General features: G+C 37.9%; 12 protein-coding genes and 1 pseudogene across 21 annotated transcripts; 6 read left to right on the forward strand and 7 right to left on the reverse strand.

Moving 5' to 3' along the window:
- The first annotated feature begins 6,968 nt into the window (after positions 1-6,968).
- On the forward strand, positions 6,969-7,529 carry LOC120769654 (cuticle protein 8). Its single transcript, XM_040096759.1, has 2 exons — positions 6,969-7,019; positions 7,083-7,529. Exons 1-2 carry the CDS (start codon positions 7,008-7,010, stop codon positions 7,431-7,433), a joined length of 363 nt encoding a protein of 120 aa, XP_039952693.1. The 5' UTR covers positions 6,969-7,007; the 3' UTR covers positions 7,434-7,529.
- Positions 7,530-10,329: 2,800 nt separating this feature from the next.
- On the reverse strand, positions 10,330-11,938 carry LOC120768897. The gene is made up of 2 exons (XM_040095651.1): positions 11,883-11,938; positions 10,330-11,633 (listed from the first exon to the last, which is right to left on the reverse strand). The coding sequence occupies exons 1-2, from the start codon at positions 11,892-11,894 to the stop codon at positions 10,341-10,343; spliced, it is 1,305 nt and encodes a 434-aa protein (XP_039951585.1). The 5' UTR covers positions 11,895-11,938; the 3' UTR covers positions 10,330-10,340.
- A 5,989-nt stretch (positions 11,939-17,927) lies between these two features.
- LOC120768787 lies at positions 17,928-18,983 on the reverse strand. Its single transcript, XM_040095545.1, has one exon. It carries the CDS (start codon positions 18,981-18,983, stop codon positions 17,937-17,939), a length of 1,047 nt encoding a protein of 348 aa, XP_039951479.1. The 3' UTR covers positions 17,928-17,936.
- Positions 18,984-27,424: 8,441 nt separating this feature from the next.
- Positions 27,425-28,565, forward strand: LOC120768924 (cuticle protein). Its single transcript, XM_040095703.1, has 2 exons — positions 27,425-27,509; positions 27,580-28,565. The coding sequence occupies exons 1-2, from the start codon at positions 27,501-27,503 to the stop codon at positions 27,988-27,990; spliced, it is 420 nt and encodes a 139-aa protein (XP_039951637.1). The 5' UTR covers positions 27,425-27,500; the 3' UTR covers positions 27,991-28,565.
- Positions 28,566-31,911: 3,346 nt separating this feature from the next.
- LOC120767551 (cuticle protein 8) lies at positions 31,912-32,669 on the reverse strand. The gene is made up of 2 exons (XM_040093676.1): positions 32,616-32,669; positions 31,912-32,548 (listed from the first exon to the last, which is right to left on the reverse strand). Exons 1-2 carry the CDS (start codon positions 32,625-32,627, stop codon positions 32,222-32,224), a joined length of 339 nt encoding a protein of 112 aa, XP_039949610.1. The 5' UTR covers positions 32,628-32,669; the 3' UTR covers positions 31,912-32,221.
- A 3,952-nt stretch (positions 32,670-36,621) lies between these two features.
- LOC120767547 (probable serine/threonine-protein kinase DDB_G0268078) lies at positions 36,622-72,476 on the reverse strand. Of its 8 annotated transcripts, none has more exons than XM_040093667.1 (11): positions 71,887-72,476; positions 70,989-71,233; positions 53,529-53,774; positions 53,300-53,467; positions 52,847-53,013; positions 50,516-50,687; positions 49,117-50,459; positions 45,546-45,836; positions 42,282-42,347; positions 41,515-41,621; positions 36,980-37,068 (listed from the first exon to the last, which is right to left on the reverse strand). In XM_040093667.1, the coding sequence occupies exons 3-11, from the start codon at positions 53,682-53,684 to the stop codon at positions 36,986-36,988; spliced, it is 2,553 nt and encodes an 850-aa protein (XP_039949601.1). In that variant the 5' UTR covers positions 53,685-53,774; positions 70,989-71,233; positions 71,887-72,476; the 3' UTR covers positions 36,980-36,985. The 8 variants fall into 8 exon arrangements, 7 of the variants coding, with proteins under 7 accessions (XP_039949600.1, XP_039949603.1, XP_039949604.1 ...); XM_040093664.1 differs by having other exon boundaries at positions 70,989-71,543; XM_040093663.1 differs by lacking the exon at positions 71,887-72,476 and adding an exon at positions 71,335-71,698.
- LOC120767548 (dynein regulatory complex subunit 3) lies at positions 72,294-76,271 on the forward strand. Of its 3 annotated transcripts, none has more exons than XM_040093672.1 (7): positions 72,294-72,364; positions 72,465-72,692; positions 73,608-73,891; positions 73,962-74,140; positions 74,919-75,495; positions 75,580-75,914; positions 76,014-76,137. In XM_040093672.1, exons 2-7 carry the CDS (start codon positions 72,494-72,496, stop codon positions 76,135-76,137), a joined length of 1,698 nt encoding a protein of 565 aa, XP_039949606.1. In that variant the 5' UTR covers positions 72,294-72,364; positions 72,465-72,493. The 3 variants fall into 3 exon arrangements, with proteins under 3 accessions (XP_039949606.1, XP_039949605.1, XP_039949607.1); XM_040093671.1 differs by having other exon boundaries at positions 72,297-72,364; positions 72,440-72,692; XM_040093673.1 differs by lacking the exon at positions 72,294-72,364 and having other exon boundaries at positions 72,494-72,692; positions 76,014-76,271.
- Positions 76,135-77,470, reverse strand: LOC120767549 (enoyl-CoA delta isomerase 1, mitochondrial). The gene is made up of 3 exons (XM_040093675.1): positions 77,177-77,470; positions 76,967-77,113; positions 76,135-76,828 (listed from the first exon to the last, which is right to left on the reverse strand). The coding sequence occupies exons 1-3, from the start codon at positions 77,420-77,422 to the stop codon at positions 76,364-76,366; spliced, it is 858 nt and encodes a 285-aa protein (XP_039949609.1). The 5' UTR covers positions 77,423-77,470; the 3' UTR covers positions 76,135-76,363.
- Positions 77,471-78,024: 554 nt separating this feature from the next.
- LOC120769355 (translocon-associated protein subunit gamma) lies at positions 78,025-79,037 on the forward strand. The gene is made up of 2 exons (XM_040096316.1): positions 78,025-78,277; positions 78,368-79,037. Exons 1-2 carry the CDS (start codon positions 78,130-78,132, stop codon positions 78,790-78,792), a joined length of 573 nt encoding a protein of 190 aa, XP_039952250.1. The 5' UTR covers positions 78,025-78,129; the 3' UTR covers positions 78,793-79,037.
- An 11-nt stretch (positions 79,038-79,048) lies between these two features.
- Positions 79,049-80,500, reverse strand: LOC120769352. The gene is made up of 5 exons (XM_040096315.1): positions 80,451-80,500; positions 80,267-80,330; positions 80,051-80,194; positions 79,722-79,850; positions 79,049-79,628 (listed from the first exon to the last, which is right to left on the reverse strand). The coding sequence occupies exons 2-5, from the start codon at positions 80,296-80,298 to the stop codon at positions 79,151-79,153; spliced, it is 783 nt and encodes a 260-aa protein (XP_039952249.1). The 5' UTR covers positions 80,299-80,330; positions 80,451-80,500; the 3' UTR covers positions 79,049-79,150.
- A 3,216-nt stretch (positions 80,501-83,716) lies between these two features.
- On the forward strand, positions 83,717-90,569 carry LOC120768788 (annotated as a pseudogene).
- Positions 90,570-91,800: 1,231 nt separating this feature from the next.
- Positions 91,801-94,803, reverse strand: LOC120769167 (ATP-dependent RNA helicase DHX33-like). The gene is made up of 4 exons (XM_040096052.1): positions 93,669-94,803; positions 93,534-93,609; positions 92,690-93,475; positions 91,801-92,625 (listed from the first exon to the last, which is right to left on the reverse strand). Exons 1-4 carry the CDS (start codon positions 94,610-94,612, stop codon positions 92,224-92,226), a joined length of 2,208 nt encoding a protein of 735 aa, XP_039951986.1. The 5' UTR covers positions 94,613-94,803; the 3' UTR covers positions 91,801-92,223.
- A 3,582-nt stretch (positions 94,804-98,385) lies between these two features.
- On the forward strand, positions 98,386-103,188 carry LOC120768789. Its single transcript, XM_040095546.1, has 2 exons — positions 98,386-99,942; positions 103,082-103,188. The coding sequence occupies exons 1-2, from the start codon at positions 98,952-98,954 to the stop codon at positions 103,186-103,188; spliced, it is 1,098 nt and encodes a 365-aa protein (XP_039951480.1). The 5' UTR covers positions 98,386-98,951.
- The last annotated feature ends 15,231 nt before the right edge of the window (positions 103,189-118,419 follow it).

Here is a 118,419-nt window from a genome sequence, read left to right on the forward strand (position 1 = left end):
GATGCTGGCTGAGTTTGGTGGACGGATAGAAAGAAAGAGAGGGATGTCAAGAGCATTGGAGTATACAACTCTCCCATTCCAAGCATTTTAGACCCGTCGTTACATATATAGGTAGTATCCACCTCCCCTACTAAACATCTTCTTCATTCGCGTTTAATGGATAAATCTCACCTTGAGAAGTTATAGTCAGTTTTGCTTAGGATTAGCTGGTTCAGGATTGCGCTGTGTCCATAATATTTCCGGTCCCAATCTCCTAAGTTTTTTTCAGGTACTTAATATAGATAAAAGAATTGGATGAAAATATATTAGACTGGGCATTCCATTATAAGATCTTAATAACATCAACTTTCAGCAACCTTTTTTTTTTAAAGGTAACTCTTCTCAAGTATATATTTAGTAGTAGTTCAGTAATATCCCCTTTTACAGGAGTTTCGTTTAACATATGTGTCATATTACTAAAGAAAAACTACTTATCGACATAATTAGAGCTTTAGTTTGCTCTTCGATAGAAGACAACTCCTCTAGTGTTGGCAAATCTTCAATCCTCAAATTTCTGCCCAGCTCAGTACACGATGTTGATAACAACTTGTGAATCCTTGTGGGAACGTTGGACATTCCCTTTTCTGCAGATGGTACAGACTTTGCTTGCTTCGGATCAGGTTGTCTTTTATACTTTTCCAATTTACTTTATAATACATATTTCCTTCACATGGTCTACACAAGTCTCATACGCCCTATACTAACAGAGGGTGTATGGTGAATGATACTATCGAAAAAGTACCACCTGCTTGCTGGGAATTACGGGCCCAATGACAACTACATCAACATAGGCTTTGGGGTTCAATTTATGTCCGGTCAATTCATATACAAATAATATACGAGGCAATGCTTATGGCCAGTCGGCTTATGATTTTCGGTCATTGAGATCAGATTTGGAGTCACTACGAGGTACTATGGTATCGTACTCGACCCTGTCTATGAACTTGGGCAAAATTAGCAATAAGACCAAGAAAAGGAAGAAAAGAGAAGAATGTACCAATGGCTCTGTCATCAACGGTTGCAACGGCGAAATCTGCATATTTACCGACGGATCAATGGGTAAAAGAGTGCGCGCTTCTTCTGTAGTTATTTACATAAGCAGCAAGTCCATAAATTTTCTAGTGGATAACCAAGCGACAATTAAAATTATCCACAGAGCCAATACTAAGTCTCATTGCGTTAGGCTATGAAAACAGACAATAGTGGGTAACTCGGTTTATATTGACTGGTTATCATGAAGGAATAAAAGGAAATGAAAAGATGGATGAGCTGGCCCGCTCGGGAGCAGCTGAAAACACAATTCGCCTAAGCTGTCCCAAAACATTTAGAACCTTCAAGAGTTGTTTGAAGCCATGGCTCCTAGGGAAACATATCACATCTTAAACCATTAGCAAGTACAGCCCCGAGTACTTTGGAATAGATGATGGACCGACCCAAAAGCTTCGTCTCTACTTCTTTATTGTCGTAGACACCGCTAACGCGATTATAGCCGAGTTAACAACAGCGCGCTTGGATATTCCAAGCGAAGCCAGGTCCTTCTCCACCTGGTCCTTCCAACGGAGTGGAGGTGGTCCTCTTCCTCTGCTTTCCCCGGCGGGTACTGCGTCGAATACTTTCAGAGCTGGAGTGTTTTCGTTCATTCGGACAACATGACCTAGCCAACGTAGCCACTGGCTTTTAATTCGCTGAACTATGTCAATGCCATCGTATATCTCGTACAGCTCATCGTTCCATCGAATGCGATATTCGCTGTGGCAAACGCGAAAAGGACCATAAATTTTTCGCAGAACATTTCTCTCGAAAACTCGCAACGTCGACTCATCAGTTGTTGTCATCGTCCAAGCCTCTGCACCATATAGTAGGACGGGAATTATGAGTGCCTTATAGAGTTTGGATTTTGTTCGTCGAGAGAGGACTTTACTTCTCAATTGCCTACTCCGTCCGAAATAGCACCTGTTGGCAGAAGTTATCCTGCGTTGGATTTCCAGGCTGACATTGTTGGTGGTGTTATGCTGGTTCCTAAATAGACGAATTTATTTACAACTTCAAAGTTGCTATTGTCAACAGTGACGTGAGAGCCAAGTCGCGAGTGCGACGACTGTTTGTTTAATGACAGGAGATATTTCGTCTTGCCCTCGTTCACTGCCAGACCAATTTTCTGTGCTTCCTTGTCCAGACTGGAGAAAGCAGAACTAACGGCACGGGATTTGAGGCCGATGGTATCAATAATAATCGGCATACGCCAGTAGCTGTACACTCTTATAAAAGATTGTACCTGCTCGATTAAGCTCTGCAGCTCGAATTATTTTCTCCTGCAACAGATTGAAGAAATCGCACGATAGAGAGTCGTCTTGTGTGAAACCTCGTCTGGTATCGAAAGGCTCGGAGAGGTCCTTCCCGATTCTGACGGAGCTTTTGGTGTTGCTCAACGTCAGTTTACACAGCCGTATTAGTTTTGCGGGGATACCAAATTCGACAATCGCGGCATAAAGGCAGCTCCTTTTCGTGCTGTCGATAGCAGCTTTGAAATCGGCGAAGAGGTGGTGTGTGTCGATTCTTCTTTCTAGGGTCTTTTTCAAGATTTGGCGCATGGTGAATATCTGGTCGGTTGTTGATTTGCCAGATCTAAAGCCACACTGATAAGGTCCAATCAATTTGTTGACGGTGGGCTTTAATTTTTCACACAATACGCTCGATAGAACCTTGTACACGATGTTGAGTAGGCTTATCTCACGGTAGTTGACGCAGATTGTGGGGTCTCCCTTTTTGTGGATTGGGCAGAGCACACTTAAATTCCAATCTTTAGACATGCTTTCGTCCGACCATACTTTACAAAGAAGCTGATGCATGCTCCTTATGAGTTTTTCGCAATCCATCGACCCCCGCCGCTTTGTTGTTCTTCGGGGGGTAATTGCTATTCGAACTTCTTCATGGTCGGGCAATGGAACGTCTGCTCCATCTTCATTGATTGGGGAATCGAGAATCGCCTTCTCCTGGCGTTGTTCGTTCGCTGCTATTCAGCAGGCTGGAGAAGTGTTCCCTCCATAATTTAAGTATGCTTTGGGTATCGGGGGTTCTACAAGGGTAAGCTCCGGTCTTGAAACCTTCTGTTAGCCGCCGCATTTTTTCATAGAATTTTCGAGTATTACCCCTGTCGGCCAACTTATCAAGCTCTTCATACTCACGCATTTCGGCCTCTTTTTTTTCTGTCTGTAAATGCGTCTCGTTTCCCTCTTTAACTCTCGGTATCTATCCCATCCCGCTATATATACCGAGTTGTTGACGAGTGCTCTCAGAGAGCAGGAGTGCAAGCCGAGTAGAGAATCGTTCGGGTGTCTGTTGTGATTGCAGCTTCACGACGTCGAACCTTGTGTTTGTTGACGTGCGTTTTTTGCTGCACCGAGGTTGGTGCGAATCTTGGCTGCAACAAGATAGTGGTTCAGGTCGATGTTAGGACCTCTGAACGTACGCACGTGTAGAACATTGGAGACGTGTCTTCCGTCTATCAGCCAGGTAGCTTGATGAATTTTTTTGTACTGGAATCTGGTACTACATATAACCATATTTCGGGCCCCGGCGAAGTCGATCAGCCTCAACCCTTTTGGGGATGTGGAAGCTGAATTTATCGACTGTTGCCCCAAAGATACCTTCTTTGCTCACCCTGGCTTTAAAGTCGCCAAGCACGATTTTGACATCTTGACGGGGTAGTTCTCATAGGTGCGCTCCAAACGCCAATAGAAGGCATCTTTGGTCACATTGTCCTTCTCTTCAGGAAATCAGCTATACGTTGAAGAACCTCGTTTTGATGCGGATTGTGCCTAGACGTTCATCCACCGGAGTGAATGACAGTACTCGACGACGGAGTCTCTCTCCCACCACGAATCCCACACCAAACTTCCGCTTCTTTATATGGCAACCGTAGTAAATGCCATAAGGATCTACTCGTCTCTGTCCTTGTCCCGTCCATCGCATTTCTTGGACGGCGGTGAAGTCAGCCTTCATTCTGACGAGGACATCAACCAGCTGTGCAGCGGCACCTTCCCAATTAAGGAACCGGACGTTCCAGGTGCATGCCCTCAAATCGTATTCCTTATTGCTTTTACCATGGCCGTCTTTAAAAAAGGAAGGTTTCTCATCCGAGGCAGTTGGTAATCTTTCATTGGGGTCGCTTTTTACGTGGCGGGTCCCAAACCCAGCGCACAACCCTGTGAGGGGGGTGTTTCGCCTTCTCACTTTAGCTCGCCTTCAAGCGGATGTTCTTATTCTACCCAAAGGATACTTGGTCAAAGACCGGAAGTCGTGAGCTGCTTGAGCCATATGTAAAAGAACCGTTTCTGGTCACTCTCAAGTGAATGCCGATCAGAGAACTTTCCTCACTTGCGTGAAGTTCTACACATGACTCCATCCTCCCCCAAAAGCATCTACTTTTTGAAAAAGGCGAACTTAATAATATTATAGGCCTCAACAGAGGGCACATACCCTTAAGATCACACCTTCGGAAAATTGGAAAAAGTAGATTCGGTGGAATGCAGAGTATGCGCGGAGGATGATGAAACATTTGAACATTATACGATATATGCGAACGGCCAGCCTTTCGCCGAATGAGACTCCAACTTAGGATATATTGCGCAGCTTTGTAAGAAAATTAGGTATTTCACTAAATACACTGACTTGCTGGATAAAGCTTAATTTGGTTACTATCCGGGCCTAATGATGGCTTTAGTTTTCGACCAAATAACCAACTTATATGTTTAATGTTTCTAGTTTGTTTGTTCCAGTTGAGTAGTTGTAATGCGTGACTCAAGTAGAACTACTTTTTCAATAGCATCATTATTGGATGATATTAGACCGAGTAGACAACGCATTGAAGAAAATAAAGCAACCGTAGCTGAGACCGAACACGAAGATCGTGAAGAGTCGATTTGGACTGACGTATTGAACGACTTGCCGTATTTTACGTAGACATCTTAAAGTGAAATCGTACAAAATACAGCTTGTGAACAAACTAAATCTTTCTAACCAACATCGCTTCGCTCTATGGGCTCTTGAAAAGCTCCAAAAAGATCCGACGTTTTCGAGCCCAGTTTTGTTAAGCGTTTAGCGGTGGAATCATCGAATATTTGAAACCTGAAATTGAAGCTTGTAATTTCGGCGACATTTGGTTTCAACAAGACGGCTCAACTTCCCACACATCGCATCAATCTTTGGTGAGCAGATAATTTTACATTTTGTGCCGATAGACTTTGTCCTGTGTGGATATGTAAAGTCTAAAGTCTATGCGGACAATCCCGCTACGATTCAGGCCTTGGAGCAAAACATGAGGCGTGTCATTTGCCAGTTGCCAGTCGAAATGCTCGAACGAGTCAGCGAAAATGAGACTGGATGGATGGACCATCAGAGACATAACCGCGGCCCAGATATGAAAGAGATAATCTTCGAAAGATAAATGCCAAAGAATGTTCTTTCGTATGATAATAAACATTCCCCATTAAATTTGAAGTTTCTGTGTTTTTATCATTAAAAATATGGGGCACCTCGAAATTGATCACCCCATAGTAGCAAGACTTATTTAAATTTAGAAATCTTACTAAAATTCTATTAATATTAAAACTGTGTGATCAACTTTCAAAAAAGGAAACGATTGTGTACTTTTTATTTGACTTTATTTAGATAGTTTAAGCCGCACTAAAATCAGCAAATCAACTATCTGGACCTCCTTGACATTTAACTGCCAAACCAAATATTATATTAAATTGAATTAAGCATCTACAAATGCATACAATTAAAATTATTTATAATAACGAATATATGTATGTATATGTATATATATATATATATATATATATGTATATATTTATATGTATGTAAATTACAAGGTTAGCGGCAAATTACCCAGCGCACGGGAGCAATATCAAAATATAACCGGCTAGTCATAACGCTTAATGGATTTGATCCCTAATAATTTTTTAGTTGCGCACAATTACCGACTGGTGTAAGTAAGCCACTTTGCAAATGAACATGTATGCGTACGAGAATCTGGTTATAGATAGGTGGACTCAATTGATTGAATATGCATGTCGGACGCGACTAATTGGCGCATTTATATTTGACGGCATCTGTGACAGCTGGCGCAGCTTAAAGCGCTATTGAAATTCCTTTAAAGCAACTTAGTAAATTTCAAATAAAAAGTTCGAAAATTCAACATCTTTTTAATGCTTGTGGGTTGCGCTGGAGCAGCGCGGCACAGGCGCGGTATAAATCAATCTTGTTTGGCAATAAACGCAGCGCAAGCGGACATGCCGCGCTTGATAAGTGATACTAGTCTGCCGATTGCAACATATACATACATATGCATATGCGTATGAATATAAGTGTTGGGCAAATATTCTGCTACTTGGCGACGCATTTGCATAATGCGTTTGCGCATGCGCGCCGTACCGCGTACATACATACATATGTCGAAGGGGCGCACGTGTGATGGAGGTGTTGGTGAACGCACTTTGCCGCATTGGCAGTATGCGCTACGTGTCGCACAGCATCAAATAATTTTGTTGTTGTTGTTGTTGTATTATCGTTCCAATCAATATGCTTTAGTGGTTCAGTGTCGCAACACATAAAGCTGCGCGCCTAAAGTAGATTACATAGGCGTACATATGCTAGTAATTAAAGTATTCGAACGCAAATCGAACTCACCGCAACCCAATGCGATATTTGAAGAAGTTTTACTAGTATACTTGTGTGCTTTGAATCACAAAAAAATAGAAAACAATATATGCCGAAGAAGTCATTACGAAACTTGAGCTTTGTAGTATGTTGGCACGACTTCTGTGAACGCTCAGCTGATTTAGTTAGGTATAAATAAGCGCGCAGGATGTCAATATTCAATTAATCCACGCTTGCAATTTACAGCGCTGACTACACAGTTCAATTACATTAAGTAAACCACTTACGTAGCGAAAACCTAGAATATGTTCCTCAAGGTAAATATTTGCGGCTACAAAATGAAACCATAATAACACTCAATTATTTTTTCCGCGTTCTAGCTATTCATTCTCGCCATCGCCGTTCTGCACGTGCACGCTTTGGTCGAGCTTCGTGATCCACATGAAGAACATGGCCCCGTCGCTTATGAGTTCCAATATGCTGTGCACGATCCACACACTGGTGATATAAAATCGCAGAAGGAGTCACGCAAGGACGATCGTGTTGAAGGCGTTTACGAACTGATCGATTCCGATGGCCATCATCGTGTCGTCCACTACAAAGCCGACGATCATAGCGGCTTCGAAGCTGTTGTTTCACGTGAACCGACCAATATCAAAATTCCAGTTCCCGAAGTGCATCACAAGTTAGTTGCTACCAAAATTTTGGCACCAGCTTTGCTGCATCATTAGAACGCCGAAAAACCCGCATTGAAACCACCATATCATAAATATTCTAGAAATACTCGATACGACGGTCTTGTGTGAAAGTCGAAGCTTCGTGGCGTCAAGCATGGTTATTTGTGGAAATCGTTGCATTTACTCATATTTACACTTGCATTTTTGTGTTTTAGCCATAAATCCTATAATTAGCTAAGTTTTAACAAAGTTTTTAAGTCAAATTGTGAAAGCATCCCTTATGTGCCATTTTATTATAATGATATTTGTAAATATTTCTGCAATCTCCCGTTAAATATGCCATGCAAATGTACATACTATACATACACATACATACACATAATGAAATATAAATGCGTCAATGTAAAGAAAATAACGCTTATTGTTCGTTAATTGAAAGAAGAAGTGTGCAAGGGATTAAGATGTTGGTAAAGAAACAAGATTCCAGAACAACGGTTATCGCTGATTTTGCGAAGCCACTTGATTCATCCATTTTCTAGGCTCATAAGGTAGGTAGGTAAGTAGAGGAAACGTCTGACGACGCACCTACTACCCTATTAGACCCATTGTGAAACCACCGGGTCTAAATTCCGCATACTCTATTATGTCCACATTGTGCTCCTGATGAAGTTTGTCAATACTCAAAGTTTTATCTGTGTAACCTCCTAAACAAACTCTGGTTTTCGCAGTCTGCTGGCAATTGCAAAGTGGTGAATGCTCTGGATAGCTCATCCGCTTCACATTTAACAGGATGTCTTCGAACCCATTGATTATCTAGTTTTGACCCATCCGTATAGATGCTTAATCTCGTACCCCCGTCGACCTAGCACATTCCTCATTCTTCTCTGAAAGGGAAGGCAATAACCTACCGAATTTAAGTTCAATTCTATAGGATTTCGAAAATCCGTGTAGAAACGAGAACTTACTCTGTTAAGTACCTTAGAATGTCCTCTTATTACAGGCGACTTCCTACAGTCTAAGAGCTGACTTCGTTGCTAATTGCTTGCAGAACCAGACTGTGGGCAGTAAATGTAAAATAACGTTAAGTGCTTAACTTGGCGTTATTCTAAGAGCTCCACTGATGCTTATTTAGCTTCTGAACCCATCTGAGAAACACATTTCCTGAAGCGCTTCAAAGTAAGCCTCAGATGCCGCGATAATCTTCACGATCTACACAAATTTCTGTTCAGTGAGCGGCTTTTTTACGTTTAAAAAATGATGTTGTACGGATGCAAAAGCGGACAATGCGCTGGATGGGGAGCTCTTCGTAGTCGTAATTCGACCTAACAAATCTTTATTATCGCCTTCAAATATGTGACTTAATCCAATTTTCCATGCATTGCTATAATCTCGGCTGCCTTCAGTGAACGATTTTTACTGCCTTCAATGGACTTATGGTACGTTGCCTGAAGGGGATATTCTACTCTACATAGAAGCATGAATTTCAGGTAATTTTTAAAGTGTCGTAAAAAAGGCAATTAATATTTTTACTATCCATTTTTTTATGGTGTTTTTATTGATATTTTAAGAATACAGAAAAAGTTTTACAAAAAAATATTAAAAATTAAAATAATTAGAGGGGAGGGGGAGACAGGTGTAAAAAAATGGCGTATCCTGGTGACCTTTATCCTGACTCTCCTGGTGGTCTGAAAAAAAATCAAAAGAAATTCTTAATCTGTAAAGATGCTGTTATAGTCCCTACCTCAGGGAACACGAAAACAATTTTTTTTTTTTTTAAATGGCGACTGCCTGAAAATAAAAATCATTTTTTACGCTTTTGTTTTGAAATTCCAGAATTTTTTTTAAATATTAAAAACACAAATTTTGACACGATGCTTATAGGAACGATAAAGGGTTATATAAAGAAGGTTCACACAATTTTTCAATTTTCAATTTCGAGTAAATCGGTTGTATAGAACTTGAGATAATGTCGGTACCGTGTGGAAAAAAGTAGTTTCGGGAAAAACGCGTTTAAAAACTTCGATACGGCCGAACCGGGCTAGGTACTGCGTCACTAAAGTAAATGTAGCTCTTAAAATAATTTTAATTTTTAAAAATCCTTTGGAGGATATGTTCTTAAGGGTCTAAACTTCAAATATATGAAAAAAAATCGAATTTTTCAAAATTCTAGAGTAGAATACCCCTAGAAGCGGATTTTTCAGTTTCGAAAGCAGAAAAAGTCACAGGTAGGCAAATTTGCCGAATACGGTGCCAGAGTGATGACTCATGTTTCGTGTTTGACCTTTACAAGTCAAGCACAATCATGCTATTTGCAATGTGACGACGTTTTATCGTGGTGAAAAATCCATGAGTTTTCTAATTACAAATCCGATAGCTTATGCCGAAATGATTCACTTAGAGACTCAAAGCGACCAAGTAGTATTCTTTATGGAACATTTTAACGTGTGGATCAGTCCAAGTCAAATTTGATTAGATGATTTTTTAACACTTCATTACTGCAAGTCTCGGAGCCAATATTAGCGGACTTCAGGGATCAATATCACTCCTACCGCTCATATTGTGTTGAAATAATTACCGCATTAATAGCCTTATAAGTTTTGAGTTACTTCCGAATGTTGGCCGAGGCAGACTGTTTACATCGCTTTCCGAGACTAGCTCTTTGTGCAGAGTTACTATAATCCAAAAACATTACAAAATAAATATACAATACAGTAGTACACCAGCTGACATCCTAAACTATCATATTTAGGTCGAGTAGAAAAGCTTTATCACCGGACCTGCTCAGCCATCTTTTGAACTCGAAAGGTTCGAACTAAAAGTGAAACTCTGTCGAGTCTAAAGAGGACAATGTTTAAAATATTTTATTTATATAACAATAATAAGTAATTAATTAAATATATTATAATAATTTATTATTAAAAAACTATTTCTTAAAATTTATATAGTTCTTGTAGTCTAAATTTAATACGATGGTGCATAAAGTCCCGTTTGTGGAGCATAACTCGAAGTTGGTGAACCATATTCTGAACCATAAGAAATTGAATTCATATATTCTGTACTGGGATCATCATATATGTTGTGACAACTCAAGGTAGCTGAACTGTGTTGATCATAGCCTGCTTGATGAGCTGGTAATGAAGGAGACGCCACAGCATAAAGTTGTGGCTCACTCAAATCGATTTTATGCACATAGTTTGCATACTGGGATTCTGAAGCTGGCAGCAATGGTGACGCATAGCTCTGTGACCTCACATCTAATCTGAGTTCTTTATATTGAGACTCCGAAGAATTATTTTCATATTTTGACGCATCCGCAGGCAGTGGGAAGCCTAGGGACAGCGAAAGTGGTTGATAAATTGGTGCGGTAGAAAGTGGAGTCTGAGGTAAACTGTCATGTACGGCATATGAAGGTCCGTTGATGGATTGTGTGTAGCTGTTGGCAGCCGCTTTATTAAGATTTTCCATTTGCAAAAGACGAGTCAACTCATCAACAGAATAACTCGATTCTAACAAAGTATCCGGATAGATATTCGTGACCTGCGAATCTTCATATAAATTTGGTGCTGATTGAGGGTAAGCGATTGCTACTGGCTGCGGTTGAAGAGGCGGTCCCGATGGTGGAGGCACTGCTGGTTGAACTTTATACGCCAAGTTTCTATGAAGGTATGGATTTACCAACTCATTATTAGGATTTATAGGATAAATAGCCGAGGGTATGCTGTGCGGCGTTGACGGTTGAACCGGTGTGTATGACGTTTGTGAGTCTGGGACAAATCTAAGCAGATGCACGTGCTCCGAATTGAGCTGACCATTCCGTACGCGATGTGTTGTCTTTGTAACTTGTGTTATTTGTTTTTGTGCTGCTTGTGCTGCGCCATTTACCGTCACTTTGCGACAGAACTCCTTACAACCTCCTTTACATTCACAATAGCAATTGTTGTAAGTTGTAGCGGCTGTCGTTGTGACCGGCGGTGTAGGGGTGGTGTAATGTGCTGTACGCGGTTTTGTTGTTGTCGTCTTCTTAACTGGTGAACGTGCCGTTGTATGGGGTCTCTGTGTGGTGGGTGCATAAGTGGGCGGTTTTGGCCTTGCAGTAGTGGTTGTAGTAGGTCTGCTGGTAGTAGCGACCTCTTCACATGGCACTTCCTCCCATACTTCCTCCTCACATTGCGGACAATAATGATGGTAGTTAGGTGCAGACGCGGCTGCGGCAAGTATAGCGCAGGCCAGCACTAAGAAATAGAACGAATCAGACTGAAATTGAAAGAGAAAGCATTAGCTTGTGTGTCCAATATGATCGAAAATAAAAGTGAAAGCAAAAAACGGGATATAACAAGTGATTGACCGCGAATTGGACTACGCTAAGTGGGTCAGAACGGCGATAGCAACGTCGGCAAAGCCGTTATGTCTTATTAAATAATCGTCTCTACCATATTGTCCATTTGGCACTTATAGTAAACCGAGCGGGTGGTGTTCGCAGCGACCTAGTCAGTGTTAATTTACCTTCAACAGCATTTTTTGCTTTTGTCTACCGGCGCACTCACTTAACGACAGATTCGTCGACGATTGTCAATTGAAACTTAAAAAACTTTTTTTTATTGCATTAAGTTTTATAAGCCGGTCGTCTTTAGTGCGACAGCGCAATGCATGGGTGTCGAATTATTTTGTTTTCCGCTGAACGCCGGCTCAGCACGCGCTTGCAAAGCTGACCAATATACGAGCGAAGGTTGTACGGGCAAAAAATGTTCGCCTAGGGCACGTTCAGCGGAAAAAGAAATGTGGAGAAATGGTAAATGTAGTACTAATTGTTTATTTGACCGCATGAAACGAAATATGTTTACAAAATAAACAACCGTTTTCCCGAAGTTACTTGTAAATTCCGACGTTGTAAGTTGCAGATATTTCCTATATTATTGATTCATAACCTTCGTAGGCTTAAGATGTACTACATATTTATATAAAGCTTTTAATTTAGATAGTAGTATTAGGGTGGTTCTTAGATTTTAGACAATGCACGCTCGAACAAATTGTAAATTTATAGAATATATTTTCATTCTGAAAAAATTAAAAGTAGGTTTATTGCTATTTTCTAAACACCGATTTCTGTGGTAATGTTTTAATATTTCACAAGCCTGGCTCTCGATTCCTCGCTAGCCAAGTTCACAAAGAGGTTTAATATATTTGAAGCTGAATCTCCTTTAAGACTAAAAATATTTGTTGGTCTTCTATAATTGTTTGCAGTACAACGTGTTAATGTAACATTTTTTTCGGAATCTGACCAGCATTAGTTGTCTCATTCTCAGCTAACCCCATCCGGATTCTAACCACTGCTATCGTAGTCACATAACCATGTTGACGTCAGTACTAATTCCATTCAGCTCATCCTTTCATCTCATCTCATCTCATCTCATCTTATCTCATCTGATCTCATCTCATCTCATCTCATCACATCTCATCTCATTTCATCTCATCTCATCTCATCTCACCTCATCTCATCTCATCTCATCTCATATCATCTCATCTCATCTTATCTCATTTCATTTCATCTCATCGCATCGCATTTCATCTCATCTCATTTCATCTTATCTCATTTCATTTCATCTTACCGCATCTCATCTGATCTGATCTCATCTCATCTCATCTCATCTCATCTCATATCGTCTCATCTCATCTCATCTCATCTCATCTCATCTCATCTCATCTCATCTCATTTCATCTCATCTCATCTTATCTCATCTCATCTCATCTCATCTCATCTCATCTCATCTCATCTCATCTCATCTCATCTCATCTCATCTCATCTCATCTCATCTCATCTCATCTCATCTCATCTCATCTCATCTCATCTTATCTTTTCTCATCTCATCTCATCTCATCTCGTCTCATCTCATCTCAACTTATCTCATCTCGTCTCATCTCATCTCATCTCATCTCATCTCACCTCATCTCATCTCACCTCATCTCATCTCATCTCATCTCATCTCATCTCATCTCATCTCATCTCATCTCATCTCATCTCACCTCATCTCATCTCATCTCATCTCATCTCATCTCATCTCATCGCATCTCATCTCATCTCATCTCATCTCATCGCATCTCATCTCATTTCATCTCATCTCATCTCACATCATCTCATCTCATCTCATCTCTTCTTATCTCATCTCATCTCATCTCATCTCATCTCATCTCATCTCATCTCATCTCACCTCATCTCATCTCATCTCACCTCATCTCAGCTCATCTCATCTCATCTCAACTCATCTCATCTCATCTCATCTCATCTCATCTCACCTCATCTCATCTCATCTCATCTCATCTCATGTTTCAAATTTGATAAGGCCTATAAATATTTACCTAAACTTCGAACAGAACATGCCTAATTTAGGCAAGCAAATAGTTATTTTGCAAAAGTCAAGAGAATTGAGGAGAAAGACTATACTGGACAAAAAAAATCCACTTGTTTTTTGTGACATGAAAAGAAGTGTTTATTATGTAAAACAAGCAGACAGAACCGGTATAAACCGGATAAATCCCTGATCGTATGAAAATTTGAGATGATGCAATTTAAAGAAATTTTATGTATTGTAAAATCTAAAGCTACAGGTTACAGAATATCTGGGGTGATAGAAAAATTTTGTTTTCAGATTTGACTTTAGGGTATCAAACTGCATTAGAAACACCTAAGATTTTTCATGTCACTATTTCACTATTAATGTCGTCCTCTCCTTGTTCAACAGTAGACTCATTGCACTATTGTCTTTATGGAGTCGTATTTTGGATATAATTCTGGGTCGTTTTGATTGCGAAAATTTGACTCTTCTGAGTTCTCCTCTAAATAAGTTTCGACATAAATGGTTGTATTGAATTAAGTCAACCGAAAACAATATAAAAATTTATATGTAGACGAGGACGGCAAGTTTACAAAACAGTTTGGCAAATTTTCTGTTCTTAACCAATGCTAAGATATTGTGAGGCACTTTTAGTGTGACAGCCTAAAATAAGTGATTTTTGGATATTTAAGGGTATACTTACGAGTATACATATTTTAAGAATACACAGTACATTCTTTGAATAAAAAACTTAAATATTTTTCGCGATCTTCGGTCCTCTATCTGAAATCAGTTCTACTAAAAGATGTCAGTGCAATTACATTTAGTTGAAAAAAATATCAGAAATTGAAAAAATGGCGGCGTTTTTAAGATAAATATGAATTTTGCCCTAAATTGTGGCCCTTTTTGGTCTGCCAAAATTCGATTATCGATTATCAGTTGGTAGGCCATGGTATGGAGATGTTTCGAGAAAAATGCATTCAAAAATAACATGATTAAACTAGGTGGTTGGATTATGGAAGATTATTACGGAAAAAACTATTTATGTCAAATAAATTTAATTATTTAAATCATATCGATTTAAAATTTTAGACTTAGACTTTTAGACTCAACAGGAATCCTATATATCCATAGCTATTAATCGCCTACAATAAGAGGCATTCTAAGATATTCAGTCAGTTCCTGTTTAAACCCACTACCGCGGATTTTCGAAATCCTATAGAATCCTATTCGATCGAAAATACTGCCTGCCCTTTTAGACAAAAGTAGAATAGTAGTGGGGTAGACAGGACGCAGGTAAAACTGGTTCAAACTAGATAATCGAATCCGTTGTGGTTTTAGCAAAACTGGATTTAGCAAGACTGGATCTTCCCACTGTGAAACCAATGCAATGTCTTCCAAGTGAGGATCACAGTAATTAGAGAATAGCTTCTTACTTGGACAAAGAGTGTGGTCATAACAAAAAAAAATTTATTTATGTAGTTATACAGAGTTTACCCGGAAAGAAATGGAACTGCGTCGATTTAAAAAAATTTATGGAACCAATTGTTACAATTTTTTAGAAACTTTCCAACTAGGCTCCTTCTGCGTCGATGCAGCCGAGATGATGATGCTTGGATCCCCTGTGTCGACTCAAAATGCTTGCCTTTCATCGGCCTTTTCAGGCAAGGAAGCAAAAAAAGTCCTCGGGAGCCACATTTGGGCTGTAGGGCGGCTGCGGAAGCGTTGAGATGCCGGCCTAGGTTAGGTAGCTGTTCACAAGAAAGGCGGTTGTCGTGGCCCGATTGACTCTTCCTTTAAGTCTCTTTAGATCTTTCACGTAAAACTTGGCTTAGTCGACGGTTTGAGTTCAAAACTTTGCGTACACATTGCCGGTGTTCAAAGTCGTAAGTCTCCCAGCACGGTTTTCGACCTCTTCCCGGCCCTCCAAAAAGGCCTTGTGCCACCGAAACACTACTTCTTGCTAAAGCAACATCTGGGTAAGCCTGCTTGATCATATCACACAAAATTTAATCGCGTACTTCTGCTTTAACGAACGCTGTGTTTTCGGCTTGCACCACTCACAGAAACGCGTCATGCGAAAATTTCTGTACTGACTCTCCAGGTGCTCGTTCGTTAGCTAGAAACACCCTCTATCGAATCCAGTCGATGAGCGCACGCTCCGAAGTACAGTCGCGGCGGAAGAAAATCAGTCCTATTACTTTTCGGATAAACCTAATATACTATATACAGATAGCAAAGCGACTTTGAAATCACCAAAATCTTTTAGGGTTTAATCAAAAATAGAGAAATGTATTGATCTCAGGCTGAATCTAAATAACACCATATTTCACAATAAGCTTGTAATGTAATGCTTCAGAAAATATTGATATTTCTGGTAACTGTGAAGCAGGTGAACTAACCGGAGCAGGCATCATCTTACAATTAGACTAGAAAGAAAAAGAGGGAATTCATATGCCTTTGGCTACTTGTAGATATTTAATCGACAAACATGTTATCTGAGTCTCGATGGAATCAATTCCTAACTTGCGAAACAAGCATGGCATAAATGGTATTTTGGCCGCTAATGCCGACTTTTAAAATTCAAAGGGAACGACATAAGAAATCTAGCAGGTGTGCTCACAGATCACTGTCCAATTGGCAGACATGTCAGCAGATCTTACAATGACTATTGTAGAATACGTCAGGAGGTAGAAGAAGAAGAGATTATAAAACATCTTCTATGCGAATGCAAACCTATCGGACGAAGGTTTCCTGACGATATTTCGGCTGTTGCACAGATACAACTTTTTGCATTGATGAACTTCGTCGGAGGCACAGTGTAGCTCAGAGAGGACCAATAGCGTGAGGGATTTTAATCTCTGTGGTTGGTCTTTCCAACGGAATGAAGGTCTACCTCCTCCTTCGCTTTCCTCGGCGGGTACTGCGTCGAATACTGTCAGAACTGGAGTGTTTTCATCCATTCGGACGACTTGATGTAGTGACGACAGCGTAGCCGCTATCTCTTAATTCGCTGAACTATGTCAATGTCGTCGTATATCTCGCACAGCTTATCGTTCCAATAACTGCGGTATTCAAAGTTTCCAATGCGAAAAAAAACATAAATCTTCCGCAAAATCTTTCTCTCGAAAACTCGTAACGCCGACTCATTAGATGTTGTCATCGTCTATGCCTCTGTGCCATATAGCAGGACGGGAATAATGAGTGACTTATAGCGTTTGGTTTTTGTTCGTCGAAAGAGAACTTTACTTCTCAATTGCCTACTCAGTCCGCAGCAGCATCTATTGGCAAGAGTTATTCTGCGTTGGATTTCAAGGCTGACATTATTGTTGGTCTTAATACGAGTACTGGTTCCAAGATCTATGACTTCGAAGGTATGGCTGTCAGCAGTGACGTGGAAGACTAGTCGCGAGTGAGACGACTGTTTTTTTGATGACAGGAGATATTTCGTATTTGCTTCGATATTTTGTCCAACCTGGAAAAAACATATTATATTATACCTTCTATTCAGATCTGCAGCTCGAATTATTTTCTCCAGGAGCAGATTGAAAAAGTCGTACGGAGTCGCCTTGTCTGAAACCTTGTTGGGTATAGAACGGCTCAAAGGAGTATTCCTTTCGAAATACGAGTGAGAGTAGTTTATGTATTCAAATTCAAAATCAAAGTAAAAACCTACATAAATACATACATACATACATATCATATATTCATTGTAAATGATTTTCTCAACAAAATATTAAGGTTGTGATTTCTAACCTCGCCAAAATCTGATCAAAATCGTCTGCAATATTTTAGAAGTTGATATCTACAATTTCACTTTTACATCCTCAGATATTAAATTTAATTTTACTTCCATATAACAATTACTTCTATCTGATAGTTTCATATCATCTAACGGCGTTATTTTTCACTCTATATATGGACAAAAGTCTCCCCTGAGAGAGCTACGGCTCCACTTGAACAGTGTTTAGATCATTTGTCAGTATTGTACTTGTATGTACTTTTAACACTTTTATATAAAATGCAAAAGAGCTGCTGACTGGGTTGCCACATTATTAATTACACGATCGAAACTAATTTAAAAAAAAAAATATATATTGATTTTTTATTAATTTTTATAGCTTTATATAAAACAATTATTTTAAAAAATTTATAAAAACACGTTTAATTAATTAAAGAATACCCATATATTTGGTAATCAGACATACGTAACAACTTTTGGTCTATATTATGGTAGACCCAACGCTGAGCGATATAAATACTCGAAATCTCGGATGTGGGGTGGAGCTTCATACACTGGCGCATCCGAGCTCATATCAGTCATATAAGGTTCTTTCAGTTTTTGGTTTAGAGGCGCTGATGTCTCCTCAGTGGGCGGAGTATCGTATGTAAGAAACGTATCTGGTAATTGGAGTGGAGTTTCCGCTGGTATATCCGTAGCCGGCATGACTTCTGTTAGCGACGATTCTGTGAGAGAATTTGATGATAAGACAGTGCTGCTCGAATTATTATTATCATCGATAATAATGGTTTCTGTGTTTGGAATAAACGTATTTGCCTCCAAAGATTTTACTATTTCCTTCTTATGGTTTGATTGTGGAGACACACTTTGGATTTGTTTGCTCTTCTCGATTGTCTTTGACAAAGCAACGAGTTCTACTTCGTTTCCTTTCGATTGTGCTTCCATATTGTCGTTAAATTTTTGGGTCCAAGGAGCTGTTTCTTTTACTACCGGTTTTTTATTCTTCATTTCGTTGTTCTTTTTGCTCGTTTCAACTGACTTGGCATCTAGTTGGTATTGATTTGGTGAACCTAAATACATTTTTGGATTTTTGCTCTTTTTCTTCGAGTTCAGTATGATAAATTGAATCTTCTTCTCCCCATCTGAAATCAGTTTTTCTTGTTTCTCCGTAACTGTTTGCTTCTGTATTTCTTCTGGGGCTGTCGTAGTCGCATCACTCTGCTTTTCCTCTGTCTGCTGCATTGCTGCCGCTTCATAACGCTTAAGGCTTTCGTAATAACCGGGCTGATCGGGTGTGATGATTTCTATCGGCTCATCGGCGTTTAAAATTTGGTATTGTGGCGTGCCCAGCTCATAGGTGATGGCATCACCCTGATGTATTTCATTGTGTAGGTCTTGCCATGGAAAGGACGCAGTGTCGTTGATGATATCATACTCAGCTTGGGTGAATGCTTTTTCGCCGTCTACACTTCCGTTGGCGCAATTAATTAAAAATACGGTTACAAAAATAACTGCTAATACATCTGGGCCCATCTTGCAACTGATGCGTCTGTTAGCAAACCATAAACAGTGAAATATTTTCAAAGTACCGTTTGGATGCAAACGTGTCAAACGGCACGAAATCGCAAAGAAGAAAGACAAACGTGCGTCAAGTGATGAAAACTAAAGATTTAGATGAAGCGCAAATCAAAAGATAAATTATGAACGTGTAGGGAGGGGCTAAGTTCAGCTGCATCCAAACATTTTTACGCACAAATTTCATTATGGAATAATAAAAACCATTATATGTAATATATGGGAGCTGGGATAGTTCATGTATCAATATCGCACATTTATGGCATTAAACGATAGTATATTCAATATTATACTTTCACTTTACGTATACTTTGCTAATATATTTTACATACTGACGGCTATATACAGTATAAAGCCAATCGGATGCTTGGAAAACCGTATATTAATTATATCGGAACAAGAGGAAGTATTGTCCTAATTTCATACATTTTATGAGTGTAAACTGTTATTGGAAAGATATTTTTTTCTGAGCGTCATTAAGACTTCTTACTCATTGGCCGATAGATGAGGTAAAGAGTGATCCATTTCTGGGTTTCCTACTATTTTAAAGAAAAAAAAAACGGAAACTTCAAATTTGATGGAGAATGTTTATTATCACTCGAAAGAACATTATTGGACATTTATTTTTTGAAGATTATTAATTTTGGCAGCGGCTACGTTTCAACGGTCCATCCGTTGAATCCAATTTTCGATGACTCATTCGAGCACTTCGACTGATAACTGGCAAATGACACGCTTGATATTTTGCTCCAATTTCACTTTTAGGCACCAAGCAGTCGGTTATTATGGCACAATAACGGTCGCAAACCTAACCAAACCGTTTTTTTTTCTGAATGAAATGGCAGCATTTGAATCTCTTTAGCTTACTCCTCGTCCTAAATGAGGCAATTTTGCTTGTTTACATACCCGTTGAGCCAGAAATGGGCCTCGTGGCTGAATAAAATTTGGCTCGAAAGCGTTGGATCTTCTCGGAACTTTACAAGAGCCCATAGAGCGAAGCGATGTTGCTTGGGAAGGTCGAGCGCATTCAGTTCTTGCACAAGCTGTATTTTGCACGCTTTCAATTTAAGATCTCAACGTAAAATGCGCGAGTCGTTCCATATGCCGAATCGATTCTCCACGGTCTTCGTGTACAGTTCAAAACAATACCGAACAAAAATAACATGACAGCTTAATACGAATCACACGTAATCTGTCGAAAAAAGGCTATTGAAACAAGTAAGGAAGGTCTAAGTTCGGGTGCAACTTGCAAGAATCAAAACCAGGAAAATGCTTTAAGGTATGAAACCAATCATATAGAGTAAAAGTCAACCGGATGTTCGAAAATCCTAATATTAGTTATATAGGGGCTAGGCCAAGTTTTCGCTCAAATTTATCTATTTTAGACACAAAGATACACTGTTATGAGTAAAACACGCTCTCTCATTTTAATTAGGATAACTCACATATTGGCCGATATATGGGGTACAAAGTCAACCGGAAGTTCTAAATCTTTATATTAAGTATATGGGGGCTAAGCGAAGTATTGATCCGATTCAACCCATTTTTACAGCGTCAGAGAAGTATCATCCCTGAATTTAAATTATATATCTTAAATATTAACCATTATTTGCTAATAAAAGTCAGGGGTACCGGGGTCTAAACATTCGGCACCTAGGGGCTTGAACAGTTTTTGTTGGGTTTGAACAATTTTTGGTCATAAGGTGGCATATACTAATCAAAGCTTAATCCCGTTATATTAATTGCTTCTTGTTTTGCGTACTGGAAACTTGAACGAAACAAATGGAATTTAAAATTGTGCTATATGGGAAGTAGGCGTGGTTATTGTCCGATTTCGCTCATTTTCACAACGTGAAATTTATCGAAATCGGTCAGTCGGGTCCCGGGATATGGAATTTCACCAAAAAATAGGCGATGCCACACCCATTATCCAATTTTCACACCGGCTCCCATAAGGCTTTCTCATACCGTCCCGTTTTAGTTTTTCTGCCAAAAGTTAACTAGATGAGGCTGTGAAGACAACTTTTCGCCCGTTATTTGAATAAGTCGAATGCCAAAATTTTGAAGCCCTCCATCGCTTAAAATCAGCTTTGTTTTCCTTTAATTTTGAATGCAGCTTTTTGGCTTTTTCTTTTAGCATTAAAGTACTTACTGGTCACTTCTTATTTCGCTTACGGATAAGCAACGATAAAGAGCTTTCTTCATTTTGGGCAGCTCAGAAGAACGCAGTGTTTTTTTCCATGCCCCGAAAGTGTGTTGTTTACGCATTTTAAAATAACTTGTCTTTTTGCTTTAATGCCACAAATTTTGGATTTAGCAACATTATATTTCATCGCCAATAACTGGACTCGTTTTTACGTACAAAATTTAAAATGAAACGCTTTAAACAAATCCAAACTTGCCACTGAAATTTGTTGCCCGTTACATGTAACCATAAAAACAGGAACCGTAATTTACTATTACTAATCGCTAAATTCAAAAGTATTTAAGATCGATGCAAAATACTTTCAAGCATTGAAACGTTTTTTGTTCATGTTTTAGAGCTTTCTTGCCTTGCCATATGCACTGGGCTTAAGGGGGTATTCTAGTCTAGAATTTTGAAAAAAATCGATTTTGTTTTGCATTTTCTTAAAGACTGAACCTTTAAGAATATATTCCCCAAAGGACTTTTAAAATTTTTTTTTTTAAATTTTTTTTTCTATTATTTACCGACTTATAGCTATTTTAGTGACGCAGCGTGCAAACCGGCTGCAGTTAGACTCAAATCTTTAATCGCGTTTTTCTCGAAACTACTATTTTCAACACTTCTGACATGATTTCTCAAGTTCTAATGAACCGATTTACTTGAAATTTGGTGTGGACCTTCTTTATGTATCTCTCTATAGTTGGAACTAGGACTATTAAAAAATTTTGACTTTTACTATTTTTAAAAAATTTTGATCTTTTCCAAAAAACGGGCAAAAAATTCAAGCAGTCGCCATTTACTGAAATTTTTTTCTTTTTCAGATCACCCAAAGTGTTGAAATCGTGTCAGGAAGGGCGCACCCTTATTTTCCACCCCCGCCACGCCACCACGCCGCAATTAATCAAATTATTACAATTTTTTTTTTTTTATTTTTTTTTTGTATTCTTAAAATCTCAATAAATATCTGATAAAAAATTTGATAGTAAAAATGTTCTTAGTTTTTTTTTTTTATTGGACTTTAAAAATGCCGTTAAATAGCATTTCTTGACAAGAATACCCCCTTAACATACATATACGTATATAATAAGTAAGTTGTCTGGGCCCTTGAAGAGTTATATAACGATTTCGACAATTTTTGGGCGTAATATGAACTGCCTTAGGGGCACTATTTTTGTTTGATTTGTATACTATACAGTGAAGGAATCAGAAGGAATTTAAAAGTTTGTTATATGGGAAAAAGGCGTGGTTGTCAATGTGGCAATGTTTAGATAACCTCACAGACCAAATTTGGTTGAAGTAGTTCGTGAGCTATATGATTTTACGTTCATTGTCTAATTTTAGCACCTGTTCCAATAAATCCCTTCTCTACCATCTTGGTCATGATTCAGGCAGGATTCGTACTTTTTGTAGTTTTCACCAAACATAACCATTATATGGGAGTAGGCGTTGCTATTATCTGATTTTACAAAATTTTCACAGTATACTCCTATGAAGAGTAAAGCCTTTCTTCGCAGCATTTTTGTTTGATTATGTTTGAAGGGTGTGTACCTTAAACTATTTATTGAGTGGGGATACGCCTACTTTTAAATAATTTTTAGCTCAAAAGTGTCCTTTGTCCCCTGCATGAAATAACAGTTTTTTTTTATTTTAATCAATTGCTTATTGCGAAGTTTTGTGGCCGTTGATTACATGCGTTTCATTAAAATATTTCAATTTTACTTAGGTTATCATCTGCACGATCAGACGGACCGACGTTAATCCTGATCATTTATACATATACAAGGTCTGTCGCAAAAGAAACAGGACTGTTAAAAAAACAACAAAAAATTAACATTTTTCAAATTATATTTTTTTATTCAAAGCAGTTTCCTTGTGCTTCGATACAGCGTTTAGTCCGGTCAATTAGCATTTGAAATGAGTGTTTAAGGTCATTTTTCGGAATGCTCTTGAGAATATCGGGCGTCGCCTTTTGGATAGCTGAAATGTCCTGAAACCAGTGTCCTTTCATGGGCAAATGAAGTTTTCCAAATAGGTAAAAATCACAGGGTGCCAGATCAGGCGAGTAGGGTGAGTGATTAATGGTTAATATGGAGTTTTTAGTCAAAACATCAGTGACAAGCGACGACCGATGAAACGGCGTATTATCGTGCAACAGGCGCCAGGACCCTGCCTCACGGTATTGTGGTCGAGCACGATGAATGCGTGACAAAAGACGCTTCATAACACCAAGGTAAAACACAGCATTAATCGTTTGGCCAGGTAGGACGAACTCTAGGTGTACAATACCCTCGGAATCGTAAAAACAAATCAGCATTGTCTTTATTATTGACTTCTGAAGACGACCGACTTCTGACAAGATCGATCCATTTCTAAAGCGGATGGTTACTGGTGATCGAAATTGGGACATTTACGAAAATGTCAAGCGAGAACGGTCGTGGGAGAATCGAAGTGAAGATTGTTGGTCAGGAAGGTTTTGCTGTGCGTTTAATGGAAATGGCAGGCAATCATCATGAGTTGCAAGTGAAAACTACCTATTCCTTTCTGGGGCTAATGACATAATCGCTCAGAAAAAGCGGTGATTCGAGCATCCATAAATTGGTTTCTCATAACGTTTACTCTAGTAGATAAAGCGCATTCTTAGAGATGCCTTACAGTGTGTATCGGAGACGCTATTTCTGCTGTGGAGCAGAGTATCGGAGAAAGCTCGCATTAGTGCTCGGACTCGACATACGGCCACAATTGCTTTAAAAAGTGATCTCAACTGAGGTTTATTCGAGCCAGCCGAGACGGTCACTTGCCTCGAATCATTTTTAAAACATTTTAGCAATCCCTTATTTTTATAATAAAGCTAAATTCTTAGCACGGCTTTATATTTTTTCTTGAAACGAACGTGTAACGAACACAAAATTGATTACTCACAGAGTTTTTGCCATTGTGTCATATGCAAAAATGCAAAAGTACTCATGTAAAAATTATACAACACATGTTATTTATCGTTGATTTGTATGTTTCTGTCAAAATTAGAATTCCGTTAGCAAAAATCTGTAATTTATATTTTGTGTTGAAATCTTGCGTCGATGTTTATCCTTATCAGTATATCTCACATTTCCGAACTTCATTAGCAAAAATCGTGCAAGTAAATATGCAAATAACTGAATGTTTTCTGCTAGAAATAAACAAGCCCATATACATACATACATACATACATACATACATACATACATACATACATACATACATACTGACAAACAGATATACTCGCATGCAAATGCGTAAGAGTATTTGGAGACAAGTTTCGTCAGCTTCTACGCAGAATTGGCGACGCCAAACAGGCGTTTCAAGTTGAAATTGGAGCAAGTAGGATTTAAATTTCCAACGCATAGGCAGCACTGGTCAACAAAATTATTTTCACTTCTGCATGGTTAGTTATTGATTGATTTCATTTAATAAATGCCTTAAAATGTACCGAGAATTTTTTGAGATTCTCCACGTTTCTGTAGGATATTTAATAGGTCATGTTCTTTAGCTTTGACCACGAACTTTAGTCAAATGGATTCAAATCTGAACTTCCAGACGATCATTAATATGCTGCTACAAAACCAGAAAGATTGCTTTAAAGTCACTGTTTTGTGGTTTCAACCTCATATGTTGGAGCAGAATATGGCTGAAAGATCCAAGATCTTCAACGAAGAGAGTACTTAAATTGGGTTACCATGCCTTCTAAAATATCATGCTGTTACACTTTTGTCCAGTTTAAACCCCTTTTTCACAGACGCATATGAAAAGATTTTAATCGGTCACTGCATACGGCACTTATATGCCATATAGTATCATTCGAAAGACCATTCTTTCTTATTTATTTTTTGAAGATTACCTCTTTCAAATGTTGGCCATGGCTACGTCTCAGATAGTCCATCCATTCAGTCCAATTTTCGACGACTCGTCCGAGCCTTTCGACTGGTAACTGGCGAATAACACGCGTGCTGCTTTCGAAGCGTTGTTCTCATAGACCAGTAGTTGTTCTCCCACAGGAAAAAGTCTAACAGTGTAATATCACACATTCTTATAGACATTATTTTTAAAAAAATATGGACCGATGATTCCACCAGCCCACAAACCACGCCAGAAAGTTGTGTGTTTCTGAATGAAATGGCAGCGTTGGAATCGCTTCAGGTTGCTCCTCTTCCTAAATGAGGCAATTTTGCTTGTTTACATACCCATTGAGCCAGAAATGGGCCTCATCGCTGAACAAAATTTGGCCCGAAAACGCCCTATCTTCTTAGAACTTTTGAAGAGTCCACAGAGCGAAGCAGTTTCGCTTAAGAAGGTCGACCAGCTTCAATACTTGCACAAGTTGTATTTTGTACGCTTTCAATTCAAGATCTCGACGTAAAATGCACCAAGTCATACCATACGTCAGAGTCCGAGTTGTGCGAACAGCGCCAAATCGACTCTCCACGGTCTTCGTGTGTGCTCTCAGCTACGGTTGCTATATTTTCTTCACTGTGTGCTGAACGTGGTCTATTCGGTCGGATATCAACCAATAATAAATGCTGAACCTCAAAATGGATAATGGTGTTGCGAATAGTTCCAATCAGTAGGCTGATTATTTTGACCATATGTTGAGCGAAGCGCGCAAAACACATTCTTTACAAAACGTCAATTTTTCTAATAGCGTTGAACGTCTTGTAAACGTTGTTCAGGGTAAGTCTTTGCATGACAAAATGCAAAACAGTTCCTCTACTTGGATTTATTTCCATTACAAAAGTTTGATTGAAACAATTTTGTAGCGCCCTGAGATAATAATCCGAATTTGCCAAATTTTGTGAAAGTATGTTATCAAATCCAAAAAAAAAATATTTGATACAAGAACTTGAATTTGTTCGTTCAGTTTCTATGGTACACAGCTATATGCCATAGTTGACCGTATCTAAGAGGGTTGTAGTGATGGCTTGGATAAAAATGTAATATATACAGATATAACCTATAATTTTCGTGACGATAACCTGCCACATAAAAAGTTGTTCATACAAGGATTTAATTGGATCGGTCAGTTTGTATGGCAGCTGTATGGTATAGTTGTCCGTTATCGTCGATTATAGCAAATGACTAGCTACTTGGTGAAATAGCATATTTATAAAATTTCAGGACGATATCACAAAAACTGAAGGACTAATTCACGTATTTACAATCGACTCTGCTCAACACGCTGATCATTTATAAGCATATGTGACCTGGTCTACGAAAAGGGAGCTAACGTGCGAAAACTAGTTTTCTGGGAAAAGCTGTTAAAAATAATCGTCAGTTTCTCGTTATCTCATTAATTGTTCTCCTTTTTTTTGACACCTAAGCCCCCTTTCCGTAGACCAGGTCACATATATGTAAGTATGTAGTACTGCACTGAGTTCGCTTTTGGGTGTTACAAACAAAGCGGCAAACTTAATATGCCCTGCTCTTTATATGGTAGCTTCACTTTTTTCTGGATTCCTTCTCCCATGCATGCATTGTAAACTTTGTAACAGAATTTATGGCATGGCTAAGTATTTTGGTTCAAAGAATTCTTTAGTTTGAAAATATTGTGTTGACCAGTACAAAAAGACTATACGCAGCGCCAACAGGTAAGAAAAAGCACAGCAAAATAGATCATTGCAGCGACACGCGCCAACCGCAAAGAAAAAATGCCAAAAAAATATCGGTACCTAGACGAGAGATAAACAAATGGGCATGCGTATCGATGAACAAAACAAGATTTCTGCTAAATCCACTAAGAGTATATTGAAAAGATACCCGAAAGTGTTATGAAAATACTTGCATTTAAAAGAAAAAATATTTGAAATGCACTGTAAAGAAATTAAAAGAATTAAAAATTTTAAAATGACCAACATGTAGGACTTATTTTTGTAAGACTGTAAATGCTAAATAAGATATGAGAGCGATATTTTTAACGGTAAGGCGTTGGGTGGTGGTTTTGAGGCACATATATACATACATGTGTAGGCATTTGCATACACTCGATATTGGTTGAAATTGTAGTGATACTGTAGCAAATTGTTGTTGTGGGACCGAAACTAGCACTTGTGCCACCACAGCGCAACTGCGGCGGCAGAAATTTCCAAGCTAACGGACATCAGCGGTCACACAATATAAAAGTTGGCGGCTAATTGATCAGAATCATAGTACAGCACAGGAGTTCCACGAGTACAAGTCGATACACCACAGTACAGTAGTACGAAAAAGTCAGTGTACAGCAGCTTAGCTTAAAAGTGAAATCCTTCGAAAACACATACAAAATGTTCACTGTACGTGCCACGTGTAATTATAAATTAATAAAATATTTAATTTGGCTAATATGTACATATCCTTTTACAGTTATTCGGTCTATTCATCATCGGTTTGGGTGCTACTACCGCCATCGAATTGGGACATGCACCACTGTTGCTCAAGCCGGCGCTAGTCAAGACCGTCGAAGTCGAGGCACCAGCTCACTATGAGTTCTCCTATTCGGTGCGCGATGATCACACCGGTGACATTAAGAGCCAAACGGAATCCCGCAAAGGCGATGTTGTGCAAGGACAATATTCATTAGTCGATGCTGATGGCTATCTACGCACCGTTGACTATACATCTGATGCCCACAATGGCTTCAATGCGTTAGTGCGTCGTGATCCGCTCGGTCAAAAGGTGGTTAAGGCTATTGCACCAGTAGCCAAAGTACTCGCACCTATTGCCATTGCACCGAAATTACCATTGCTCTCCTTGGGTCTGCAGAGTAAGTACTGAGCATAGACAATGGCAATGAAGCGATTTCGTACGAATAGCAGCATAGTTGGTTGAACGAGCAGTTGAATCAGCACATTGTCACACAACCAAATCATTGAGAAATCATTAAGCAATGCATCAACTTTTTTAAACAAATCGACTCTACGAGTAGTTTACATTTAAACATATATATACCATACATGTATAAACGTAATATCTAGATTTTTTTAAGTTCACTACATTTTGAATACTCACGCGTCAACCACGAAACACTACATACAAATACACAAGCAATTTTAAGTTGAATACTTTTTTTATTTGAAAACACCACCGCTGCAATATTCAAGCAATCATTGGCGACTCCTGTAGGTACACTAAGCGTGCCACACCGGGCACGTGACCCTTCTGGTCAGCACTAACCTTTCGGCTCAACACGTTACACTCTTACATTCACATATAACATGTTAGCACAGTTTTTGATTTTTTTTTACGTTCGTTGTCACGTCTTGAGAATCGTCCGTTTGCGCTCCTGTTTCTGCGATATATTGAGTTACTGGTGTCGCAGCATCATCGGCAGTGTTTTCGTTTTAGTTCATTTCATTATTCTAACATTTATGAAACACAGCTTTGTTTAAATTGCCATAACACTTGTACAACTCACTCAACGGTAAAGCTATTGTATGTTAATTTGTTATAAATATGTTTACACATAAAATTATTTGCAATTTGCTGTATAGAAAGCACTTTATGCATTTTCAAATAAAACTAGAATGCGATTATAAAAAAAAGTCGTTTTTACTCGTACCTCCGAGAGGGTTCAAAAATGTTTGGCTTGACGAGAAATCTTTTCTTGTCTTAGAATGATAACTTTAACTAAAATGTTGTCAAAATTGTATGGCTTTTATCCAAACATTCCGATGTTCTCGATACACTTAATCTTTCTTGATAAGCAAATCTGGTTCAGAAACCCAGCTAAATGTGCGAGTGCCCACAAATTACTGAAACTGATTATTCAACTGCGAATTGCTACTTAATCACAACATAATCAATCCATTTCTGAAGCCGGTGGCTACCGTTGCTGAAAAGTGAGCCACTTACGACACCGTTAACCAAAACAAAATCATAATTGAATCGCTGTAAGTTCGTCCAAACGGGCAGTCTGGACTAATATAAACTGGCTTGAGGCCACTAACACTTGGTGGCAGGGAGCCTCACATTAAACTCAACCCAATGGTGGAATAGGCACGTAGAATTAACACTATCCAGTATCACCAAGGTGCTCATGATATGCAGATGTCTAGTCGGCAGATCTTGCGACTGCAAGTTAGATATCATCAGGTGGCTATTATCACTTATGGAACAATTAATTCGGAATCTTCTTTAGGCTTTTAAGTATCGAAGCTGCAAAGACTCGCCTGCGTCTGCGCTTCAGGGCACTTGCCCACTTCCTTGAAGTCTTGCTGGAGCTCACACTGCTGCATCTAGTGATCAAACAGGCAGCGAAAGATACCATACTGCTTATGGCAGTAGGGAAAATAATGTTGCCTCAACAAATGAAGGTCTTAGGGACAGACACACCACTGACTTTTCTTCCAAGAGACGACGTTACGCAGAGAGTAAACTTCATAAAGAAGTTTAGAGTTATTCTCGGCGGTAAGGCGGAGTGGAGTGATTCCACCCCAACCTACTACTGAGGAGCAGTCCTATGCAGTGGTACAGCTTAAGGCATTGGAGCAGGCGTTGTGAGACCTCATACCAAACTATCCATACCAATGGTATGTTTTCTGAGCATCTTTCAAGCATAAGTCTTTGCTAAAAGTCAGAGTGCAGAAATCAATCTCCATCGCAACTATCGTAACCAACGTATCGCTCAGTGATAGTCAAGTGGCACTAAAAGCGCTCTCAACTTATGAGGTCAAATCGCTATTAGTGGGGGAGTGTATAGGCAAGCTGAGCCACCTATCAGTTTACAACCGTGTACACCTGAACTGGGTACCGGGGCATAAAAGGCTTCCAGGATGATCGGGACAGAACCATGCATTGCGGTGAGGCCCCACACCTTAAAGGAGTTGCTCCACACGGAGGAGAGAGTGGGTAGAGAACGGCACTGACAGCAGGCAACTGAAATGCGCCACGCCAAGTTACTATTGGGAGATTACAACCTGGCAAGAAACACTAGTCCAACATGGGCATAGTCTTATACACAAACTGCCGATTTTGCGACATGGAACAGGAAACTCCAGAAAACTTCATTCCAGATTATCCAGCGGGCTCAAGGCCCTAGAATCTATCTATGCCGACAGGGATCACCTCAGCCGCGCCGAGCAAGCTCCTGGAATTATTCAGAGTGCTGGACCTTTGTGACCATATGTGATATGAGAGAGGGCACAATAGACCATAGGTCGCAGTGCAAAACCTCAATTACTTCCTTTTCTCTTCATTCGCACCAATACTATCAACAATTGGACAATCTTTAGGAAACAATCGATCCGAAGCGGCCATCTTTGACCAATAGAAAAGAAGCTCTTAGAGCTTTGTTTGGGAGGTTAGTATGCATTCACAATATATCTTCAATATATATGTGTCTGAAACTACTTATCTCTAGAGACTATTTTCTTGAAGCATCATGAACTCGAACACGAGATCGAAATATGTCTCGAAGAATGTCTTGAAACGTTAGACAAGGTATGTAACCTCACAGTGTGTGAGTCTATCAATCAGTATTCAGGCAGAACAACTGTCACAGTGGCGAGAAGAATATTAAAAGCATGTAATTCAAAGATCATCTTGCGATCCTTTCAGGACAAAAAGGAGGTTGTGCCTCGCAAGGCTTCATTGTTGACCAGTGCTTGGTGAATCACGAGAGATCCGTGGATTCAATGCTATAGCGCAAGAGGACAGCGGGGTATTCAATCGTTCCCAAACTCATAAAGTGGTAAGATTGCGGTATAACAAGTTCATTGGCTTTGCATTTTACAGCGATTCCAAAAGAGGTTTGATGGTAATGATAGAGAGATCAAACACTTCTTGTCACATCTTGAACGCACTGCCAGGTCTGCCATGTGATATAATTCTCACCTCTCTGAAGTTTGCTACACTTTGAAGCAGTGTATTTACTGCTACTTCAGAATGTCCCTGCTTAGAACCTCCCATGTACCCAGCTTTCCTGAGTCTAATAGCAGCAATCGGCTCAATGCACCTGCGAGCTATTTGTAGAACTATGGCATTGATGGCCATTGTTGATGTTATTCTTAGTGCACCACAGATTCCAATGAGGGCCTCTTTCCGTTTCCACGACAGTCGCGTCTAAGTAACCTGAACGGACATGGATTTTTATCCAGCCAAGGACTGTCAACTCGGCACCATTCCTCGAAATTACTTCAAAAAAGCTTTCTGCCGCTGCAACAACAACAACAAAATTGTTCTGTAAACACGTTTCAGCTGCTTAACGAGGCTACAACCGAATTAAGTCTTAGAGCAGTGTAAGGTAACATCTCACATTGGATTCCACAAACAGACGCAAGCATTTTTATTAGATAGATAGATAGTGTTATGAGATAATGCACCGCGACCTAGGGTCTATTGTGCCCTCTCCTATATCACATGTCTTCCCAGAGTCCCAGCAGTCTGAATAGTTCCAGGAGTTTGCCGGGCGCTACTGAGTTGATGTGATCCCTGCTGATATAAATGGAATCCAGGGCCTTAAGCCTTTTTCCACAGACTGCTGTGCAATCCAGGATTAGGTGTGCTGGAGTTTCCTGTTCCAGGTCGCAGAACCGCCAGTTAGCACAGGAGACTATGCCCATGTTGGACAACTGTTTCCTGAGCCTGCAGTGCCCTGTGCAGATCGCGACGAGGAGACGGCATTCTTATTAATAACAACTCAATTTGCATAAATAATTTCATTTATTTTTGAATGTTTGTGAAATGGTATGTGTAGTATGTACATATGTGGAGTATGTATGTATTTTATTATAAGAGTATGTGTATAAAGGGTCGTCCACATTACATGTCTTCAACACTGTGTTAGTTTTTGCCCAACATGTTATCTGGACAACTTTAAATTCTGCTATATATGATTCAATATGTATGTATGTATGTATGTACATGCGTGTATGTAAGTGTATGTGTGTTAGGATCAATGCATATGTTTTACAGAACTGTCGATATAAATAAAATGTATGGATATGTAAGAATGAATATATATGTATGTAGGTATATATGTCACTACTACTTTTCTGCTGGCAAACTTTTAATGACGATGTAAGGGCAGCTGGCGGATAACTGGCACTTCCCGATGCACTTGAGCGGTGAAGCCCAACAATGGATCGGCATTATATTCCACAACACGACGCTGGCCATCAGGTTCAATAAGCGAGTAACGGCCGGTTACATAATCGCCATGACGATGCTCGAACTGATCCTTAACATCGCCGGTGTGGGTGTCGTGCACGGAATAGTGGAATTCATACTGCGGTGGGCTGTTTTCCTCCAATTCGATGGGAATGGGTATACCATGCCCAATGAGGCCTGCGCTGGTGCTGGCGAAGTAGCTGACGGCGAGCAAAGTGAGTGCGTACTGCAAAGGTGAGCAAAGAATAGTTAGATATAAGTTTTTTTTTATTATAAAGGAGGCTGTTGCTTACGAAGGCCTTCATGTTGTTTGAGTCTTTTGTTTAATTAATTACTGTGGCTTGAGTACTACTGCTGCTGCTACTTCAATTGTCTCGCTATGTTTAATGCTGTTTGCCCACATTGATGTAGCTTTTATACTCACTTGCACGAAGTCGGCCATATGAATATGATACGCATCATCTTCCGCCCAACACTGGTAGCATAGCCATGGGTCGCCCTTTGTGTTGTACCTCACATTGTTGTTGCTGTCCTATTGAGCTGTATTCAACGCGCTGTCGCGTAATTGTCACCGGATCCAACAGCCGGTCGGTTCTCCTGCAGTGCTTTTTGATTGAGTAATATGGCGAAAATTCAAATAAAAAATTTAATATCAAATGTAAGACAAATAAAAAGCCAAATAAATGTTAACTTTGTAGTAATATGTTTTTCGGCATTCACTCACTTACAGTGGTGGCCATTGAAATATGAGCAGGTAATGGGTAGGTAACACACTTTGTCACTCGTCACTTTCTTGGACATCATTGCTCACTTAGACAACTTGAAACGAACACGGCCATGATCGTGGGGAACCGGCGCAAATAGTAGTCAAGACAGGATTGACGGTCAGAAAGAATCATATACTACAAACTGCTCATCTACGGCTAAACTTTTCATTCGGCCCAGTACTGTCAACAATTCGACCATCGGAAGGAAACAATCGCCTATAAGCGGCCAATAGGATAGAATTTGTGTTTCATCAGGACAACTTCAGGTCACTCACATCGATACTGACTTGCCCGAAGCTTAGGTAGATTTGTTGGGACATTCTTATGCATTCACCTTATAGTCCGCACTTAGCAACTACTATCTGTTTCTGTCTTTGGTGAAAAAATTTGTCTGAAGAGAAGCTTGTGAAACTCGACTGTCCCACTTATTTGCCAAAAGGGAATTGAATCCAATTTTCGACTACTCTTTCCATTAAATCAAGTCGTATGTCATGTCATATTCAATATAGATTTCTAAAGCTTTAAGTGGGTTTGGTTTATTGCCAGAGACCAATGACTTCAACTAATTCCGCAAGAAGTAGTCTGCTGGTGTTAAATCACAACTTCTTTGAGCCCATTCAATATCACAATTTCTAGAAATAACCAAATCTCCAAACTCTTCTCGCAAAAATCCGGTTGTTGCACGTGCTCAGCAAATTCATGACGTTTACGGTGGTCTAATGGCTTCAGTTCTTGAGTGAGAACAATTTGACACGAATGCTAGCGCAAATTCTTTTTCAAAATCCGCTAGGTTATGGAGACAGTTCTTGAGAACTTCTTGGAATTGAAGAATTGCGGTCTTCCATAACACTCAAGAGGATAATTCGCATCATCAGAGATGCCATATAGTGCGCACCGAAGACAATTACTCTGCTGTTGACCGGAGCATCCGAAAATTATCCACATGAGCCCATGCGCCATCGCGCGCAACAATTGAAGCTCTGCCCATTCATTTTGTGGAAGATTTGGCGGAACAAAAAATTAACTCGTCCAACTCTGCTTACAAAATTCCACTCATCCAAGAATTAATGCCGAACAACCATCAAACGCGTCGCACATTCGGTGAATGGGCCCAAAAGAGATTTCCACTGATTCCGATTTTTACAAGACAATGTTCTTCAGCGACGAAGCTTTTTTTGGTTGAACAGTTGTGTTGAAAAACAAAACTGTCGTATTTGGAGTAATGATAATCCAAAAGCCAATGTTGAGACCGTGCAACCTCAAAAAGTCACTGTTTGGTGTGCTCTATGTGTAGAAGGAATCATTGTTCCTTATTTATTCAAAAGTGCCGTCCATAATGTTACAGTCAATGGTCAATACTATGGAGTCATGATTAATGACTTTTTCGTGCTTGAATTGGAGGATATTTTAAGTGGGCGGCCTTTAGTTCCAACAAGACGGCGCTACTAGCTATGAAGCCAACGAAAAATAAATTTTATTGAAGGAAACTTTGTTGAGCGCATTATCTGGCATCGTGGGCCTGTGGCATGGCCTCCAGGATCGAGCGGTTTAATACCCGCTGGGCCATATTTAGTGGGCTTATGTGAAGTAGTTTGTCTACGCTCGATTGGCGCTTTGGAAAGATTATTCGGCGAGTTATTTTTGTCCAAAAGTGGTCGAAAATTGGGTCTCTCGACTGGAATTTATTCAAAATATAACAAAACAGACCCTTATCCTTATAATAAAACTACGTTTTTGGCTATAACATTAAATTATATGCCTTTGATTTCTACTTGAAAACCACATATTTTCAAAGAAAACCCCTAACAAAAAATGCAACTAGTAAAGTAGCAGCATATCTTTTAAGTGTTCATATTCTAAACGCCAAAGCTGTTTACTTGTACGCATAGACCTTGGAACAAAAAAGCACCCGGAAATTGTAACCATGGTAAATGACATTTCAAAATAATTGATTTTGCTAAGTTGGTACTACTGTTCTTAATTACAATGCCAAATATTAGCGCGATCTGTCAACCAGTTAGTTTACAGAAGCTGTTAAGTCAGTACACCGCAGAGGTGCGTTCTGATTTTTTCAAAGAATAATAATATCGAACAAAGAATTTATCTCAAATTTTGTATTTTTAAACACATTTCGTGTGCGGAATGGTTGCGAATATTGAGAAGGTTTACGGGGATTCAGTTTTATCAAAAACACATGCCAACGAGTGGATCAAAACCGTTGATTAAGTTTTATCAAAAACACAAGCTTACGAGTGGATCAAAACCGTTGATTCAGTTTTATCAAAAATACAAGTCTACGAGTGGAACAAAGCCTAAAAAAGCATTCGAGAAATCGTTGAAGACATCCCCCATTCCGGACGACCTTCGACCTCTTCAACTGATGAAAATATTAAAAAAGTGAAGGATATGTTGCTCGCCCGACTTCTCTCTATGAAACGCGTTCTTGCTCGACTCGTCTCGAGAAAGCTGAAATTTTTTCAAAAAGAGTACGATTGTGACCGAATTTAAAGCCAAAAAAGCAATGCAAACCATCAACCACTGTATGCACCAGATTTGGCTTCGTGTGAATTTTTCTTGTTCACTAAACTGAAATTGTCGCCCCTAGGAAACCGTTTTCCGTCGAGCAAAGAGATAAAGAAAAAATTCGCTGAAGAAGTTGAAAGCCAACCCAAAAAGGGCTTATGAAAAGTGTTTCGAGGACTGGAAAAATCATTGGCATATGTGTATTTCTCCTCGTAGCGATTGCTTTGAAGGCGACAAAATATATGTTGATGAATAATTAAATAATTATTTCCGGATACTTTTTTGTCACCATGTATATTAGTATATAAATTTACTAATTATGTAATTTTACGAACAAAATTATGTGTAACGCTGTCTACTAAAATACACACAATAAAATATTTACATACATACATATATATAATGTATATATTTTAGTCTAAGTAATTTTATTTTTACTATGCGTATTGCAGTATACCGTAAGCAAATATGACAGCTATAAACACATACAAACTGTAAGGAAATGCCTCGCAGCACAGTATCGTCGAGGGATATCAAATTCGTTGACAATCCGAAAGTCAGTCAGCTGGTAACTGTCAAGAGTTAGCTGCGCTGCGGCGACTCTGTTGGTCACTTGGTAATCAGCTGGTTGTTGTACAAGTACACACAACAGTTGCCGTTTGAATTTGGTTTTAAAAGTCAAAGTAAAACTGTTGAACTGGCTTAATGATATCACATTTCAACGCAGCGACTACGAATAGACAATGTAATGATAATAAAAATGAGAATTAGGAAATTATACATATCTACATATTAGCTTTTGAGCCTTTCTCGCAAGCGGTGCATTGCTCTACTTTCAACTTTTATACATACATACATACTATATGTTCGTAAAATAAAGCAGAAGTCGCACACGCGTGTGTTGTTGTACAGTTTTGTTTTATTTTTTAGTATTTTACAGTTTTTGAAATAAAATTAAGTACACATTTACAAATACATACATACATATAACTATTGTTATTGTTGTTTGCGTACAGAAATTCATTTGCATTAACATTTCTTCTGTGAATTATGCGATTCTTGTGTAAGTTTGTACAAATGTAACGCTAATATTTAGTTTATTTTGTATTGTACAATTTATTTTATATTTAAATCGTGTCTCACACACATTTGTTTTTGCTTATGTATTTAGAAAAATACCTATTTGTGTGCTCTTGAATTTTTAATTTGTTTATTGAATTTTAGAATGTTCATTTAGTTTATCACAGCACAAACTTTTGTATGACGATTCAGCTCACACAACTTTTCGCCACCTTCCGGCCACTGCGTTGCTTCCTTCCTTTCACTTTTTAAGATTATTAATTATTAGTTATTCTACTCGCTTGTGTTCATGATTAATAGTTAAGGTACGCTGTATTCCATTCGGAACTGTTTTTATCGCTGAGTCCATTAAGGATTTTCTTCTCAAGCAAAGAGCCTAGAAAAGCAGAAAAAAATGTATATTGTATGTACATATATGTATACTTGAATTGTTATATGTAATGTCTATATGTAAAACCAACATTTGAAGAAGACTACGCTGGTGCGAAAACGAATCGTTGTAAGAATACGAAATAAATATTATGAAATATTTAAAAGCATTACTCAAGCGAAGATATGCACCCGTCTCTGTACAGCAAAACATGCCTGTCAACAAACACAGGGAAGGTACGACGTCGAGAAGCTGCTATCACAAGCGACAGCGAAGTGGTTTCCTAATCGACGTGCACATAGGCTCTTTGAGCATACCGAAGAGGGAACACTTCTCCAGCCTGCTGAACGGCAAAGAAAGTGTAACCAATGTCTGGAGATGACGAACACGATTCCCCAATCGATAACGATGGAGTATATGTTCCATTGCCTGACTATGATGAGGTTCCAATAGTAATTACCGGCCAAGAGGAACAACAAAGCGCCAGTGACCGATGGATACTCGGCCGAGCTTTTCAAATAGGACGGCGAAGATCTAACAAGGTGAATGCATCAGCTTCTTTGCATGATATGATCGGATGAAAGCATGCCAGACGATGGGAACCTTAGAGTGCTCTGCCCAATTCACAAGAAGCGGGACTCCAAAATCTGTGCCAATTATCGTGGGATAAGCTTCCTTATCGAGCGTAGTGTGTGAAAGACTGAAGCCCAACGTCAACAAACTTTAGACCTGAAAAATCTACAAACTACCACTGAAAGGAAGATCGATACACACCTCCTTTTCGTTGATTTTAAAGCGGCCTTCGACACCAGGCGTCAGGATCGGGAAGGACCTCTCCGAGCCGTTCGATACCAAGCGTGGTTTCAGAGAAGGGGACTTACTATAGTGTGACTTCTTCTAGCTATTGAACAAAGACCAAATTCTACAAGTCATTCATCATCTCCGTCCTGCTATATGGTGCAGATGATTGAACAATGACAACATATGCTGAGTCGGCGTTACAAACTTTCGAAAGAAAGGTTCTGCGGAAGATTTATTATCCTTTGCGCATTGGCAACGTGAAAACCGCAGTCAATGGAACGATAAGCTGTACGACATATACGGCGATATTGACATAGTTCAACGAATCAAGAGACAGCAGCTGCGCTGACAAGGACATGCTGTCCAGAAGCAAAAACACTCCAGTTTCGAAGTTTTTCGATTCATTACCGACCAGTGGAAGCAGTAACCAATTAAGCCCTGTTCAGCAACTCAGTGGATTTAAAGAAATGTCTAATTTTTTCCACTACCTAAAAATACCTTTGTAGTATGGACTGTGTTGTCAGTGTGCTAACACCTGAAGTCTTCTATTTGTTTCAAACCAACCTTGACAGAGCTAAAAAGAATTGTGGTCCAACAGCCACGGGTCTTCTGCCTTTTCATTTCCATCTAATCTTATATGACCGGGTATCCGGAAGATCTTCACCTAGTTTGTCACTCAAAGTCTAATGGTTGCCTCCTTACAAAATCTTACACAGAGTGTCTTTGTGTTAGCGCTGCGGATAGCCTTTATTTCCTTAATTTCCTTTATTCTACTTTGATCCACTGTTAGCAAAATCTCATACAGAAAACCGTCGGAGCGGTACAGCTCGTTGTTCTCTGCTTAAAAGGAGCGCCAAAACCCACTGTAACAGCTGTACAAGAAAAGTTATTCAACCTTCCACCAATCAGTGGAAAGCTCAGTAGCAAATCATCTTCAAGATTAGCTGCGTTAAGTGAATTAACCACAAGGAACTTCGTAAACAGTCAGAAAAATTAAAATCAGGGAAGCAATATATGTAGTGGCTGACGGAAAACAACTGCAGCTATTCCAGACAAAGAATTCTAGAAAAATGCCAAAAGTGAGATGCTGGGATTATCAACGGTTGTCGGCCTAATAACAGTTCACAAATGACTGACTCGGCGATACATGGAGAAAGTGCAGGGAAGTTGGCAGGAGATTGGCGCTGGACTTCCTTTGCTGCTGTTCAACTTTATCTAGAACTCGTCTTCGATATCTAGGGGCTTCGCTGTTCAAAGTACTAGATTTGTTATCGAATTTAGATATTAAGTCGCCCTTTAAAGTTCGCAAGAAGCGTTGGCAGCTCAAATAAACTGAATCTCCGCGGGCATTACTAATAACCACTAGCGGGACAGCCGGCCATATAACCGAATCTAAACTATCATTCTAGACATTTAATGATACATAAATATATAAAAAGCTGAAAGTGAGTAAATATGCTCAAAACAGCCACCGTTCTTATTACCTCGATTCTTCGATACTATACATAGTTACATACCGATGAAACCTTTTGAATGGTCATCAATAAAGTAACAATCTAGATGACAAATATAAGTCTGTTTTGATGTACATGTAATATCTATGTATGTATGTATATTAGGCCTTACGCACTTCTTATTTTTTTTTTTTAAAGACCTAATATTCAAACAAATTTATTGAACCAATCGTTACAGTTCTTTAAAAACTTTCAAAATAGGCTCCTTCTGCCAGCATTGAAGGCGTCACGGAAGGCATTCTCTGAAATAGCCACAGATTTTGATAAATTTAAAATTTAACATCTGGGCAATTAAACGAATACTTAATCGACAGTCTGAGTTCAAAACTTTGCGCACACGCGTCGACAATGTGATAACAATGTATGTCGAATTCGCAGGTCTCCCAGCGCGGTCTTCATCAGCGATCACCTGGTGCCACCGAAACATACCACTTCTTGTTAAAACCTGCTTGATCATATCAAACGTCTCCGTCGCAGATTTATCAAATTTCACACAGAGTTTAATCGCATAAATCTGCTTATTACGGATGCTTTACTTTCGGCTTGCAACACTCACATAAACACGTCGCGCGAAAATGTTTGTCCTGACTCTCCAGGTGCTCGGAGACAGCTGACTAGCCGCTCGTTCGTTAGCCAGGAACGCCCTCTACCGAATCCAGTCGGTGTGCGCTCGCTCCGAAGTACAGTCGCGAGGGAAGAAAATCAGTCCTATTACTTTCCTGACAAACCCTGTACTTATGTACTTAAGAGGGTCATCCTTTCTTTTTTGCTCCTTAATCTTTACGTATAGAACTTATACAACTAGGTTGATATTACTTATTTCTTAGTGAAGTAGGTATTCGATATGTACAATATACCACTGTTAAGAAGCTATAGCTTTCAGGGAATTTTTTGGAATGTGATTCTCTAAACTCTCTAAATATTACTGTCCCTTCTCATTTCGTTATATGTATGTATATGTCTGCTGCTTAATTAAAATATTATAGATATATTTATGCATTAGTTATATTCTTACAAGGTGCGTTCCAAAGTAAAGAGGACTTTTTCAATCTAGCGCCCCTTGGAGGCGCCATCTATATATCGACTGGTGCGTTAGAAGCTGCTATTTTCATCGATTGTCCAGTGAGAATTTCATGACTTTTCATTGATTGGAAGTGAAGTTATTGCGTTTTAAGTGTCAGTATGTTTGTGTTATCGGTGCGAAAATGAGCTTCGAACAAAAATCCAAAATTTAATTTTGTTCTAAAATTGGTAAGACTTTTACCGAAACGTTTCAATTGATGAAACAAGTTTATTGCGATGATTGCCTATCCCGTATTAGAGTGCACAAGTGTTTTCAAAGTTTTCAAAGTGGTCGTGAGGACATAAATAACGATCAACATGTGGGCCAATCAAAATCCGTGATCACCGGAAATTCCATCGAAACTGTGCGTGAATTCATCAAAAATCAGCCAAAATCAACATTGAAATTCATGGAAATGGAATTGAACATCTCCAAAACATCGATTTATCGCATTTTGACCAAACATTTGGGCTTACGAAAGGTGTGCACACGGTTTGTTCCACATAAATTGACTGACGACCAAAAATTGCTCAGAATCGAACATTCGAAGAACGACTAATTGTCCAAAAATCACATTTTAACCATTAACCACTCCCCGTATTCACCTGATATGAAACCGTGCGACTTCTTCCTTTACGGAAAAATGCATTTGCCCATGAAAGGAAAGCGTTATGCAGACGTAGAGGCCATTCAAAAGGCTTGCATCGGCATACTGGCGGCCATAACGGCCAACGAGCTAAAACACTCTCTCGACATGCTTGTGGACCGTGCAAAAAGCTGTATTGAAGCAGAAGGAGACTATTTTGAAAAAAATAAATTTTATTATTTTGTTTAACCAATCTATATCTGTGTGCACTCGAACTCATTTGCGATGGGGTTTAAGTAATATTTTGAAGAATCGGCACCGTCTTTTAAAACCTAACTTAACTAGTAGTATGTATTATTACTGTTCTATTTCACATTATAACTGATAGTTTTCTAGATTTCAATATTTGTCTTAGCAAACCGTTAATTGCTATAAAATCTGAATAGTTTTTTTTTAGTTACATTAAATTTGTTTTAGGATGGACCTACCATTTTCCGCAACCATCCACGCCGTCAATTTCTCATCTTCTGTCTTATTCGTACCGTCCCATGGTTGCATTTTTGCTTTTGTCTGCTCAACGGACTGTGGATCAACTCTGAAAAAATAATTTCAGTAAATCTGCTCATTTTTGTCTGTTGAGATTCAATATATTTGAAGAAAATTTTTTTATTATTTGAACTGAAGATATGTTTTGTGCGAAATGGGGGAAAGATGCACAAGATACTGAAACAAACTACATAAAGCAAATGAGTTCATAGCTACATACAAACAAATACAATGAGTAACTACTGTTATGTGACACGAGATTACGTCTATGGAACACAGAAAGGTAACTACTTAATATAAAAGACATTTCACTAAGGTGTAGCAAACAATATAAATTTGGGGGGTACACAAGTTCTACAACAGCCAATTGCAATCAGAAGGCATAACACAAATTCAACACTTTACCACTTAAGTTCAAATTAAGTAGAATTTTCGATTGTGATGAGTTGAAGGTGGTATATACTATATGGTATTATGAGTACTGGCTATATCGTAAATCGTGGAATCAGCAACCAGCAAGACATCTGAAATACAATCCTTTTCGATATACCCGCCGTTTTGTATGCTAATTATTAGTTCTTAATTTTTTGTTGTATTAACTAATTACTGTCCACTACCTAATTAACAAATAAATGGCGTTAACTACAGATTACACTACGTTACATTGTTTGGAAATAACATTTTATATAAGCAAGGTCTAGTTTTTTACCTAATGGGCCAAAATTGGCACTCATCATCTGTGGGCGGGTCAAGTGAATCCTTAGATATACTAGAACTGTTGTATAAAGTACACATTTTAATATTTAAATATTATTCATTTAATAAAAGCTTTAAGCGATGCATAATACATAAAGAAATAATTGTAAATACACATAAGAGACAAAATATTACGTACGAATTCGGACACAACAAACAAAAAAGTATTGGATCAAATAATGTTGACTAACAAGCGCTTATGAGAATAACTTAGATGACTATTAGAAGGCACACACTAATGACGACAATGTGATGAGGTTTTTTACCATCGGTAAACCTTAAACATACTTCTGCTTCTATCACAAAAAAAACTCAATATTTATGAACCGTTATAAATTTTACAGCAATTTATAAAAGCTGTCGCACTCATGGTGAGAGACCAGGGTAGTTCTCTCGCTATCCAAGCGATATCGCTTCGCTCTATGGGCTCTTGGGAAGTTCTAAGAAGATCCGACGTTTTCGAGCCAAATTTTAAGGTCCATTTCTGGCTCAATAGCTACGAGGTTTGTCCGGAAAGTAATATGACTGATTTTCTACCGCCGCGACTGTACTTCGGAGCGTGCGCGCGTAGACTGGATTCGGTAGGGGGTGTTTCTAGCTAACGAATGAGTAACTGGAGAGTCAGAACAAACATTTTTGCGCGACGTGTTTCTGTGAGTGGTGAAAGCCGAAAATTCAGCGGTTGTTAGAGCAGAGGTAGGTGATTAAATTCTGTGTGAAAATTGGTAAATCTTCGACAGAGACGTTTGAGATGATTAAGCAGGCTTGCACAAATTTAAACAACAGATGTTGCTTTAGCAAGAAGTCGTTTGTTTCTTTAACACCAGGCCTTTTTGGAGGGTCTTGAAGAGGTCGCTGATGAATGAGCAAATCCAAAGTGGAAACGATGCTTTTTTGTCTTTTTTGACATCAAAGGCATCGTCCACCATGAACTTGTTCCTCCTGGACAGACCGTCAACGCTAAGTTTTACGTAAAAGTCCTCAAGAGAAACGAAAGGTCAAATGGGTCCGACAAGACATCGCAGCCGATTGCAAATTGCACCACGGCAACGCCCCGGCTCACATCGCTTTTCTTGTGAACAACTACCCAACCAAGGCCGGTATTCCAACGCTTCCGCAGCCGCCCAACAACCCAGATATGACCCCCAGAATGTTTTTTGTTTCCTTGTCTGAAAGGCAAGCATTTTGAAACGAAAGAGGGGATCCAAGCAACGTACACCCCGGCTTTGAAAGGTATTCCGGAGAATGGTTTCCATGACGCCTTCAATGCTTGGAAATCGCACTGCATCGACGCAAAAGGAGCCTATTTCGAAAGTTTTTTAAAAGTAATTGTAACGATTGGTTCAATATTTTTTTTTAATCGACTCAGTTCTATTACTTTCCGGACAAACCCTATTTGTAAACAATGAAAATTGCCACATTTGGGACGAAGAGTACCATGAAGAGATCCAAGAGCTGCAATGTCATCCAGAAAAAAACGGTTTGGTGTGGTTTGTGAGGCGGTGGAAACAACGGTCCATATTTCTTCAAGAATGATGCCGGTGAGAACGTAAACGTCATTGGCGGCCGTTATAACGCCATGGTAACCGACTATTTGATGCCTGAAATTGAAGCTAAATGCCAAAGAATGTTCTTTCGAATGATAATAAAAATTCTTTGTTAAATTTGAAGTTTCTGTGCATTTTCTTTTAAAAGAGTAGGGAACCTCGAAATGGATAACTCTCATCAGAAAGGGCTCCTGAATATAAGCAATACGCTCTTGGAGTGTTCCTGGATTCTGATAGTATAGAGTAAATAGGTGTTGATACTCCCGGGTAGAATTAACAAGTGTCATTTTCGAATGGCAAAATCTTATTAAATCCAATAGATTAATGCGATAATCCACACCAAGTCCCAACCAGTCAAATCCATCACATTTTTTCAATACGTCAAATCCTGAAGAAGACCCTCAACAAAAAAATTAGTACCCATCTTAACTGCAGTGGCACTGTCTACTCTAAAAGTTCAACGCTACTGGGATACGCAGATGATATTAACATCGTATTTTTAACAACAAAGACGCCAGCGCAAACTTTTCCAACCAAGAAAAAGAAGCGAAAAAATAAGAAGATACTAGAAAGGTCTTAAAGCAATCGATACAACTGTTGTCTGCAAGGTCCTTGGAGCCATCCGCGTGAGCGTTGGCTGCCGTTCGCAGGGAAGATGATTTCCCAGCGAAAAGGACCTTCGATACAAGACTCATAGGTAGACAACGACAGCACGGGCGCCCAAGAATCCAATGAAAGAACCAAGTGCATAGCGATCTGTCTGCGCTTAGAGGGTGCAACTAGTGAAATCTCAGAAAGAATAGAGGTAACCGGCGAGGTTTGTGTATTCTCGGCCCAGATCGACCCAAGGCTGTAGTGCCAAAGAAGAAAAAAACAGATAAGTTTGCAAATTTTGTGGAAAGAAATAAAAACATTTGTTTTGACTGCGAGTAGAGGCAGAGGTATCGAGGAGTTTTAGAAAAAAAAAAGAACAATAAATATAAAAGAGAACAACAGCGGTCGATGCTTCGATACTCTTTTCTAAAAATTGCGCTATGAAATTGAAAACGCTTGAATTATGCATACAATGACTCTTCTCTTGCGATGGCGTCTGTCAAAAAATGTTTTAATCATCAGCCGTTGGGGTGCCATGGTCAGGTGCCCCGAAAACTGTTAGCAAAGAAGGTAACATGACAAAAGTATCGCATTGGCAGACTGCGGATTGAAATGCAGGCAAAATACCAGGTAGGGCATATTCTGAATTCTTCCTGAACGATCATGTTCGATCATGACAACGCGCGGTCTAACACTTTGACTATCAGCCTATTGCTATTGGAATTGCGTTACGATCTAATGTCCTATCCATCGTATGCTACTTATTTTTATTTCGGCCAAGCCTGAAGACGACAGGCACCGGACTACTTTTGAGAATTTCGGAAACCTTGTTATAGAGAAATGTTAAAAAAACTGTTGCTGAGTTCTCATCGGATCGAGCTTGTAAAGCAAATAATACTTCTACTTTTTAGAATATTAATTAACCCTTTTTTATATAATATAATTAATTTGAAATTATACCGCTCAATGCCAGACACAGACTGTCCACAAATTTCAAAAGTCTCCAAATTAGTTTATATTTTTCGATTTGCGCAGATCTACAAAAAGTGTAATATGGTAGTTTATGGCTTACTTACGCATTTGTCGACAGCGAGTCAGCATAACTACCGTTATTTACTTCAATGCTACTAGGTATGTACATCTTACTCTTCTCCGTCAATGAAGTCTCATTGGAATAACCATTTGGCAAATTGGAGTTACGTTCCGCTAATGTTTGTTGTTGTTGCGTCGTTAATGGAACTGTATTTGGATACTTTGTTGTTTCGCTATCCGAATCGAGCGATAGGTGCCCGAAGAGATCTTCAAGCAAAATATTTGCTTTTCCATTGCGTTGACGTTGACGTTTGGCTGATGTTTTGATTTTCGAACTGTTAATAATATTAATTTAATACAAAATTAATTGTTAGTCTATTAAGTTCATAACTGCTAGTATATAAATACAGTAGTAAAGACGGTTTTTAATACTTAATTTGTTGCCTGATATTGTTCGGTTAATCAGAGATCGAGAACACGCCAAGCTTAGTTTCAAATTAATTTTTTCTATAACCGATGCACCATATACATATGTCTTGAATATATAATATATATTATAGAAGTAAACTGAATTTAATTTTATCAGAAATTAATTAGTTTATAACCGAATTATTAATATTTTCTATAATCGATAAAATCCGAATATCGAAAACAGAAATTATAACAATCATCTTTTAAAAATATTTATTGTGATTAGCTAATTTCATTCTACTTTCAAAATGTCTACGCGTTTTTATTAAATTTTTACTATCTATTTATTTTTTTTTTCACTTTTCCTCTCACATATACTTCCTAACGTACAGTAATCTGTACGTCTTAATCGCCATCTACATAGAGATCGATGAACAAAAGACTTAAGCAACAAACTTTTGGCCATTACCAGATATACTATAAATCTATATTGAAATGGGAAGTGTATACGATACAAGGAAAAGTATATTAAATAATGATACAACAACAGCATAATATGATCAAAAGTTTTATTGCCAGAGATAACGTATAGTATTCGTATGTATAATATATTAACTCAACATGATACTCTTATTTACATACCGAAGTCTGAAAAGTTTGACTCAGGTTCAAACTCAGACATCTTTCTATGAGCGTTAATAGTATCAGTCAAAATACTTTAACGACATAAGTCAACCTTACTTGCACGTGTCACTAAGTTTTTAAAGAGCGCAAAATGTTTTTTCTTGAGTGAACTGAATAGTTTGCATCGTAGTGTGACATGGACGCCATCCGGTTAAAATCTGTATATGCCAAGACTTCCAACGCGGACATTAATGTCCATCGACTGTTTTGTATGGATTTTATGTTCCTGTAATATGGCAATTTAAGCTCCTTACGTACAACTGCAAACGAAACCATTAATTATAGGAAAAGGCATAGCTGGTACGAAGAGATGTGCCGTGTCGCAGCGGAGAGAAAGCAAACTGCCTAGCTCGCTACGTTACAAACGACCACAACATATATATTTTTTTAGATCCCCCAGAGGTGATCTGTTGACTGATGCCCAAAGCATACTAAAATTATGGAGGGAACACTTTTCAGCCTGCTGGAAGTATAACGACAGGAGAAGGTGAACCCGATTCGCCAATCGATGAAAATGAAACAGACGTTTCGTTGCCCGACCATGAAGAATTTCGAATAGCAATTAAACGCCCGAATAACAACAATACGAGGGGCGCCGATGGATTGCCGGCCGAGCTATCTAAATACGGCGGCGAATAACTGCTAAGAAGCATATGATAATTCATTAGCTTCTTTGTAGAATATGGTCGGACGAAAGCATGCCCGACGATTGGAATTTAACTGTGCTCTGCCCAATTCACAAAATCTCCGCAAACTACCGTGGGATAAGTCTCCTCAACATCGCATATAATATTCTATCGCGTATTGTGTGAAAGATTAAATTCCACCGCCAACAAGCAAATTGGATCTCATCAACAACTGACCAGGTTTTCACCATGGCCGAAATCGTGGAAAAGGCCATTGAAAAAAGGATCGACACCACCTCTTCGTCGGTTTCAAAGCTGCGTTTGACAGCATGAAAAGAAGCTGCCTTTATGCCTCTCCGAGCCGTCCGATATCAAACGAGGCTTCAGTAAGGCGACTCTCTTTCGTGCGACTTCTACAATCTGCTCTTGGAGAAAATAATTCGAGCTGCAGAACTAAATAGGCAAGGTACTATCTTCTATAAGAGTGTACAATTCAATATCACTGATACGTAATTTGCCATTTGCTGGGATGGTTACTGTGGACTAAACACAGCTAAACCCATCGTTATGGATAATAAATGATTAACTGTGAAGGCATATCTGCAAATTTCAGACTTTAAAAATTCTTCTCAAATATTTTTCAGCCTGTTGTAGGTTTTAGAAAGCCTGATATGTGAATAAATGTCATGGCGCGCAACTAAAGTATAAACAGCTTCAACCACGCGGGCTTAACTGCAATTCTGGAGTTTAATCGCATTATTTATTTTTGTTTATTTGGTACTATAATCGATTTGGCGCTAAATTGGTAATGTGACAGGAGATCCATTAGGAAAAACATGTTAATTCGTCAGTAGAGAAGAATGAAACAATGATTCTATGATCGGTAGTTCCAACGACGAAATCTATGTATGTATTCACCGACGGATTGAAGGGTGAAACGGGAACAAGGGCGGGCAATACATACACAGAATGCAGCTTCAAACTAAATAACTACAATTCGATATTTCAGGCAGAAATTGTAGGCAAAACAGAGGGTGCCATGTGGGCTTCTGCTCTAACCAGCAAGTTCATAAACATTCTATGGAAGAATTAAACAGCAGTTAAGGCTATCCGTGGCACATATATTAATTATAGCTGTGTTACGTTATGCAAGGAGGAGATAACTAATATGTCACTAGGTAACTCAGTCATAGTATAGCAAACGAAAAGACAGAGGAGTTGGCCCTGCTCGGAAGCAGCCAGAAACATATTCGGGCCAAAAGCAGTACTAGATCACTCAGCTCCTTCAAGGGTTGCTTAAACCAATGGAGCTTAGACGAATACACCAAGCAACACGGCGAATACCACAAGGTACTTTGTGGTAGTATTGACGGTGTGCACTTCTAGAGTAGTGAACTTAGTAACATTTAAGGTGTCATCACTAGAGGGTCACTGCACTTAAGATACCAACTTCAGAAAATTGCAATGCAACTTAGAATTGGAATGCAGAGCATTCGCGGCATATGAAGATGCGCTGGAATATTATCTTTGGCAAAGAATAGTTTTTAGCCGGTTAAGACGGAAAATCTTCCAGGACTGCCAACGCAAAAACATCAGAGATATTGGGCAGATGAATTGGAAGAAATCAGGTTTTTAATTGGTTACTACTCGGGAGCTTAATGGGCCTAATGATGTCCTAAGTATGGCCTCCAGTGGTCTGGTGCTTATGAGTCTCGTTACGTCTACTTATGTAAATGCGTTAATGTAGTTTATAGTATGGCATGAGTCTAAGACTTAGTTGGATTGCTGAATCCACAAACCTAGAGAGTTCTTTCTTTAGAACTTATTGGTATGTAACAAATTGCAATATTTCTATTAAAAATTGTCTTTACATAAGATAAAACTATAAACTTACCCTAATATAAGATCGAGTTCATCGTCCTTACTGCGCTCCGTATTTCGACCGTTCGGCAAGGTCGACTTTTTGTCGCCACCGAGACGCTCGAAAAGTGGTTTCTCCACGGTTTGCTCATTATTTTTTGTATAATCATTGCTGTCTCCGTTCGGTTCGAAGGCATTACGCATAATTATATTGCTTGGTGGCGCTTGTTTGGGCACCACCTTGGAGAACATATTATAGACCTTCGCATCCTTACCAACTGCATCGAGGTTCAACAAGCTTGGACGTGTCTGCAGGTAATAGTTATTAATTTTCGCCGAATTCTTAGCATTCTTCGTGGCGGTCTCAAAGAGTGCATAATTTCGATGGCCATTCGCCAAATAGATGACACCGGCTTTAATATTTCCTACAGGGTTAGCGCTGTTATTGAAAGAAACATTTGCCGGTTGTGGCGGCTGCAACTGACCGGTGTTGCGATTCAAGTAGATATCGTTTATGGACTCGGTGAATGCGAGGTTCTCCTGTGAACGCTTGTGGAGCGCAGCTTCACCGACACCGTTCAGATATATGTGACTGGAGGGCGCGAGTATTGTGTTGTAGCGTATGGAGCCGCTCTTTATCGAGAGATTATCTTCAAGTTGGTCACGGAATTGCCGATTTGCGGCATTGTTTATAGCATTCGCCGGCATACTGTTGTTTATATGCGTGTTTTGCTGCGCATTTACAGCTGCCATTTGTACCGGCATTGTGGAGCGTGTCGCATCACCACCATTTATTGACAGGAAACTGATTTTGGGCGCTTGCATTTGGTTGGGGTTTTGTGCCAATGGAATTATCGCACGTCTAGCATACATATTGTTGTACCCGCGATTGTTGTTGTTGTTCAACGTTGCATTTACGGCGTTATTGGCATTAATGGTATTGCTATTGTTGTGCTGTCGATTACCTTGCTGCAGCAGCTCCGTAACCGCTTGTAGTTTCTCCTGCACCGGAAGCACATTATTCGATAAATTCGGCAATTGCCCCGCATTTCTGCCATTGACATTCGTATTCGCATTCGCATTGGTTGTTGCATTTATATTGGCAGCAGGAGCCGCTGCCGCATATTTGGCCGTAAGTTTGACGTTGGCTTTCGCCGCCGCCGTGGGTGAGATACGTTTCAGCGCATGAAAATAGGCATATTTAAGGCTCTGCTGTGCCGTGGGTCGCTTATCAGGATCATAGTGCAGCATGTCCTCCAACAAATCCAATCCCGCCTGACTGCAGCGTGTCACAATCGTATTGAGCGGCACCTTGATGCATTCCGGATAACGAAAGTGTATCGTAGCAGCGAGTCTATAGCCTTCGGGCCATTCTCCCTGGTAATATAAGATAGCTATGACTCCACTGTGGTTGAAATATTACCTATGCATACCTTCTCTGGCGTTCCTAAAACAGAACAAATCTTAAACAGCTGATCCACTTCACTGCTACCCGGAAAGAGTGGCCGAAATGTGTAGAGCTCCGCCATGATGCAACCCATTGCCCATAAATCTATGGAACTGCCATAGTTTGTGGAATGCAGCAGTACCTCTGGCGCTCGATACCTTTAAAGTACAAGAATGTTGTAGATAACCATAATTGCTAATACTAATCTGATCAAATTTGAATAGGTCTTTTTTAACACGAACGTAAGTATTTAAGTGGTACAAAGCACTCAGTGAAAGTCGTGAAGTCAACGAAAACTTGCCTCATGCGAGACTGTTAATGATGATAACATCGAAAAGTTAAAGAAACAGTGCTTGAATATCGCCATGTCAACATCAGACGTATAACAGAGGACCTCAACACCGCATATGAATCGACTTTTTACATTTCGTTTAATGCTTTGAGTGAGGTGTGCCAATGCTAGACTTAAACCAAAAAAATCTGAATCTTTTGAAAAAAAGATGTCGAGTAGAGGTCGCAAAAGAGATACAAATCATCACTTCTGGTCACGTGATGTGGGTTTATGAATATGACATCGAAACTGTTCAACAATCTAGCGAATGGTGGTCCAAAACTGAGCCGAAACCTAAAAAACCACGTCAAAGTCAGTCAAAAATCAAGGTGATGCAAAGGGCAAATGGTTATTCAGGAATACTACTTGACCATTTTGAAGCATCTATCGGGTGATTTTTTAAGAGCTTGATAACTTTTTTTTAAAAAAAAACGCATAAAATTTGCAAAATCTCATCGGTTCTTTATTTGAAACGTTAGATTGGTTCATGACATTTACTTTTTGAAGATAATTTCATTTAAATGTTGACCGCGGCTGCGTCTTAGGTGGTCCATTCGGAAAGTCCAATTTTGGGCAACTTTTTCGAGCATTTCGGCCGGAATAGCCCGAATTTCTTCGGAAATGTTGTCTTCCAAAGCTGGAATAGTTGCTGGCTTATTTCTGTAGACTTTAGACTTGACGCAGCCCCACAAAAAATAGTCTAAAGGCGTTAAATCGCATGATCTTGGTGGCCAACTGCCCATGCATCCCGAAAAATGCACTGTTTGGTGTGGTTTGTACGCTGGTGGAATCATTGGACCGTATTTTTTCAAAGATGCTGCTGGACGCAACGTTACGGTGAATGGCGATCGCTATCGTTCGATGCTAACAAACTTTTTGTTGCCAAAATGGAAGAACTGAACTTGGTTGACATGTGGTTTCAACAAGATGGCGCTACATGCCACACAGCTCGCGATTCTATGGCCATTTTGAGGGAAAACTTCGGAGAACAATTCATCTCAAGAAATGGACCCGTAAGTTGGCCACCAAGATCATGCGATTTAACGCCTTTAGACTATTTTTTGTGGGGCTACGTCAAGTCTAAAGTCTACAGAAATAAGCCAGCAACTATTCCAGCTTTGGAAGACAACATTTCCGAAGAAATTCGGGCTATTCCGGCCGAAATGCTCGAAAAAGTTGCCCAAAATTGGACTTTCCGAATGGACCACCTAAGACGCAGCTGCGGTCAACATTTAAATGAAATTATCTTCAAAAAGTAAATGTCATGAACCAATCTAACGTTTCAAATAAAGAACCGATGAGATTTTGCAAATTTTATGCGTTTTTTTTTTTAAAAAAGTTATCAAGCTCTTAAAAAATCACCCGATACATACGTTAAGTGATTGTAGGCAGAAAAAGTTTGAATCACTTTGATTTTTTTGCTGTTTTCGAGACTGAAACATCCGCTTTGGGGAACGCGTCATGACTCCATTAAAGCCGTTAGCTGTAGGCAATGAAGATCATCCTAGCCGAGGCTTATAACAAGTGTTATGAGCTGATTCAAAAGTAGTATATTGTGAATACGGTAATAAAGATACAGGCATCCAAACGATTTTCTGCTCGACTTGCACTCTTGCTCTCATCAGCAACTTGGTATAAGGGAACAGTGCGACGTAGTTTCAAGCTCTTTACGTACAGCTCTGAGAGAATACGGCGCAGTACTTGCCGGGAGAAGCAGAGGAAGAGGAAGACCTCCACTCTTTTGGAAAAACCAGGTGGAGAAGGACCTGGCTACACTTGGAATCTCCAATGGCGGCCAAACAGCGAAAAGGAAGAATGACTGGCACGCTGCCGTAAACTGGACCATAACCGCGTGACGGTGTCTACGCCAATAAAGAAGTTAAGAATACAGATTTATATTTAAGTACGAAAATATATTGCTTCTTCGTCAGTTCTGGTCAAATTTTATCAGATAGTATTGTTGTTGGTAAATAAAAATGCACTCACCATCTTGTCGACACATAGTCCGTGAATGGCGGTCGCGAACGTACCTCGCGTGCTAAGCCGAAATCTGCAATTTTAATAAGCTCCGGTCCAGAGCAAAGTAAATTCTCCGGCTTCAAGTCACGATGGAAAAATCCATGGCGGTGCATAAACGCCAAGCCTGTGAGTACCTGTTTGTCAAAGGACATAAAGTATATTTATTAAGGGATTTGGTTACAAGTTTAAAAAAATTACTACAATTTGTGAGATTCGTGATTTTAGAAGCAAATCGATTATATCTATACCATAATTAAGAGAAATATTTCTTTTGAGAGATCATACATTTTGTTAAATAACTTCCCGAGCTTCTTGTACTCACATAATTAAAGAAAATTTCTGGGCTTCGCCGGAAATCAAAATTCTTAGCTTAGCTTGAGTGTACTTAAGCTCTTTCAACGCATATTTAAATTAACTTACCTGAAACAGTATACTTTTGAGCGTCGGTTCTGGCAAATGTGTGTCACGGTCCTTAATCATTTGGTATAAATTCTCTTTCATATATTCAAAAACAAAATATAACGTGTCATTCTCGCGTATGACTTCCTTCAGTTTTACAATATTAGGATGAGAGAGTTTCTTAAGTGACTGCAAAACGAATTTCGCATAAGTAATTATATGCGAAAAAAGTATTTAACAAAGGTCTTACCTTGACTTCTCGCAAATTCATCGCCTCCTCCCAGGAGTAATATTTTCGTTTCATACGTTTGATAGCCACCTTTTCGCCAGTGTCCTTGCGTTGAGCTAACACCACTGTGCCGTATGTGCCATCACCCAATTGTGAGAGTGTAATATAACGATTCATTATACTTGAAGCGGGAAGCACCCGTAGACGTATGAATAAATTGTCGCAATTATTTTCAGTCAGTCGTTATAATAAAATGTATGCATTATGCTGGAATTTGAAAAGGAAGCCGTAAAATATTCGAAAGGTACATAATAAAAATAATAATAATAATAATATATGAGGCCAAATTCAATCTGGTGCTGTTGTAAGTTATATGAGAAGCTTTACTTCGTGGCCTTCTACAAATTATTGCGCTCAAGCTACGTAATTGCCTACTTCGAAATTTAGTAGCTTTGAAAATTAACAGACATCCACAACATACTTAAGTTATGACGATGTTGTTATAAAATTTACTAAAACAGCTGCACTCGAACGCAGATTGAGGTTGCGTTCATCCCGGAAACCGGTAAGAGATCGTATGTGTCGGCCAAGTCTGTGCTGTTTCTTATTGAAAACGTTACAGAGACTAAGTGATCGCCATCTAAGAAGCCATATTCCAAGATATCGACTTTCAAGGACACGGCAGGCCTATTGCTCAGTGGACACTGCCTTGCAAAGTCTTGTCTTGACCATAAGGAACAAGGAATTTGCAGTGGGCACCTTCTTCGATATCGAGAAAGCATTCAGAAGCGGACATTTGAGCTTTGTATCGGTTTGTTGATGAATCGAACATTAAACATCTCATCTTCAAACTTTTCTGCGATTGAACGATCGTGGCGGAATGGAGTGCAACCTCCAAGAAAGAGCAGTTGCCTTCTATTGCTGTAGAGGAGCTATTGGGAATATTGGTGGGTGTTATTACTAGAGAGTGGTTTTTTGACACTATGAATACATAACTAAGCATATAATGTTCTACGAAATTTTTGAATTTCGGTAAGCGCTGGAAAAGACCACATTCGCGAAAAAATTGGCGAGTGTTCGACGGGCGGCTTTCATCAGTATATGTGACCTGGTCTACGGGAAGGCGGCTTAGGTGTCAAAAAAAGGAGAACAATTAATGAGATAACGAGAAATTGACGATTATTTTTAACAGCTTTTCCCAGAAAACCAGTTTTCGCACGTTAGCTCCCTTTTCGTAGACCAGGTCACATATGTTGTTGCAGTAGATCTACAGCTCCGCAGCGCTGTCTCCTTTAGAGCGATAACTATCCATTCCGATAGCAAAGCAGCGATGTTTTTCACTTAAATAACATAAAATACAAAATGCAATTCATAACGAAAAAATGTATTCATATTCATAAAAAATTCGTGCTGGACACATTTGCATTAGCGGCACGGCCATGCCATGTTATTTCGTCACTGCCTCAGCAACGCTGAATGACAGAGCGTAAGTGTATGTATAAAGCCAACTTGCACAATAGTGTTATGAAATGCTAACCACTAGTCTGGAATACTTATATCTAGCAGCGGAGGCTGTCCGAATAAATTGAAGCAGTAAGTTTGAATATCTTACCGGATGCCAGCTGCATCAACTGTTTCTAACAGGATTAAATGAGAATGATCTCAACACTTCCTAATCGAAAGTCCCGCCTTTGCCAGATTAGGACAAAAGATCCTTGAATTCCATACTTTTAGGCATATAAGTGAAATAGCGGATTTAGAAAAAATACCTCAGCAGATTTGTGATAGTTTCAGGACATTTTGCCAATCGCTGATATCTAACTATAGGTGTTTTGTTCGAATGGCTACACAAAGGACAAAGTCCAAGTGAGAGTCCCACCTAAGCAGTCAGTGATTTAACCTAACCTAACCTAGCAGCTAAGAATTAGAATAACATAAAGTGTTGATCTCAAATCTGGAAAAAGTTAGAATTCAATTTCAACTACCCAACACCAATAAAAAAGTTGAAATATATTAGCTCTTTCTGCTCTTTAAAAACCGTAAATTTTTCAGAACTCATAGTCTACCAAAAGCGTTATTCAAATATGGCAGCAAGAAGTTGTTAAGATGAATGCAACGTCACTTAAAGAGAACTTGATCAAGGAAAGTCTACCGCTCCAATCCACAAAAACTATGAATTACGAGCTAGCTGACTTGATCATAATATTTAGGATTAGAAATAAAATACATTGCTACAATTTATACATAGATTCCCTTTCACGAATTAGGCATAACAAAGGATTGCTATTGTAATCGTCCCAGCATGGTCTACCCCAATCAGAAAACATTCCCACTACTACTAAAATAATTATTAGGTTGTCAAAAAAGTCTTGCGGTATTTTCGCTAGTTGGCACTGAAAGCGCGTAGTTCTAGTTTTATTCGTCGCATCGGGTAATGCTATACCTTTTTGGGAAGCTCATTTCACGCGCTAACATGTGTTGATTTATTGTTGTTTCTTTTAAGTCGTTCGTGAGTTATAGCGTCGCAAACATGGAGCAAAATAAAGAGAAAATACGGCATATTTTACAGTACTACTACGATAAAGGCAAAAATGCATCTCAAGCCGCCAATAAAATTTGTGCAGGTTATGGACCCGATACAGTTTCCATTTCCACTGGCCTGTCGTCGAAAATTGCGATAAAATCGCTGAATTGGTCGAAAGAGACCGGCATAGTAGCAGCCGTAGCATCGGTCAAGAGCTGGACATGAGTCATCAAAAATTCATTTCAATTTCAATTTAAAAAAAATCAATAAAAATACCGCAAGACTTTTTTGACAACCCATTATTTGAATGATATTCCATTCCATATTTGTAGGCCTAACTTGAAAACTATTATTCAACTTATGTTGAAATTTTTTACTTGTCAAGAATTCTACATAGAATTACTCTTAAAGTCGAACGTCTTATGAGCCGGGTCACCGCAGATTAATGTAAATATTCATACATCTGCTTCCAATGAAAAGTAGCGTCTATACCAAAACTACATTCGGTTATTAACCGTTATCTGCTGAGTCCTAAGCGCTACTAAAATCCATTTTTATGCTCAGAGCCAATCGTATTGTACAAGTCACGCATCTATTGAATACATTGCTTACAAACAAATGTACTATATGTAATACATGTTTAATTACTATAAAAATGTATTTACTAAATCTGCTGCTAAGCGTGTCGATTTAATAGTTACAATAATAAATTATTCTTTTATTGTCGTCGCTTTGTCCTTCTATCGTCGCTATAAATAATTTCCACTGATCAATATTTTTTTCACGCCGCGTTATGCAATTATATACACATTTATGTTTCGATATCGAAGGTAGATAGCCATTTATAGAACTTATAATTACTAACGGTAACTTGAATATTTATTTACAACTATTCCCGTATTAAATTGACACGTGCTCGTAAATGAACGAAACAAAAAATTTTCATTGTAAAAATTGAAACAAGAAAAAAATTAAATAAACAAAAACTTTTCAAGAAGCTGCAATTTGTCAGAACCACCAATATCGGACCACAATAGCAATACTTTAAATAATAATATAACAACCCTTTCATATACTAAATATATATAGTCTTATTACAATGCAATAACAAGTACCGACTTCACATTTAATAAGGGTGAGAACAGCAGTAAAAACCTAAACTCAACCCTTTGAAAAGAATTAAATTTCTAACCACAACAAAAAAAAATTATTTTTATTTATTGTATAATTTAATTCGTTGCCAAATGCCAACTCTATGAAATAATAATTATGACAATAATTAATATTCTTCCTTCGGTACAATTGTTAGTCGCGAGCAAGTGTTTGTGGTTGGTACAAATTACTGAAATAGGGTCGAGAACGCGTTGACGACGAACCACGTCCAGCTCGGCCATCATCATCAACTGATTATCAGCACCTCAAAAATGAGAAAATTGTTGCTTACGAATCGATGATTAACAGTCAGAGATCGTATTGGCATCGTTGCAATATCGGAAGCATCAGTGAAAACCATTTTGAAAATGATTTGAAACTAAAAAAAGTGAGCGATCGCGTCTGTGAAGCAATGCTTTCCGACTACCAGGATGTCATGAAAAGTATTATTACTGGCGATGAGTCTTGGATTAATGCTTACGACCCGGAAACAGACGATCAATATCGAATATCGTGGCGAGGTGTGATGCACTCCGACCGCCCAAACTGTTAACAAGGAATACTATTTGAGAGTTATGCTACATTTGCGCGAAGCTATTCATAAAAAGAGGTCGTAATTATGGACAGACAACTCCTGGTTAATGCACCGTCGCATACTGCATTGATCTTTTGTGAGGTTTTTGGAAAATTTTCGTTCAATATCGTGCCGCAACCACCGATTTGGCTCCATGTGACTTTTGGCTATTCAGTAAACTCAAATGACCGCTTCGACAAAACCGTTTTGAGTCCATTGAAGCCATTAAACGTGAGTCGCTACACGCATTGCAGGCTATTCCGGAAATCGATGATTGGAAAAAAACGTTGGCACATGTATATTAGGGTCAAGGGGATTACTTAAAGGGGGACGGCTATTTTGAAACATAAATTGATAAAATTATATTAAAATTATGAGCAAAATCTTACTATGTTTCTCATATCTTTTCACGGCTTTTCATAAGAATTTGTACACATGTTCTTCGGTTAAATTGAGAGAACGGTATTGTAAATGGTTTATCGGGCCGTTGCCACGCCCATAGGAGACCTCCGTATCGATCAAAGTGCAATTTCTACACTTCTGCTAACCATAACCGGCAGATTGATTGTGGTAATGGAAACACAGAGCACCTACTAGGCGATCCAAAGCATGTGGGCCACCTATTAGACGGTCGCTGGTCGCTAGAGGCCGTCAAATTGTGAAAAACGATATGCGCGCTTTCAAAATCGATCATTATGAACTCCGGAGAATTGTCGCGTTGCTGGTGGTGCTAGCGGATGCCTGATGGTTCTAATGAAAGCACATAGTAACTTCCAGGAAGTCTGGTTTAAGGTCACTAAGGTCACCGGTAGCTAAAACGCTAATGAATATATCGGGCACTAGGCACTATCTGTGCTGTGCTCATGACAAAAAATTGATAAAATTACGTTTTCATCTAATTTAAGTCTCCAGATACCGAATATGTGGACCACAGTGCGCATGAATAATAAAGGTTGTCAAAAAAGTCTTGCGGTATTTTCGCTAGTTGGCGCTGAAAGCGCGTAGTTCCAGTTTTATTCGTCGCATCGGGTCATGCTATACCTTTTTGGAAAGCTCATTTCACAAGCTAACACGTGTTTGCTTGATTGTTGTTTCTTTTAAGTCGTTCGTGAGTTATAGCGTCGCAAACATGGAGCAAAATAAAGAGAAAATACGGCATATTTTACAGTACTACTACGATAAAGGCAAAAATGCATCTGAAGCCGCCAATAAAATTTGTGCAGTTTATGGACCCGATACAGTTTCCACTTCCACCGAACAACGATGGTTTCAACGTTTTCGTTCTGGTGTAGAGGTGGTCGAAGATGCGCCACGCTCCGGAAGGCCTGTCGTCGAAAATTGCGATAAAATCGCTGAATTCGTCGAAAGAGACCGGCATAGTAGCAGCCGTAGCATCGGTCAAGAGCTGGGCATGAGTCATCAAAAATTCATTTCAATTTCAATAAAAAAAAAATCAATAAAAATACCGCAAGAATTTTTTGACAACCCATTATATTACCGAAAATGTCGGTCAATTTATGAAATTATTATTGTAACTAGGTGAGAATAATACAAGGTGGGTTCCAAAGTAAACAGGACTTTTTGAATCTGCCACCCCCTGGTGGCGCCATCTATATATCGACTGGTGCGTTAGAATCTGCTATCTTTATCGCCTGTCCAGTGAGAATTTCATGACATTTCATCGAATGGAGGTGAAGTTAATGTGTTTTAAGTGTCAGTATGTTTGTGTTATCGGTGCGAAAATGAGCTTCGAACAAAGAGTCAACATTAAATTTTGTTCTAAAATTGGTAAAACTTTTACTGAAACGTTTCAATTGATGAAACAAGCTTATGGCGATGATTGCTTATCCCGTGGAAGGTATGTGCACGGTTTGTTCCGCACAAATTGACTGACGACCAAAAATTGCTCAGAATCCAGGATTTGAATCGGCGCTTGTGACCGATTATTTAACAAAAAATCACATTTAAACCATTAACCACTCCCCGTATTCACCTGATATGGCACCATGTGACTTCTTCCTTTTCGAAAAAATGCATTTGCCCATGAAAGGAAACCGTTATGCAGACGTAGAGGCAATTCAAAAGGCTTAAATCGGCATAAGTACTGGCGGCCATACCGGCCAAAGAGTTAAAACACTCTTTCGACATGCTTTTGGATCGTCCAAAAAGCTGTATTAAAGCAGGTTGAGACTATTTTGAATAAAATAAATTGATTTTGCCAAAAAACGATTTGTTCTGCTTTTTTTTTTAAGTGCTGTTTACTTCGGAACGCACATTGATATCTGATAATAGACTGTCTGTCTATCCAAATTGGGTTGAACTGGTCTAATATTTCACTAAGCCATTATATACCTAATATTAAGGATTTTAGAGCTTCCGGTTGACTTTAACCGCATACTATGGTAACGAATGAAACTGGGAGAGAGCTGCTCATTTGTCGAACCCGTCGATACCGAATAGCATATAGCGGTCATATAAGCTCCACGATCGCATTCAAGTTCTTATATCGAAAACTTTATTATTTGAAGAAATATCTTCAAGAAATTTGACATGGACTATTGTCCGAAGCAGCAGTACAATGTCCGAAAAAAAATTCTCAGGTCGGACCACTATTGCATTTAGCTGTCATACAAACGTAACAACTAAACTCAGGTCCTTGGAAAAGTTTGTTTTATTTATGAGAGGTATTCTAGCTTCGGTGCAACTGAATTGCTTTTTATTGCTTTCAGCGCCTGCGATAATATTGTTTACTACATACTTAAGTACATATGTATGTAGATATGTGTATTTAGTACTTACTTATACTATGTGTCACTAAACAATGGGGTAACAAATCAATATATTGAAATTAAAATATGTACACACATAGATGCATGCATATGTAGATCCTCATTCTGCTCCTTAACGATGTCAGCGCTCGCAAGCAATCGTTAAGACACATTTTCCACAATCAGCCAAGGTCAAAGGCGTCATTTTTCTATGAAAATATCAATCTTATTAAAGTGTCTTGGCTGCACTAATATTGACTGCATGTTTGATGTTGGCGTGTAAGCATTGGAAAGCACGCAAGGGAGAGTCGGGTCCCTAGTAGGAGTTGACCCAGAAATTTATTACTTGGCTTTCCATATTAATTATCGCCACTGTTTGTAAGTTTTATTTTATACATATTTATTTACAAGTGTCTACGCGTCAATTAAAGCAAACGTCATTATGGTTGTCACAAAGTTGACCCAATTGAAATCAAGCGTATAACAAGCTTAGATAATTGTGTCACAATGTCAGGATGATACTGTGAAAATTTTCAACTAGTTTCCATATGCGTTAATAATTAATGTAAATAACTGCTGCTTTTTCCATTCACATAAAAATGAAAATAAGAAAAAAATTATATTAATATGCAAATAGACCACCTGATTTCCTACTTTTTACCGATATTTTGGGAAATAAACTTAAGTCATTTATTACATTGGGTCATCAACATATATATACTTGTATAATACATGTACATACTCAGTGCCCAAAAAATAAGGTGACATTGTATTTATTTTGAAAATTCTTTATTTATTCTTTCAAATCAATTTCATCCCCTTCAAAGTAATCCCCTCCCGATGCAATGCACTTATTATACCAACGGATTTTCCAATCTTCGAAACACTGGTTGTAGTCACTTTCCGGGATGGCCTTCAGTGCCGTCTTCGCTGCGGCTTGAATCTCCTCTATCGTATAAAAACGGTGTCCCTGGAGCGATCTTTTGAGCGTGCCAGAAGTCGCACGGCGCCAGATCAGGTGAATACGGTGGTTGAGGAACGGTATGGGTAGAGTTTTTGGCGAAATGATCACGAATTACGAGGGCAGTATGGGATGGTGCATTATCGTGGAGTAAAAACCAAGAATTGTCCTTCCACTATTCCGGCCTTTTTAGGCGGATAGCGTTACGCAAACGACGCATGACGTTCAAATAATATTCCTTGTTGACTGTTTGACCGGTTGGAAGGAATTCATAATGCACAACACCACGATAATCGAAGAAAAGAGTCAACATGACCTTGATTTTTGAGCGACTTTGCCGCGATTGTTTTGGTCTCGGCTCTCTTTTGGCACGATATTCGCTCGATTGATCGGTTGTTTCGGGGTCGCAAGCGTAGATCCAAGTCTCATCGCCAGTTATAATGCGTTTCATGACACCCTGATAGTCGAAAAGCATCGTTTCACACTTCAACGCGACGCCTTTTTTCCAAAAAATTCAATGTTTTCGGTACCAGTCGAGATTTGACGCGCTTGAGGCCCAAAACATCCTTCAAAATGGTATTGGCTGAGCCTTTCGATAAGCCAACTTCATCAGCAAGGTCTCTAATTGTTAATCGACGGTTTTTCAACACCAAATCTTTGATTTGTTGAACATGACCTTCGTCGGTTGAGGTTGATGGTCGCCCTGGACGCTCTTCGTCTTCGACACGTTCACGGCCGGCTTGGAACTCACTATACCATTTGTAAACACTTTTTTTTAGACATAGCATCATCACCAAAGGCTTTCTGCACCATCCTCAACGTATCCGCAAGAGAAAATTGATTCCGTAAACCAAAATTAATGCAAATTCTTTACTCAACAAATTTCGACATCGCAAAAAACGAAAAACTTACTTTTAGCAGCTCACAAAACGACACGTATCTCAAACACTAATGAATATTTTGGCAAGAAATATGACATAAATGTGACTGACAGTACTACCAACCTAAAAAAAAAATAATTCTCCAATTCCTTCGACGCGCGCAGTTTAAACTCAAATGTCACCTTATTTTTTGGGCACAGTAGGATTTAAATAAATAGCTACTTTAAAAAAATTATTTTATGACTTCGTAAGCAACGTAAAATGTGTTTTTTTAGACATGTGATTTTCAAGAAGGAATGAAAAGTACATATATAAATTAATTTTGTAGGCAAGAACGTAGCTTTTTTAAAGGTAAGGGTTTGTCAATATGTTTAAAAATGATTTCCGACAATGAATATTCCTTCTACGGCGTCAATCATCTCTAGCTTATCTACGTAAATAAGCGACACAAAAACTATTCCAGCGAAGTTAAATCGCACGATCTTGGAGGCCACGCCACTGGCACACAACTTGTGACAGAACGCGGTTGCCAAAAGTTTCCTTCAATAAATTGATTATTTCGTTGTATGACCTGTACTGCTTTCTTGCTGGATTCAAAGATCGTTCACATCAACATCCTTCCAACTCAACCACGAAAAAGTCATTAACCACGGCTCTATAGCATTCCACATTGACTGTAACATTATGGCCGGCTTCATTTTTAAGGTAGTAGTCTGGTAACTTATGCCTATTTTCATGACTTCTTTAGAGGGTGGTTCTTTATAGGAAAATAAAAATACATTATCTTGAATATTTAGAGTGTTTTTATTTACATATTGAAAATATAAAAAAAAAAATGTATTTGAAGAAATGTAATACTTTATTACTATTATTATTGTCACTCGAAGTTGGAACCTCAAAAACAAATGCACGTGGGTGGCCCGGGTGATTTTGGCTCTTGACGTTATCTGAAATCAAATATTCTTGATTATTCTTAATCTATAGATGTGTCATTCTGGTCGGAACTACTGAAGTTAAATTTCAAGGGTAAATAACAAAATGGCGGACTTTGAAAAAAAAGTCCTTTTATTTTAGCAAAGAAAGGGTTGTAAAATAAAAAGTAAGGGGTGAAAAAAATTCTCGTTAGTACCGACGAGAACTATAAGTGTGTAGAACAGCCTGTTAAAGTTTGAAAGAAATCGGTTAAGTAGAAAAAAAGTTAGGACCCGCAACTCCGAGAGAGAGAGCTCCGAGGCGCTCTAGAAAACTCGTTATAACTCCCGAAATATTACGAATTTCTGTCTGAAATTTTCACAGTATATTCTCAAGACATTGTACTTTCAATTTAAGCAAAAAAAAGTTTACGATTTTTCGAAGCCAAGTTACCAGACTACTACCTTAAAGAAATATAGACTAACGATTCCATCCGTCCATAGAGCACACCAAATGCGACAATTTTGTTTATCACCGTATCCATTCAACCAAAAGATAGCTTCATCGCTGAACAACATGTTCTTGTGAAAATTAGCCATCTCACTTTGCACCCATTCACCGAACGTGCGCTTTGTTCAACACGTTCGACTTCAATTCTTGCACGAGTTAGATTTTGTAAGCCCACAAATTTAGATCCTTTCGGAAAATTTTCCATAAAATGATTCATTCAGATATCCTTCGATACTCTGCCTCACAGCTCTTGAATGCGCAGAATCTACTAGAGTAAACGTGAGGCAAAACTGATTCTTGGTTACTCGAATTATAGACTCTGTTTGGCGATTATGTCGAGCGAATATTGGGCCATTATTATACTCTCGCAACAAAGTTGCTAAGGAGAGTATTATAGTTTTGTTCACATAACGGTTGTTTGTAAGTCCTAAAACTAAAAGTGTCAGATATAGGGTTATGTATACCAAAGCGATCAGGGTGACGAGTAGAGTTGAAATCCGAATGTGTGTCTGTCCGTCCGTCTGTCCGTCCGTCCTTGCAAGCTGTAACTTGAGTAAAAATTGAGATATCTTGATGAAACTAGGTACACGAATTTCTTGGCTCCATAAGAAGGTTAAGTTCGAAGATGGGCAAAATCGGCCCACTGCCACGCCCACAATGTTTTGTTTCCGCAATCTGAGTTGTATCCACTTGTCGGACTAATTTCGATTTCGGATGAAGAACCTACATAATTTACAATGCCTCTTGATAAGCATCAAGAAATTATTTCTCAGGGACTGGCTTGAAGCAGAACGGCAGAACTATCAAAAAAGGATTCTCTCTGAATTTCAATTATAAACCCGACACATTGACCAATATTTTCGATAAAAAGTCAACTATAAACACTGGGTCCATTTATTGAGTAGCTACCAGCTTGAACAGTTTTAGTTCGATTTACACAATTTTTAGTCATAAGGAGGCACACCTCAAATGCACTATTCGTGCAAAATTTTATCCTGATATATTAATTCATTCTTGATTTGTGGTGAAAGTTTGAAATGAAATTTAAAATTGCGTTAAATGGGAAGTAGATGTGGCTGTAGTCTGATTTCGTCTGTTTTCACATTCTAACATAACATAAGAATCTAAGCTCAGAGCTTTTTCTGGTTTATTGAGTTTGTCATGACACCCAGAAGTAAACATCGGAGACCGTATAAGGTATATATAAAATGGCGATGAGCTGTGTCTCAGTTTTTGAGATATCAATCTGATTTTTGCACACGTCTTTTTCTCACCAAGAATCTGTCGATATCGGACAACTATAGCATAAAGCTGTCATAAAAACCGAACTATGGGAATGAAGTACTTGTGTTGACGAGGTATCTTCACGAAAGGCAATGGTGCCTTCTCCGAAGAAATTGTTTAGATCCGATCATTATAGCACCCCCTGGTGACGCCATCTATATGTCGACTGGTGCGTTAGAATCTGCTAACTTTATCGATTGTCCAGTGAGAATTTCATGACCTTTCAATGATTGGAAGTGAAGTTATTGCGTTTTAAGTGTCAGTATGTTTGTGTTATCGGTGCGAAAATGTGCTTCGAACAAAGAGCCAACATTAAATTTTGTTTTAAAATTGGTAAAACTTTTACCGAAACGTTTCAGTTGAAGAAACAAGTTTATGGCAATGACTGCCTATCCCGTAGCAGAGTGCACGAGTGGTTTCAACGTTTTCAAAGTGGTCGTGAGGACATAAATGACGATCAACATGTGGGCCAATCAAAATCCGTGATCCAAATCATCATTGAAAATCATGGAAATGGAATTGAACATCTCCAAAGCATCGATTTATCGCATTTTGACCAAACATTTGGGCTTACGAAAGGTGTGTGCACGGTTTGTTCCGCACAAATTGACTGACCACCAAAAATTGCTCAGAATCCAACATTCGAAGGACATCATTAAAGAGGTCAAAAAGGACAAAAACTTCCTTTACAAAATTGTGACTGGTGGTGAAACGTAGTGTTTCCAATATGATCCCGAAACGAATCGCCAGAGTGCTAAATAGAAGGCACCGGGCGAGCCGAAACCCAAAAAATCGCGCACGGAGAAGTCAAAAGTGAATACAATGCAGATTTGTTCTAATGATTCCAAGAGTATTTTCCACCAATAATTTGTTCCACCCTGCCAAAGCGTTAATGCGACATTCTACCTTGGAGTTTCGAAGTGTTTGGTGCGCCGTATTCGACGTGTTCGGCCCGAATAACCCGAAGATGGAAGTTGGCGTTTGTTGCACGATAATACGCCGTCTCATCGATCGACGCCTGTGACCGATTATTTGACCTGATATGGCACCATGCGACTTTTTCCTTTTCGGAAAAATTTATTTGCCCATGAAAGGAAAACGTTATGCAGACGTAGAGGCCATTCAAAAGGCTTGCACCGGCATGCTGGCAGCCATACCGGCAGAAGGAGACTATTTTGAATAAAATAAAATGATTTTGCTGAAAAAACCATTTGTCCTGTTTACTTTGGAAAGCACCTTCCAGTTTCAGTACAACCGAAGTTACACTTTTTTATACCCTGAAGAAGGTATATTAAGTTTGCTACGAAGTTTGTAACACCCAGAACGAAGCGTCGGAGACCTTATAAAGTATAATATAAATGATCAGTATGTTAAGCTGAGTCCATTTAGCCATGTCCGTCTGTCCGTCTGTCTGTATATATACGAACTAGTCCCTCAGTTTTTAAGATAACCTTTTGAAATTTTGCAAATGTCATTTTCTCTTCAAGAAACTGGTCATTTGTTGAACTGCCGATATCAGACTACTATACATATACATAGCTACCATACAAACTGAACGATCGTAATCAAGTTCTTGTATGGAAAACTTTCGCATTTGACGTGGTATCTTGGCACAGGTTATTTTCTAAGGCAACAATGTAATCTCCGAAAAAATTGTTCAGATCGGATTACTATAGCATATAGCTTCCATACAAACTGAACACATAGTTACTAAAAGAAATGCATCTGTGAAGGGTATATTAGCTTCGGTGCAGCCGAAGTTAACGTTTTTTCTTGTTCTTGTTTAATAATAGGCTATGAAACGTGTTTGAATCAAGTATTGCTCTCAATCACGTACATATGTATAGTATATGATACATGCAACGTATGACACGAATTATCTATTTCACTAATTTCTACTTTGTTGGTTTCTTATCATTAAACAGTTACAATTACATCAATGTAAAGGTCATTGGATAAGCGACCATGGAAAATATTCAAGGTAACATACTGCAAGATACACAGTTGGGGTCCTGATTGCATGAAAATGGATGTCGAATTGATTTGGTTACTGCTCCCTCCATTCTTCATGTCAAGGTCAGCTAGTTTTATAAATGATAATGCAGAGTTCGAAGGCTACGACCTTTATCAACATTGTGAGGTCAAAATATGCAGTCAAAAGCAATTGAAAACTGTTTCGAAAAAAATATTATAACTGCTATGTCATGATTTTATGATATTTCAGTAAATTAATATTTTTGTTATCTCTAAACGTAAATAAAATTAAATGTTTATGCAGAAAATTAGTCAAGGAAGCCTTAAACGGAAATAAAAGCCTTTAAGGAACAATTCATTGACCACGTTATAGTTATTTATGCGGAGTTTCCCGTAGGACCAGGTCAATATCAATAAAGCAAATGGGTCTGGTAGTGGACGAGGGCAAGACGAAATATCTCCTGTCATCAAACAAGCAGTCGTCGCACTCGCGACTTGGCTCCCACGTCATTGTTGACAGTCATAACTTTGAAGTTGTAGATAATTTCGCCTATCTTGGAACCAGCGTAAACATCACCAACAATGTCAGCCTAGAAATCCTACGCAGAATATCTCTTGCCAACAGGTGCTACTTCGGACTGAGTAGGCAATTGAGAAGCAAAGTCCTCTCTCGACGAACAAAAACCAAACTCTATAAGTCACTTATAATTCCCGTCCTGCTATATGGTGCAGAGGCATGGACGATGACAACAACTGATGAGTCGACGTTGCGAGTTTTCGAATTTACGTTATAAGACTCTGACTCTGAATTTCATCAAAAGAACATCCATATTTGGGATATTTTTGCTGCATGCAGCTCTTTTTACATCACCCAGAGATGTTCTATAGGGTTTAAGTCTGGGCTTGACGATTCCCACTCCAAAACATTGACAGAATTTTCATTAAAAAACTGTTGTGTCAACTTAGACGGATGCTTTGAATTGTTATCTCCCTTATAACAGGCAAATTTTCCTCAGCCCATGGCAACATGACATTTTTTAGGATGTCGACGTGTTTTTCCTTGTTTAAAATTCCATCATTTTTATGGAGTGGACCCACACCATTCCAGATAAAAAATCGCCACACCATGATTGCTCCTCCACCATAGTCAACTACGCGTGGAACATAGCGAGGATCAAATTCTTGAATTATTGGATGGCGAACATACCTTCGACTATCAGGACCTAAACGATTAATTTTTGTTACATCGTTCCAAATGACATACCTCCGTTGATTCGTTGTCTTAGATCAATAAGAGTTGGCAAAGTCTACGCGTCGTTTCTACGAATTTTAGTGAGAAGTGGATTCCTGCGTGCTTACCTGCCGTGAAGTCCAGATTTCACCAAACGCCGGGCAATTGTTCTCTTGGATATGTGGACATTGTATTCACCTTGAATTTCTTATAGAATGTCAGTAGAACTCTTTTTTTGGGTCTCTTCACGAGATATTATTCATTCTGCGGTCTATTTCTGTTGCAGTTTTTCGGGTTTTTCTTTGCGTGCAACATTGGATATAGTTTCAAAATTCCGTATATGTTTGAGGAAATTCAAATAATTTTTTTTTTTAGTATTTGACCAGACCAGGTCAAAAATGTAGCTGCGAAATGTAGGTGTACAGCTGTCTCATTAATAGATTTGAATAATACATTTTGAACCACAACTTTGAAACACACTTTTACCGGAAATCAATAATATCATTAATAAAAATTAACACCTTGAGGAATTTTAATTCTTTAAGCTTTAAGCTTTAAGCTTTAAGTTGCACATAATTCACCTTCTATACAGTAACGCATTTACTATTTGGGAAAAAAATAAAAGAACTTTAACTTCACAACTACTAAACAGAACAATGCAAGACTTTTAAGAATATAAATAACGGTATATCAAAAATTTTTATCTTTATACTCATGAGCCACCTACAAAAAAAGGAGCGTTTCTATCTATTCTTTCTGTATGTATTATAATCTATTGGCAAAAATATGTTAAAATGAGTTCACGGATTTTCCCAGCTCTCATACATATGTATACCACATACTACTATGAGCAAAAAATAGTAAGACTTTGTTCATAATTTTAAAATTTTTAATTTATTATTCAAAATCTATGTCGTCTTGGCAAAGTAATCTCCCTTGGCCCCAATACACTTTCGCCATGGGTTCTTCTAATCCTCGAAACAGTCGTTAAAACCAATTTCCAGCGTAGACTTCAATGCGCATATCGATTCACGCTAAACGTCTTCAATTGATTCAAAATGGCTTTCCCGGAGCGGACGCTTGAGTTTGCTGAATAGCGAAAAGTCACATGGAGCTAAATCAGGCGACTACGGAGGTACGGACGATATTGTTTGAATATGTGGCGAAAAACTCACTAAGAATCAATGAAATAAACGACTGGTTCAAAAATCAATAGTTGTCAGCCCATAATTCCGGCCTCTTTTTATGAATAGCTTCGTGCAATCGACGCATAACACTCAAGTAACATTTATTGTTGACAGTTTGGCCGGTAGGAAAGAATTTGGAGAGCACTACACCTCGATAATCGAAGAAAATTGTTAACACTACTTTGATTTTTGAACTGCTTTGCCGTGCTTCGGCTCATCTTTGCCACGATATTCGGCGGGTTGATCGTCTTTTTTCAGGTTGTAATGCATAGATCCAAGACTCATCGCTAGTAATAATACGTTTCATGACGTGACTGAAGCAATCATGAGCTTGGGGGTAAGGTTTGGCAACTTTATTTTCCCATTTTTTTTTATTTTTTTTGAATAACGGTACCTCGAACTACCTGCGCTGAGTGTACAAAACTTTAAATCGATTTTCCCAAATATGTCATTTTTAATTCGGTGACCAGCCTTCAGAAAAAACTACTGCATCGATCGTTTTGAAATTTTGTACAAATATTCTACATACATATACTATATAGCTCTCGAATGACGTCGAGTTTTTCCAAAAATTTTAATTTCTAAGAATTTTACAATAACAAATAGGACGATTTTTTCGTCCAAAATCGTCATTTTGGCTTGAAAATGGTACCAAAAATTGAAAAATTGAAAAATTAAAAAAAAAAAACTCGACGTCAATTGAAAGATAAACTAATAAACTAAAAAAAGCATTTTAACTTTTTGGTTTCAGATGATCCAGTGATGCTGTAGGCTGGTTACCGCACAAAAACTTTTTTTCGAGGTGCCTGCAGAGATCGACGATAAATCCGTTATTCCTCGCTATTTTTCGATAAAACTTTTTTTAAGTATCCTTCAAATGTTGTACTTTCATATAATAATAAGTAAAATAAACCTACAGCAATTTTTTCTAAAAAAATTCACGAAAAAACGTCTTTTTTCGACGAAACAAACCTTACCCCCCTCCCCCCTTAAAACGGACGCAGAAAACCTATTCTACTAAAGACATAGCAATTGATTCAAGGGAAAGAGTGAAATTTTAGAGCTTTTTTCAAAGAGTTTAGTGAAACGTTCAGCCAAAAAAGTAATCACATATTTATAGAAAAAATTTCGGAGATTAAAAAAAAAACAAAAACTATTTTTTTTAACTTAATACAAAAAATATTAATAACATATACACAAGTACATATCGTCACCTAAATTACTAAATAACGTAACATCACTTTCCATAAGTTTCTAAGTGATGGGAAAACAATATAATAGAAACCAATCATATTGAAACAAAATTAATGTTTTGGTTATAAAATGGTTATATATTGGGTAGCGAAAGCTCAAAAGATTATGATACATACATAAGTAAGTAATAAAAAACTCAATTTCGAATTTTTTGCTGATACGGTGTTTTGCATTTTTAATAACGATATATAGGTATAAATATACATATTTATAATGTATAAGTATGTACATATACGGATATTAGGCCTCGTTTACATGTTTGTATTTACCTTCATTAGCTTCTCCTTGGCAATTCAGATTTCACTATTTTCTTATTTATTTTGTATACACTAAAGTAGGGCTTTAATAATTTTATATTTATTTTTTTTGTATAAATATACATTGATATATACACACAAATATTTTATATATGGTATGCAGCGCTGTAAGTATAAACACTTGCAATTGTCACACTTTCATTGTGATTTATGGGTGCACTGAGTTTATCGATTAATTGTAATTAACTCTGATGATCCTGCATTTAAAATTTATGCGTGAATATGCATTTTCCATTTATTATTCATCTTTATATTCGATATATACTAAATAAATTAAACAACTACATTGCTTTCTTACAAGACTTCTTCTGGCTTAAAAGTGGTCGATTTTTTATGTAAGCTCACTAGAATTTCATATATATGTATATTTTTTACAAACTGGTATTTACAGTTGATTTTGTGCCGTTTTCACTATGCATTTTCACTTTCAAATATTTTCAATTCAAACTGTATTTTCCAACTTTTCCATAATTCGAATTCTCGTTTGCACTTTCTCTACAATATATACTTTAAACTGTCTTATGAAAAAATACTTAATATTTTCAACAAAATTCGACTACACAATAAACACAAGCGTAACTAACGTTTAACGTTGCCAACGTTAAAGGTTCTAAGGCTAACCACGAATAGCCGACGTTTACCAGCGCTAGCGAAGTCGACCCCTTTCAAAATAACAAACGAAATAAAAGCAAAAACGCCTGCCAACCAAGCAGCACACAACAATAAATTGCCGAAAATAACGAAATATAACGGGCGTACAACTTTAAGGAAGTCACCAAGCAGCCAGCCTGCGAACTAGCCCGTGTCAAAGCGAAGTGCTAGCCACTTTTTGCAGCTGTTCCAGGCTTACCTTGCGTTACAGCCAAATTAATTGAACACAAAAACAACACTGCTTGCGGCTTAACTAATCATGTAAGTACGAAGTGACTGACCGAATGCATACGAAAGTGAACGCGAAGTCTAGGACAATACACGAGACCGTCGTCAAAGGTGAATGGCAAATGCGTAAAGTTGGTGGACGTCTCGAAGGTGTTAGACGTACAAACCCTCGGGGGCCGACCGGCAAAACACGTCTGTCAGATGATTATGTCGTCGTTGTTCGGCATAACGAGTTGCATATGCCCAGCAACGCCGAAGCCTAGGTCGTCTTGACAACGTCGTACCAAAACAATGCACAAAATACAAATTGTTGTAAGTTAGAATAAATAGAATAAAGCATTTGCGGTTAAAGTAATGCACATAAGTAGTAATTAGTATGCAGTTTGAATCATGTAAGGGTCTGACGTTCGTTTAAACTCACCGAAGTTTCGTTAGTGTAAAGTGATAAGGTAGTGAGACTGCAACCCTTGTAAATGAGAGTCAATGATTATATTCAACTACTGCTTAATATTTTTCCACAATAGTAATCTTCAGTTCCCACCCTGACAGTTTTCAAACAAAGGCGAAAAAACTCAAGCATGTCCGAAACTAATAAACTTGATAATCTGAAATCTTTGGATGAAATTATATATCCCGAAATCGAACCTGGCATCATCAGTAAGCAAATGATTGACAAAGCTTACCTGGAGGATGGTAAGCAAGGAGAAGCTGCACGTCTACATCAAATGGAGCCGGTAGTGTATGAACGTATCTTTGTGCTCAGGCTGGAGTTTAAAAGTAAGTTGTATTCGAGAATGCTAAGCATATCGAAAGCTATACTCAGTTGAAAATCGAGCTTAGAATCACATTACTTTTACTAGGACTGAAGCTATACCCCTCTTTGTGACTTTGTGGCGAGAAGTGTTCAGATTGAAGCTACTTAAACATATGTAAATTATATCTTGCCAGGCGATCTAACTCTTCTTTCTTTCAGAAAGATAGAGTCTAGTCAAATTCTTCTTAGACTTTATTTATTATTGAATTTTATTTGAGCGATTTTAAAGTCAAATATTATAGATTTTTGTATTGAAATGGAAAACTTTGAAGACTTTCGTTGCAACTTCGTCGGTTCCAAATGGAAGTCGCCGAGCGCAAACTAACTGGAGAACGATTTATGTTAGATATACACAAGTAGGTGAATACATTGGAACGTATTCCGATTGATTTATTCCGCACTTCACTCAATTATATTATTTCATTCATTCAGTTGGATTGCCTCAAGAGAGCCTAACAATGAACTTAGGATAATAGAGATGAATTTTCTGAAACACTGAATTTTTTCTACTTGCATTCTCCGCATATTCAAAAACTGAACGCTTTAGTGCAAAGTCGCAAGACTGACAATATTATGTTAGTGACATCTCTTAAGTGGTCTCAATTTGGCTTTGGGGAGACTGATGACCTGACTTAATCTTTTCAAGTTGCGTCTCCAAAATAATAAATGCGATTGACGAATTCCATACTTGTAGCCAATATTGACTACTTTTTAGGTTTGCGTCCATCCTCAATTTTCTTGTGTGAGCTCCTTAAAAAATTAGTTCAAGTATGGTAACCTTGACCCCATTATTTATTGACAAAGTCAGAAGGAAGCTACTTTAATGAAGCTCGATTAATTAAGAAAAAGTCAAATGTATTTTTTTTTTACATTTTCAGATATTCTACGCATAGATCACTTGTGGATCATGCCAAATTTAACGAAGCTTTCGTTAAATTGTAATAAAATCGAAGTTATTGAACACATCGATATGTTGATTGCACTGAAAGAACTCGATTTGAGCTTCAACTATATCGAACGTATTGAAAATATTGAAAAACTCGTTAATCTCGAAGTGCTCTCACTTTTCAATAATCACATCACGCATATACAAAATTTAGATACTTTGGAGAAGCTGGTGATACTGAGTTTGGGCAACAATAAAATTAAAACAACCGTGGGGGTAATGAGAGAATGCATTTGATATACACTACCAAAAAACTATTTACTAAATATGTATTTTGATTGCGAAGATTGAAAGATTTCGATTTCTGAAAGACCTGCGCGTGCTCAATCTGGAAGGTAATCCCATAGCAAAAGAAGCCAACTTTCAAATGGATCTTTATGTGGCAGCTGTGCTACCAGGTGTTAAATATTACGAATATAAAACGATTTCCGAAGAGATGCGACACAAAGGTCGGGAACGATATTAGTAAGTATAGTAGAAAGAAAAAACGTTAACTTCGGTTGCATCGAAGCTAGAATACCCTTCACAAATACTAAAGATTCCTTAGAGTAGCTTGATTTTGATCGTTCAGTTCGTTTTCCGCTATATGCTATGGTGCTCTGAATTGAAAAATTTCTTCGGAAATTTCACCGTTGCCTTGTCCAACAATACATTCCAAATTTCGTGAAGATATCTCGCCAAAAACAAAATAAAGATATAAGAGCTTGAGGGACTTATATAAAAACGGGCGGGCATGGCTAAATTGATTCAGATCTTCACACTGGTCATTTATACTCGTTACTATATATACTTTAAATTGTCTCCGACGTTTTTTCTGAGCTTAACAAACTTTGGGTCAAACTTAATATACTCTAATTAGTGTATAAAAAGTAATAAGGGATCCATAGGAAGCCGATTAGAAGTTACCATTTGACGAAAATTTCCTATACCGAGCTTCGAATGACAATTTAAAATAACTATTAGATTGACATTGATTTTCTTTAGTTAGAAGTCTCAGTTGTTGTAGCGGCAGTAAACATTCCTGAAGTAATTTCGAGGAATGGTGCCGAGTTGACAGGCTTTAGTCGAGTAAAGTTCCTATTCCGTTCCGGTTACTTAGATCTGACTGTGATTGGAACGGTCTTACAATAAATTTACCATGGGACTACCGATACATGAATGTGGGTAGAACTAGGTACTACATTTGTATTTCTGCCATACAACAATGAAATCGACCATTTGATATTGCTTTTTCCATTTCTAGTCGAGAACTGCGCGAAATTGAAGCTAATGAGGAGAAGGAAATAATAGCGCGCGCCGCTAAGGCCAAAGAAGAATACGATGAAAAGCGTTTGGCTTCCAGTTTTGTAGAATATCTCAACGAACACCAATTGTACGAATCCTTGTGGAAAGGTGATGAAGACGGTTATGCACTGCTCAAAATCGGCCAGCCTGCCACTGACTTAGCCGAGGAGTATGACAACGACATCTACGATGTAACGCAAGAGATTTATAAGTATGGCTTGGAACGCTACGAAGAACGTGAATTAGAAATTAATGAGTTCAAAGAGAATTTGGAAGAAGGGCAACTACAGATACAACAAATGGGTCAGGATGTAATCGAAGACTTTCTACGTCATAAGGAACGTATTTTTGAGCGAGCAACAGCAGTACTAAAAGCGTTGGAACTGCGTACACTACACGGTGAGGATGAAGAGTCACCCGAAAGCTTAGAACTGATCGACCAATTTGATAAAATTACAATGCAGTTTGATGATATTATCAATGAAGTATGGCAACAGCTCATGAGTCAGGAACTGCATTTGCACGAGAGCATAGAGGTGAGTATTAATTGAAAGTCTCTAATCCAGTTTTCTTGCTTTATATATGTATGTAAAACCGAAATCTGCTTTTTTCCATATTAGGAGTCCACCGTTAATTTTCAACGACGCATACAAGAGATGATGGCTAAATTTGTGGAGCAAGTGCAAACATATTTCGGACAATTGCGTGACATTGCTATACACTTCTCGGAGAATATGACCGAAGTGGCCACTCATTACATCAACACCAAGTTGGCACTGCAAGATTTCGAAGATGTACCGCCAGAACTGCTACATTGCATGGAGGATCGTGAAGCCATACTAAATTTGATCGCCGGTATGAAAGATGCACACATACAGCGCATTGATGAGCGCGAAGATCGTTTGATGGTACGAAGCAGAGATTTCATAGAAAATATGATCGATGAATTAAACAAGTAAGTAACACGCGTAGTAAGTATGTAGTATTTATAGTAAACTGCAACAACGTTGGTTATATTGTCATTAATATACTGTTTATTTGTATTATTTTGCAGTGACGAGTTGGAGCGCAACAGAGCTAAAATTCTGGAAATCAATTCCTTTCTCGAATTAATGTCGGATTCCTTGGCATCACTACACACTGAAATTCGCGAGGCAATAATGAATGAGGAAGGGTAAAATTAAAAAAAAACATATATTTTATCATTATTCACTTAAAAAACAAAACATTTATAAAAAAGTAATCGAAATAGGTATACATGAAAGTATCAACACTTTCAAAATAAATGAGGCTAAATATGTATGTATGTAAATTTTTATGTGTTTGTATATGGAGGCTCTATGCACTTATTTATAATAAAAAAAAAGTATATATAGTAGGTTAAATCAGCGAAACACGAACTTATTATTTTGATTTCTTTTTTAAGTTCTCCAAATACGCACCCATCGCCGCTTGCGTGCTCGGATTAGTTATAGCAGCTATGAATGCTTGCAAATCTTGCTCGCGGTTTTGTTCGAGCTCTTGCAGGTCCCTAATGCGAAATTGTTGCTTAGTTAAGGCACGTGCGTATGGATTGATTTTTTTGAATAAACCAATAAACTCTTCACATTTTGCGATCGCTTCCTCCTTGGTATTCACAACGTCATCAACGAGACCCACCTGTTGCGCCTCAGCGGTAGTGAACATTTTACCTTGAGTCAGCGCTAATTCGGCCACTCGCCGTGGCAGTACATTAAGATATGAGTTCATGAACCAACTGGGCGCTACAATGCCTATGAGGGTTTCATTCAAACCTATCGTAAATTTGGGTAACATGACACGATATTCGCAAGATGTGGCTAGTAAACAGCCGCCTGCCGGTGAATGACCCTGTTGATAAATATGTATGCAATTAGATTTACTGCCATAATACACAAATATTTTGTTATGGTAAATTTAATTATGCAAATGAACAATTGTATAAAAATTTGTACTTTGACCCCACGCAAAGAAACTTGTATAACTCACATTAATAGCAGCAGCAGTTGGTATTTTCGAGCCATATAGTGTCATCCAAGTGCTTTGCAGCGCGGTCCAGAAACTCTTTAACCGTTCTTCCTTCGGTTGATACATCTCCAAAAAGTCCAGGCCGGCAGAAAATACTGAATTTGAGGACTAAATGAAAAAACATATTTTTATATACATATCTATAGTCAGCTAATATAACACAATTGTTACCGATGTGAGTATAAGCCCCTTGCACTTGTTGCTTTCAGCATCTTTAATTGAGTTGCGTATATCAGTTAGCAGCTCAAGATTTAAACTATTCACTGGTGGTCGGTTCAAGGTAAGCACAGCAATACCAGTTTTATCATTTACTTCAAGTTTGGTCAACTCAGTTGAAGATATTGACCGTACTACTGACCTGCAGTTTTTTGGAATCAACGTGGAAGCGCTAAAACGGGCAGAACGGATTATATTCATGTTATTGATTATTGTTATTTAGCGATCTCTCTAATTTGAACCGATTCCAACAAGTAAATTCAAATTTGAGAAGTGCATTTTATGATTATCCGATAATTATCGTTTTACTTTAGATCGATTGCTTGAATAGATATGCGTTATCGACGTTATGACATACATGAGTATATCAAAAATTACAATTTTATAAACAAAATGAGTTGAAAAAAAAATACAAACTAACTACCAAAAATTTTGTTTTTGGTTCTCAGAACCCATATATAATTAAACACCTGATGTGAAAAATTTGTTCAAGAGCTTGGCAAAGTGTATATGGATAATAATTTTTAATATGGCTGTTTAGGAATTGCATTTTGTTTGACGAAAAAATCTATACTTAGTAATAAAAAGATTTGTACTACATTTACTTCATAAATATTACATTTAATTCTCTCGAACATTTTCCACTGCATATATTAGCCAAATATATACCATATTTTTAACCCAATTGTTATACAGTGCCTGAATTCTCACTCATAGGTGTCGCCTCACCAACGAAGTGTCAACATTTCGTTGACAGTTTAACACGTCACGGAGTTTATTCGTGCCACCGCCACTTCGTTCATTTCATTGCTTTCACTTCTTCCAATTGGCTATAGTTGGTTATTTGCTTCGAAAGTTTTGTGTACGTGTTTTCAATTTAATAACAACTGTGTTGTCAGTAAAATAAAATGGGATCAGGAAAGCAACAAAAAGTGCAATCTTCTGGCTTCACCAAGGAAGAGGAACTGCTATTGCAGGATTTCAGCCGTAATGTGAGCACCAAATCATCTGCGCTATTCTACAGCAATGCCTTCATCGTATCGGCGATACCAATTTGTAAGTATGGTGACACGTAGCCGGTTGCCAGCGAAGGCAACTAGATTCGAATAGCCGCTTACACTAATATTGTGTTTATATATTATTTAGGGCTCTTTTGGCGTGTGCACAATATGGATCTGCTGTCAAGTGCGGTTTTCTTCGTGTTATTGACTGGCGCCAGCACCTACCTTATGGCTATGGCATATCGCAATATTAAATTCCAGATTAAACACAAAATCGCTGTACGCCGCGAAGATGCCGTAACTCGCGAGATTAACCGTCAAATTGGTGATGACAAGAAAATCACACGTAAAGAGAAGGATGAGCGCATTTTGTGGAAGAAGAACGAAGTCGCTGATTATGAAGCTACCACTTTCTCGATCTTTTATAACAATGCTCTTTTCTTGGCCATTATCATTTTCATTAGCTTTTTCTTATTAAAAAACTCATCACCTTTGGTAAATTATATTTTCTCCATTGGTCTGGCCAGCGGTGCTTTGGCGTTATTCTCTACTAGCACTCAAACAAATTAATATGCCACAGTTGGATCCCAGTTATGTTATTAACGCGGTACACAGAGATGAGATTTACCATTTCATTATTTTTTTATGAAACACAAATAATTTGTAACAAAATAACACAAATGTGTGAACGAGAGCAACTGGAAGTATTTTCACTTTCAACTTAAGCCAGAAATAATAAGCATGAAAAAATTTCATAATAATTAAGAAAACAAAAAACGAATAAAATACGCGTTTAGTATAAATTCCATTATAAATAATTTGTTGTTTTATTTTTATCAATACGTTTATGTTTACAAAAAGAAATTGCGTAGGCTGCTAGATCCAAAATAACGTGGAAACACAAAACCAATAATAATAGATTTCATTATTAATCTCCAATGAAAAATAATTTTAACTGTCTTGAAATACTATCCGCTGCATACATTTTCAAACATTTCTGCCATGGGTGTTGTGTATTTGTTGTTTGTGCATGATCATCCCTTGCTGAACCAATACTTCTTGAGTATTTCTCTATATCATCGGGCCAAATTTCGTTCTGTTCATATGAGACATCTTCTATTGGCAATGGTGTTGTAATATTTTCAACGGCAAAATCGTATATTGGTATGCTTTGTAGATAAGTTACACCGAAATCAATAACCTCACCCAGTAGAATAAATGGGTATTCATAAAAGCTACGATCAGGGTAAGCAGTTGTAATGTATTTTCCAAAACATTTGCCCAGCAACACTTCCGGTATATAGTGGTTGTATAAGCGAAATATCTCCGCAAGACTATTACGGAGCAGTGAAAACCAATGCTTAGCAAATCGAATGACATCCTGCAGCAGTTGGGCGACGGTTTTTCTGTGATGTTGAGTAATTGGTAAATATTTCAAAATTTATTTTTTATATAGTAGTACATATGTATGTATGGGTGACGATGTGCTTTTTACTTACAAATGCTGCAGTTGTTGCTCATGATCACCAGATATGCGACGTTGGAAGGCAACTGAGATTTCCTTAATGCCTACAAGCATATGACGTAGCCCAAGCAGTAGAGTGAGCCGTGTGTTCTCCACAAATGTGCTACGTTAAGAAATTATTTAAAATTAGTTATATACATAAGTATTTAATTGTGTACCGAAAGCTAGTTTATTAAACAACAAAATTTACTATTTTTTAGTTTTTTTTTTGTATGTAATACACTGTATATTTTATTATACACTTTCATCCATAATATTTTTTAACTTTTTGATAAATTTAACTTCATATCGTTTCCTACTCACGCATTATTTGTGTTCGCCGTCAAGGATCTACTGCCTTCCTTATTTACAACGGGTAAAAATTGCACCAATGAATCGGCTATGATTTCTATATGTTCGAAAAACCACTGTGCATCATTACGTAGTGCTTTATAATCTTCAGTTATGCTGCAAAGTTCAAAATTAGGTGTTTTCCATCACGCGGCGCAAAAGATCAAAACAAAATATTTATTTATTTACCTTAAGCTGACATTTTGCTTCAGATTTGACATATTTGGTGCTGTTGAGATTATTTTAAATTCAACTATTGATATTATAGAAAATAAAAACACTAGTTTACGCACTGCCATAGTATTTCAGACGATTTTGCTTGACATACAATTCAAAATTGAATTGAGTATTCAAATGCGTTGAAATTTTTTACCTGTGCAGAGGAATATAAGTACATAAATGCAAAACACTAGATGTCCTTTACCTGTCTGCAAATACCTGTGCATTTAATGGTTGGTAAAGACGCTAAGTAGATATACATATGTGTTTGTACATGTATACACATAGTATGTACATATGTATGTATAAAGTTAAGTTAGAACGTACTACATTTTTGTAGACTAAAACATTGTCGCCAGACACATACATACACATGTAAGAATGATAAAATGGAATACGTGGAAAGATTGGTTTTAGTGCAATTTTTTTTTTGTTACAATTTCAAATATTATTAAAACCGTTACAACTGGAAGAGGCTTTTAAATGTATTTCAAATAACGTGTTCTTGATGAATTAATACAAATTTAACTGGATTGGCATTCAAATTGGACATAATAAAGAAACTATCATATAAAAGTTTAAGTTTTATGAATTTTTGCTTGAGTCGTTTCCAAGAATAATAATATGATGAATATATTTTTTTGTTATTGTAAAAAAACTTATATAATAACGAATACAAAGTTAATTCTTTATTTTTATTGAATTAAATTCCACCGAAGACAGATGTCTAGCGATCCCATGACACAAGGACGTAAACTGTTCTAGTTGTTGTAACGAGTACCGAAGCGATGTTTAAGGGAAAAAGCAAATCGTTTAGCGATAGGCCTAGAAGCCGGACTGCTTCCAAACGGAGTCGGAGCAAAAGTCAAAGGCGTGTCAAGTGAATGGGTTTGCAAAGAGGTGGTTAGTGTCACACGAGACGATATTTAATATGGATAAGTAGGAGTTTAACCTGCTAAGATCACTTTGGTTTCACACAACTATTCGAGCTCATGGACATGGATGATGTTTAAACTTCGCGAAGGCCATTCATTGGGAAGGAGTCAATGAAAGTATTAATAGTTCACCTGCGAATGCCCGTCCAGCAAACTTCTTTGATGTTTGCCGCATGCGAAACTGGTGTCGACGTATTGTTCTCTTTAATGTACTTCGGAGACGGTGATTCCAGGTGATTATTGCAACAATAATATCTGCGTAAATATCCCACCAGAAACTGCTTAGCGTGGAGAACTTTATGTTTCTACTTGAAAGCATGGACCTCAATATGACGGTGTTTGACGGAGATCTCAAGAGACATCAAGAGAATTGGAGTGCTCTGACAAGTCTGTACTTTCTTCAGCTGCATCTTGGCGACCATATTGTTCGACCAATGTTTCTTCGCCTTTGCTTAGGTGCGGCCGCCTAGCGGCTTGAGGATCTTATTGCGGGTCTGTATACAAGGAGTGGAGACTATTAACATAACTCCTAAATTATTGGGGTTGTTTACTGTATTTCTTCGTCAAGTTCTCTATGGAAAGGGAACAGGGGAGAGTTTTAGGCTTCTTGCAGTGAAGAAACAAGAAGCATCGAGGAGATAAGCGTTCACTTCCGAGCACATGTAATCGTTTCCAGCCCCCGACGTAAATATTGCGCAATCGTAGGAGATAATTGGTATTTCCATGGAAGAAAGAGACAAAAACCGTGGAACTCTTTTTATATAATTATTTTAGTTTAGAATTTTAATTCGTTATAGTACGGGTGATTTGACGTCTGTTTAGATAAGTTTTGATCTCTCTTTAGCCCTAGAGGAAGCGTGGACTGTGCGATGTCTTTTAGTAGCGTTGTAAGATTGACAGTTCAGAAGCCTTTTAACAAGTCCAACGCTACGCGGATGGTCCTCTCGTACAGTGATTTTTTATTAAGAACGTTAGTTGTTTGAGAGTTGATGATTAGCTGGGACCATATGGTGTGTGAAGGTTGGACGTAACAAGGTCTCAAGTTTCTTAACACTGGCGAAAGGAGAGTTATCCGGTTTCCCAAGTTTAAGTCTAATTACTTATCGGACCGTTCTCCTACATTTAACTTCAAATAATCAACTCATTCCAGTATACAACAGACAGACACTTGATTTTACTCACAAAGAGTTCATCAACATCAAAATAACCGTCGCCAACTTGTTGACACATTAAGTTCAAGTTTGGAACTAACTTACCCTCAACCTTACAGTTAGCACAAATTAATAGTTGATTCATACTAATAGAGACAATTTTATACGGTGTTAGAAAAGTTTGTATAAAGCATACCACAACTTCCGGAATTTATAGCACTGATTTTTTAAATACTTTGGCTTTGTTAAGCAAATATTATTTTGTTGCAGGTGTTTACTAATGTAATCTGTGTAAAACTAGAGAAAACGCTTAAAACTATTAAAAAAAGATACAGTATGGTGACGCATATTAACTTGAGAGCTTTTGATGTGCTTCGTTCATTTTTTTGTTTGAGCGGCTTCTTTTTTCATTCCAGTAACGGACTTAGTAACTTTACGATCAAGCAGGAATGTCAAACCTCCCACTGCTTTTCTCATCCACGTAATATAAAATATATTGGAAAAAGAGATGCCAAAAGTAAACGCTTTCGTACTAGTGATCTGTATCTTTGAGTGCATTACCATCATCAACGAGCCTTTAGGTACCAAATTTTTAAATCGTTATACATATGTCTGATCCAGAGATGGCTCACTGTATGCAGTCATCTGTGCAGCGATAAAGACTCCTGTGTTCAATAAGTAAACAATGCGCCCAGTGGTCAATAGAAATTTTCACAGGGGTAGGATGTCTGCAAATATGAGTTTATGTTTTTATGAATGCATGTTTAAGCCTTGATCAGGCAAAACGTCCAATCAAAAAAAGAATTGCTTAGATGTACAACTTCTCAAACTTACAGCACGAAAGTCGAAACAATGGTACAAGAACCTTCATAACAAGCAAGATGCTAACCTTATTGTGTGCCTGGATTTCACTCAGACTTCTTACGATCACTATCGAGCTAAGGATCTTACGACAACAGATGAACCGATATTAGCCCAGTGTTGGTAAAGTTCCCTGAAGCCCAGTTATCTAGTAGTAGAGTTAATAAGGAGAAGTGAGCTTCGACCCGTTCTCATTCTACTCGATAGCGAGACCAAGGTACCTTTTCTTGCAAAGCTCTTTTTATCTTTACAGCTACCTGCGATTCCGTTGTGGCCTATCACCCAAACTAGTCTTTATCACAAAGTCACCGATGCCATTGATAATGAATGAAAATGAATGCCTAATTCTTTTGAGAATGAGGTATGCACACAGCGACCTATGGCCAATTGTGTCCTGTACCCCTAAGTCCCAGCACATCGATGAAGTTCAATATGTTGTTAAGTTCAAGCGATTCGGAGCGCTATTCGGAAACATGGGATCCGAGGGCATTAATTCAGCGTCTGTAGTACTGCTGTGCAGTCCGGCAGTTTGCACAAGTGGCCAGACCCATGTTGTGTAAGTGCTTTCTGAGTTTGCAGTGGCCGGTGTAAAAGGCAACAAATAGCCTGAATTTATTTCTCGAGAGATTGATTACTATTTTAAACCTGCTGGGATTGTAACTATCCATTAGCAACCTGGCATGGTGCATGCCTTGAAAGTTGTTAAGCCAATGTCTCTCCTCTCGCCTGATCTTTCCTCATACGGAGCCCTCCTTTGCGGTATGAGGAATTCAATCGAAATGTACGGTCTCGATCCTATCATTCATGGTAGTTGTAGATATGGCGAACTTGTCAGCCAATTCATTCCCGCCAGGCAAGCCAATTCCTTTACACTTCTGCGTTAAAAGTTATTTAACTTCACAAGCGGATATCGCTTTTAGTGTCGCTTTCGGACTATCGCTGAATATGGCACATTTTCGTAACGATTAGAGATTAGAGGTCCGAGCCACCGCCCCATAAGTAATAAACTGTCTTACGATCATGGTATACATTCATCTAATAATCCTTAGGTTGCAGCCCCGGAATTTCCCGGCAAGTCTATTGCGCACCATAAGTGCCTTTGCAGCCTTGACTATGCTCAGGTCTACATGCTGTTTCCAGAGAAGTGTAGAATCCAGCGTGAGGCCCAGGTCTCTCTGCCTTCAATGCTGAGACCTTTGTCTCGTGAACGGAACGATTGTGGTTTTCGAGGGGTTGATGTTCAAACCAGGCCTAATCTCCTTTGTACGATGTCACAGCGAGTGTCTACGAATTTTGGTGGCAAAGGCATCAAAGCGGGCAATGTCATCCGCATATCCCTGACAGCGAATTCCATTGCTAGTTAGCAGCTCAAGTAGATCGTCGACACCTAGACTCCATAAACAACCATGAATGCCTAGCTATGAAAGTGGATAATCATTTATAAGATGGAGGAATAGTCATTTCTCTGGAGTAAGAAATCTACTGCTTCTTTAATGGTAGCAACCTCGGCTTGCAAAACGCTGCAATACTCAGGAAAGCTGGATCTGAAGTTAAAAGAGTATTTCTGGTATTTTTACGCTTCGCTAAAGAGCTATTCTGCTAAGACAAAATCGAAAAGCCCTGATTTTTAAGGCAGTTCCTTTATTGTAGGCAAATTTCAACCTTTCACGTTTCATCTATCGATCTTTTTTACAGGCAAATGGGCGGATCGTACCCAAGATATTCGTGTCAACAAAGCTACAAAAGAATCGGAACTTATCTGGGCAAAAAATGTCAATTCAGCACCTTATTAACTTGCTGTTACAAGAACAAAACCATAGAGTCGTGTGGGTTGTCGAATAGACTACGTATCTTGAAATATACGGCTCTGTAACTAACCAGCTCGGTGTATCTTCTTCTTCTTAATTGGGGTAGACACCGCTTACGCGATTATAGCCGAGTTAACAACAGCGCGCCAGTCGTTTCTTCTTTTCGCTACGAGGCGCCAATTGGAAATTCCAAGCAGGTCCTTCTCCACCTGGTCCTTCCAGTTCCAGTGGAGGTCTTCCTTCCTCTGCTGCCCCCGGCGGGGTCTCTCGCTTCCCGGCCGGTCAGCTCGATTTTATGCTTTTCAAAACCATTTGATTAACGATACTAATTTGTGGCAGTAAAAAATCATTAGCAATTTTTTATAGCATATGAATATTCAACATGTGTGTAGAAAACACCACGGATCAAAAATTTAGAAGCAATTGATGTCCACCAGGGTTGACATTCGGTGTGAAGAATGCCGACAGCAAAGCTCCAACAACCTTTTGAAAGCAACTTAGGAATCTACAGCGATTACAAACCATAACAACAACAACGAGCATAACTATACAACTTTGTATAAGCGCGGCCGACTACGAGGGATAAGGTCGAAGAACACTGAGTCATAATTGTCTTCTGTGGTGTGGCCAGAGATAATAAATATGTTTGACTTACTAAAAACTATTTAATATATGTACATATATACATACATATGTGTGTGTGCTGCTAAAAGATTTGGCGAATTTCTCAGAAATTCATGCTCTTATTGAATGTTTGTTATTTGTCTGGGATACGATGGTACATACAAATATGCACATGTACATATATATATTACGAGTTAGGAACTCTGTAAAATATTTCATAGTGATCAAAATATTTGCGGCAAGGCATCAAAGTGCATGCTTTTGTCTTTTTATCTAATTTAAGATGATCTGTTAAGTAAGTATGTCAGTCGGTATTAAATATAGAGCACTTATACAAACGCTATGATGATGTTCTTGGCGTATACTTTTGCTTATATGTAGGAAAATCAGAAGCTATGCCTACACATACATAGTATATTATGCAAGGCTTTTCTCTAATTTTATAAATTGTTAATATTTAGTTATTATATATTTTACTCTACTTGGTTCTATTAGTGGTAAAATCAAAAAAAATATTTAGGAAATATTTCGCAGAATTTTCTCAGATCTTTCTTGTTGATCTGCAGCTTATATTATCACTCAGTTTGGTGGCAAATTAAAGCGAAAAATGAATACACTTATAATATATACTTATTATGCATACATACATATGTATGTATATATATGTAGATATATGGCGGTTTTGACTGTGTAGCAGCGAGACATGCTGGTTTGGATGTAAATATTGGCATTTTATATATCAATTTGCGTGCTGGAGGATAAGAAAGAACTTCAAAAAGTTGCGAGCTGCTGCGCAGCCTAACGGTTACTTCGCCAGCCTCCCGCCATATGAACAAACAAATGTCTCGACAAATTATGGGCGCGCTTTTTATCAAATTGACTGGTCCATCCGGCGGCGAGGCGGTGTGTACCTATATTATGCCATGTGATCGTCGGCATCAAGGCAATAAGCAAATTGAACGTTGAAAGAGCGACAAGATCCGGCGAGCGTAAAAACATACAAAAAGTGCATAAACTTATCAAAAACTTAACAAAATATAACACACACACAAAATTATGCAAAATTAAAATACCAAAAACTATAGAATCATTTCAAAAAATACTACGGATATCGATATCCTGCAAGTGCAGTACGTAACTCAACAAAAGCGAATCGAAAACAAACAAAAAAATGTTGCCACCAGTGCGAAAACACAAGTGCAATTAATTACATCCCGCAATTTACTACATTGCTGGCATGGCGTCTACAGCGCCCCACGAAGCCAGCTATCAAGGTCAATGCACTTTATGCGTCGCTGCGATCCACGACGCCGCCGCCCATGCACTATTGTAACGGTGTTGTTGTGCAGAGCAGCTTTGATATTACCCACCGCCAGCTGTGTCTACCGCCAGTCGTCGGTGATTGGGGAGAGTGGCGCACCGGTGCGCATACCGTCGGCAAAGATCGCGTGTGGTGCCAGGTGTTTGGCAAAGGGCACCACCACAACGTACTCGAACACTTTCAATGTGTTAAGAGAGGTAAATATTGCACCGGGTTTTAAATTACAAGACATTGGCAAATAATTTGGCACTGCTCCCGTTTGGATACGACACCGGCAGCTGGTCAACGCAAGACGTACAGTGGATCATAATGGATGAGATTATGTGTATGGGGAGAAGGCCTTTATATGGCAGGATTTCCGGTGAGTATTCTTGACATAATGTGTTATATAAGATGTGCAGCTGGCTGTAATATCCGGACTAATTTTCATGTCGAGCACAGCGACATCCAGCTGCCATATAAAACAGAATGTTCAAAGCAAGTTCTTGTATGGAAGATTTTATTTGATAAAGTGAGAAAATATTCATGAAGAAACTTTTCATAACTCTGAATTAGCCTGTATTATAGCTGCCAAACAAACTGAACGATCAAAACCGTCTAAATCATACCCTTTATGCTATAAGAAATGCACCTTTGAAGAGTAGTATAGCCTCGGTGCAACGGTAAATGTTTTAACCTACGCATGAAACATGCTGCTACAAGGAGTATAATGGTTTGTTCACCTAACGGACTAGTTGGAAGTCCGGGTGTCCGTCTGTCCGTCCGTCGTCCGTACAAGCTTTTACTTGAGTAAAAATTGTGCTATCTTGATGAAACTTAGTATGCGTATTCCTTAGTAAAAAAAATTACGACAGTGTGAAAATGAATTAAATCAGATTATAACCCCGCTTACTCCTCATATAACGGTACTGTTGAAAACTACTTAAAGCACGATAAATCAGTAACTAAATACGCCAGAAACTTTAAATATTACTCGCGAGATGATATGACAGCCCCTAGGTACCGAATATTTGAACACCAATTGACTTTTTATAGAAAATATTAGCCAATGTCTCAGATTTATAATTGAAATTCAGAGAGAATCCTTTCCTGAGTGGAGTATGTCTGTGTGCTACAAATGGGTTGAGTCAGGTCAATACCCCCCTTAGCTCCATATACCTAATAAAAGATTTTCGAATTTCCGCGTGACCTCATATGTTAGCCAATATGTGAGTTATCTTAGTAAAATTTTCTTATAACGGTGCATATTTCGCCAGCTTCGATTAAAATGAAAATCCCGGCTTGAGAAAACTTTGTGCCTAGATGTCATATAACTAACGAAACTCTATGTACCTCACGGTACTTCCAGTTGCCACCTTAAGCAGTACATCTTTCTACCTAAAGCTACATCCCTTTGCTTTAAGCCTTTCCAGTTGCAGATTCGAGTATCAAAATATTCGATTTATGAAAACAGATCTGGCAGCGCATCCTTGTTTCCTATTATTTTTTCACCGGCAGCAAGCGAAAAATGCGCAGAGAAAGCGAAGATCAATTGTCAAACTTGCTCTGCATTGCACTGGGTTAAGTAAACAAAAGTGAACTCAAATAAAACATTCATTTAAGATAAGTACTTTTCGAAAATGTTATAAATGTAATGAAAGTCCGTCCATTTAAAGTCATTGCTCCATCTCTGCTTTTAAAATGTCGTAGTAACGATCAATAGCGAACGGTTCTTAAGTTGATGAAGAAATAATAACTGACGTACACCTGTAAGCATACTACAGATGTATGCAAAGCAGTATTATCTTATTCAAAACGTCAAAAAGTGTATTTGTAAGAGTGAGAGGCTCAAATAAAATTACAAAATGACTGATCGCAATAGCTTCTGCAAAACTTGTAGAAGTACTGCAAAGAGCCGGCCAACATTTCTCGTCAAACATAACAGAAGCTACATCGTTTAGGAGCGCGACACCGTTTGCGATCATAGCCGGACATAACAAATAGCAAACACTTAATTTGAAAACGTTGCAAAAGTTCTTTTAGAGGGCATAACCTAATTCTAATTGTGATTTTTGTTTTTCAAAGTCATGTACGGGCGATATGAGCAAACTATATACACTACAGCAATGCACTTGAGCTCTGGTGTAATTGGAAATATCATGTACGTATGTATGTACATAAATTCATAAACATTGTCTTGAAATATGATATGAACGAACTTTGTAGAAAACAGGCTACCGGCGTATGTGCTCGAAATGAAATATTTATTTACTTTCATTCATTTAAGTTTATCAAAGTAACAACAACTCTGAATGTGTTTTACAACCCCAACGAACATTACAAATATTCTGAAACAAACGTGCCATTTTGATACGCTCGTGCTATCTTCATAGTGAAAAACACACAAAGTAAATGATATAAAACAATAGTAAAACATTACAAAGTCATGCACTCATAAAACCGCGCATTAAAACCATACAATGCAATTTTTCAAACACCAAATTTTAGTAAGTTTAATCTGCATTATTTTTTCGCCTTTTGCAGTCATTAAATGTGGACCAAAAACGCCATGCTATTAGAGAATGTACAAAATATTACACGAACGAATGCGCACTTTAGGTCGCAGCGGCAGCATCCGATTATAAGCAACGCAGCAGCATTTTGTGCGCGTTACATCCGTACACATATTCGCGCGCGGTCGGACCGGATTGTGAGGTACGCACTGTACGTAGCATATTTATTTATTCTTGTCTAAAATCAAATGTTTTATACATATTATATGTATTCCTACCATACTCGAATGCAACCTTAACCTCACTTTTACATAAATTGCTTTAGTAATTAATTTCAGTTCCCAAGCGATTTCCTTCATTTAATACCGATTATGGCACAGGTTCAAAGTGCGCAGCACATTGGTAAGTTCGTTTTCGCATTGCCAAATTGCAACATCGTCCAACCAAAATACCAACACCGTCGGGGAGCAGCAAACCGTTTATTGCGATTTTCGCCGATGTAGGACCACATGTAGATTGGATTTTAAGTATTGTCGCGAGTGAGGAAATGTTAGCTTTGCATCAAAATGACTTTATGTACTCAGCGCCTTATCAGCAAGATGTTAGTAGCGCTATTATGTACTCATCGTATGCGTCAGGTAAATAAATCAGCTTTTGGAATATGAATTTATTACAATTTTTAATTGTTTGTAACAAATAGAGTTAATGCCGTCATTAATTGAAACGCCAACTACAACAACAGCAGCAACAACGACAACAACCACAGCAATAACAACGGCAGCGGCGGTGATGACAACTACCAATGAAGTAACGACGAACCCCAGCAGCACGGAAGTGAGTTCAACACAACCGCCATGTGTGAGTGCTGCAGACAAAGTTGTTGGTATAAAGACCGCATTGTTGTTATACACCATATCTTACATATTTTTGGCTTATTTCAAAAGCATGCATAGTATATTATGCAAGCAACTTCTTTCGAATGTGCCAACTTATATAATGATATATTCATTATATAATATCATTTTTATAATTTATGCATAATTTAGTTATATCTAAGCTTTGTATAAATGCAAAAGACTGATACGGGATGATAAAACATATGTATGTATGCAATAGGTAACTGATATTTGTTGATTGTTCTTTAGCAAAACGCCTGAAGTTCTAATTTAATTTTCCTTAAAACAGGATCCGACGTGAATAAGCGTTTTATTTTTCAATTTAAACTGTACCCAAACATTCTACTTTTCCCATGTATTTGAGATATGGCATATTTGCAATGCAATTCCCAACGTTCAAAAGCAGGATATTCTAATAGAAATAGCAGTTAAAATTATAATACATATATTCATATAGTACACCATGTCGTATATAACACAGATTGTATAAATCACTTGTAGTAATGCCTGTGCCTATTCGATTTGATAACAACAAACAAATCTGAAATGTAGAGTGCGTTTAGAAGAAAAATCAACTTGAGACGCACACCGTAATATGCATATAATGTTGAATTAAGAAAACATTCACTTTTACTCTCATTAAATTACTATATTTACTTGTATATTATGCTTTTGACAATGAAGCATGTAAACAGCTGATTTGTAACCACCCTTTCATTTAGCAGTTAATTCTATTAACATTTTATTAATTGTCAGCTTAATCTATCAAAACTCTGTACATTTTTATTACATAACCAGAAGAAATATATTGAAATAAAAATAAATATAGAAAGATTCAAATCATAATTTTCAAATAAAAGAATAAAATTATAATCCAAAATTTAATTTAAAAAATTGTTTAAAAAAAATTTTATTTTAAAAAATTTTAAATACGCAAAATTCAATTAAAAAATTATTACAAAAATTATTAAAAAAAAATTATTTAAAAAATGATAAAAAAATATTTAAAATATTTAAAAAATTATTTAAAAAAAAAAAAATTATTAAAAACTATTTAAAAAATTTTTAAAAATTAATTTAAAAAAATTTAAAATATTTAAAAATAAAAAATAAGTAAAAAATTACGAAAAAATCATGTGTTTGAACGCAGCTGCTTGGAAAATACAATGTGGGCAGCCTGTTGTCATATTATGTAGACACACAATCGCTTTTGCATTAGTTTACTAAATAATTATTTAAAAAAATCAGGATATGTGTATATTTACATGATTGTTTATATTATTACTTCATCGCGTTGAATACTTCATCAAAATGTTTTTGAGCAAATAATAAGAATATTAAAATCATTGCTTTGCTGTGCTCTTCAGCTAGAAAAAGGAGTAAGGGTTTATTTAAAAAAAAAACGCGCCTTTAAAGAAATTCACTTCAAGACACAAACGTTTGCGTCCATATTCATTGTATGCATGTATGTTTGTATATATTTAGTTGTATTATTCTGGTTTATGTTAAAAACAGTATTCAATACAAATTAAATATGTAAATAAAATAATTTTTTGAACTGAAGCACATAATTTAAATAATAATAAATGCATTAACGGTATTTATATGGGTAAAACTGGAACTCTTTAAAACTTTAGTTGGCATACATATGCATATATGCAAATGAACGACGAATACTACTTAGTAATTTAAAATTAATTATATTACATTTCACTATTAGCAACATCCAAAACGTTTTTTTTTTACCAAAGGTCCTTTCTTCAGTTACGCGCAGAAAATAACTTACGATTACTGTATAAAATAGTGTAAAATAATTTTTAGGCAGCTATGCAATCAATGTTATTTCAATGAGCTTTTAATTCTATTTAAATGCGCATAATTTGGCAGCACATCAGCTATCCAGTCGGGATTGATTTCGGAAACTTGACGCAGAAAATTGCGTTCGGTCAGCACAATCTCTGTAAATATTACAAATTCCGGCCTATATTTGCCATGGAAGACACTGGACGGGTGTATTCTCGCACGCTGACGTCCAGCTATTGTAAGGTAGGTATTGTCGCGTTGCAGTTCAGCAATATTATCGAACAGACCAATTAGCAGGCACTTGCGCACTTGATCCTGATTATTACCACAACTGTTTAAAGGCAAATCGAGACGCTCAACAATCTCTTGTAGTTGTTTACGCACCTCACGCGCATAGGAAAGATTTCTTGTGTTAAGAAAATTGTCATGGCACCAGAGCTGTGTAAGAAATTTGAGAATAATTATAAATTTTGTTTTTTTTTTTACTTTTTTGTACACTAACCTTAACTTTCTCGGTCTTCAGAAACGCACTAAAGACATTAAGCAGCGTTAAATGATCACCATGTTTGGATGTGAATTTAGCATGCGCCAGAGCGGCAAGCTCGCGTTTTTCATTGCTAGAAACAAACACATTCTCCCCCGACAGCACAGCGACTAGACTTAACATTTCTTCCATGCAACCGAAGGCTGACGCTGATAGCAATAGCTTGCTGTAGCGTGGATCTAGTGGGAATTGTGACATTTGCTGACCCAAGGTTGTCAGTTCAGGTTTGATTTTATAATTTCTTACAGCACCGAGCGCTTCCAACTTACGATAGGCATCGTCTACCGCTTCGGGCGTTGGACGATCTAGAAAATCAAATGTACGACAATCGATACCCAATGCTAACAACTGCAGTACAGTAGAGCAAATATTGCTGCGCAATATTTCAGGCTTTGGCATGTTTTCGAAGGATTCCATTTCTGCTTGTGTGTAAGTGCGATAACAAGTGCCTGGTGCATCACGGCCAGCGCGGCCGCAGCGTTGCCATGCCTGCGCTTGTGAAACACGCACAATACGCAGAGCATCCAAACCGCTGCTTGGATTATAGACACGTCGCTTAACAAAGCCGCAATCGATGACGCATCTTATGCCAGGTATTGTGACGGATGTTTCAGCTATGTTGGTTGCTAGCACGATTTTACGTGAATTCGCGTGTGCGGGTAGGAAACATTCCAATTGTTTGTTCTGTGGCAACTGCGCATAGAGTGGAAATACACGTACTGGACTTAATTCGGCATCATGTGTCTGTAAATAATTTAATTCAAATTACAAGTCGCTTTTAATGTATGAGCACATGACTTACCTTAGCAATTTGACGTATTTGATGCGCCATTGCTTCGATTTCCTCTTGCCCAGTAAGAAAAATTAGCACATCATGACTATAATGTCATAAAATAATTATATTACTTATTTAAGGCAAAAAATGTATAAACATTACTTGACAGGTTCTGCACGATGGAACTGAAATAGCGTCACTAGTGCAGCATTAAGGTAATCTGGTTGAGTGTCTTTAGCATGCATAACTTTTACCGGATAGGTTTTACCCTCGAGGTACATGCCGCGCACATTAAAATACTTTCCAAAATGATCGATATCCATGGTAGCTGATGTAATCACGATTTTAAGTGGCGTTAAACCCCGTTGTCTACGCTGCTTTTGCGCTTCTTTGACAATACCGAAAAGCACATCAGTGTTTATTGTACGTTCGTGGGCTTCATCTAATATCAAAACAGTGTACTGCCGCAACAGGCGATCAGCAATAGCTTCACGCAGTAGGCAACCATCTGTTAGGAATCTTATACGTGTCTGTGGAGAAGTGCAATCCTCGAAACGAACTGTGTAACCCACAGTTTCGCCAAGACGACAACCTTGTTCTTGCGCAACACGACGCGCTACAGTTATTGCGGCCACACGACGTGGTTGTGTTATGCCAATCATACCTTTTTGCGCAAAGCCACTTTCGTAGAGGAACTGCGGTATTTGTGTTGTTTTACCAGAACCAGTCTCACCCATCAACAACATAGTTTCTGAACGTCGCGCCTCTAGTATAAGTCGCTGACGTACTTTATATACAGGTAGCGCCTGTCGCTGTAGTTCCAACTGTTGTTTGGATGGTATACCTTTGCCATTAAGATGTAGTATGCCACCATTCGGTGTAGGTGTGTTGACATTTGATTTTCCATTTGAGGTAGTTGTTGCACTTCCGTTATTCAATTTAGGTGCTTTGATTATAACATTTTCAATGCCATTCACCGGACTTTGTAATTTTCGTTTAATTGGAAAACTAGATATGCTAACACTTGTCTTCGCACCGCCGCCATGCGGTGATTTGACCGGAGTTTTGCTTGTCAACAAATATTTGGACTCCATACCCGTTGACATAAAACTTGTCTGGAGCTTGTAAACTGAGAAATTCCTGCACTTTATACCGCACTTTGTGAAGTGCGCAGTAAATTTGTTTTTTGAAATTCACTAAATTCACGGGAAATTCATTATGCGAAAAATATTGGGAGAATTTATCGCAACTTTTTTTAATTAAAAATAAAAATAATATTGGAGTTTTCCCCCTTCACGCTGGGCGCACGTTGACAACGTTTGACAGTTTGCAAGCTGACATCCCAATTTTCAACGCCATGTGAGTTCTCTGTTATTCAGCGCATAGCACGAAGTTGCCACATTAATTGACTGTTGCTACATTAACTTAAAATTTTTGTATATATCAGTGCTTGGACCAATTGTAAGCGGTATTTACTTCCATATTAGTCTGTTTGGTGTAGAAACATATTGATGTCGAGAGTATAAGGGTAGAACAATATCTGCAAGTTAAAGATTAATGGAAGTGAATAACTTTTCGACAACCGCAATATGTTGTATGTACTTTTTATTTTATTCATTAATGAAAGTGGCTAAATTCTCAATAATCACAATATTTTGTACTTTTTATCTTATTCATATGTTTCAAATAATAAAGGAAGTAATCGATCTTAGATCCTTAGGACCGTTTTCTCAATATCTGGTTAGTAGTCATTTGTAGTTAAGTTCTCATTTGCTTAATCAAGACTTTTTCTTTAGGTAAAGGCATTTTTTTAACTAGACCGCCCTTACCCTCAATTGTAAACGTCCACACATTCCTCAATCAACATGTACATACATACATACATGCTTATGTGTCGAGGAAGTTTGCTACAAGTAATACCTATTATACTACCAGTGTTTTGCCTTTATATCTCATATTTCTATTATAATGGATAGTTCTGCATCAGAACTTTGAGCTTTGAGGTGGAATGATTTACAGTTGAATCAAAGTACTATTATATTGGAAATAGTAGTTTCAAAAATATTGTGGTCTGTTTAAGTGTATTCGTCTTCCATCGGCAGAAATATTTGTTGGATTACATTAGAACTTTGCCAGTTCTGTTTCATAGGGCTTGTTCTTGCATAATTTGTCTTTATTTTAAGGTGCCTCTCGTTTAAAACTTCAGCAAAAAATATATACCATACAAAAACCTAATAACACGACCTTAGCGATTTGCTCAAGTCATCTTAGCAAAAGATAACTTCCATTACCTCTTACTAATTTTTAGCGACTGAAAATATAATTTGTTCTGCTTTTTCATACGAGTATATGTAGAATTGATGAGCAGTAAATGGACGTAGAAATGATACTAAACCCAAAAGATAAATACTAACAACCTCAGCTAATGTTTCTGAGCTATCGTCCGTTGTATTCAATATTAATTTCCGCAGAGAGACATACACGACATATGTGACGTCTCGCATATCCCTCTTAAGAATTTCCCTTCGCTACAATAAGTAATTTTTTTTTCACTCTATATAATTTCAAGCTATTTTTTAAAGAAGATTTCAGGATATGTTATGATGCCGTGTATTTAAGGAAATCGGGCTGTTGTATACGTAAGCTCCAACAAGTTTGTACAGCTGATTGGTTTGGTTTGCGAAGCAAAGGTAAGAAACTAATATTCGTCTCGGACCGACAACAGTTAGTCCGCAGAGTAAAGTATTTCCCAATTATAGTGAAGACTAGTCGCTGATGAGCTTTTTGTGTTGCTAACTAACAATGGAATCCGATGTCAAGGCTAGGCGAATGACATTGTTATATTATCACGAGCCATATTCGAGAACACTTTATGCAGTACGGCCCGTCGAAAACGGCCATGGCCCTGTTTGTCAAGAGATGGTCCCAGTCCCAGTCTCAGTTTTAGGAGCGTAACCAATGGGATCAAATATCTGGTTCTCAAATGTACTATATGTAATAAGAGGTGGGCTTCAAAAGCATCACAAAGCCAGCACTTACAGTCATCTCCACAGTTTACCTTCTGCTAAGGGACGACACTATTAAGTGGAACACTTACGGCTGAAAAACGGCGAAAGGCATTGGTGCAGTTCTGGCAGGTGCATCTCATCTGGGTGCCTGCTCACAAGATTGAAGGCCGAATGAACTAGAACAATAGACCTTAAGTCACGGTGCATTCCTCAACCAGTTTTTATTCATTATTTTTAGTTTGTGACGTAATGATTGAAAGGGGGACCTTGTTTTTAATTGCTAAAGAAGTTTGATTGTTTCGAGGTTCCCAACTTTTTTAAAGACAAAAACAAGAAACTTCAAATTGAATGGTGAAGGAACATTCTATGACATTTTTTTTTTGAAGTTTATTTCTTTCAAATATAGGCAGTGGCTACGTCTCAGAAAAAATAAAATTGATGGTCCATCCGTTGAGTCCAATTTTCGATGACTCGTTCGAGCATTTCGACTGGTAACTGGCGAATGACAAAAGTGGTGTTTTGCTCCAAGGCCTGAATCGAAGCGGGATTGTCCGCGTAGATTTTAAACTTTACATATTCCCACAGGAAAAAGTCTAACGGTGTGAAATCACACGATCTTGGTGGCCAATCGACAGGCCCAAAACGTTATATTATCTGCTCACCGAAGTGTTCTCTCAATAAATCCATTGATTGATGCGATGTATGGGAAGTGGCGCCGTTTTGTTGAAACCAAATGTCGCCAAGATCACGAGCTTCAATTTCAGGCATCAAGTAGTTGGTTATCATGGCGCGATTCATCACCAGCATAATTTTTGAAGAAATATGGACCGATGATTCCACCAGCCCACAAACCACACCAAGCAGTAGATTTTTCTGGATGAAATAGTAGCTTTTCATCCCAAATATGGCAACTTTGCTTGTTTACATGCCCATTTAGCTAGAAATGGGACTCATCGCTAAATAAAATTTGGCTCGAAAACGTCGTATCTTCTTGGACATTTTTTAGAGCCCATACAGTGAAGCGATGTCGCTTGAGATGGTCAAGCAGCTTCTGTTCTTACACAAGCTGTATTTTCAATTTAAGATTTCGACGTGAAATGCGACAAGTCATTCCATACATCAGTCTGAGTTGCTGCGAACGGCGACGAATCATCCCTTCACTGCGTACTGGACGTGGTCTACTCTTCCGAATATTATCCAATAATGAGTGCTGGGTCTCAAGATGCGTGATGGTGTTGGGAATAGTACGCTCAGTACGCCGATTATGTTGACCATAAGTTGAGCGGAGCGCCTAAACACATTATTTACAGAACGGAAATTTTCGCAATAAAGTTGAACAATTTGTAAGCGTTGTTCAGACACGACTCATGCGTGATCTGTCAAAAAAGGCTATTGGAAAAAGTACCTCTACCTGAATCATCCGTTATGTACATATTCTTGCTTTATATGAACTCAATATCAGAAAAAATGTTGCAAAGTATCTTTTAGTTTCCCAAAATGTGTACTCTGAACGAAGCACATCATTACATGATGACAGGGGTGGCCAACTGTGTGTGCGCTTATTTTCAGGAATGAATTCCCTCCATGGAAATTTAATACTGCTAAAGTAAATACCACTATTACTACGGGTAGTACATACATATGTGTTCTTAGGAGTCGCAGTATATCGAATATAACGTAATCTACAGTGGCAATTCGCACGTGGGGTTGGGGTCACGCCGTGTGCTCACTAGTTAAATGGACTCTTTGCACCTCAAGTGGTTGCTCAAATATTAAACGACGCGTATTTACTGCCTGCCACGCTCCCAACCGCTCAGCAATATTCTGCGCTGGCCATATAACAATCAACGGTTGCGTCATTGCCATAAGGAAAATCAGTCTGTACAAATGCGCAGACAATGAGCCAGTCAGTTAATTGAGAGCCGCGAACGTGTAAAGACATCGACGTCCGGGTCTTCGTTGAATGGTAAGACGAATACAAACGGAACGGAACGTCTTCAAGTTCTTCCGGTCGTTTTGAATGGCAGTGATTGTGTTTAGTAACAACAGTAAAAAAAATTTTAATAACAACAGTAAAAGTCATGTGAAAAAAAAGAATTGCATATTACCTATTTGTTTATGATTGAAAATTTCAAAATCATTGATTAGATAAACGATCGTTGGTTGCTGGCAGCACTGTTGTGTTGTGTTATTGTGAAATTTCAATTGCTGACGCCGTTGGTGCGTGTTATCTTAAAACAAGTTACTGATCCTCACGCGATCCATTATAATTAATAGTTTTTGTGTTTCCCGTTTCTTTACAAAATTCTAGTGTGTGTTGGCGAGTGCTTTTAAAATTGCGCTCTCACTGAAAAAATGTCTAACGTGTAAACTACTAGATAAGTAACTAGAAAGTCTGCAATAACTGAGACCGCTCAAAGCACACGATCGCTGTTTAATGTCTTTGATTGTGCTCTACTTGCTGATCGCGGCGGGCAGACACATCGCGAGCGTGCAAGGCGATAATGAGACGCGCCAAACGGCAGTGCGGCGCTTGGTCAGCGCGCCAATATGTTGTCCCCTAGGCTGGTCGTTAGTCAAGATCAATATGGGCTTCTTTCGACCCGAGATCTACGAGTGCCGCAATCTCGCGGAAGGCGACGCTGACAACAGCGCTGCTAGCGGTGACGCTAAGGAAACGCAAACCAGCGTTGACATCTTCGAACGCACCGCGCCGGTCTACGGTTACCGCATACAAGCGCCGGCGTTGGATCAGGGCGGCAATTATAGCGGTCAGCTGCCGCAATGTAATCGCCAAACGTTCGTCTTTCTTACGGGCGACCGTGAGGTGGAGTTGCCATCAAGTGCTTGTCTCGCCAGTGTCGATCAACGTTTGGCGGCCGTTTATTGCCCGCCAACGCGTGGTGAGGCGCTACAAACGCTTAGTGTGGTGCACAAGTGCTGCCCGCTGCATTATGTTTACGATGCGGGTCAACAGAAATGTGTACGCATTGCGGGCACACCAAATTTCCAGCGCTATGGCATATTGTTACAAGAGTGGGCGATCTTCGTCGACGATGTGTTGGCGTGTCCGCAAGACATGGCGCTGGTGGAGTATCAATTGCGTGGCAAGGAAGTGAAATTCATCGATGGCAAAATGGCGATCGCCATACGCGGCGAGTGGAAAAAGTTCAAGCTGCTCGAATACTGCATGGAGGCAATTGAGGGTGCGTCCGTTTGGAGTGATTTTGCCGAGCAACGGTATATAGTGCGTACCTGTCAGCCGCGCCGCGTCTGTCAGGGCGTCGCGTGCATACGTCGTTGTTGCGCCGATGGTGAATTCTTTACGAAAGGCAACAGAACATCCTATTGCAAACGCGACGAGTCGGATGTTAGTTTTCATAGTTTCGAGAGTCTGCAGATTACTGGCAACTTCACAAAACCCGCAGGTAAATTTTTAAATGCAATTACTTAACATGTGTAAAAGTGAAATCAATGCTTGGTGACTCACAAAGAAATTGTGCGAGCGATATGCGTTTGTAACTGTATATGTTTGCGTATAAGCGATTGTTTTATTAATCATAAGCAGACGATTGACAATAAAATTGTTTATGTCTTTACGCGTTATTTTCTAATATCTGCTCAAAATAGATATCTATTTTTAATGGGCAAATAAAATGAAAACTTGCGCAACTAAAAATTTCTCACCTTCATGAAAAATAATTAATTTATGAAGGCACCAACTGATTAAATTTGGTCTGGATTGGTCCATTTAAACTGTGCACGCAAACCGAAGAGCATTTTTTTTATGTTCGTGTTAAGTTTGATCTTAAAAAGTTTGTTTGGCGACTTTTATCATGGACAAAAAAAAAATTTAAGAACAAGTTTGCTTGATTACGGAATCGCTGCAAAAAGTGGCAGAAGTGTTTTTGGAGTTTATCTAATCAAAAACACAAACATTTGAGTGGCAGAAAGCATTTAGTTAAGTTCGTGAAGTCATCAAAACATTTTTCGTTGTCGTAGTGTTGGCATCAAAGATATAGCAAAATAGCTCTAGATCTCTTGTGGATCGACTTAACACATTTTTGGTAATGTTTTATGTATGAATCGTGTGTCGTACCTGAATCTTTTGAACTTGTTATAAAAACGAGGTTGAGTAGAGGTCGCAAAGTGATACTTGATAACGTAGCTGAGCACCCTACATTTATAAAAACATCATTACTGCTGAAGAGACTGTTCAAAAAAAAAATCTGAATCCAAAATGAACCGAAAAACCAAAAATCGATCGAAAATTTGTGTTAAAATTCATGAAAATATATTTTCCCTTAGTCAGTCCGGGTCAAATGTGATCAGATAGCATTTCGGATTCTTATCTAATTTTATCTAATTGCATTTTAATAGTAGCTAAATCGTAGAGTATGATCAGATAGTATGGAAATTTTCAGTAGGTAATTCAATTTTAAGGATATTTCGAATAACAATATATACCGGTACAAGGCTTTGTATTTTCTCATGTTTTAGAGAACAGAGGGTGCCTTGATTGCCTAGAACTAGTATAAAAACTAATATCAGAAATACATATTATATAAATGATTGCCCTTATCAGTAATTTAACCCTAAAAGTTGCATTCAATTTCCTAAAACAGGACGAGTACGAAGACGAAAAGCTTCACACTTATAGTAAAACAAGGAAACGTGAAATTCTTAAAAAAATATGATCAGAGATTGTTTTCAAACAGATTCTACCATCTCTTAGTAAATTTGATACATTTAGTTGCAAGTTATGTAATTGTATTAAAGAACCGGTGAAACTAATTCAGCAAATAAGAATCCGTTTCGAAGAACATATTTGATACCCATCGATATAATGAAAAATGGCTTAACAACTCTACGTGGGAAATACAATTACTTATAATTTTTTTTAGATTTAGTGACACCAGAAAAATTGTATACTATTGCTACTCTATATATATATATAGGTGGTGACATAATATTGTGTGCAGAAAGTTCCTGGACGATTCATAATATGAAATATTAAGAATAATTAAAATGTATTTTGTCACACTGAAATATAGTACTATATCATGAATCCTGCTACATTGCAACATCATTTTTTATTAAGCCGCACACCTCTTCAAAATATGACAATGTACTATGAGCTAAAAGTAGTAAGAATTTGTTAATAATTTTAAAATTCTCAATTTATTCAAAATCTATGTCGTTCCCTCAAAATAATCTTTCCTTGGCCCCAATACACTTGTACCCACGTATTTTAATTCTCGCAAGTCAGTTTCCGGAATAGGCGCTTATTTAATGTGCTTAGCGATTCACATTTAATGTCTTCAATTGACTTAAGGGGGTACTCTCATGTGAACGCACACATTTTACCACTTTTTAGGAAATTTTTTTTTATGCGACAACAAAATTCAATAATTTTACATATCTCACATATAACAAGTAAGGAAGGGCTAAGTTCGGGTGTCACCGAACATTTTATACTCTCGCATGGTAAAGTGATAATCGAGATTTCATTATCCGTCATTTACATATTTTTCAAATACCGTATTTTTGTAAAGTTTTATTCCGCTATCATCATTGGTTCCTAATGTATGTATATATTATACAGAGAAGGCATCAGATGGAATTCAAAATAGCGTTATATTGGAAGAAGGCGTGGTTGAGAACCGATTTCACCCATATTTTGTAGATATTATCAGGGTGTTAAGAAAATATTACATACCGAATTTCATTGAAATCGGTCTAGTAGTTCCCGAGATATGGTCTTTGGTCCATAAGTGGGCGAGGCCACGCCCATTTACAATTCTTAAAAAAAAACCTGGGTGCAGCTTCCTTCTGTCATTTCTTCCGTTAAATTTAGTGTTTCTGACGTTTTTTGTTAGTCGGTTAACGCACTTTTAGTGATTTTCAACATAACCTTTGTATGGGAGGTGGGCGTGGTTATTATCCGATTTCTTCCATTTTTCAACTGTATATGGAAATGCCTGAGGGAAACGACTCTATGAGTTTTGTTGACATAACTATAGTAGCTTCCGAGATATGTACAAAAAAACTTAGTAGGGGGCGGGGCCACGCCCACTTTTCCAAAAAAATTACGTCCAAATATGCCCCTCCCTAATGCGATCCTTTGTGCCAAATTTCACTTTAATATCTTTATTTATGGCTTAGTTATGACACTTTTATAGGTTTTCGGTTTTCGCCATTTTGTGGGCGTGGCAGTGGGCCGATTTTGCCCATCTTCGAACTTAACCTTCTTATGGAGCCAAAAGAAATACGTGTACCAAGTTGCATCCATGATATCTCAATTTTTACTCAAGTTACAGCTTGCTGCGGACGGACGGACGGACAGACGGACAGACAGACATCCGGATTTCGACTCTACTCGTCACCCTGACTCACTTTGGTATATATAACTCTATATCTGACTCTTTTAGTTTTAGGACTTACAAACAACCGTTATGTGAACAAAACTATAATACTCTCCTTAGCAACATTGTTGCGAGAGTATAAAAAGGAATGGTTTTCTTTTAATTTTGTGGTTGAGTCTCTTTACGTTTTTTTCCAAACAAGGAGACTTAAAGAAAGAGCCTTTGACGAGTCTGATGCTTTTTGAGTTTGGTGAACACATCCGATTCGGTGAAGCCTTCTATGTTTACACATTCAACAAAAAAAGATGAAACCGTATGTAATTATAAATTTCCATCAATGATAAAAACACGAAAAACTTACCAAATAGTAACGCATTAAAGTGCTTCACTTTCTACATTTTTAATTAGTCTTCTCATATGCCATTTCGAGAATATTAATATTATTTCTTTATTCAAAGTTTAAACATAAAATTAAATTTTTAATTAAAATAGCAGCTCACCTATACACAACCAACTTTCTGCAAATTTCCTTCAAATACTTGACGATTTGACGAAATAATGAAAATATTAGTTATACATATATTAAATTTTATTCCATCAATTTGTATTTGTTGTTTATATATTGTATTGTAACGTTTTTTACGTACTTACTTGATTGTAGAATAAATTTAATGTACTTTTATGCATTACCTGGTATCGAAGAATTCTACATAAAATTATCTTCAAAGCTTTCTTCAAAGAAAAATGTAAGCGGTGAACCATTATCCCGCTGGGTCTTGATATAATACATGGAATGCATCGTCGAAGAAATAGTTACGCAGAAAGCAAGGCCAACCAGTAGATGGACATCCAGGTGTGTTCTCAACTAATGCATTAAAACGAATTTATACAATCCACCCGAAAAACGACGATTGCTTCTACCTTCGGTTGCTATTGATTAATGTACGCGGTTCAACGTCATTTGAGTCATTGCGTAGTGTGAATGGTACGGTGTGTGCAACTTTTTGAGAAGCAAGCCAGCAATTGCAATTGCTAGAACATGATAATCACTAGAATCAAACGATGTACGATGCGATAGCTACTTCGAATGCAATTGAAGATCGCACACTTTTCGCGATAATCATTTCGACATATCAACCTTCAAACCCGCGTGAATTATGGGATACGAACAAAATGGCATTGCCGAAGACATTTTACATCGTATTGGCTAAGAATTGGAAATGGGTTGATACTTCCGGTGGTTAGCTGCCAAAAATACCGATGTTGTTGACTTAAACTGGAAAATTCAAAGTAAAATTTCTGGAGACTTGCGCTTATACAAATCGATCGATCGTCATTTGGACTCAAAAACCGGACAAAATTATTTAAAGCGATTTTATGAATGAAAATGAATAAAAATGCATGATTAAATATAATAATGCAATATATTAAAATAAAACAAGTAAGAAAGGACTAAGTTTGGGTGCAATCGAACATTTTATATTGAATAAATTTGAGAAGGGGGTAGTGCCGACAAGATTTTATCTATTTTTGCTCATCCCACATACTACTAATATGCTACATACTCAAAAAAATGTTCCCTCGGCTTCATTTAGGTACCTTACATACAATCAGCAATCATATGGAGCAAGGTCAAGTGGATGTCGGTTGTCGGAAAATCTTGGTAATGGTTATTTGAGTGGGGGGGTTGTGTTGGAGGGGTCAAGTTTTCGCGCAATTGTATCTATTTTAGACGCAAAGATACACTGTTATGAATAAAATATGTTCTGCAATTTTCATTGAGAATTGACTCAAATATAGTCGGATATATCCAACATAAAGTGACGTAGAAGTTCTAAAATCTTTATATTAGGTAGGTCCTGAGCCTCCAGGAAAGTATTGGCCTGATTCAACACATTTTGGACACATTGAAATACTATTGTCAGAAAAGGATTCTGTGTGAATGATATTTTCGGTCAAAAGTCAACTATTGGTGTCGGGTCCACATATTCGGTACCTAGGGGCTTGAACAATTTTGATTGGATTTAGACAATTATTGGTCAAAAGGTGACTTACTTTAAGGGTATTATTACCGCGCAGTTTTATTCCGTTATATTAATTAATTCTTTATTTGTGATTGTCGTTTTGGTTCTAAAGTGAAAGAATCAAATGGAATTTTAAGTTGTGTTATATGGGAAGTAGGCGTGGTTGTAGTTCGATTTCGCTCATTTTCACAGAGTGACATAGGAAAATGAAAGCAATGTTACGTTCCAAATTTTGTCGAAATCGGTCAGTCGGGTCCGGAGTTATGGGATTTCACCAGAAAGTGGGTGGTCCCATTGTCCAATTTTCACACCGGCTCCGATAGAGCCCCCTTATACCATCTATATACCACCCGTATAGAATAATTTAGCAGGATTTCAAAAATAAATAAAGCAGTACACATTTTATGCAACTGACCAACTTTTTTCAACGCGCTTTTGTTAAAGGGGTGGCGGGGGGGAAAGGGCCTCGTGGCGTGCTCACAAGGGGAAAATGTTTAAGCTTATATGTTAAGTAGAAACCCTGTAGTTTACTAAGAAAAATAATTCATAGCTCAACCTCGCCCGACACTATAACAAAAACACTAATTCCTAAGAAATTAAAAAAAATTTGTCTTAATTTTTTTGATGATTCATGGTTATTTCAAAAAAAAAATAATGCATTAACTAAATTAATCTTTATGTTATTAATATTAAATAAATGCCATGTTGCTCAGAATCCATACAAAATATTTTCCAGAATTTACTTCACGCAACACAAAAAACCACTTGCAATTTCGAGAACAGTAGAGTGTTCTGAACGAAGTCTTGGTTCCGACTACTTGTGTGGCAATATAGCGGGCTGAAGCTTATTAATTTCATCGGTTCATTGTACAATTAGTTACTAAAAAAAATAAATTTTGAGTAGCATCGCAGAAGTTAGTAATCTCATTTTTGTCTGGTTTTTGAAGGAAAATGCTCCTATGTGCGACGCCGTGAATTATCCAGTGGAATTTCTAAATTCTTTGTAGAGGCTTGGTATGCCACCGCATCATTTGCAACTCAAAGTAGGATCTGTCGTTATTATGTTTCGCAATCTTCATGCGCCGAAACTGTGTAATGGAACCCGACTAATTGTGACGCAGCTATCGAATACAAGGAAGCAAAATGCTTGATACTTTCTACGAATTCCTTTGAGTTACAACGATATGCCATTTCAGTTGAAACGTTTCCAGTGGAAATTGCGTTTGAGATGACAATCAACAGGATAGTCGCATAGTGTGTGGCATAAATTTGGAAATGCTATGTTTTTCACGCGGCCAGGTATAAGTACATACATGGCTTGCTCACGAGTTGGAAAACCATATTTTCCTTACATCGAAACAGAAACCAAAAAATGTTGTTTATCAAGCTCCGTTACATTGAAAAAAAATGAAATTATTAATTCAGCTTTCTTTTCATTTCAAAAAACATAATTTCACGCAGCACAATGGCTGCGGGGCCAGCTAGTTTTTTTTTTAAAATTTGTTATTTGTATTTTGAAATGTCCAAAAAAAAATTTTTTTTCGTTTTTTACATTTTTAATATATTTTTTTTTAAATCAAAGTAGTCCCCAACAAAAAAGAAGTAGTTCACTGGTCATGGTGATAGCGGCTGTTCATGTTGTCTGAGATAAAAAAAATCGAATGGATTATTATTCAGTAGTTCTGCGACTATCGTCCCTACCAAATATAATCAATTTCATTAAAAAAAAATTTCGAACTTCAAAAAAAGTCACGAAAATCTTGTTTTTTTTCGTTAAAAATCGTTAAAAAATGTATGAAAATATTTTCGAAAATAAACAATTCTGGTAGGGACGATAACTATAAATGAGTAAAAGAACATATGTAAATTTTAAAGCAATCGGTTGAATACTTTTTTTTTAGGACCATGACAGTTTCAGAAAATGATGATTCGAGAAAAATGCGTTTAGAAACGTAGCAGCTGCAGACTTGTCATGGCGCCTGGTAGACAGTCGCTTACGACACGTCGCCGACTATAAGCTGTAACTTATCAAATACTATGAATTCCGGTCTGAATTTTTCACAGCATGTTTTCAATAGGTTTTACTCTCAAAATATAAAAAAAATCGATTTTTCGAAGTGATTACATGAGAATACTCCCTTAAAACAGGCTTCTCCGAGCGGTCGTTTGAGTTTGCTGAATAGCCAGAAGTCACACGTAGAGAAACATAGCGAACACAGTGGTTGCGGCACGATTTTGGTTGAAAATTTGACGAAAAACTGACGAAAAATTAATGCAAAGGTGCGAAAACCAAAAGTTGTCGGCACATAATTCCGGCCTGTTTTTATACTCTCGCAACAAAGTTGCTAAGGAGAGCATTATAGTTTTGTTCACATAACGGTTGTTTGTAAGTCCTAAAACTAAAAGAATCGGATATAGGGTTATATATACCAAAGTGATCAGGGTGACGAGTAGAGTTGAAATCCGGATGTCTGTCTGTCCGTCCGTGCAAGCTATAACTTGAGTAAAAATTGAGATATCATGATCAAAATTGATACACGTATTCCTTGGCTCCATAAGAAGGTTAAGTTTGAAGATGGGCAAAATCGGCCCACTGTCCGTCGTCCCACAGTGCCCTTATACCGAGTTGTTGACGAATGCTCTCAGAGAGCAGGAGTGCAAGCCGAGTAGAAAATCGTTCGGCTGTCTGTTGTGATTGCAGCTTATCGACGTCGAACCTTCCTTGTGTTTGTTGGCGTGCGTTTTTTGCTGCACAGAGGCGGGTGCGAATCTTGGGCTGCAACAAGATAGTGGTCCGAGTCGATGTTAGGACCTCGGAGCGCACGCACATCTAAAACACTGGAGACGTGTCTTCCGTCTATCACAACATGATCGATCTGGTTGGTGGTATTTCGATCTGGAGACAGCCAGGTAGCTTGATGAATCTTTTTATGCTGGAATCTAGTACTACAGATAACCATTTCGGGCCCCGGCGGAGTCAATCAGCCTCAACCCATTTGGGGAAGTTTCGTCGTGGAGGCTGAATTTACCGACCGTAGTGCCAAAGATACCTTCTTTGCCCACCTTGGCGTTAAAGTCGCCAAGCACGATTTTGACATCGTGGCGGGGGCAGCTCTCATAAGCGCGCTTCAAGCGCTCATAGAAGGCATCTTTGGTCACATCGTCCTTCTCTTCCGTCGTGGCGTGGGCGCAAATCAGCGATATGTTGAAGAACCTCGCTTTGATGCTGATTGTGGCTAGACGTTCATTCACCGGAGTGAATGATAGTACTCGGCGACGGCGTCTCTCTCCCACCACGAATCCAACACCAAACTTGCGCTCCTTTATATGGCCACTGTATTAAATGTCACAAGGACCTATTCATCTCTGTCCTTGTCCCGTCCAACAAACAATTATCACCGAAGACCTCTTCCAACATTCTGAATAACTGGTTTCGCACACAAAATTTAACGGCACTTCTTTGTTGAACAACTCACTCATCTAAAAATCGCAGAATGCACTATTTGCTTCAGAAAGACAAGCGTATACTAAACACTAATGACTATTTTGATATGACATTTTACACAGATGTAACTGACAATCATACCAATCCAGAAAAAAAATATTTTGACGAATTACTATTGTTTGCCTACAATAAAAGGCCTCATATATTAGTACAAGTATACCCTGAACAGGGTTTATTAAGTTTGCCAGGAAGTTTATAATACTTAGACGGAAATGTCGAAGACCCTATAAAATATATGTATAAATGATTAGCATGACGTGCAGAGTCGATTTAGCCATGTACGTCTGCCATACAAGCTGAAAGATCGAAATAAAGGGCTTGTATAGAAAACTTTTTCATTTGTCGACGAATATTCAAGAAATAGACATGGGTTAATGTAATTCCGCGCTTAAATTAGTTTGACCAACTGAGCTTGTTAATAGTTTGTTTTCTTCATTGTATCCTCAGCCATGCCTTTACGAGGAAATATCGTTAAAATATAAAATCTTTTATAAATAACTGAAGTGTTTACCCAAAGGTCATTTCATTATTTTTTTTTTCAAGAGCAAAACATAAATAAAGCTATTTAAAAATCCTATACAAAATGAGTTGCTTGTACATACAAAGAATTTATATAAATTTATGTATATATACATGATTTTTGTATACTCTTTTTTGAATATTTTCGCATGTGATTCACCCTCATATTTTTAATTTTAATAGAACAACTGACGCAGTTTAGCATATGCTAATTAGTAATTGGTTAATGTGAATTGGGAATTACCTGCGCGCAAACGATTAATTAACAGTTCAGAAACCAACAAAAAATATCAATCGTCTTGCATGTGAAAAAGCTGGTAGAATCCGCTGTCAAACATGACTTCATATTTACGTAACTAGTGTGAAGTAATTTCATAAGTACTTACGAGTATAATTCACAATTACTGAATATGCAGTTATTAATATAATTAGCAAAGTGATAACTTTTTAAGTATATGTATTTAGAACAAGTACAGACGATTTCTAACAGCGATTACTTCTCGGTATGCAATGTAAAATATTTGTGTATATTTCTGGTATGAATAACTGAATATTTAGTTCTAAGTCTCTAAGTCATTCAGAAACGGCTTAAAACATTTTTCTTTTTCGGTCTTACATTGCACTAAAGTTAACTACATGTTTGTGATTAGATAAATGCCACCATCAACATTATTCTGAGCATTACTTAAATCTTAGCAAATAAGCAAAAAAATATAAGAATTATAACATGTTAAGAAAATTTTAAAACTAAGGAAAACCAGAAAGGATATTTGTGCAGCATGACGTATAAGTAACATTATGTGTATATATCGAAGTACCCTTCATGAATTGGTACAACATCCACATGTCATTTAGCTTGTGTTTGCTGTGTCTCAAGAGCTAAGTCTGTCACACACGGTGGCTAAGCGATTGGCGTATTTGGCCAAAAAATCAGTCTCAATCGTGCTAGAATTAGACGACGCATTTAGGTATTTAAAACAATAAACAAAATGTGTTGACTAGATCCAGAAGCGATATTGAGATTCTCTGCTATCTCACTGATTCCAACACTGTGCTTTTATGTTATCGTCATTAAGGGATGTGGATGGTTTACAACCTTCAGTGAATGCTTTGTGCTACTCAAATACTTTTGTATGTGATTAAGTATATCCCCCCGAAACCTTCTGCAATATTTTCAAACGATTCCGGAGTTATTAATTCATTGAAAACACAAAATTTCAAGTAAATGCGTTGTTCAATGGATTGAATCCAACCATGAATATGGGTCCAGTGTACTTAATAATGATAAACTGAAAAAATCTCGCATAACTTACGTAGAGTTGTCTTGAAAAACTTAACGTTCTAACAATGCTTTGAAATATTACCTTATGATGATAATACAACCAGGATGATCAAAATTTCAATTCACTGAGCCGAAAGATGTTAAAGAATCAACTGGCTTGAAGAGAATCTTCCATCGAGTTTTAAATCAATGATTTAATAAAATTTTTGACTTTAAAAGAAAAGTATTGTTCACCAATACCGTTAGTCAACTTTGCTGTTCTTTTTCAAAATTAATACGAATTTGTTGAATTTTTTGTGGAATCATTTTAAATATTGCTTAATTGCTTTTTTAAGAGGCACTCCTAACGTACTAAAAAAAATCCATCTTTCCATATTCCAATAGGTTATCTCCTTGCAAGTAAAATATTAAAGTCTTAAAGATCTTAGATCTTAAGGATTAGAGATCGATTGTAGCTCGAAAAATATCATTTTTTTTTCAACAATTTTACAGTGTATTTTTAAAAATAAATAAATAATTAAAAAATAAAGATCGCATTTGATGTGCCCCAAATGGTTCTGCTAATTTTGGTCAGTCTTCATGATACGATGATTTGGGCATAGTTTGAAGTACTTGTGCCACATGCAAGGGTGTTTCCGAATTGTTATAACAACTACATCAGTCTTTTTTAGAATCTAGCAAAATTATACCATAAGGACATTTAATCTCAATTTAACATCGCCATCGTTACTTTCTGTTGACAAGTCCCCGACCTACCATAGCAAAACACATTTTTTTGGTAAACTTCGTTTTTTAAATTTAACACAGTTCCCTTCAAGGGTGATACATTAGTTATAGCGATCCTCTCACTTTTGGACACCATTTTTGTCGTACGATTTGTCCTTTGCTTCAAAACAGTCTTTATTTTCGGCGATCATCTCTTTATTCAACGAAAATTTCTTCCCAGCGATCATTCTTTTGAGATCTGAAAGCAGGAAATGGTCGCTGTGGGTCAGATAAGGTGGATGGGGAAGCAATTCGAAGCCTAACTCGTGGATTTTTGCCATCGTTTTCACTGACTTCTGACACGGTGCATTGCATTGTCAAATGCGCGTAATTTTCGGAGATTTTACCCTTCCAATGGTCCAAAACGCTATGTAATAGTCGGCATTGATGGTCCTTCCTTTTTAAAGTAGTCAAAAAAAATATTCAATGCGCATCCTAAAATACAGACCATAACTTTGCCTGCCGGCTGTTGTTTTTTCCACGGTTTGAAGCGGGTTCATCGTGTGCAGTCGACTCTGATAACTGTCGATTAGACCTCGGAGTGAAATGATGGAGTCATGTTTCATTCACACATATAAGATATATCACATATCGACGAAAGATCTCGTGTTTATTACGCTTGAATGTCTAAAATAACTGCTCCGAATCATCAACTCGTCATTGCTTTTTGTCACAAGTGAGCCGACTTTACCCAGAGGTTTCTCTTACCGAAATATTCGTGAATGATACCATGTACACGTTTAGTTGATATGATATCTTCTGAGTGCCTACTATCTCGAAAAACGCCCCTTTACTGTCATCCAAAATTAGTTTGTAGACTTCTTTGACGCTTTCGTTGGTAACAACCTGTTTTGAGCGTCCACTGCGTTCACTGTTTGCGGTGCTCATTTAACCACGTCTAAACTTAGCATACTAATCCTTGTTGATTGATTTTCCTCAGACTGTACTGGGTCTACAAAGTTAAGCCCGTCGCAGCTTCTGTAACAGACAAATTTTCCCAAATCGCACATAACTTTTCTTTATAAAAAATTGCAGAGTCTTCTCAATGACTATGCGGGGGGTTTTCTATCTACTGATGTTTCCACGTTAACATTAGCTGTCGAGATGAAAAAATGTTTCTTAACAAAATAAAACTTATCGAAAGCGTATTGCTTGTGCCTTTCACAAGTCTTCGATTCGCCACTTCTCACCTTGATTTTTTGGCATTCTGCTCTACACCTACCTACCCCTAAACCCACACAACTATTCGGTTGATTTCACATACAAGAGAGTCTGTGGAGACCTGCTTGCTATTAGACACTATACGAGTATAGCATAATCTCTTGCTATTCTATCCGTATTTCAGTATATCAGTATATTATATTTATACCAGTTCTTTGCAAAATTTCTTTACAAAATTTGCTTTTTTCTTTTCTACTTTGCAATTTCAATTATGTGTGTAGAAAAGCTTCCTCAATTTAAACTAGTTCTCTGTAGTTTTATTAGACTTGCTCTGGTGGACCATTCCTTTGGACATGTAAATATTTTATTCTTTAACATTTAATTTTATTGTCATTTAACTGTTGATCTTTTCATTTCACTTTGAGTTTTATCCTCATAAAAATTTACCTATTTTAACATAGAGGGGGTATGTTGAAGAAAGAGAAGAGACCAAAGGTCGGTTATATTCTTACAAGATACTTCATTTCTTATACTGTCTATAAACTAATCTTTGTGTTCAGGGTATCAACTATCGGTTGAATCACACGTTGATTACATGAAGGCGCTACATTTTAAGGTTTCTATGAGTTTCTTAAAGCCGCATTGACAAAACTAACCAAAACTCTTGTGTACATGTGATCGTCCATACCTTCCGTACGTCTTATGAGTAGCACGGTGTGAATATGTTAGTATGTATACATGCTAATTACGAAACAAAAGGATCACAATCAAGTTCGTGTATATGAATCTTCATGCATCGGTTCTTTGCTAAGTGCTCTCATTAACCATAACTACAGAACAAAATAAACCATTTTCGAAAACGATGAATGAGCTGAAAAGATAAATAAATTATTTTTAGTCAAGTGATAGCTTAGCAAATAACAAACAAACAAATGTTTAATCAATTGATTAAATATGATTTAGTGGAAATCACGGTAATTGCGGCTAATTTTTGCATTTTCTAAAATTACAATTACTTTAAAAGCTTCAATTGTTTATTTCGTAAATAATCGCACGCCTACTTATGCAAATACTTACCTTCATGCATAGCTAACTATATATATATTTAACTATATATTTTTGTATCTGGCGTGTGTACACACTTATTCAAATACAAAACCAAACAAAAATGCAAAAACAACAACGCGCTACAATCGCAGCACTTTGCACGTTTATTATTCAAATTGATTTGAGTGTTTACTTGAAGATCTTCCACGTATTCGAAACACATTTCAGAAATCTTATTTGTGGGCTGTTGCGGAATTTTAACACAATCTTGCGAACAAATTTAATTGTTGTAAACAAAGTAAAAGCGAAAAGTTTTAAAGAAAATTGTATCAATATTGAAATAAATACATTTTCTATGCCAAACTGCAAAGAGTATACGAATAAAATGTATAAGTTTAAGAAGGCTAATAGAGGTGTGCTGGAGTAGCTGTTGGAGGCATTTCAAATACTATGCGTAACCGAAGGTGACAGAACAGCCTTGCCGACAGTGACAGTGCTAGTAAAAGTTGATCTTTAGTTGGTTGGTTGAAAGGGTAAGGGGAATGAATGCCTTACTGCTTAAGATACTATAACTAGGTTACCAGTGAGTTCTACGTCAACACCATTCAAAACCTCTTTGAATGTCATGAACTTCCCACATTCGCTTTTCCAATTTCTTTTAAATTTGAATACAATAATGAAAGCGGTGGAATATACGTACTTCTCAACCGCCTGAAGGACTGGCTATTCACTTAAGATATATTCTAACGTTTCATAACTATCAGCGCTTGCTATGCATTCTGGAGATCTTACCTCATCTAGTTTCTAAGTGAGAGATCTCAGGACCTTACTTTATTACTAAGTTGTTCCTTCCTAAAAGTAAAAACTTTTTGGTCTGTGCACTATCCAAGCGATACGCTTTGTATTGTTAGTGTTCAAAGACAGTTAATCTTCAAAACCTTTTTATTGTGAGTCTCATCGGCTATTTGGCAAGAGCAACTCAGCTCATCTTTCTGTACGTTTAATCATTTCGTCGGGACTATGCTTCAAGTACCAGTTTTCTACTTTGTGAAAATAAAATACCGAGTATATTTCGCATTTACTGTGGATCATTTCTATTTCAAAAGAAAGGTAAACGAAGTAATTTCCATAGGTAGCATCAACGTCCAGAAATCAAATTTAAAAGCGACTCGAAAAACAAATTAAGAGAATTTTTGTCTTATACTCATATGTATGTATCTCAATTCGGATGATATTCTTTTGGCCGAGAACACAAAACTACGCCAGTGGCTTCTATCCTTTGCGAGGCTTCCGTTTTCTCGATATTCATGGCTCAAGAGGACGGCTCCAAAAACCTTGCCCAGAACAATTCTGTCGAATGCTTCAAGTACGTCGGTTCGTCATATTCCATGTTCCTGTGCCGTATAATAAGACGGAAAAAATGAGAGACTTATACAGCGTAATCTTTGTTCGTTGAGACAGGGAACGGATTCTCATTTGTTTAATGATCCCAAAGTAGTACATACTGGCAAAAGTTGTTTTATTGTTACATTTGTGTGTGGCCTCCAAGTTGGGTTCACCACAAGGCCAACCTCTTTCGCTTCTTTTTCTAAGTTGGAAGAGACAGAGCCATAGGGGTTGAAATTAGTGGCACGTATCACTTTCTCCCGCATTATATGGTAGAAGACGCACAAGAAGGAATCATAACCTAATGACATAGTAAGATTTTATTTTTATTTTTATAGGATAGCCTATCCAAAAAAGGAAACTTAACCATTAATTAGACATAATATACGCGGATGCTCCGATAATCTAAAGATACTTACATATATCGAAAATTTTGAAAAAATGTTGGTACACTTGACTTAACGAAACTCCGATGATAACTTCCGTATGTGATTCATATTTCTAACCGGCGAATACCTAATGTTCGGAATAAGAGAGTCATGTAACCAATGTATCCAGGCTCAGGCAAATGCTGTAGCTCACACCTTGTAAATCTCCGAAAGGGTAGTCATCACCTTCCCGGCTAGTGGAAAAGTCTTTGCTTTCTTCAATGCAGGTTGGTGACCTTTGTTACAACTGCACTATGTATGATGTGTGGCATCTACCAGTGGATCCATGTTTCAAAACGGTCGTGCCTGTGTTGAAACAGCGTAACCGTTTTTTCTTCTTCTTTTGTAATGTATATAAGGTTAACATTAACTTATCGATAAAAACAGTTATTACATAGTTGGAGAATATGATCGAATAAAATATTATTTCGCTGACAAAGTTCTAGCCCTATGAGAATATTAAATGTTTTCTTGATTTATACTGAAATGTAGGCTCAGATTTGCCTCTGCTTGCGAAAAGTAGAAGACACACACATGGAAATAATTTTAAGAAAATTTTCCCATCATCATTATTTAAATATAAACAATTTAAATAGATTTTCAGACCGCCCACCATATGGACATATACAGTAGTGGTCAATAAAAAATAAAAGGTACTATTTTTGGCTGTAATGTTTCAGTATAACTATTACAATTAATTAAACCCATGCACACGTAAAATCTTGGCTGGTAATCTTTATCCTTATATGTATGTACTTATATGAGTACAACAATAGTGACGTTAACAAGTTATTTTGAACGTGACCGAACTATTTACGGTGGAAAATATTGACGCTTCGAAATACTGACTAACAGCGTTATAACTCTATGAAAGGTTATGAATCACTTTAAGCGTATTTACTTGTACCTTATAGGTATAAATACATAGTTGTTGTTAGAACCCTCAAAACTGGAAAATGATCTGTCTCTGATAAGCAACAAAAAGTGATTATCGCCCGCCCCTCGGCGAGTCATGCTAAACCTCCGAGTCTAATTCTGACATTAAAATTTTGTTCATCAGCCATTCACAGACTATAAGACTATTGCAGAGACCTCCTTTTACATCATAATATTAATCCTAAAATCTAAAAGAAAAAAAGATCTATTTATAAATACATTTCAGAGCGCTGAACCAAAGAGTAAAAGAGTAATATTTTACTGATCAGCTACCGAACTGAGTTGATTGGGCCTTGTCTGTTGTACCGGGTTCTCCAATAGAGATGATATGAGTATGAGTTAACAACAGCACGCCAGTCGTTTCTTCTTTTCACTACGTGGCGCCAATTGGATATTCCAAGCGAAGCCAGGTCCTTCTCCACTTGGTCCTTCCAACGGAGTGGAGGTCTTTCTCTTCCTCTGCTTCCCCCGGCGGGTACTGCGTCGAATACTTTCAGAGCTGGAGTGTTTTATTTATGTCATTTATTTATATAAAATTGTTCTCACTCAAGAACTGAAGCCATTGGACCACCGCAAACGTCGTTAATTTGCTGATTTTGCCTTGGAACAACTTGTAATCGATAACGATTTTTTTAAGAAAATCATCTTCTCCGATGAGGCTCATTTTTCATCTGAGTGGAGCGGTAAATAAATAAAACTGTCGATTCTGGTGCGAAGAAAATCAACAAATTATTCATCATCAACCATTACATTCACCTAAATTGATAGTTTGGTGTGGTTTTTTGGCATGGTGGAATCACCGGTCCGTACTTCTTTCGAAATGAAGCTGATGACACTGTTACTGTCAATGGAGAGCGATATACTTGTAGATCGTTGATAACCAACTTTTTATTGCCGTATTTGGAGAAGTTGATTTTGACAACATCTGGTTCCGACAAGGCAGAGCTACGTCCAACAACTAAATTATTGCGAGAAAAGTTTGGAGACTCGATCGTTTCAAGAAATTGTGACATTGAATAGCCTTTAAGAGGTCAAAAAATGGAATTATGTCGTGAACATTTTCGTGCGATCATTTTTCACAACTTTCGACGTGAATTATCACAGGTGACGAATCATGGATCTATGCGTATGAGCCCGAAACAAAACAGCAATCCACAGCCAAATCCAACGAAAGTTGTTCGTGGAAGAAGCACTTCGAAGCAAATGGTCCCCTGTTTCTTCGGCAAAACTGGTCATGTGGCGACTGTTCCGCTTGAGCGACGTAGACCGGTCAATTTTGAGTGGTACACCACCATTTGTTTGCCTGAAGTTTTCGGAGAAATTCGAAAAACGAACAAGAGAAGACGAATCATTGTGCTCCATGACAACAGCAATCCACAGCCAAATCCAACGAAAGTTGTTCGTGGAAGAAGCACTTCGAAGCAAATGGTCGCCTGTTACTTCGGCAAAACTGGTCATGTGGCGACTGTTCCGCTTGAGCAACGTAGGACGGTCAATTCTGAGTGGTACACCACCATTTGTTTGCCTGAAGTCTTCGGAGAAATTCGAAAAACGAACAAGAGAAGACGAATCATTGTGCACCATGACAATGCGAGCTCTCACACATCGGCTCAAACCAGCTCCTTTTTGACCGGCCAAAACGTCGAATTGATGGGTCATCCGCCGTACAGCCCTGACTTGGCACCCAATAACTTCTTTTTATTCCCACACATCAAGAAAATAATGCGTGGTCAACGATTTTCGTCGCCAGAAGATGCTGTTGAAGCATTCAAAAACTATGTTTTGGAGGTGTCTCAATCGGAGTGAAAAAAGTGCTTCGAAAATTGGTTTGAGCGCATGCAAAAGTGTATAAATCTTGATGGAGAATATTTTGAAAAACAATAAAACCATTTTCGTTGATAAATATTCCTATTTTCATTATTAGGCCAGAAATATATATAGCAGCCTAACACTATTACAGGTTTACTACTTCTTGTGGAGTTAATTGAAGTCATTGGTTTTAAGCAATAAACCAGGCTCCTTTCAAGCTTTAGAAGTTAATAGTAGACATGCTATTCATGACATACGACTTGATTTAATGGAAAAAGTACATGAAAATTGGGTACATTGCATTTGTTTCTACAAAAGAAGTCGTGTGGGTCATTTGAATATCGATTGTACTTCACATTAAATAAAAAACATTTGAATTTCCTTAACAATTTGTTGTTTTTTTTCAAGAAATCATATCACTCTTATTAGAAAACTCTGTATATACGCAAACTGGTAACTCATAATCTTTCAATTCACACGTCCTTTCCTCCCCAAAAAGCTGCTGTCGGAAACGCTAGCTGCTCTACAAACTGATCTATCAAAATCCAGTCCTTGTAGCTTTTCTATTTTACAAATGAGCTTCACCAAATTTGGCCCGGATTATTGTCGAAGGCAGCGGTACGATCTCCGAACAAATTGTTCAGATCGTACAACTATAGCATATAGCTGCATGCACAC

This window comes from Bactrocera tryoni, chromosome 2, assembly GCF_016617805.1.
Source record: "Bactrocera tryoni isolate S06 chromosome 2, CSIRO_BtryS06_freeze2, whole genome shotgun sequence".
Classification (NCBI taxonomy): Eukaryota; Metazoa; Arthropoda; class Insecta; order Diptera; family Tephritidae; genus Bactrocera; species Bactrocera tryoni.

Bases quoted from the DNA above. Each gene is read 5' to 3' on its own strand.
- LOC120768787 (XM_040095545.1), bottom strand. From the start codon at position 18,983: ATGGGCCCAGATGTATTAGCAGTTATTTTTGTAACCGTATTTTTAATT.
- LOC120767547 (XM_040093666.1), bottom strand. From the start codon at position 53,684: ATGAATCGTTATATTACACTCTCACAATTGGGTGATGGCACATACGGC. The intron at 53,468-53,528 runs GTAAGACCTTTG...TTCGTTTTGCAG, and splicing joins TGAATTTGCGAGAAGTCAAG to TCACTTAAGAAACTCTCTCA. The intron at 50,688-52,846 runs GTGAGTGCATTT...TGTACTTTAAAG, and splicing joins GACTATGTGTCGACAAGATG to GTATCGAGCGCCAGAGGTAC.
- LOC120767548 (XM_040093672.1), top strand. From the start codon at position 72,494: ATGTCCGAAACTAATAAACTTGATAATCTGAAATCTTTGGATGAAATT. The intron at 72,693-73,607 runs GTAAGTTGTATT...TTACATTTTCAG, and splicing joins GCTCAGGCTGGAGTTTAAAA to ATATTCTACGCATAGATCAC. The intron at 75,496-75,579 runs GTGAGTATTAAT...TTTCCATATTAG, and splicing joins ATTTGCACGAGAGCATAGAG to GAGTCCACCGTTAATTTTCA.
- LOC120767549 (XM_040093675.1), bottom strand. From the start codon at position 77,422: ATGAATATAATCCGTTCTGCCCGTTTTAGCGCTTCCACGTTGATTCCA. The intron at 77,114-77,176 runs GTAACAATTGTG...TTTTTCATTTAG, and splicing joins AGGGGCTTATACTCACATCG to TCCTCAAATTCAGTATTTTC. The intron at 76,829-76,966 runs GTGAGTTATACA...ATTTATCAACAG, and splicing joins CAACTGCTGCTGCTATTAAT to GGTCATTCACCGGCAGGCGG.
- LOC120769355 (XM_040096316.1), top strand. From the start codon at position 78,130: ATGGGATCAGGAAAGCAACAAAAAGTGCAATCTTCTGGCTTCACCAAG. The intron at 78,278-78,367 runs GTAAGTATGGTG...TATATTATTTAG, and splicing joins CGTATCGGCGATACCAATTT to GGCTCTTTTGGCGTGTGCAC.
- LOC120769352 (XM_040096315.1), bottom strand. From the start codon at position 80,298: ATGTCAAATCTGAAGCAAAATGTCAGCTTAAG. The intron at 80,195-80,266 runs GTAAATAAATAA...TGAACTTTGCAG, and splicing joins AAGCAAAATGTCAGCTTAAG to CATAACTGAAGATTATAAAG. The intron at 79,629-79,721 runs GTAAGTAAAAAG...TCAACATCACAG, and splicing joins GAGCAACAACTGCAGCATTT to AAAAACCGTCGCCCAACTGC.
- LOC120769167 (XM_040096052.1), bottom strand. From the start codon at position 94,612: ATGTCAACGGGTATGGAGTCCAAATATTTGTTGACAAGCAAAACTCCG. The intron at 93,476-93,533 runs GTAAGTCATGTG...AATTATTTACAG, and splicing joins AAATACGTCAAATTGCTAAG to ACACATGATGCCGAATTAAG. The intron at 92,626-92,689 runs GTTAGTGTACAA...TTTCTTACACAG, and splicing joins TGAAGACCGAGAAAGTTAAG to CTCTGGTGCCATGACAATTT.
- LOC120768789 (XM_040095546.1), top strand. From the start codon at position 98,952: ATGTCTTTGATTGTGCTCTACTTGCTGATCGCGGCGGGCAGACACATC. The intron at 99,943-103,081 runs GTAAATTTTTAA...TTTCCAAACAAG, and splicing joins CAACTTCACAAAACCCGCAG to GAGACTTAAAGAAAGAGCCT.